Source organism: Tenrec ecaudatus, chromosome 2 (assembly GCF_050624435.1).
Source record: "Tenrec ecaudatus isolate mTenEca1 chromosome 2, mTenEca1.hap1, whole genome shotgun sequence".
NCBI classification, from domain to species: domain Eukaryota; kingdom Metazoa; phylum Chordata; class Mammalia; order Afrosoricida; family Tenrecidae; genus Tenrec; species Tenrec ecaudatus.
In genome coordinates, this window is record NC_134531.1 from 34620089 (window position 1) to 34740325 (window position 120237).

A 120237-nucleotide genomic window follows, 5' to 3' on the forward strand; every position below is an offset into this window, starting at 1 on the left:
TGGTATCAGCTCATTTTTCCCCTCCCTCCCCGCTCGTGCCTCCCTCATGAACCCTTGATAATTTATAAATTATTATTTTGTCATATCTTGCTCTGTATGATGTCTCCCTTCACCCACTTTTCTGTTGTCCGTCCCCCAGGCAGCAGGTCACATGTAGATCCTGTAATCGGCTCCCCCTTTCCACCCCCCCTCCCTCCACCCTTCCAGTATCGCCACTCGCACCACTGGTCCTGAAGGGATCATCTCTCCTGGATTCCCTGTGTTTACAGTTCCTTCAGTGTCTAGCCAGACTTGCAAGGTAGAATTGGGATCATGATAGTGGGGGGCGGGGGAGGAGGAGGAAATATTTAGGAAGTAGAGGAAAGTTGTATATTTCATTGTTGTTACATCGCACCCTGACTGGCTCGTCTCCTCCCCTATACCCTTCTGTAAGGGGATGTCTAGTGGCCTACAAATAGGCTTTGGGTCTCATTCACAATGATATGATATCATTCCCCCCTCATTCACAGTGATATGATTTTTGTTCTGATGATGCCTGATAACTGATCCCTTCCACCACTCGTGTTTGCACAGGCTGGTGTCCTTCTTCCATGTGGGCCTTGTTGCTTCTGAGTTAGATGGCTGCTTGTTTACCTTCAAGCCTTTAAGACCCCAGATGCTATATTTTTTGATAGCCAGGCACCATCCGCTTTCTTCACCACATTTCCTTATGCACCCATTTGTCCTCAGCGATCCTATCAGGGAGGTGAGCACACAATGATATATTGTTTGTTCTTTGATGCCTAATAACTGAGTGATTCCTTCAACACCTCGTGATCACACAGGGTGGTGTGCTTCTTCCATGTGGGCTTTGTTGCTCCTGAACTAGATGGTCACTTGTTTATCTTCTAGCCTTTAAGACCCCAGATGCTATATCTTTTGATAGTCGGGCACCATCAGCTTTCTTCACCACATTTACTAATGTACACTTTTGTCTTCATTGATCGTATCAGGAAGGTGGATACCCACTGATATGATTTTTAGTTCTTTGATGTCTGATAACTAATCCCTTCTATACCTCGTGGTCAACAGGCTGGTGTGCTTCTTCCATGTGGTCTTTGATACTTCTGAGCTAGATGGCTGCTTATTTATCTTTAAGCCTTTAAGACCCCAGATGCTATATCTTTTCATAGCCATGCCCCATCAGCTTTCTTCACCACATTTGCTTATGCACACTTTTTTCTTCAGCAATTGTGTCGGGAAGGTGTGCATCCTGGAATGCCAATTTAATAGAACAACGTGTTCTTACATTGGGTAAGTGCTTGAGTGGAGGCCCAATGTCCATCTCCTGTCTTAATACTTAATATGCACATAGATCTGTTTCCCCACACTCTTATATAAATATATTTACATATGTACATTCCAGTCTTTAGACCCCTGTAAATACCCTTTGTCAACAGGTTCTTTCCTCTATTTCCTTTTACTTTCCTCTTGTTCCACTATCATGTTCAACCTTCATTTGGGTTTCAATAATTTCTCTTGGTTACCTTGCCCTTGCTGAATCCCTACTAGACCTCTCACACCCTCCTTGCTACTGATTGTGGATCACTTGTTGCTCCCCTGTCCCTGGGTTGGTCAGCATCACTTCCTAATCCCCTCTTTCCCCTCTTCCGTGTCACCCCGGAACCATTGGTCCTGTTGTTTTCTCCTCCAGACTATTCATCCAGTCTATCTTATCTAGATAGATCTGTAGAGATCATAATATGCACCAAAAATCAAGGCATAGCAAGATAGGCGATGGGTGAGAACACAGCTATGACAACAAAAAAGGAAAGCAATTACACATAGAAGAATAAATTAATTAAAAGAAAAAATTAGAAAGAAGGAAAAACCTGTAAATAGATCAAGGTCTGACTTTTTATCTCTAGGCATGTCCTTCAGTTAGGTCCCATGGGTTACCATCATTTGGCCCCAGAGTGTGTCCTTTGTATTCCCTCAGGAGCTCCCTGCTCTGTACCCACGGTTGCTCTGCTGCACACTTCTAGTGGTTTGCCTTGGTGTCACAGGGTCCGTCTGGTCCAGTCCCGACACTGAGTCTCCAGTGTTGTTCCCCTTAGGGTCCTGGGCCATCAAGGGACGGCGTGTCTCATAGTGGAATCAGCCATATTGTCCACTCTCTCCATTGGCTGTTCACAGCGGGGATATTGTCCTCCAGGCCTGATGGGCCAGGTTGTGCTCCACTCTCTCTTCCTCCCCCTTCATTTGCTCCCATTTGCTCTGATCAGACATGCCCCTCTCCCCTAGCTGCAGCTTCAGTGCTGTCCTCTAAAGTAAATTCTTCTGTGGGGAGGGGCGGTTGTCCACGTAGTTGGTATGGGGGCCAAGCCCTCAAGCTCCTCCACTGGCTCCCCATGCCTTGCCGGTGCACTGCATTCGTCTGGCACTGGCTTTATATGTGGTCCCTCTTTCCCTATGGAGACACAAACAATACCCTCCCCTTGGGTGGGTCAGTGCCCTATTCCTCCTTCACACATCTTTTTTTTCCTTTCCCCTTTCCTCCCTCCACCCCCTCTTTAGTTGGCTACCATATGTATCCCTGGATTTGGTCTGTCCCTGCCATACTACCTGGACCTCACCCCTGGAGGATTTGTATACAGTAGCTTTTTCCCTGTGCCCCTTTTGCACTTACCTTTCTGTTCTCTCTTATATATATATATATACACTTACCTCAGCGGACTCATGTTATCCTTGTCCTTTTGTGCTTGGCTTACTTCACTTAGCATAATTTCCTCCAGTTCTTCCCATGCGGTGATATGATTCATCACTGCTTTTTAGTGATGCATACTACTCCATTGTATGTATGTAGCACAGTTTTTTAATCAATTCGTCTGTTGATGGCAATTTGGGTTGTTTCCAATGCCTTGCCATTGTGAACTGTGCGGCAATGAATATTGGAGCACAGATGTCTGGCCATGGTTTTTTCTTGCCTCTTCTGGGTATATGCCCAGTAGGGGGATTGCTTGGTCGTATGGTAGCTCAATTTCCATCTGTTTGAGAAATCACCAAATCGATTTCCATAGTGGCTGTACATACCTACAGGTCCACCAGCAATGGATGAGAGTTTCTATGTCACCACAGCCCCTCCAAAACACTTGTTGCTTTCTGCTTTCTTGAATTGGGCTATCTTTGAGGGTGTTAGGTGGTATCTCATAGTCGTTTTGATTTGCGTTTCTCTTATGGCTAATGATGGGGAACATTTTGTCATATGTTTATTGGCCATTCAGATTTCAGATTCTGTGAAACTTCTGTTCAGGTTCTTTGTTGCTAAATTTTCAAACTGCTGCTTGAAGTCATAAAGGATACGAGGGAAGCAATTCTCTACGTGCTTGAATTTACTCAAGTTCGATTTGTGTCCCACTGTTCTTCTGTTAATTTCCAGCTGTGGTCTATTTTTGAATATGTGCTATGCGGGCTTGAAAAGAATGTGAGTTTTTTGCACGAGGGTGGAAACTGATAATATCAAGTCAAGGCATCCAATTGTGCTGTTGAGATCTGTAGCCTCCTTGTTGAGTTTCTTTCCCAATAATCTGTGTTTTTCAGAGTGGTGTATAAAAGTCACCAACTATAATTGTTGAGCCTGTGATCTCTTTTTTTCATCTTTTGGAGTGTTTCATTTATGAATTTCACAGGTCTCTCATTAGGTGCATATATGTTTATTATGCTCACTTGTTCTTGGTCTATTGTTCCCTTGAGCATTACATAGTGTTCCTACTTGTCTCTTGTTATGGCCTGTATCTGAGGTCAATTTGGTCAGATATTAAGATCGCTACCCCTGCTTTTTTTGCATTACCATTTGCTTGGTATGTTTTTCTCCATCCTTTAATTCTGAACCTGTTTTTGTCTGTAAGCTTCAGATGAGTCTCTTGGAGGCAGCAGATGCATGGGTTATGTTTCCTGAGCTAGTCTGTTAGCCTCTTCCTCTTAATGCCTGAGTTCAGGCCATTGATATTCAGTGTTATTATATCCATCTGTAGACTCTATGATGTCATCTTGTACCTTTTGTGTTGGATATTTTCCTATCTACCTATCTTATCCCGCTTGTGTGGGTGGTTTATGTTTGCCTTCTTTTCACTATTGAGCTGATGCTATCCTGGGGGCTGTTTCCTCCTTGTCGCCCTGTGGGTAGAGTTGTTCTATGTGATGGTCTCTTATTTGCCCTCGGTGAGTGTTGATCTTCTGCCAATACTGAATTGGCAAGGATCTTTTGTAGAGCTGGGTTTCTTTTTATGTATTCTTTCAGGTAGTCCCTGTCTTGGAAGATTCTTACTTCTCCATCTATCTTAATAGATAATTTGGCTGGGTAAAGTATTCTTGGGTTTGCGTTGTTTTCCTTCAATTTTAGGAATGTGTTACTCCATTCCCTCCTCTTCTTCATAGTTTCCCCTGATAGATCTGAACATACTCTTATTGGGGTACCTTCATTTGTGATTGTTTGCTTTTCCCTAGTTGCTTTTATAATCTTCTCCTTTTCCTCATAGTTGCATAATTTTACAATTATGTGTCTTGATGACTTCTTGGGATTTACTCTGGCTCGTGTTCTTCAGCCTCTTGAATTGTTGCCTGATTTTCATTTATTAAGCCGGGTATTCCCTTGCTATTTTCGCTGTTGACTTCTTTGTCGTGTCTTTTTCCGATAGTCCAATTATTCTAATAGTGTTCCTTTTCAGAGTCAGACATGGTTCTCAAGTTTTCTTCAGTTTCGCTGACTTTTCTTATTTGACTGCTTTTCCCATTTCCTGAGGTCTGCTTGGCTATCTTCTATGTCACTGGTGCGATTCTCACCCTCCTAAAACCTATTGGCAAGGTCTGTCAATTTGTCACTGGACTTTGTTATTCCATCCCTTACCTCTTGTATTTCCCTTTGGTGTGTTGCCTTTATCTCCTCTATCATTTCATCTTTTTTCTGAATTGCTTCCCTCGTATCCTTTATGACTTCAAGCAGCAGTTTGAAAATTTATTTTTGTGGCAGGTCAATATCTGCTTCTTCTATGCCCATCATTAGGTTCATGACTTCTTCCGACATTGTCTTCTGCTTCTCTGCTTTTTGTTGAAGCTATTAGAACTGGTTGCTGTTTACGTGCTGTTTTAGAGGATCCTGGAGCCATCTTCCTGAGTCGAAGAGCCCTGGGCTCGCTCTTGGGGGGTTTGTATGAGTACTTCCATGAACTACCTGCCAGTAGCTGCACTGAGGGGTCAGGCTATTGCTATATCTTCCTGTGGTTTGACTCTTAGCCTTCCAGTATTCCGTTACTTGGAATGTGTATTGGATATTCCTCTTATGTGACACTGGTTGGGTTGTTGTGGGCCATGAGGGCATTGCTTCCCTGACCAATCTTTAAATAGGCTTCACAGTTCTTGGAGCACCTCAGCTGGCCTGTGACATTTTTCTCTGCAACTGTAGTGCTGAGGAGGTCGTGTGGATATACTCTCCTTGGTGTAGAGCTCTGTAGCTGGCAGGGGAATTACCATAGACAAAGAGATCCTCATGGAGGTTGGGTGGATGTTCCTCCAGTAGCATGGAGCCCCATAAGTGGTGGTTAGGTGTTTCCCCCAGTCACTAGTAGGGCCTCAGGATTTAGGCTGGGGGTACCCCCACTTTTTGTAGGGGAGAACCCCCTGATGCTTGGTGTGTGGAAGAGGACCAGCGTGAATTCTCCAGCTTCTTGACAAGCCAATAAATGCAGGTGGGCGATCCCCCAGTTGGGCCTGCAGAGTTTCCCTAGGCAGAGGGAAATGGCCTGGAGGCCACTAGTGGCTTGTGACAGGAAAGAGAGTGAAAGGAGAAGAAAAAGAGAGAAGGGGGAAGACACAGACTGGAGCAGTAATGCCAAGCAAACTCACACTCACACACACACACACACACACACACACAACTAAAATGCACAGAGAAAAAAAAGTGAAAACAGTAATAATAAAAAGAAAACAATTAAAAAGGAGAACTAAATCTCTTTAGGCTGTGATAGGAAATAGAGAAGATCTAGAAGAGGTGAAAAGAAAAAACATAAAAGAAGAAAACAAAGAAAGAAAAAAAGAGAAGAGAAAAAGGATCAGAGGGAATTAAAAAAATGGTTAAAGAAATAGCTCACCCCGTGCTGTGCTGTGTGTACCACTGACATCCTGTGTGCAGCACTGTCTTAGGGGTCAGGCTGCCCACTGGGAGGACAGGGTTGCCCCAGGCAGAGTGCAGGGGTCTGGGAACCAGCAGTGGCATGTGAAAGGAATGAGAAGGAGCAGAGAGAATCATACAAACAGAGAGAGAAGCAAAGAGAACAAAGACAGAAAGAGGAAAGGAAAAAAGAGAATAAAGAGAAAGAAGGGGAAAAAAAACCGTGTTCACTAATATTGGCTGTGATGGTAAAGAGGGAGGAGAGAGAAAAGGAGGAAATAAAGAATGAAGACAGGTGATCCCTGGTTGCTTGAATGTGGGGCCAGAGGGGTTTAGTCCCTGCCCCACAATGGCAGGTTGGTGTGCCCTTTTAATGCCGGGACCCGGTTGTGCTGGGCAGAATTGCCCTAGTTGATGAGATCGCCTTCGAGGTCTGACAGAGGTTTCCTCAGCAGTGCAGTGTGGTGTAGATGTTTGTCCCAACTGTCTTGGGTGATGTATAGCACTCCCACGGATGGCAGGTTGGAGTTTCTCCTGCTATTTGGGTTGATTGACCCTAAGCGGAGGGTAGTGACCTGGAAGCCAGTAGTGGCATATGATAGGAGAGAGTCGGAGAGAAGAGGAGAAAGAGGGACAAAGAAAAAAAAGGGAAAAAGAAGAAAGGGAGTAAAAATAAGCCAACACGAGCCTCAGCTCATGGAGACTGACTGCGGTGGGAAAGATAATAAGGGCTTGTGAATAGAAAGAGAATAGAGAAGTAGGTAAGGAGATAACTGAGACTTGATCACCAGTCTGTGAGGCTGGAGGAAGTCCAACTCTTCCTCAAGATAGTGGGTGGCATACCCGTTTGATGTAGGGTTCCACAGATGCTGTGTGGGATTACTTCAAAGGCAAGATTACACCCTTGGCCAGGTGTCAGTTGAGTGCTGGAGTTTGCTGGTGTGCCTGCCTTGTGCTGTATGTAGCACTGTAGCAGGGGCGGAGGAGGGGGCCTGGGATGTTCCTACAGCCCCATCTAAGGCCCCAGGATAGGCAGGGCCTCCCCAGATATGTGTAGAATCACTGAGAGGAAAGCTGGGCTTATTGTCCTATCTAGTCTGCTGGTGCTTACTAGATCAGAGGATTTTATTTTTTATTTTTATCCCCCTGGGCAGCTAGAATAAAATCAAGTAAAATTCTCTCCCATAGTCTCTGGGCTGCAGCTCATTGCAGTTTAAAACTGACACTTGCTACAGAGGGTCTTTGTTATGCAAAAAGCCGCCTGGCTCTGTAGTTGAGTTCTGGCATTCCTTAGCTAGGTTTCTTCTTATGCTGATTTATTTTAAGGGCCTCAGCCTATATGCTCCTTGATGCTGAGCAACCAGCCTTGGGCTTGAGTTTTAAACCAATAATATATATTTCACCCTTAAAAAAAATTATGCTTGTGATGTGCTCCGATTTGGGGGCTGTCGGGCTGATCCCCAGAGGGGGAGATCCAGCTTATCAGGGGGGTTGTTTCCTTCTCGGCCAATTGGAACTAAATTTGCTCCCTGGACTCCCAACTTTGAGTCTATTTTCTTCCACACTGCAATCTCCCTGAGGTAAGTATCTTCTTTTTCTTCTAAATTATGGCTACCCGCTGCCAACACTCCCCAGGTCGTGAGCTCAAGGAAGCCAACTGTGTGGAGAGCTCCGGCATGGGGTTCCCCTCATGTCTGGGATTCTGTCCTCCCCTTGGGCAGGGCGTCCGCCTGCAGAAATCTCTGCTCCCAGCAAGGGCGCAGCAGGCTTGCCAAAGCTAAATCGCTTTAGAGCATTATTGGTTTGCTTTGTGAGTGGAAATCCCACGCAAAAAGGGGTTCAGGAGAGACCCTGGCACCCTAGTTCTAATTTCAGGACTCCACTTCCCTGTTTCCTTAACCGTACCTCCCAATTTTCTGGTCTGGCAGCAGGAGCTCCGGACAGGTGAGTCCTATCAGGTCGCCATTTTCCCCAGTCTCTATTTTTTATTCTTGTTATTAGCTCCCCACTCCCTCCCCCCAACCTCCCCTGCTATAACTCTAGGAAACTATTACCGTAGTTACTGTCCCTATAGTTTTACTTATCACGGATTTCAAATAGAGTCATACAAGGAAACAACTACAACAAAATAAAACACAGAAAAACCTCAGCTGAAAGGAAGTAGAAAACACAAACTAGAACAAATTAAAAATGGGTCATAAGGGAAAACAAATGATAAGATGTTAATTTTAAACCTAATTATGTCTTTATTAATCCACTTTCCAATGTTCTCTGTCTGAGGATAAGACAATTGATGTCTAGACAACGGTCCAAGGGAGTTTGATGGAGGCTGAATTCATGTGGGGCCTTGTCCTCCATAGTCTTCTGCAAACCAGGTTCTTAGAATTTAAACTCTATAACCACTCCCTCCTCTGATCTTGCATTTTATGATTTACACTTCTTGGACACACAGCTTCTGTGCTTCTTCCATGTGGATGTTGCTGACACCTCACTTAGATCGCTGTGTGTCTTATGACAAGCTTTTAAGACCTCAGACACTATTATCTCTGATAGCCAGGCACTATCTGGTTTCTTCACTGCACTTTGCTCTAGCACCTGTATCTTCTGTGATCCCGTCATGAGAAATCCATTCATACACATAAGGTTGATATAGATTCCTGTTCCACTTTAGTGGCAGCGTTCTCAACTTTTTGATAAATAATATAAACAACCTCCCTGGGACTTTAGTCAATGATACAGAATTTGAGATACTATTGAGTTAAGGGTTCCTATATTCACATATAGGACCCCCTTCTTAATACAAAAACGCATGGGATTTCCCTTATACATGTTAAAAAAGAACATTAAGCGACTGAATCCTGCTTGAGAAAATGATGAGGGCACAATGCAATAATAGTCACTACAGCCGAACTGTGCAGAACTGGTGCCTGTCACCAAAAGCTAAGAAAGCACAAAAGTGGCAGGCACATGGTGGTCTTCAGTTGTCTACTACTGGGCAACCTCAAAAGCAAGCGGTTTGAACCAAAGTCCCCTGACCTCCCAATCCATGGCTTCGGAGCATCAGTCCTCTTCTTCTGCCACCTGGACAATGCAGCTGTAAGTCCACTATCAGGTCCTTTAATCGACAACAGGTGTATGTAAGCTGAACTTTGGTTCACTTAAGGGCTTTCTGAATCAGATCCTTCTGATGTGGTCTATGCAGTGTGTTGTACACCTTGAGAAAAATGATCGAACTTATGGTTAGTCTATATTATGAGGCCTGGGTTACCAAGGGCTGACAAGAAACTTGGTCAAAATTGCATGATGAGCCATATGATATTGGGTAAATTCTCCCCTTGGGGTTCCATATAAGCAATGCCCAGCATTTTTCCCAAGGAAAAGTCCCCCACATCTTTTTAGAGACAGACACACACCCCTCCCCTCTTGGTCATGAATTCCATCTAAGTGTACTAAATACCCATATAGGAATACCCACTCAATCAGGGTGACTGGAGGGTATGTCAAAGGTCAGGGACGATTGGGTTCTCTCCCATTCAACCATTCCTAAAATTAGAAACTGTCCCCAGCTGAGGTGACACCTCCCCTAGAAAAATGGTCTTTATGATGCATGAATAAGGGAGTGATAAATGGGTTAGAAACATTAGACAGTCAACAATTAATTTCCTGGTAAACCAGATAGAATTATTGCATGACCTGAGAACCACTGCGTGTCTCTCTCTTGGTATTTTACCTTAGAGCAGTGGTCCATACAATAATTGTTGTTTTTTTTTTTTTTTTGGTGATGCACTAACCTCATTCAGCATAATGTTCTCCAGGGCCAACCCTACTGTGGAGTGCTTTGAGGTTTCATCATTGTTTTGTAGGGATGCATAGTCCATTGGGTGAATGTACCATAATTTCTTTATCCACTCTTCCACTGATGGGCTTTGGGCTGTTTCCAACTTCTTGCTATTGTGAACAGTGCTGAGATGAACGTGGGAGTACATGGGCTTATCCGTGTATGCCCCTTACTAATTTAGGGTATCTACCCAGCAGAGGTATTGCTAGGTAGTATGGAATTTCCATCCCCAGTTGTTTTACATAGTGCCATACCACTTTCCACAATGGTTGTACAGGCTTATAGTATATGAGAGTTCCAATTTCTCCACACCCTCTCCAGATTTTTTTCTATTCAAGTTGGGCTGTCATTGTCAGTATAGTATGGAATTTCCATCCCCAGTTGTTTTACATAGTGCCATACCACTTTCCACAATGGTTGTACAGGCTTATAGTATATGAGAGTTCCAATTTCTCCACACCCTCTCCAGATTTTTTTCTATTCAAGTTGGGCTGTCATTGTCAGTATAAGGTAATATCTCATTTTTATTTTAATTTGCATATCCCACATGGCTAGTGGGAGCCCTGGTTGTGTAGTCATTACATATTGGGCTGCTAACCAGGTCAGCAGTTCGAAACCACTAGCCAAACTGCTGGAGTAAGATGAGGCTTTCTACTGTCAAAAAAAGAGAAAAGATACAGTTTCAGAAACCTGCGGGCAGTTCTACTGCGTCCTTTAGGATCCCTATGAGTCGTAATCAACTGGATGACAATGAGCTTTATTTCGTGTTTTTTATAGCCACCGAATGTCTTTTTTGGTAAGCTGTCTGTTCCTCCTTTGCCCACCTTTGAATCATTTGTACTTCTCTTGCTGAGATATTGCACTGTTCTCCAGATTAGTTTTCTCCATATTGTATTGTTGCTAAAGCTTTTTTTCCAGTCTTCTCTTTTGATGAATATAATACACCCATCATCTATTTTGTCCGCTGTATGTTTTCTTCATTATACTGAGCAGCATTCGATCTCCTGCACTAGAGCCCTTAAGTTTGTCCTTCCTTTCTCATTAATGATCCTTATAGATCTGGGATTTACATTTAGATCTTTGATCCCTCTTGAGATCATTTTGAACAAGGAGTGAGGTATGAGCCCGGCATCTTCTGCAGATGGTGATCTAATTTTGCCAACCCTATTTGTAGAAGAGGCTGTCACTTCCCCATTAAATGCTTTTTGTCTTCTGTCAAAGACCAGTTGCCTCTAGGTGGATAGATTTCCCATTGGGGTTCCCATTCCGTTCCCTTGGTCTATTTACCTATTATTGCACCAGTACCAGGCTGGTTTGCACTATTTTGACTACGTAATAGGTGTTACAGTTGGGTACTGTAAGGGCTCCTACTTTGTTCTTATTCTTAAGTTCTTTGCTTCCTGTAGTTTCTGATATCTCCATATGAAGTTGATAATTATATTTTCTATTTCTTTAAAGAATGAAATTGAGTTTTGGATCAGAAGATTTCTCCTCCCATAAAGAGCTACAGTCTCAGAAACCTGGAGGGGAAGTTCTACCCTATTCTATAGGGTTGTTATGAGTCAGAATTGATTTAATGCAGTGAGATAGTTATGGAATATGGACATTTTTCATGACATTAAGCCTTTTTATCCATGAACATGGGATATTCTTCCATTTGTGTAGGTCTCTTTTGGTTTCTTGAAATAGTGATCTGTAGTATTAGTGATCAGAAATAAATACATCCTAGCTTCTAAGGAGCAAGCAGGGCAAGACTTCTGACGTGTCAGGAGAGACCAATCCGACACAAGTTTTGTCAATCTTTGAGGTTTTCTACATATAAAATCATATCATCTGCAAATAGCATTTCACTTTTTCTCTGTCCAATTGTATCCCTTCATTCCTGTTTGAGGTCTACTGCTTGCAGTCGACCTTCTAGCATACGAGTGGTGGATAAGGGAAATCCGTGCCTGGCTCCTATTCAGGAGGAAATGTGTTCAAGTTTTACCTGTTGAGTGAGATGCTGGCAGGTTTGTGTTTTTTTTTTATAGCTTTTATTGTGTTGAGAAATTTTGAGTGTTTTTATCAGGAATGGATGTGAGATATTTTCAAGTGCCCTTTCAGTGTCTACTGATTTGATCATGTGGTTCTTATTTTTTGTCTTATTTATGTGATTACAGTGAATATTTTTCTAATGTTGAACAGTTCTTGTGTACTTGATATGAATTCTACTTAACCACGGTTATCATTATTTTTCAAAAATATATATTTAATAGTTTTATTGGCATATAATTCACATATCATAAAATCTGATCATCCAGTCATATTAAGGTACAATAATCACCACAATGTTTCAGAAGTTTCTTCTTGAGCTCCCCATTTTCTCTAATCTCCCCTGCCATGCCCCTAGGTAATTATTAATCCAGTTATTGTCCCTCTCTTGGATTTCATATGAAACACAAACAAAACATTGGCAAAACTAAAGAGAAACAACTTAAAAGTGGGACAAAGGGGAGATCAAAAGATAAGGTGTTCCTTATCATTTTAACCTAACTGCATCTGCCAAACTGGAATTACCGAGACTCTGTCTGATAGCAAGGCTATTTACATCCCTGGACTAGGATCCGAGGGAACTCACTGGAGACTTAATGCTCGTGAGAAGACTGCAAATGAATTTTGAGTTCCCATTGTCATTGGTAGGAACTGACAGACAGTCGAGCCTGATTCAGAAGGAGGCATGGCACGAGTGTAAGGGCAATAAACTAGTGTGGCTCTTCTAGCCAAAATCTCTAAGTCCCACCAAATGACCTTGTCCTACATGGGTCTGGTAAGAAGATGGGGGAGATGCTCATAGGATTCACCCGTAATTGTGAACCAGCTTCACTGGAATGGCATCTTGCTGCATATTAAATGAGCTCTGAGAAGCAGGATGGAGGAATCTCATCACCAGCAAAAGCCATGAGTGGAGCCTGTGCTCTGGACTCTGAGATCCTTTCCCAGTGGACCTCCTGGATGCAGATGGCAGAGGAGCAGCAGCAGCAGTGGTAGCCCCCAGAGCATTTAACAGAGTGGCCCATGGAGCAAGTCAAGCTGAGTGCAGTCCGTGGTACTTTCAATATTTTTGCCAGCACCACAATCCCAATGCTTTGATTCTTCCTCAGTCATCCTTATTTACTGTCCAACTTCCACCGGCATATGAGGCCATTGAAAATACCACGGCTTGGGGCAGGCACACCTTAGTCCTCAAAGTGACCTCCTTGCTTTCCAACACTTCGAAGAGGTCTCATGTAGCAGATTTAACTCATGAAATGCATGGTTTGTTCTCTTGACTGCTGCCAAGTAGTGTCTGCCAAATTTCCTGACATGGTCGAGTTTGTGCTGCCAGAGCTGCATCAACTTGTTGACACATCTCAATGAGCAATCCATCAACAACTGGAGACTTGCTTTTGGCTAATGCTTTCCGTGCCGCTTGGAGATCTTCCTTTAGCACACCATAGGTTCTTGCTCATATGCTGCCTTCTGAGATGGAATGTCAATCATTTTTTCTTTAGGTACAGTGACCCTGCCTTCTTTCGGTCTTCTTTTCATGCTTCCTGCAGCATTCAATATTTCCCCACGGAATCTTTCAATATGGGAACTCAAGACGAATTTTTTTTTTTCAAGTTCCTTAAGATATGCTGAGTGTGTTCTTCCTAGCTCAAGGGGAAGATGTCTTAGTAAGAGTCCTTTAGAGGTAAACATTTCCAGCAGAAAGTTCATATGAGGAACCTAAGCTTTGCTCCAATTGGAATTCAGATACATTGGGATGCCTGCTGCCACCGCTCCCCCAGGAACCAGCCACACTGGATTTGCATAAAGGGTTATTAAGGTCATGTACTTACTGTCATAAAGTCAGTGCTGACTCTCAGTGCCCTTCTGTGGGTTTCCAAGACTGTAACTGTTTATGGAAGTAGAAAGCCCAGTCTTTCTCCTGAGGAACTGCTAGTGGTTTTGAAATGATGACCATGAGGGTCACAGCCCAACGTGTAGCCACTACACCACCAAAAAAAAAAAAAAAAAGTGGTCCTAGGACTATGGCCCAGACCAAGCTCAGGTGTCTCCTAGCAAAGTTCTCAGGGTTAGCGCACTAGCAGCAGCTTCCAGCCCCTAGAGACTGGGAAGAGTGTGTATATGGATGAACCCTTTAGTCTCATATTAAGCCTGGCAGGCTAGGATTCTGGGGTGGAGGCTTTCACCCTTGTGAGTTGGAGGTCTGTCCCAATCACATTTCCAAAATGAGTATTTTTCCCCACTATATCCTCCAATAGTGCTACCTTAAAGTTACTTCTCACAAGCACATGGCTGATTGCTATGCAGCCTGCAGCTTTAACTGTAAAAGCAGATGTGTGCCATTGCTCTCGAGGCTCCGAGGAAGCCACTCCCCATTACCTGCCCTGGCACTGGTGGTAGGTTACTCCTCCAATATACCCAGGGCCCTTTAGGGTTAGGGTACAGCCCACTTTGTTATGAATGTGGTTACCTGTAATTAGGGGGGCTTGCACGGGACTGTATGTAAGCCTTGGTTAGAAATATAGTCTCTCCTCTGCACAGACCTGGCTCCTGTAGTCATAACTGCAAAGGTGAGCACTTGCATGCTTTGTCTTGTCTGATGTCTCTTTAACTTTACTCTCAATTATGCAACCACCACTTGGAGCCATTCGATTTTGGGGGCTGGTACCCCACACCATCAGGTCCTCATAGTGGAAGACAGGAGGGATCCTTCTAGCCCAGCAGCTGAGGCTTCACCCAGAAAACCACATAGGATTAACTCCTAGGCTACCTATCAGGGCTTTGGCACCTGCAGAGACCTGAACCCCAATTGCAAGTAGGAGAAGCAAAGTGGTTGGTGCTCCCCAGCCATACTTCCTCTTCTTAAGTGTCAGCTACCAGAGCCTTGTTCCATGTGTCTTGGGTCCCACACAGAGGCATAGTGTGTCTGTCCCTCGTTTGGTGCTAAGATCATGTGTAAATTACAAGCCTGAGGACCTGACTGGTGAGGGAGTTGGCAGGACAGGCCAAAGTCACCATAGCAGATGGTCAAGGCCAGGTGTCTACCTAGCCTGGCTCCTTATTTCTGTCCCTTCTTGCCCTTTTGACTTCTTCTCTGAAGACCTCTCTGCCTGGATATAACCTAAGCATTTGGGGATAGCTCAGGCCCTTTATCTGTCACTGTTGTTCAACTCAAATCACAAACTCACCAGGAGTGGATTCAGTGACTCAAGCCATAGCATCTTCAGTCACCTCATAGGCATGTGAAAGTTGGACACTGAATAAAGACCGAAGAAAAATGGATGCATTTAAATTATGGTGCTGGTGAGGAATATGTGAAAGTACCAAGGACTGTCAAAAGAACAATAACTACAACAAAAATCTGTCTTGGAAGAAGTATGGCTAGAGTGTTCCTTAGAAGCACATACTTGGGACATGTTATCAGGAGAGGCCAGACATCCCCAAGGAGAAGCCACATGGACCTACGCCGATACAGCCCTGGGTGATGGAGCAGCCATGTGGAGACCCCTGCCAGCGCTGAGATGCTTACATGTTCACTGACTCGGCTTTCTTCCTGCAGTTGGCATCATTGCATCTTGTTATGTGAGATGGAGGAGGACTTTGTGGATTGGTGTCAGACACATGGGTTAATGTTGGACTTGTGGGCTTGGGCAACACTGGGTTGGAATGTTTTCTTGATCTGCACTTAACCTTTATACAAAGCTCTCTCTTATACATGGGTTTCTGTGGATTTGTTTCTCTAAAGTACCCAGACTAACACAGGAAAGGCCCTGTTGATGTTTTAGCCCCCACCTAATCCCTTTTGGTAGACAATGTCAGCACAGCCCTCTTGCACCTAAGTTACGGTCAGGCAGAGTTGGAGAAACTTTCAGACAGATTCTCAGACTTGCGCTTTATTCAGTTATTCTTACTGACGACTCCAGAGACACAGTAGTGCAATTGCCCAGCAGCACCACCTCTGGAGCTCTATTCTGGTCTGATAGATTCCATTCTTCAGGGCCAGAATCTACTTTATTTGTAAAAGGTTTTCATTCATTTCTCATTATACCCTGCTCAAATAGGAAAGGCAAAAGAAATTGTACAGAATAGTCTGGTTTTCTTAAATCTGGTCTTCCTATTACTAAAATTACCTTAATACTAATTATCTCAAAACACATTGCCATCAAGTTGATGCTGACTCATAGTGACCCTACAGGACAGTAACTCTTTGTGGCAATAGCATAACCACTATGCCACCTAACATGATAGAACCAGATAGACTCTAAAGTACATGCATTTAATAATTCCCCTTAAAACATTTGTCGTATTTGCTAATTTATGACAAAATATTTATCTATGTAAAAAATTCAAATCTCACATAGTATGAAAAAGAATGTAAATAATTAGCAGAATTCTTAGTAACTTATCGAAATGTACTTTATTTCATGCAAAACTACGTCATTTTCTACCTCTTAACAGTTAACCTAAAGAACATTTCCAAAAATTCATTACACCAACAATAATTTAAATATTCTAGAACAACTACAGGTCAATGAGTTTGTCAAAACCAAACTGGAAGAACATTATGCACAGAGAAGGCCCAAGTTGCTAACTTCCTACGAGGTAGCACTTGGAGGCCTTTTCTAAATTCATACTTGCAAATGGAGAGAGAATCTGAGAAGAAAGTCAGTAAGCATTCAGCTCACTAGCCAGGTGAGGAAATAATCGTCACTAAGCAGCAGGCAGTAATGGCTGATGAAAGGAGTATTTGGCATCACATACCAAAATTGAACACAGTGAACCTTTTGAAAAATTATGATTAGATGTACATTTGAAAAGACGCCTCCTTCTACTTCAGTCATTGGAATTATATCAACCCTTGGATATCTGAGCAATGAGAAGAGAAATTAGGCTCTTAGGCTACTATGCTTGAGTGCTGGCTCACGTCGACTCTGGATTCTAGAGCAGTGGTTCGCAACCTGTGGGTTGTGACCCTTTTGGGGGTAAAAGGACTCTTTCAGAGGGGTCTCTCAATTCATAACAGTAGCAAAATGACCGTTATGAAGTAGGAATGAAAATAATTTGATGGTTGGGGGTCACCACATGAGGAACTCTGTTAAAGGGCCGCGGCCTGAGGAAGGTTGAGAAGCCCCGTTCTAGAGGATGCCGAGGGTGGACAGGCATATTTCAGATTCACACTGGGGTGCTGAGCTTTAGACTGTTGTCCTATGGGAATAGGTTCTTGGCAGAACTTAAGTGAGAAAGTTTGAAAAGCGATACTAGTTAATTCCTTATGAAAACATTCTAAAAATTAAATACCAGGAAGTAATAACATTAATATTAGAGAGCATTTTTATCCTTTTCAATGGTATAATTTAAATATATATTATATTACAGTAGTTTGAAAGATAGGTGCACATATTCGCTACTTTCTAAAGTGAGAAAAATCCTTCAAGTTGTTTTCAAAATATGAACAAAAACAAATCCATTGGATTGCTGGAAAAAAAATACATCATTCTCCCCCACTCGTTGGTACATTGAGTAGGGAAGACACTAGCCAGCATGCTTTTGAGCAAGACGCTTTCATTGACGAGGCTGACAGGATTTATGTGAACAATATTGACTCTGAATGATGTACAGTCAGCTCAAGAATTTATATTATTTTCATAAGTCTGCCACTTATATTATTCTAACTTTGCATTTAATACAGTCAAATTCTCCCTTTACCAAGAAAAGTGTTGCGATCAAGACAACCACAAAAGAAAAGGCTTTCCAGTGAAAAGTTCATTTCCCCTCAAGGAGTGTGTTAAAAGCAAGGGACCTGCCAATCTTCATGTGTTACTAACAAAGTAAAACATGTTCAATTACAGTGCGGAAATAAACTGCTGAAGAAATCCAGGCTGCTCCAGGCCATGTCAGGGCAGAGTGTTCCCAGTGCTGAGCAGGGGTCACAGGAAGGGGAGCAGAGGAAAGACTGCCTGGTCTCCAGGACTTGGGCCAGGGCCTGATTTCAAGTCTCTGGGCAAGAACAAGTCACTGGCTAGAAAGAAGTACCTCACACACAGGGGCATCCTAGATTGGAAGGCATCCTGTTACTACCCTCTTGTACTGTTCCCGGCTCTCCTAAGAGGTACTTTGACAGCTGTGTGTGCTATTAGAACTACTCTTCATAAAAAGAGGACTGGACGCTAATGCTTTTATTTATCTCCGTAGCAATCACCTGTGCTTTGGAAATTTACTTGTATCCCAAGCATTGCACTGGAAAGAATTCATTTTACTGACGTTGCCTCCTAAGTGAGCTACATCATTTGAGCCGGCCAGTGTCACGTTTGCATTCAGTTGCAGCTGAGATGTCAGCAGCATCGGCTTTGCAACTTCCGGTGCAATACTGCTATTTCACAGAGTGGGGTCTGTAGTCAAAACCAGTTCCTTTAATTATACTGCTCACTCAGAACGACTGTACAGTACACAAGACAAAGGGAAGGGAAATGTCAGTCATTAAAAAGTCTAGAGAGGAAAGGGCAACCCCACCCACCCCAATTCGTACACTTCTCAACATTTAGCATGCGCTGTGACTCAATCCATTATACTTTTGGGATTCAAGCGCTTTTCCTTTTTTTAAGGAAAATGTTTTTGCCTTTTAGTGCAAATATACTTAGCCATGCAATGATCTAGCCTAGCCCACAGGCTCACATCTCTGTTCGGCATGAACTACAACTGCGGAGGGTTTGTTTTTCCTTTAATATGGTAACCAATAACCATCAAGAACACTCCTTTGGTTTACTGGAGGCTTTTAAAAATGAGGCTTACTATTGCAAATAAATATAATTTCTTCATTAAAATGCTACCCTCAAACCAAGCCCACTGCCATCGAGTCGCCCCCAACAGTGACATTTTTGAGACTGGCGGGTTTGAACAGCTGATCTTGCAGTTAACGAGCTTGAAGCCTAAGCCAGAGAGCTGCCAGGGCTTCTTTGCTGTCCCCATTTAACTTAGGCACAGATCCAGCTTAGATCTCAGAATGGATAATCCATTCAAATGGTATAATTACATGTGATCCAAGATCAAATTAACTGGTAGCTTTTTGAAGCTTTGAATTCTTGGATTTTGTTTTTTTCTTAACAAAAATGCTGTGTTGATAATGTCACTGATGCAGTGAAAAAAAGAAAGAGTTAATCAGCAATTTACAGGTAAATCGTGAAATTAAGAGATTATTACTTCCTATTAATTTGAGGTTATTGTGAATTACTTGCTTACTGAATATTTTGACCTAACTATTATTTTTAAAGTAATTTCAAAAACTCTAATAAGTTACTTATTAAAAAAGACATCAAAAAGTGACAAAAGTAGTTCTTTAAGACTCTCTTTGCCTGTGAAGTATATGAATTCAGTAATCTTTTCCAATAAATGTCATTCAATTTAAATAAACTCTTCAAAAGAGAAATCTCTTGTATGTACTATTGTTTAGCTCACAAAACAGATTCTGTTTAAAGGATGAATGATGAAACCTTATAAAGAAAATGTTTTTCACAGGACTTCTGATGAATTATTCCAGAGTTTTCTACCTGGAGTCTTGTTTCTGTGTAATAATAAGGGGCCAGGCTGAGAATGACACCTTTCAGCACCACTGTTAAAAATAGCTGGGCTAATGATTTACTTTGTTTTGTCTTTTTCAATGGTATCGTATATACATCAACTCCATACCTCTACAATGGCTTCGCGAGGTAGACTGCAGATCATAGTAGTTTTACCTTCATTTTGAACATGAAGAAACGGAGGCACAGAAAGACTATGTGATTTTCCCAGGGTGTTCGGTGAGTCAACAGGAGGTTATAAACAGTACATGACTATCTCTGCTCCTGGTCTAGTGCTCTCTGACCAATCTTCACCAGAAAGGGCTCTGTGCACACGCATGTGCACTCAAAGGAAGGGTCTCTATGAGCTTGGATTCCGAGATGTTCCTCTGATAATCATTTTATAGGGGATCTCAACCTCAAAGATCATAACAACTCAAGAAAAACAGATAAGAAGTGTGACACGACCACTTTCAGTACCCTGAGGGAATTGTATCTTTACAGAGTACATGATTATACTAATTAAAGAGGAAAATGAAAATTTCCCATATATGATTTAGAGATTACCTTCAGGAAGCAAACAATCGTATCATTAGAGAAACTATGCAGTTTCTCCTCAAACTGGGACAGCCGAGAGTGAAAGTGAGCAACAGTAACGAGTCTATAACCAGTGTTCCACGGGGACTGTACTAGTATCTGATGTAGCTCAGACAATTAGAAACAATTTCAGGGATATAAAGACTGCAAGCATACTGCACTTCAACAGGTTGCACTCTGCAATAAAACACTGGTACTTTACAATGCAATACTTGACTTTGGCTTAAACACACACAACTCAAAATGTCAATGTTTAAAAGAACCAACAAGTTACTTGAACACATTTCCATTCCAATTTAGCTTTCATCTTTTGAAACCACCACAATTTTGGGGTTAATAACAGCAGTGAGTGTTTCGTGTTTTCCCTTTGTCCATCATCAGATTTGTTTTACTAATAAAAATATAAAACAGGCACCTTGAAAACGCAGGACATTTTGTGGGACTCTTTGGCTATTAAAAAAAATCTAAAAAACAAAAATATCTATTGACCAGTAATGCTTAGGATTCTCCTCCAATGGAATGATCAACACTTATGTGCATATGTTAAATGATAAAGGCAAACATTTCTCTCTGAAATAAAAATCTTTTACAAAGCAATACCAAAGTGCAAAAGAATTCCCAGTTACTATTAAACACAGAAAGAATGAGGCATCACCTGATTATTCTACAAGTTGCAGAGATAATACCACTAGCAGTTGAAGGATAATCTTAATTACGCATGCAAAACAAGGCTGATTTTGCATACAGAGTTAAAAATGAGCACTCTATATAGTTAGTTGTAACTGGTAAGCCTTGCTGTAAGACATGGGTTTTGTGAGTAGGGTTATGATTTGAGGTCTTTCTTCAATTGTATCTCTTTGGGAAGTACAAGGGGGCTTCAAAGAGTATGTGGCAAATTCCATTATCTTTTGATTCTATGTCCCAAAAACTTTTTGAAGATTTCTCACACAGTTGGAACACTTTTCTTTAGAAACAGATATATATCTGTTTCTAAAGAAAAGTTTATATATAAAGAAATGATATATATATATATATATATCATTATGATTTATAGCTTACATGGACCTTGGGGGGAAAAAAACCAAAAGCAATTTTCCTGAAAAAAATTAAATGAAGCTGAACTTCATGCTCTCAACATATGCTGATTTTTATCACAAATTGTATCCTTTCAGGATAATTGTACTTCTAAGGCAGATACTCAAAAGAATGTTATACAGGAAATGCTATTAAGAAAGATGATGTTCTATTCAATGAACAGTAGACAAGCTATTATTACTAGGAAGTAAGTAATTCTCTATGCCTCCCCCTTGCTCCCTGTTACTCTGATCTTTTTTACCAGGAGCATAGAGTAAGCTTTAAGTTCACAAAGGCTGTAACTGATATGCTGACACCAACTCGTTCCACATATTCTTTCAGACTTTAGACATCATCAAATATTCTACTGCGAGACATGGAGAGGTACCGTCCTCCAGGCTGATATCTGAAAGGCAGACATAAAGAAATGACAGGACACATTACTAGAGCAGAGGAAAACAAGAACATAGTAAAGAAAGTGCCTGCCAGCTTTGTGTCCACACTGTGAAATCCATCTAATGGTTCAAAGCAGAAGCTTGCCCTTCCTGGCTCTTATATCAAAGAGATTTTAACAAGTATAACATCAAACAACATTGCTTTAGAATTTAGAATACATGCCATGACAGAAGGAACGATGTAAAATACCTAAGACATATAAGAAGCTTCTCAATTGAATAACTACTTTCCAACTGTTGAATAAACACATCATATTCTAGCCTGTTTTTGGGTCTGCTTCATTACTGGCAATGCTAAAACAAATATCCCCATGAGTACGTTGACTTCATGTTGTTGTCAGATGCCAGTGAGTTGACTCAGACTCATAGTCACCTTACGCACAACAGAATGAAACACCGCACTCTCCACCTTCACAATCGTTCCTCTGCCTTAGGCCATCAATGCAGCCACTGTGTCAGTTCATCTCCTTAAGGGCCTTACCCTTTGACCAAATATGATGTGCTTCTCCAGGGACCGGTCTCTCTCGACAACATGTCCCAAAGTATGTAAAGATGAAATCTTGCCATCCTTGCCTCTAAGGGGCACTCTGACCTTGCTTCTTCCAATACATATCGATTTGTCCTTTTAGCAGTCCACTGTTCTTTCAATATTCTTCTCTAGCACCACAATTCAATGTATAGATTCTTCTATGGTCTTCCTTATTCAATGACCAACTTTCACATGCATATGGCTTGGGTCAGGCACACCTTAGTCTTCAAGGTAACAGCCTTGCTCTTCAATACTCTAAAGAGGTCTTGTGCAGCAAATTCCCCTAATGCACTGTCTTTTGATCTCTTGACTGCTACTTCCATGAGCAGTGATTGTGGATCCAAGTAAGTCAAATCCTAAACAACTTCAGCCTTCTCTCCATTTATCACAATACTAACTATTGGACCAGTTGTGAGGCTTTTGTTCTTCCTTACAAACTGAAGGCTGAAATCCTTGATTGCATCAGCAAGTGCTTCCCGTCCTCACTTTCTGCAAGCAAGGTTGTGTCATCTGCACACCTCAGGTTGTTAGTAAGCCTTCCTCCAATCCTGATGCTGTATTCTTTTCTATATAATCCAGTTTCTTTGATAATTTTCTCAGCATATAGAATGAACAAGTATGGTGAGAGACTCACACTTTTCCTGATTTTAAATGATGCAGTATTTCCCTTGTTCTGTTTGTACAACTGCCTCTTGATCCATGTACAAGTTCCAACTGAGCACAATGAAGTGTTCTGTTTACTTCCTAGACTCTGGAAAATGAGATTCCCAGCAATTGACATGTAAATGTTGCTAGGGTTCTTGGGATTTATTTTAATTCTTTTCTCATTTAAGATACCCCTGGTGATGTATGAAGTTATCAATTTCAACTGCTACCACCAGATGCTGTACTTTTAAAGTTAAACCATCAGAGAGTATAAAAAAGGAACCAAATGTTGCCTAACATGCTTTTTATTAGTAAAGATGAACATTTCCCTTATATTTACTTGCCACTTGTTTTGTAACCTAGTCATTATCCTGTTGAAGTGGCAGCAGAATGGCAGAGCCAATGGGTATAGCTGGGTCTGGATCTTACCTTCCTGATTCAGGGTCAAGAGGATCATCTGTGAACGTGTCCGCATTAAAATCCATAGGTTCTGGATCTTGAAGAAGTTCTATTCGGTCCCTTTCAGTCCTGTTGTTATTAGCCCTGGTATATTTGGATGCTGCTGCAAAGGGTGGAAAAAAAAGTCTACTGTTCTACTGTCTTCCAATTATAGACTGCAGTACAGACATTTAAAAAAGCCCTGAAAGACTGATTATAATTTTGATTATGAAGACAAAGGACATAAAAGGTAAATACAGGGTCCTTTAAAAATCAGATGAAAATTAAGAAAATGAAACGGCAAGCCACAAAGTAGGAAAAATCTTTGTAAACTCTAATGAAGGACTACTATTCACATGTACAACCTCACTCCCTCCTTCCTGCCCCCTCCATGTCTCCTGCTATTGAGCGGATGCTGACTTGTAGCGCACACTAGAACCACTCCACTGGTTTTCTGTGGCTACGCATCTGACTGACGCAGACTGCCCATCTTTCTCCCACTGAGTGGCTCATGGGTTTGAACTACTGACCTTTTGATTAGTAGCCCAATGCTCAGCCTATAATACTACTAGGGCTCTTATATGTTATTATGGAATTAAAAATTAGAGCAATGCTCATACTTTATACACCTATTAGAATGGCTAAGGCCTCAAACACTGACACTATCACATATTGACAAGAATGTAGAGCAACAGGAACTTTGATTCAGAATAGCCATTTTGGAAGACAAATTCCTGTTTCCTAAAAGGCACGCAGGCTTACCATATGATCTAGCAATCACCCTCCTGGGCATGTACAAAATGAGCAGAAAACTTTTGTGTGGTAAACAACCACACTTGAATACTTACAGCACCTTTATTATTATAAAACATTAACAACAACAGGGAAACAACCAAGATGTCCTTCAGTAGGTAAATGGATAAATAACCTGTGTTCCATTCATACAACAGAATATTATTCAGTGATGAAAAGAAGTGAACTACTCAATTACCAAAAGAGAAAAATGTGCATTGCTAACGTAAGGAAGCCGGTCTGAAAAGGCTACATATCATATAGAATTCTAACTAGATGGCACTCCATGGGAGAAAGACGGCGCCTCTACTCCTGTAAAAAGTGAGCCTGGAAAGCCCACAGGGGCAGTTCTGGTCTGTCCTACAGGGTCGCTATGAGTTGTCATCAACTTGATGACATACTGGAAAAGACAGGAGCATGGAGGTGATAAAAAAGAGCAGTAGCTGCAGGGGCTCTGGGGGAGGCGAAGGGAAGGGATTGGCAATTTGAGGACACTGAAACTACACTGAATGATACTGCTGGCCTCATGGTGGGTGCTTGGCCTTATGCACCACACAATGAGTGAACGCTACGGCGTTTAGCTACAAATGTGCCATTCCCAGGTCATCAACTGTAACAAATGTACTACCTGAACCTAAGATGTTAACAGGGAAAACTGTTGGGGACATAAGATATATGGAAACTCTACATTCTGTGCAGGTTTCCTGTGAACCTAAAGGTACTATTAAAAAAGTTGGTTTTTTTTAAATGGATCCAAATTAAAAGCTGTATGATAAAAAACAGCAACAAAAAAACTTCTCGGGCGTTGCCGGTAACAGATAAAGTGTAAAGAGTTAGGAGGAATCAGAGTCAAGCTGTAACTAATGCTCTGTTCTGTACTGCTCACTGAACAGCAGCAGGAGCCCTGCTGGCTTACACACAGGCCACTCCAAGGGAGACGGAAGCTGTCAGCTGAAAGAAGGGCACAGTCTTCTCTATCCTAACGGGCTGCCAAGAGTTGGAACAGACATGATGGCAGTTGAGTTTGTTTGGGGTTTGTGATAAAAGTGAAACTGGTCACTATCAAATCAAGTTTCACTTGCTTCCACAGTGGGACCAGAGGCTGCTACAGCTTTCATGTAATCTCAGTTTTTTGGCTAGCACTTTCTTTACAGTGTGATGAACCCAGGCTTTTCAAGAAATTCCCATCTTCCTCTAGAGCAGGGGTTCTCAACCTTCCTAATGCCATGACCCTTAAACACAGTTCCTCATGTTGTGGTGACCCCCAACCATCAAAGATTTTCATTACTACTTCATAACAGTAATTGTGTTACCATTATGCACTGTCATGTAAATGTCTGATGTGCAGGATGTATTTTCATTGTTACAAATTGAACATAATCACATAATAATTGAAATTAATCACAAAACAATATGTACTTATATATTGTGAAATATTTATTTCTAATTACAAATAAATGAAATTTTGTCTTGAAGCATCGTGTAGCATGGGTAACAGTCTTCATGCCAGGTACTCTCGTACGTGGGCATATCTGCATGTAGGCAGACCCGTCTGGAGAGAGCGGTGTCTCGGTTCCTATGACTGTCAGAAATATGTGTTTTCTGATGGTCTCAGGCGACCCCTGTGAAAGGGTCGTTTGTCCCCCAAAGGGGTCGCCACCCACAGGCAGAGAAGCACTGCTCTATGAGGTATGAGCCTGGGGCAGAAATGTCCAACAGAAACAAAATGAAAGCCACATAATGTAATTTTTTCTAGAAGCTACATTAAAAAAATAGAAAAAGTTGAAGTTATTTCAAGTGATCAAGTGACTACTGACTATCACGCTGGTTAGCACAGAGCTAGGGAAGCTAGGGAACTAAGTCTTCTTTCCCCAAAAGTTGGTATTTCTTTTTAAACAACCTAAATTCTCAATATTCTGTGCAGTCCAATAGCTTAAAAATCAATCAATCAATCAATCAAACAAACAAACAAACAAAGAGAAACTTACTTGATATTGTTTTATTTCAAACCTTGAGGCTAGGCAATGATATCTTATATTTTTATATTTAAGCATATTTATTTCTTGTTTATCCAGCAAATATTGATTTTCTACCACATGCTACATTCTAACTGTAGCACTAAGGCTTTGTGTCTCCTTTTCTTAACCATTCTGCCACACAGAACTAGTCCCTCTGTTGACTTCTAAGCTTGATGAGCAAACTCCCCAAATCTCTACTGAATCTTCCCTCTCCTTCCTCATAGCCATCATGCCCATGCTGACTCATGGCAACCTGTAGGACAGGGCAGGACTGCTCCAGTGCGTTTCTGAGACTGTGAATCGTCAGGGGAGTAAAAAGCCCTATCTTTCTCCCAGAGCGGCTGGTGGTTTTGAGCTGCTGACTTTGTAATCACTTCGCCACTGCTGGCTTTACCTAAAACTTGTCATTGTCGCCATCTCTTACTATTCTACCTGAAATCCAATTTAAATTAACCCTCTGCTTTTGTCTCTAAGATTACCACAGTAGTTCTGGCCTTCCAAAACAGACTAAACTGTTTTTTATTTCTCTTAACTTCCATGAAAACCATAGTTTCTGTTGCCACCAAATTCATCTTATATAAAAATCTGTCAGGATTCTTCCCAGACTGAAATCCTATCTTTGGGATAAAACCCAAAATCTTAAGATAGCAATCGGTCACACCTCACTATCTGTATAGTCTCCCCTTCTCTTTGCTTCCTCACAATTACGTTCACACAGCAAAACTTGCATTCCCAAGGCTCTCTTGTGTTAACATGCCCCTCCCGTTCTTCCTTCTGCCTGCACCTGGCTAAGTATTAGCAAGTCTAAAATCCTCAGATAAGATGTATTACAGAAATCCTTTCTCAGGCAGAATCGATTACAAGGATCAGCATATAATCCCCTCCCAGGGGGAAGAACAACAGAAAAGTGGGTGAAGGGAGACAGCGGACAATGTAAGATATGAAAATAATAATCCATAATTTATCAAGGGTTCATGAGGGAGAGAGGGAAAAATGAAGAGCTGATATCAAGGGCTCAAGTGAAAACGCTTTGAAACTGATGATGGTAACATATGCACCAATGTGCTTGACACAATAGATGAATGTATGGATTGTGGTAAGAGCTGTAGGAGCCCCCAATAAAAGTATTTAAATAAATTTAAAAAATCCTTTCTCAATGAAGCATTCCTTTTCCATACCCGAAACTTAGGTCCTTTAACTTTGGGTGTTTTCTTCTGTCCCAGGTCTCATTATAAATTATTAATAACCAATTACAGGAAAGTTTGTTTCTGTGATTAAAGTACAGGTGGTTCCCAACTTATGACACATTTGCATTATGATGAAATGCACGTATAACCATCTTTTTGGGGGTACATCTTATCCTTAATAATGTATACAACATAAAATATTACAGTACCTAGTTTGCTAATGTTATGTTCTCAGATGATCACCTGCAGTCATTCAATGTTATGATTTATAAAGATATGGATAATAAAGGTAATAAAAATGAAAACAAACACAATAATTTACTCAACTTATGTCAGTCTGCCTGTAAGTCCAGACTTCCTACAGTTTTCTTGCTAGATCTTCAGTGGCAGATGGCTTCTGTCACTGTGAGTGCAGTGCAAGGAAGGGGAACACCAGGGAAGTTCCTAATACACCCCGAGTGGTAACAGACTTCTGCCTGATATCAGCTGCTCGCTACAGAAAAAGCACCCTGAAGACAGGATATACCTGGGAAAGTGCCTGACATACAAGAGGGCCTCAAAATCATGGAAAAACAGAATTAAAAGATAATAGAAATTTTCTATGAATGTTTTGAAGCCTTCTCTTATGAGGTACCCAACCCACTGTCACAGAGTCCATCCTGACTCACAGTGACCCTATGCAGGATGTTAAGACTCGAAGTCAGAACACAGGTTACCTCACCTTTCTCCTTCAGAGGAGCTGAGGAGTTTGAGCAACCCACCAATGTGGTGAGTTCATCAATTATGATAAAAATGGCGCAATATCACGTATTTAGTAATGAAAATACAACAGAAACTAAACAAAACAATCCATCCATGACTGTTTAGATTTTATGTCAACTTGATTAGGCCAATATTCTCAGTGATTTGGCAGTTAAGACCTAATAATCCCCATGATCTAATCTAATAAAATGTAATCACCTCCATAATGGGCTCTACTATAAGTAGACAATCAGTTGCAAGAGCAGGGTGGAATGTAACACCCTTCCACATCCCATATCTGGCTGGTCCTCTAAACTCTAGTTCTTTGGATGTGAGCTAATAGCCAACCATTCACCTCTGCAGCCAGTAGCCTGATGCCTAATGGGTGGGCTAATCTCAAGACCATAGCCTCTGCAGTTACATGAATCAAGGGACACTTTCTGCCTGACATCTGACTCACTGAATGCTTCTACAATTTGGTGAGTCATTTCTTTGCTATGAACACATACATACGTATGTCTATCTCTCTAAAAGCTTCACTCATTTTGTGTCACTAGAGAATTCACAGTAAACAGTAGGAATAGCACCTTCTTAGAAGCTATCTGGGGTCCATGCTAATACTGTTTAGGCCAGTACACTTCACAACGCTCCTTTATGTCGTCCCGGTTCTCATCGTGTGACTAGAACGCATACATGGGCTACCCCTTTCGCTTGACCCTGAAGGGAGTGAGAAAGGAAAGGCACTGCAGAGTACATTTAACTTTCTCTGAAGGAGTATCCTAATTCTTGAGAGCTCTGATAGTTAAAGCACTTGGCTATGATAACCAAAAGGTTGATGGCTTGAATCCACTAGTTGCTCCATGGGAGAAAGATGTGGCAATCACCTTTCATCAAGATTACAGCCTTGTAAAACCTATGGGGTAGCTCCATTTTGTTCTAAAGGCATTTCACTATGAATTGAAATGAATTTGTCAGCAACTGGTTTTCACATGTATCCTAATTCTGAGCCTTTAAATAAGCAAGAAAAAATACAGACAGTAAAATCTAGCAGAACTAGAAAATGAATTACTTACACCGACTGGGATTAGCGTCTGAGAAGTCTGATTCCTTTGGGTGAGTATGGACATTTCTGTTTCTGGTCGCATCGTCTCTGTTTTGTCCGTAACGTTCTTTCCATTCCTAGGGCAGAAAAACAAATGCATACATAACATCAAAAACAAAGCAAAAACGAGCAACTCACAAGCAGAAAACAATTTGCCACTCTTTATTTTTTAATTAAACAAAGTTTTATTGAAGCATAAATTGTGAAACAGAAATACATTTAAACGGAATAGAGACATGGCCCCCAAACTTCCCCTCCTCTATCATCACACTTGGATTAGATCACTAGCCAATTGATAGCGTTTTTATTTTCCTGGTTTTTGCTTTATAAAAATTTGTGTTAACAAATTGTTTCATAAAAATTTGCATTAACAGAAGCATTCTCAAATCTGTTAAAAAAAATCAGACCTCTAGCCAACAAATGTTACCCAGTCTCTGGGATCCTGTTCAAGGATAAAGTCCACTGTGCGTACCGGTCCTCAAAACAGAACGCATTACAACTATTAGATGCTGTGCTACTTACCGAATCACACTGCTCACACTGAGCCATGCTTCCTCAACGAAGCATTCCGTCAACAATGTGCTTAATGAAAAGTCAAAACTGTGTGCCCACCACTTGATTTGAAACCAAACAAATTTGTATGTTTAGAAAAGAGCTTCAATCATAAATATGGAAGGAACAAAAATATCACTGCGTCAACCCAGGAAGAATTTTAAAGGGCATGAGATAAACAAACAAGCAAACAAAAATAGAACCAAATTTGCTATTCTCTCAGCTGTTTATATCTCACAGTATATGAAATCAGCTCAAATGATGCTGACTCTGGAAAGCCTGTACTTCTAGCCATTTCCTAGTAAGTGACTATTTCAGAAGACTCTGTGCTGTGTTTTATAAATCGTATTTCTGCTTTCCTAGGTCATTGTCCTTCTGCAGCCCCTCACCAACTCCCAGCCAATGATGGTGGAAGGCACGCCACGGGAAAGGAAAAATGAAGACGGAACACTATCACTGCTGTCACAGAATTTTAACTTCACAAGGTGACGTTGCTTAGTATATGAGTGGAAATGGTTGCTTAAGTTTAAGTGAATGAACCAAACTGAGCTGACTTACTAAGCCCAGCAATCTTTATGATCAATCCCCTGCCAATAAATTCAGTGCATTTGTATTGTTACTTAGCAAGGTAGTAAAGGCATGGTGCTCATGAGGTCATCTTGCTTACTGGTGAGCCAAGAGTGTTGTGAGGCTTCCATGCAGTTCTGCCAGTGTGCTCTTATATCAACCTACAACACTATGTTTACTCTTCACTCTCTTCCAAAAGAGCTTGGGTCAGTATAGATCAAATTCACTTCAATTAAAATAATTAAACCCAAGGTCTACCTACCCTCCTCTATGGCCCTAATATTAGTATCAATCCACAATGTAACAACATATATCTCTATCTGGAGGTACTAGGGGCTGGGGAATTGGGGCTTCGGCCCAATGAGGAGCGAAGTCAATGGTAAGACTATAAATACACAAAGCCGTGATGTTAAAAAAAGTAATACACAGAACAAATAGCTGTAATCATTTTTTTGAGAGGACTGGACTCGTGGAAGAAAAACTTTGATTGCTGCTGCAAAACCATCTGTATGAAATAGAAATTGGTTTCAATAACATTCATTCAGAGAGCATGTTCTAGAAACTGAAGGTACATTTCTCATTACCGCTCCTAATCAACTGCCATACAGAGTAATATAAATCAATTCCTTTAAAAAAATCATTCTTCCAGCTCTTGTAACAATCCATATTCCCAGTGTCATCCTTTTCAAAGTATTTTCTTTCTACTTGAGCCCTTGGTATCAGCTCCTCATTTCTTCCCTCCCTCCCCCATCCTCATGAACACTTGATAAATTATTATTACTTTCATATCTTATACCATCCGCTTGCCTCCTAGGTTCTTTCCTCTATTTCCTTTTACTTTCCTCTTCTCCCACCATCATGTTCGACCTTCATTCAGCTTTCAGTAATTCCTCTCAGCTACACTGCCCTTGATCAAATCCCACTAGGCATTCTAGGCCCTCCTCGCCATTGATTTTTAGATCACTTGTTGTTCTTTTGTCCCTGGGTTTGTTGGGCCCCCTTTCCCTTCCCCCACTTCCTCCTCTCCTATGTCTCCCAGAACCACTGGCCCCATTCTTTTCTCAGGATTGTTTATCCTGCCTATCTTATATATATAGACCTGAGGTGGGGGGGGGCTACAAATAGTTCCAGGTCTGTCAAATAAATTATTTTTATTAGAAACTAATAAGATAATCAATAATTAGCATACCAAAGAAACGCCCCAAAACAAAAATAAAACCTAAACCAGTGCTATCAAGTTGATTCCAATTCACAGTGGTCCCATAGGACAAGGTAGAAATCCCCCATGAACCCTCTAAGCTGCCATGCATTCAGAAGCAGGCTGCCACATCTTAATCTGATGGAACAACTGGTGAGTGTTAGAAGCAGACCTCTCAGGTAGTAGCTTGACTATTGCCCCACCAGGGCTCTTTAAAATTAGCATAGTATGTTCAAAATAACGTCAAATTTTATATCTTTACATGATTTTAATAATCTCTACACTTAACTTTTATAAATAAAGACCTTTGTAGACATTTTCTTAGCTATGAATGCCTGTTAACTCATCAAATTCTTTTATCTAAGATGTCAGAACCATACTACAACTCCGTCCAGCTTAATGTGACCGGGCGTACGTTTTGAGACTAGGCTAATGAGATGTTAGGATCTTTTTTTCTCACTCAAATATACTGTGTCTTAAAGTTATTTTCCATGGTGAAATTAAAATTATAAACAGTTATACTATTGCTCACATGCTATTGGGATTATTCTGAACCGCTGTACAACTGTTTACTCACTGAGATTCTTCTCCTTAAAACCTAAGCATTGAAGGACCAAGCGAAGTCACCTAATTCACCCTTATCCAGGGCAGTTTCTTTTAGACTCTCCTACTAGGTGGCACAGAAATTTCTAGGTCTGGGAGTCTATTATAATTTTGGTTAGTTATAAAAGTCAGAGATTCTCAAGAGGTTTTTGAAACTTCTACTTTGGGAGTCTAGTTAGGACTTCTGAAATACATAAATGACCCTTTTAAATGATAAATTCTAAAATACATGAAGACAACTATCTTGATTCTTCCTTAGTCTTCGCTTCCTCAGCATAAATATATCTAGATATGGAAAATCTGTAGTAACTGACTAAACTTTTCAATCTCTAAAAGGAAGTTAGTTTCCCCCATCTACAAATGGAGGATTGGAGAAAAATCACAGAATAAAATTAATGCCACTTTATTACAAAAAAGCAGAATAATGTTAAACAGTAAAAAACACCTTACTAGCAAGACTGCATTTATTCATCCGTTCAACACATATCTACCGAGCACCTACCTAAGAAACTGCATTAGGTGCTGACAAAATGAAATAATGAATTCATGACATTCTAGAACAGGTCTAGAAGATCTCTGACATGTATATCAGAAATTAAATGCATATCAAAAACTACCTTTAAAAAAATTATATCCTGTGCCAATATCTCACTGCTCTTCGGGCTTTAGCTAATTAATTCTAATCAGTATTATTTTCATGATATTTCAGAGTAATATTAATAAGTATTGTACTTACTCTTCTTCGGTTTTCACCTTCCTCTTGCCTTTGTCTTTTTCTCTTCTCTAGAGAGAGAAAAGTAGTCTTAGATTTGGTTACATCGTGGTGGAATTACAAGTAGAGCAACAAGTTATTGTATCAGGTGACGCCCAGTTTAAAATTCCAGCAGTCAAATATAATAGGTTATTCTTGAAACGGGCTCTATTGGGAATACCTTGTCCATTTTTGTTGGAGATGGTCATCTAAGCTCTGCCTAAGTGCTTCAGTGAAGTAAAAAGTTCTTTATCATGGTGACTTGACATTTATTTCTCCCAACTTCTGCCTGTTTTAATTTAGCCCTGTCTTTTAAATTAAATGCGTACTTTTCTTCTTTCTACAAAAGTCTTTTCCTTCAGTGGTTTTAGTCACAGCATAGTTTCTACAGACTCAGAATTCTGGCTGTCTTTTACTACAGACTTCCTGATTTATCAGTCCTATTCCTGAAAATCTTACCCAGAAACTGGACAGGACACGCCACAGCAATCTAATTAACACAGGCAGCAGTAAAACGATGACATCATAGAGTCTCATCAACCCCAGGAAAGCATGTAGAGGCTGCTCTGGTATACGGCAGAGCTGCAATACATTTTCTGGGGGCCTACATTCAATTACTGATCATACCAGGGCTTGGATCCAGGAAGAGTGGATGGCAAAGAACAACAGTCCCAAAACATACAGTTTGTTTTCTTTTTCCTATTCTACTATTACTTGAAGATAAGTAAATTTAATTCACTCAGTTCTGCAATCAGAATCTAGTAGAGTGATGGGTATCCTAACACACTACTAACGATCATCACTTTCAGGAAAACTGCCTGGTTTGAATGATTGCTCATGTAATAGTCAACAGGTGGTTCCTTAAAATAGTGAGTTTTATGGTTGTGCAGAGACTGGCAAATACAATTCAAGGCACACATGAAGCCACACCACGTTGTAAACATACTAATGATTTGTTGCAGAATTTCTTAAAGACAGATTAAATGATTATACTTTCAAATTATTTTTGCTAAGAAGGTTGTATGTAGAGTTTGTGGCTAACAAAACTGCATTGGCTTGTAATTTCTTTAGTTTAAAAGCAATTAAAAACTTTCATAGATACCAAGTTTATATTTTGACTCTAGTATTATCCCTCCCTTTAAGTATTTTAAAAGACTAATCTTACCTCGTCTGATTAATTCTTTTCCTTCATCAACTAAGTCAGATGTCATATCATTATCTCCCATGAACTGCTGGAAACCAAGGAGATTCAAACAACGGGTTCCCAAGCTAATAACAATAGATTCGTAAAAAGACAAGCATTATTTCATTTTGAAATTGCTTAGACAAACTGTTCTTCAGTATTATCAAAATATTTCCATTTCTAAGAAATTTAGACCTAACACTCCACTGATTACGGTATATACTGTACCTAGGCTTCTGATGGAAGCAAAAGAAATCAAGCCATTAGTATGCCTTCAGAAAAGCATTCTACCAAGATGATAAAAGGCTATAAAGCCAATTTATTACTTTCTTATATTCAAATATCAGTGAAGGAAAAAAATCTATCCAGAAGGTTAGAAAGCCCCCTGTAAATTTATTTATTTTATTCTTTCCTGAGAGCTGATCACTTTGACCTACATTACTTTGTTACACACTGAAACTATGGCACATGGAGAGTTAGCACGAAATCCTACTTTGGTGAGTCTCAGCTGGGGTCTTTAAAAGTTTGCGAACAGCCACTTAAGTTACAATTGTTCGTTTCTTTTTGTTCAGAGGGAAAAAGAGTGAAGAAAATCAAAGATGCATGGAAACAATTAGTCCAATTCCAAAAGATAACAGACTACTTGAACCTCGGTCTCCATTGCCCTGAGACTAAAGGCCTAGAAGGTACCCAACTCTCTGCTGACCACTCTGAAAGGGATCACAAGAACAGGTCCTGGATAGAGAGGTGAGAAATATGGAACAAAATTCACAATCATAAAAACAAATATCAAAACTAAGAGACAACAGATTTATCTTGAAGAAGTATACCAGAATGCTTCTTCAGAAGCAAAAAATGGCAAGATTTCATTGCCTCAATAACTTTGGACATGTTGTCAGGAGGAGAGTCCATTCCTTAGAAGAGGACATCAATCTTGGTGAAGGAGAAGGGTAACAATACAGAGGACTGGTGACAGTGACCATAAGCCATGAGCACAAACATAACAAAAATCGGGAGGATGGCATAGGCCCCAAAGTGTTTCGTTCTGTTGTGCCCATGGATGCTGTAAGTTGGAGCTGGCGTGGTGGTACCTTGACATTACCAATCACAGGGCCATTCGGTCAGATGTGACTTGAAAGCAAGAGGTTCCTACAGAGCATTTCACAGCACAGCAGGACTGATGTACAGAGTGTAGGATGAGGGCGGCTGGCATGAGGAAACGGCAGGAAGAGTGCGAGGAGCAAGCACACGTGTCTTTAGGTCCTTCTGAGTCTTATTCCTGCTCATTTCCATAACTTATTAAAAACGTTTATGTTTCTAAAATAGGAAATTCTCCTGAAGTGCTACATGCACTGCCTGATTACAATTCCATAAAGACCAACAGCCTTAGAAATCCCAGGGAGTAGTTCTACTCTGCCCTGTAAGATAAGACTCGATTAAAGTAAGTGAAGCATCTAGAAACCCAGAACTGCTTGAGGAAAACCCTAAACCAAAAGAACCAAACTCCCTGCCATTGAGTTGATGCTGACTCGCAGTGACACTATAGGGCAGGGTAGAGACCTGTCCCTGTGAGTTTCTCAGACTGTGACTCTTTATGGGAGTAGAAAGCCTCGTCTTTCTTCTGCAGAGCAGCTGGTGATTTTGAACTGCTGACCTTGAGGATCGCAGCTTAACAGGTAATCACGACACCTCCAGAGTTCCTGAGGACAGCCATAAAATTAACTGACAGTCCTGCACAGAAGCTCTACGTGAAGTGCTTTACAAGCTACACTGAATTACTCAGAGTTAACATGCATGAATTCATCTCATTACTTTGTAGCCTAGGTAACGCTACCTCTCTTTTCCTTAAAATAGTCTCAGAAGACCCTGATCTAGTAACTCAGTCCTTCAGATTATTCTCAGCAATTCTCTCAGTCACAAAAAAAATAAGCTACAACCTAATCCATCAGTGAGTGGTGGTGTAGTGGGTTATGCATTGGGCTGCCAACCTCAAGGCCAGCCGTGCAAAAGCACCGCTGCTCCTCAGGCAAAAGATGAGGCTTACTATTGCCGTGAAAATGTACAGTCTTGGAAACTCACAGTCAGTTTCACTGTGCCCAAGAGGGTCAATATGAGCCAAACTCACCTGCATGGCAGTAAGTTGAGGAGAAAGGACATTCCGATTAGAGTGAGAATATGAGGAAGAATGACAAATGTTAGCCCTCTTACCTAAAATAAGTAGCGATGCAGAGAATCACCACCAACATAGGATAATATATATAGAATCCATCTGCAATAAAGGATAAAACTTTCATGGAACCCATAATCTGAAGAGCAAGAAAGAAAATAAATTGTATCAGAACAAATCTATACTTTGTATTCCTCTTCCTGAGAAATATTGCCTACAATCAGTTACATCAATAAATTTGGACTTTTCAGGTAAAAACAAACTTTTATATGAGATTAAAAAAAACAAAAAAAAGTTTTTATTATTAATTGGGTGAAGGTTTAGAAAGCAGATCATCTTTTACCTTCAAGAATTCACACATTTTGTTCATCTTACTCCTCAATGTACCACTAATTATCCACCTTCCTCCCTGTGTCTCCTGTTTCCCTTCCTGGCTTTCCTTTCCCCCTGAACTTTGACCTTGTGCAAATGTTGTCCTTTTGATCTCAAGTGATTGATTATTCTAAAGTTTACCTACTTTGCTCCCAAACTCACTACCATGTAGTCAATGCTGACTCATAGCAACCCTAGAGGACAAGGTAGGCTGCCCCTGTGAGTTCCCAAGACTGCAACTCTGGAAGTAGAAAGCCTATTTCTCCCTTGGAGCTGCTCATGGTTTTGAACTGCTGACCTTGTGGTTAGCAGCTCTTGTAGTATTCTCATCCCTTTTATAGGGGAAAGTTCCGTTCCAGACCTAAAAGGTGACAAAAGGCCATAGTCTGAGGGGTCTTATCAGTCTCTATGGGACTAGTAAACCTGGTTTCTTTCATAATTTTGAGTTTTGTTCCACATTTTTCTCCTACTTCTTCTGTAATCTCCTTGAGAACAGTTGGTACCAACTAGTTCTTCCGGTCTCAGGGTCGCTGGAGACTGATGCTTGTGTGGTCCAGTGGTCCACTACAACAGTAGTGTCCATGTGTCTGATTTTCTTCACTCTTCTTCCCTCCAGACAGGAAACGCCATACTTTGAACTTGAATGGCTGCTCGTGAGCGTCAAGACCCCAGCCTCTGCTCCCCAGAGTAGGACGCGGCACACTGACTTTGTGGACTATTTTACCAACTATAAGAGAGCTGAAAAGAACTAGGTGGTTGGTATCAAAAGAGGCTTCTGTCAAAGATACAGGCCAGACTCCTTTCTTCCCTCCTGTTTACTGCTTATGCTGAGCTTTTAAAATGTTAGTAGCTCAAGAAACCTTAAGGGATCCGTCTGCCTTCCCCTTGCCTCTCTAAGAGCATGCTCCTGGGAAGACCACTCACTAAGGCTGGTCCTCGAAATATTCATAGAAAAAGCTGTTAAATGATTTTAAGATCAGCAAATTAATGCTTGAAGGGTTTTACCAATGCCTCGTGTTTGTTAAAATCTGATTTTATAAATATCAACCAATCAGAACTGTCTTATAAGTTCCTGGGTCCTCTGTATTTAAGCTGTCAGAATTTACTTCCCCTGCAGCGCTTTGGTGAAGCCTTACAAGGTACTGCCCCACTCTGGGTTATTCTGTTCCTTCAGCAAACCCTATTCTGATTTTAAGAAAAGCTCCACCTTGTTCTTTGACAGGGTATCGGTGTTCTGAGACAAGGACGTGAGCCCCCTTCAGGTATTTACTTTGTGGTTAACGGCTCCCTGCGACGACCATGCCACTAGCACTCTTTAATACTTTATAAATATCACAGTGAATCCTATTGCTAAAGACAAATAAATATAAAGTTATTATTTTAGGTCCTATCTATTTTATGTCAACAACAATAAAAATGCACAATAAAAGAAACTAAACTCTAGGTAAGAAGTCATTATACATTCAACAACTATTCCAACTTTCAAGAAACATTTCAGTGTCTTTTAATTTCATCTTTTCCAAAAACCTTTTCAAGTTCCCTCCTTTAATAGATGATGATGCAAGATGAGGTTTTCTACTTCCAGTTACAGTATCAGAAATCCATAGGGGCAATTCTACTCTGTTCTGTAGGGTTGCTAAGGGTCAGCATCAACTAGATGGAAGTGAGGTTTTATCCAACCTCGAGGAAAACATTTAGTTATTAAGAAAAGGAATCCCATGTATGAGCCCCTAATTAAAAAAAAAAAGAAAAAAAAGGAATCCCAGGAATGCTCCAGAAATTTTTCTTCCAGGATTAAGAGGAATTTCCCAATCACTGGATCTCAATTAGATGATAAATCTCAAAAACTGCTTTCTGACCGTACTTACAGAGGTATAAGCAGTTGGTTGAGTATTCTGGTGAGAGATGGATGAATCCATGTGGGTCAAACCCAAGAAATTAAGACATAAAGGAGGTGTTAAACGGCAAAATAACCTGCAGCAAGAATTTTAAAACAGAATACATATAAAAATGTAAGCAGTAAAACATTTGTATAGGAAAACTAAGTATATTTAAAATCACTCTACTGACTGCTTTAGTTTCACCTATCTGTATTGTACATAGTAATTTCTTAAAGTGAATTGCCATTATTTGATGGGAAGACATTTTAAAAATCTGACTAACTCCATCCCCCTTTATAAACATCCCCACACACGTGGCAAAATCCCAGCCTCAGGCTGCCAGAGTTGGTGGCGGCATTGGCCTCTGCTGTTCCATGAGGTAGGGTCAGATGGATGGCACTGGGAGTCAGCAACCCGTGCAAGGCTCTGCCCGGTGCTGCGTCACTTCTGCCATCTGTGCCTTCCTGCTCAACAGCAAGCCATGGCCCAGGACATCATCCAGACGAGTTCTACTTAGCGCTTTCAACATCTGAAGTTTCATTAAAATATGTCAATCTGACAAGTGCAGGGATAAAGAATTGCCAGAAGTTGGTTTGGTCCAGATTAAGGAAAAAACTTTAAACTCACTGCCATCGAGTCGATGCTGACTCAGAATGACCTTATAGGACAGGGCAGATTTGCCCCCGTGAGTTTCAGAGACTGTAACTGTTTATAGAAGTAGAAAGCCCCGTCTTTCACCCTCTGAGCAGCTGATGGTTTTGAACTTTGGACCTTGTGGATTATAGCCCAAGGCACAACCACTATGGCCCCAGAGTTCCTCATAGATTAAAGACAGAACATCACAAAACTATATAAAGAGAGAATGGGGTAGGAATCATGAGGGCTGAGTGCTGACACAAAGGAGAAGAGGTAGTTCTTTTATGGAGATTGGAATAGTTCTGTATTATTGCTAGAGTTACAGGCATGAATAAAGGTTAAAACATGTTATAAATTAAACAAGGTCTGTGATGTTAATAGTTAACAGCAGTGTCTCAATTTCCTGGTTTTGATCATTGTATAACAGGTATACAAGAATAGCGGGGGAAGCTGGGCCAGGGTACACAGGATTTATTATACAATTTTTGCAATTTCTTGTGAGTCTATAATTATTTTCAGGGAAAGTGAAAAGTTCAGACATGGAACCTTCTGTAAATTTTACCAATCCAATCTTGATAAACACTTAATCTGACTGCTTTAACAAGGAGGTTGTTAAAATGTAGGCCACGCTGGAGATCTCTCTCCTGAGCTCCTTACGAATCTCTTAAGGAACGCTGTTGCTATCGTTGTGTTAGTCCCTGTCCATCCAGTCTTCTGCCACTGAATCTCAGACCACGCTAACTTAGGCCTTCCAATCTCATTTGCTACTATTCTTTAATCAACCTCTTACAGGTAAATCCAGGCTCGCCATGTTCTTCTTCTCTTTCCTAACTTGACATGCCTATTTCAACCTTAAACTTCAAACGCAGCACTTCACTGGGAATCAATGAATAGATCTAAGACTTTACTCTCATTGTGTACTGTTTCTTGCCATTGAGTCCATTGTGATTTAGGGTAACCCCATGTGTGCAGCATACAATCGCTGAGTTTGAACCTCCATCCTCCTCGCTAGCAGGCGAGCACTTAACAGCTTGCACCACCCAGGGAATCAAGTGCTCACAAAGATGCAGCTTTAGGGCGGACACCCACACATGACAAGAAACAAAAGGCAAGCTGTAAGGATGTACCTAATGGAGACGTTCGTCTTATTTCTCAGCACCATCCTACTTACATGCCACTGAAAAGAAGGCTGTAAGCATCCGTCTGGTGATGTGAAGCCAAGTAATAATAATTAAAGACTCGGATCCGGAACACAGTGGAATAAACACAGATACTCAGAAAGAAGATGGAAAGGAAGCAAGCAATCTGAAAAACAAAGCAAAATGAAGACCAGTGGATTGTAAACTGGTACTTTATACCCCAACACAGCATTTCTCTCATTCCCAGCTAATTTTTAAAGAAGTTCTGAAATCTATACATAGAAATAAGCTTTTCAGCATCTAAGAAAATGAAATTATGAAAAAAGAATTTACATTCACCCCTAAGTTTCAAATCTACCACCTGACACGAGTCTGTTTTCCCATTCCATTCCAAGACTGTAACTGACGTCGTTTCCCAGGCATAAAGGGGACCAAGCATTTACACGAGAGAATTTTGTACTACTTCACACCTTTTCAGCTTTCCTCAAAGGCAGTCTGGGTCAGCTGAGGAAGCTTATTTGTAGCAGTCTGAATTATAACACTTTCAACTTTGGTGCTTTTATTATGGCTAGAATAACCATACGAAGAAATGCTGTAAGACTTAAGGATTAACTATGAATGTCCACAATACGCGCTACACTGACCTCGATATAAATATAGTTGTATGTTTTTTCGGCCAGCTGTATGAAGACGGCAAAGAGGGATAAGACAGGTCTAGTGCTAAAGAAGGTGCACTCTGACCACACAACAATCACAGAGAAGATGGACAAGATCACAGCAAGTATCCTATGGAACCACGGCCGGAAAAGGCATTCCCAGTACCATTCTGGAAAAAAAAAAAAGGGGGGGGGGAGGTGGAAAGGGATTAGGAAAGCTCCTAAAGGATTCAATATTATCCTACAATACTTATATACTTAGTAACAAAGAGAAAAATAGTAATTTTATAGAGGAAGAACCTGGCAGATACCACCCTACCCAAATAACCTCCAGAGATGGGGCAAATTTGGTGTGTCTACTAGGATACAGTGAGAAAATGACCAAAGGGGGCAGTCTCCTTTCCCCCAAATGCAGAGCATTCTTCTAATCACACAGAGACTGCAAGGTCAAATTCAAAGTCAGGGACTCTTGGCTGCCAACTGAAAGGTCAGAATTTAAACCCACCAGATGCTCCTTGGGAGCAATATATGGCAGTCTCATTCCATAAAGATTTAGTCTCAAAATCCTATATCTACTCTGTCTTATAAGGTGGCTGAGGCAGAATCCACTGGAAGGCATTGCATTTTCTATATTGAGACACTGCTGGATTAGAGGATACTAAAGAGACATGATGACTGAATCAAACGCACGATTTGGCAGTTTCTATCAAAGATATTGGGACAATTAGAGAACTCTGAATAAAGACAATCGATTACATATAGTTTTACATCAGTGTTATTTTATAGATTTTAATAATTTTTCTTGGTTATGTGAGAGAATGTCTTTATTTTACTTGTTTTTCAAATATTTTATTTATTGATCCTAATAAAAATCATAATGAAACTAGGTGCAGAGGCTTGTAAACAATTATCCAAATAAATCTATATGATTACATAACTCTACAAATAAGTAACTTTAATAATATAATCTGTGATAATCTTTTTAATGCTTTTTAACAATGAATTAATAATTTACTCACATAATCACAAATATTAACACTTACTGGGTATCATTGTGAAAAGAATGTTTTTTGTTTTAAGTACATGCTGATGCACTTAGACATAAAAAGGTGTATGCACAGCTGGCTTGGAGTCTCAAAATATTCAGGTGAAAAATATATAAAGAAAAATATAAAGCAAATGAAGATGATAAAATATAATCTGGGTAAAAGGTATAGAAAATATTTTTGTAACTTTTCTGGCAACATTTTCTCACTCTAATTTAGATTTAGAAAAATGTTCTAAAAGCTAATAAAATTGAAAAGGCTTTCCTGTCATTTGCCCCATGGGAGATTTGAGCTTCTGACTTATTATAATTTTTTAACTCAGTCTAATTTCTGATTACTTCAATTTCCATGTAAGTAATGGAGTCTCCAATACGTTGGTCATTCATTTCCTGAATCTCTTCTCATCCATTAATTCCCATAACCCACTGCCATCAAGTTGATTCTGACTCATAGTGACCCTATAGGGCAAGGACGACCTGCCTCCGTGGGTTTCAGAGACTGTAACTCTGTTTTAGAAAACCAAAAAAATATTTTACTAAAACATAAGATTTACAGAAGTTTCCAGACAAGCCACACACAACGGTCACAGGCCTTTTTTTGAAGTGAGGGGTTTACACTTGACAGCAAAGTCACAATGGTAACAGTGAGGACTGTAATGTTTAATGTTCCCATTTTGGTTCAAACAATCAAGCTTGTCCAACTACAGTGTCCAAATAAAGTTAGACTTGGCTAGAGGGTATCTTCTAAAGAACAACTGGCTAGCTGCTTTGAACCAATGCCATTAGCTCACCGAAAAGGGGGGTAAAGGAGCCCATAAATTGAAAGCTACTTGTCCCCCCTCAAAATATAAAGAAAAGCACCCACATCCCTGCAGCGAACTCTGACAACTACCTTCCTTCACAGTGCTTTATTCTTAACCATGATGGGGGAGGAAATGGATAAAAGCAGAGGGGCCACTGCTTTTCCACATTGAACAACAACCCAGATGACACTTGTAGTCTCTGTTCATGCTTTACAACAGTGAATCAGGACAACACAGCTTTGCAAATGTGCATTTAATCACCAAAAGACTGAAGATGTCTGGGCTTTTATTCCATCATGGTTCTAAGACTGTGTCCATTAAATGCAAACAAAACAAGGAAGAAGTCTTGGCAGAACAGGAGAAGTGATGCACACTTGATGATCAGATCCACCTAAATATGATTCCTGGCACAGAGTCTAGACTGCGCTCTAGCTGTTTCTAGGGCTTGGGGCTTCCTGTTCTTCACTGCTTGGCTACATTCATTTGCTAATGGATCATCTGGATTGGGAGCACTTAACAAAGCCTGCATCAATAGCAGAACTGTACGGATCTGCCGTGCTGTGGGACCACTTATATTTCAAAACATCTAAACATATTCTTCCCAACTTGTCTACATCAGGGTGATACATTTTGGTCATGAAACGTACTTTAGGAGCTGCCCTTGGGTATTCTTCAGAAGGAATAGTTCAAAAGTCCCTCCCTCAAAGGGGGAATCCTGTGCGCCAGTGATGACCACATGAAATTAACGGGCGTTGCTCTCATGTGGTTCTGCTTTAATGCCAGGAACGGGTTCTGCTAGCAAACGCTGTGCTTCCTTGATAATCCTGCGGGGCAGCCTGGCCATCTTGTCAGATCTGGCTTTTGGCCTCTCGTCTTCGTCTCTAGCTCTGCTTGCCTCCCCGGACTGTAACTCTTAACAGGTGTAGAAAACCTCCTCTTTCTCCTGAGGAGTGGCTAGTGGTTTCAAACTGCTGATCTTGTGGTTTGTAGCCCAAGGAGTAACCACTATGCTATATTAAACCAACCTTTCCTTGTTAATACTCTAACCCTTCCATAGAATCTCAATTTTCATTATCATTTTTCCCAAGCAATTCTTACATCTAGGATTCCAACTTCACCGAATCCACTTGGATTAACAATCCACTTACTCTGTTTTAAATTGTTAACTTGTTACTTCATATTCTCATATGCTATATTGTATGTCCTTCTTTCCCTAGTTCAGATTCCATAGTCTTTGGTGATAATTACTCTCCAATTTCCCTATTTCTGGTTAGATCCAGCTCTGAGCCTGCACACCACAGAAGAGACAATCAGTTTTGCTGAGTAGTCTCAGAACTTCCAGCTTGCTGTTGTTTGCAGGTGCCATTGAGTTGATTCTGACCCACAGCTACCCTACCCACAATAGAATGACATGCCGCATGATTCTGCGCCATCCTCACAATTGTCCCTATGCCTGAGCTCACTGTTGTAGCCATTGTGCCAACCCATCTCATTGAGGGCCTTCTTTTTCACCACCTCTCTACTTTACCAAGCATGATGTCCAAAGTGTGTAAGAAGATCGTCACTTACTGATGGGGGTGTGACTCAAGGTAAAGAGAAATGGCTGTAACAAGGGAAGAACAAGTGATCCAAAATCAATGGCGAGGAGGGTGTGGGAGGCTTGGTAGGGTTTGATCAAGGGCAATGCAACCGCGAGGAATTACTGAAACCCAATGAAGGCTAAACAGGATAGTGGGATAAGAGGAAAGTAAAAGAAAATAAAAGAAAGAACTAGGAGGCATGTACATATGTAATGCGACGATGGGGAAAATAGACGACGGGGAAACATGACGATGGGGAAAATAGATCTTTGTGCATATATTTATAGGTTTAGTATTAAGGTAGCAGATGGACACTGGGCCTCCACTCAAGTACTCCCTCAATGCAAGAACACTTGGTTCTATTAAACTAGCATTCCATGATGCTCACCTTCCTGACACGATTGCTGAAGACAAAGCGGGTGCATAAGCAAAAAGGTGAAGAAAGCTGTGCAGGGATTTCTGTTTTCCTCAGTGACACCAAGCACACTGCATTTTTGTGTTTCAGAGTTTGTTGAATTCATGAAAACAGCCTATCCTTCCCTCACTTACTCAGAACAGATCTTTCCTGAGGAATTTATCTGAGTTCTTTATGTGGTCTTTAAAAGTTTTCATAGTGAAATGAGAATCAAGTGAACTGTTTGAATAATTAAGATAAAAATGTTTAAGTACTGTGCTATGCTAGTCTGAGATTTTAAAATTTCTAAATTTCATAACATTTAAAAAATATAATAAATAATCACAGTGTAAAAAATGAAAAGTGGGTCTAGATTTTGTATATAAACTGATGAATGAAAATTATCTAAGGGGATTTCTTAAGGAAATTCTTTCTCAGTTATGTTACGATGAGATAAAAAAAACTCAATGTGATAAAACATTATTGAGCAGGGGTTATACGTTCGGCTACTAACCATAAGGTCAGTAGTTCAAAACCACCAACTGCTGTGTAGGGAGCAAAATGAGGCCTTCTACTCCTATTGAGTTAGTCTTGGAAACCCATAGGGAAAGCTATTCTGTCCTGTCGTACAGAGTTGTTATGAGTCAGATTTTACTCAATGGCAGTGAGTTAGTTGTTCTTTTTTCAAATATGTTTATATAGTATCCAAATATGTTTGTAAGACATTTTAATTATTTGTGAGGTAACAGTGAAAACTGATAATTTATGATGAGTAAAATATTTCATAAGCAAAGTTTCTCAGATACATATGATGGGGGCTTTAAAAAGTTTCTAGAAAATTTCCTTTATTTTTTCATTTCATTTCCCACAAACTTTCTAAAGCCCTCTCAATTCTTACCACAGGTACAAATTAAATGTACTTAATACAAATACAATTCAACTCTACATTGTTGAGAATATAACTAGGTTCATACCAACAGTGGGATTATAAAAGTACTGGGTTAACCGATTTTCTGGCTCTGGCGACTGGAAGGTGTGAACAAACTGATGGGCTGCACTGGCTTCATTTTTTGCTACATCTTCTAGATGAAATGCTTGGTCCAAAAGAATCTGCCACTGTACTTGAGTTCGACGGTGCCTCTGAGCGGAATAAATGACCTAAAAGAGACAGTGTATATCCATTAGGGTTCTGATCCAAGAGTGGTTCAGATGCCCACTAGGGCACGTTTCATTTGTCACAACAAAGCAGTGCGGGTGGCATGGACTGGGTGCTCAGGGAGGTGAATGCTCTGTACTACATGTGACAATTCTGCTCAGTTGCCAATCCTCTCTTCCCAAACGGCAACAGTGCTCCTGTGCAGAGCACAAAGTTAGACCCAAACCACGCTACAGAGTAACGATAATGGCAAAATCCGAGGGTGTTTCAGATCCACCAGACCAAAACCAACCCCAATGCTACTGAGTTGATTCCAACTCATTTAACGAAAACCCTCACTATACCATCAATAAGTAAAATAACTGCACTTAATCCATAAGGTTACCTGCTTATGCAATTTTACGAGACTTTTTTCACTTGGGTAGGCATTATGTTTTTCATCAAAATCTTCATAGTCATCCATGTTCCTACCCATTTTCTCCTGGTACTCTGTAGGACACTGAAAATGATAGGTAGATTATGTTTAGAAGATTAATTTCCCAAAAGATAAATTTTTGTTAGAAATTCTCAAATTGTAGCTATCTTTAAACTTCTCAAAATAAAAAATCTTGGCATCTCCAAGTAACTTAATTTTACATGCCAACATTTTTTAGAATTTTATTGGCATATATTTCACATATCATATAATTCAATAGCTTAATCATATTAAAGAGTTGAACGATTATCTCCATAATCCATTTTAGAATGTTTACTTCTTTATTGTACTCACTGTCATCAGCCCTTAACTTCCCCCACACTCCCCTGCCATATCGCCCAAGAAATCATCAATGCAGTAAACATCTCCATAGCTCTACCCACCCTGCACTTCACATACAGACAGACAGACAAACCGCTTAGAATAACACAACAAAGCGAACAAGTAACTGCTGCACGCTGCATGACACCCAGGCTATGCACATCCCCATTCTATGCTCAGAGGGGACGCATCACAGGCTTACTTGAATCCACATGTACACCCTGCCAGTGGGAGTTTGGGTTCACACTGTCCTCCATTTCCTCACACAAACCACTGTTCACAGTTAAGCTCTGATACTATTCTTTCCTGCTGGTTTGGATTTTATCGTTCACAATCTTGGATCACACAGGCTGGTGTGCTTTTCCTGTGTTGGCCTAGTTGACATACCTCACTGAGATGGCAGCTTGTTCGAACACAAGCCTTTAAGACCCTAGGTGCTATTTTTTTGAGTAGCTGGGAACCATCTAATTTCTTCACCATACTTTGCTATAGCACCCATATCTTCAGTGATCTCTTCCTGAGGGCCAATATCAAGCAGGGTCATGTCATAAGAACTAAATGTTCTTAGCTTGGGGCCAGAATCAAACATTAGTCCAAAATCCATTCACACATCTATGGTTTATATATGTCTCTGGTTCACTTTAGATACATCATGATCATTTTATGTTAGAGAACATTATCTATCATCTGCCTGGGGCATAAGGTAATTCTACTGACACTGTCATTAATTTAGCCAACGTTGTTTCATTTAAACCAGGACATTATACAAGTGTAGCCCAGGTACAAACTGTAAAGTTTAACTTGTTGACTTGTACAGGTTAAACTCTTATCATTGGACACTATTTACGCAGTGGAGGTTGGTGATAGAGCGAAACTTTCATTAACTATTATTCACCACATCACACCATGCCTACCAGATTAACACATCATACTAACAATTTCTTGACAATATTTTGAAAGATGAATGGATTTCTGAGCACAGACACTTTCTTTTTATCTCTATTAATCTTTAAACTCACTATTGGACTAGTAGGAGTAGGGATCTTATCTACATGAGGCAACAACTAGTATTTGAGGATTATTTTCATAGCTTAATAATGAAGACTTGTGACAACTCTAAGATGCTAACTTTTTGAAAAACATAATAGAGAAACAAATACAAGATTTAGAGTAATTTCTACAACTACTAGCATTTATTATCCATATTAAACTTGTGCAGGTTATTTAGTTTGCTTGAATAAGTCTTAAAAAACAGTAAATGTGAGAGAAATTGAGACTAGATGCTCATGACAATCATCTTAGAGGAAAGAAACATAAGTTACTCATCAATACAATAGGCTTTAAGCATAGGAAGAGAACGATTTCAGTGGGTCTGTGGAAGCATAAAAGACAATGGTGGATCTCCTAGAAGGACCTTTTGTAAAAGTATATGACTGCCCCCTAGTATTCTACCAGTGAATCCACGTCTTAATTATATGGCTTTTTACATAGCTCATGTTATTTAATAATAAATATCTCATGCTGTTATTAAATGGCATATATTAGCTGATTGACAGGACTAGCTTCGATGTCCTTAGTGACCACTGACAAAGACATTTTGATAGACTGTAAAATCTGTTACTGTAATTATTATATCTTCCTCAACATCACTTCTACCCCGTAATCTTCAATGAAAAATACTGCCAATAATTAGCGTGAACTTGTAATACAAAATAACGTTGTGTATATAAAGAATAACTGGCTATTGTTAAGATTTCTCTGCAATGGAAAGAAGTCAGAAGACCTCAGCTATAACGTATTCTCAATCGTTTCTGGTGCTTTTATTGCAATATCACATAAATTTATATTTCAAAAGAAAATACATACCTTTTTTAGTATTGTATCAACACATTTTCTCAATGGGTGGTTATACTTGATGCTTTCATTCACTTTACGAACCTCCTATAAAACAGTAAGAAACTTAAGTTCTGTGACCCAGGCACTTAAAGGAAAAGACTACACTGGGATTAGATATATTCTGACAAGTTCAACTTCAACCCAAATTACTTACTACACACATAGAATCCTTTGACTGAATGAAACTCCCTAAGGACACAAGTAAACAAATCCATCCCTTGAATAGCTTTATTTATACTTTCACACTTTTTATTATTTTCTAGATTTACTCTCTTACCATTTGGCTACTTGGTATGCAAAGATGAATAAGCATTATAAAAAAGTTCGTACAGGGCCAGATAAACCTTGCAATCCTCTATGCATTATCTGAAAAATAACAGAATTATTGTATTCTTTTAGAGACTTTGCTCACTCAAAGGGCAATTAGTTATCTATCCCATTACCCAACATACAGTGAGGAACCCAGACAGAGCACAAACGGTAACGATGTCACAAAATGGTCGCTCCTTTCCAATAGGAGAGTATTTTAAAGCATGACAATGCATGCTCATCCAACACTCACTTTTTAAGAGCACACCATGGTTGAGGGAGGGATGTGAGTAGTCTTGTTATCAGACAGAAAGTAGTGTAAAGTCAATTATGGCAGATAGCGTTGGGTTAAACTGTAGTATCTTATCATTTGATATCCCTTTTGACCCATTTTAAAGTTGTTTCAGTTAAAAAAAAAAGTAAAGGGAAATACACGTAGATTAAGCCAAGGTGAATCCCCTTTGACCACAGACTGGGGATGTGAACAGCACTGCCATTATGCAGAGTGGATTAGAAAGTGGAGTACTGCAGACAGAAGTTAAAAATGAACATTTCTATCATTTGATCTCCCTTTTGAGCCATTTAGAATTTGTTCTAATTTTTAATATTTTGTGCTTTATTTTTTTCTATTGATTTTTTTCTCTTTTACTTTATTATTGTTATTTTTGTATGTTTTTCTGTATATGAAATCCAAGATAGGTAAACCTATAGAAACAGAGATAGGGCAGTTCTACTCTGTCCTATAGGGTCACTATGAGGCATCAGCTTGATTTCAGTGAGTTTTGGGGTGTGGTAGGGGAGATTGTGGGGAAATGGGGAATGTAGAGCTAATAACAATTGAATACAAGAAAGAAAAATGTTCTAAACATGATAGTGTACAACACTTCTTGGTGTGACTTAACTACTGAATTGTATCATAAGTGGATTATGTGGCAATGAAACTTAAAAAAAAAAAAAAAAAGACCACACTATGGGCCAGGCACTGAAGGTGTAAGGATACCACAGGCCATATTGGAGCACAGGAGAAAAAAGACCAGCTATTATAGGTCTTCGTCTGATATTGCAGTTTGGATAAGATCATTTAATATGCAATTTAATGTGGAGAAAAGACACAAAAGGAGCGAAGAGGGGAATCTTTGGAACCAGGATGTCCTCAAAGGCATCACACAATATCCTTGAATATCCATTGGAACCACTGTTGTAGGTAGAAGAAATAGCATGTTCAAAGGCTGGGAGGTAGGAGAGACCTTAAGGATCCAAAGATCAGTACTTTTAAAAGAACAACGTTTTCTTTGAAAACACGTTTCACTGGGGTTAGGTGAAAGCTTCCAGAGCAGATCAACAGTTTTATGCTCAATAATTCATACATGTTGCTTCAACTGATCCACTGCAATCCCTTCAATGTACTGTCATTTACTGCACGTCTATCAAGTCTCGATTTTCCCCTTTTCCCATACCTCCTTCTCTTCTAACACTCTGATTTTTGTCCTTAGGTAAGTGCCAAACTTTTCATCTTAGATGGTTGATGATTCTAATATGCAGAGAGTTCAATTCCAGAACTGATGGGTGGTTAAAGGCCATAATCTTGCAGAATCCACCAGTCTCTCTCTGACCAGTAAGTTGGGTCTCTTTTCTGTTCCATATTCCCCACATCCTTTCATTTTACCCAGGAACTTCTGACGTGACTCTTTTCAGAGAAGTTGGTGGTGGTAACTGAGCACTGTCCACTTCGGTATCGGGGTCATAGAGACTGATGTTTGTGGGGTCTGTTAGTGTACCAGACCACTAGTTGGACCTCACATGGTCACGCATCAGCTTTTAAGACACCAGTAACTACTCACCAAAGTAGTATGTAGAACACTCTCTGTGTGAACTGTTATGCCAAGTCCTCAGGAACTATGATCCTGAGCCCCCAAGCCTAGAAACTCATTCCCTCAAGGTATTTCATTATATCTAAGAAGTTTTTGTAATTGTGAACATTGTATGCTCCATCACATTCATGGCTCTCTATAAAACCTCTCTTAAACCTATCTATATTCATGAGTGTACGCCTACACTGCTTCTCACACCTGTTCCGCCTGGGTGACCATGCACGCATCTAGCTGTGGATCATCCCTCTTGCAGGATCATGTTCTCTCTGCCGGCTCTATCATCTTTCTTGTGCAGATGCTTCTATCACCTTTTGTAGATCTCTCTATTGTGACACATGACCTTTCCCTTCATCCTTTTCTTCCCCCTTCCACTTCTAAAAAAAAAAAAATTAAACGTACTTTTTAAAAGGAACATTCTGGCTGATTGTAATATATAGAATGGCTTCAAGAAATACAGAACCAAAGTGGAGTGCACCACAGGCCAACATGAAGACAGGCACAGTTGCAATTGTGTGGCTTTCCGCACTTTTGGAGATGGAGATGGCCTGCACTAATTGAAGGCCTTCCTCTACAGAACAACACAAACCTGGCGTCTGCCTGCCCAGTGGTCCCCAAAGGTTTTGCCTTAATCAGAGGTCAAGAAATGAAGGTTGTTCCACAGGAATGAACTACTGCAGCAACAGGTGTGGCAAATCCGCAAAGTTCCTCTTTATCCAAGAGTGGCTCTGGTGGCCACATGAGAAAAAGACCAAACGTTGACTAAGCCTGCCTCCTGACCAGTTACAGAAGAGTCTCAGGAATTTGTGAAGCCTGTCCCTGGCATTGCAAAGCACCCGCCACACCCCATTCCTGGCTATTCCCTCTCTGTGACATTGCATCCTTAGTAAACAAAGATCTATAATAAACATTTGTGCAAACTGAAAGATTATCTAATAAACTAAACTCATGGAAATCACTTGGACTAGAGAGAAAGTCATGAAAAACAATTTATATGATAAGAATTACTATCCTTACTTTTGTTAAGAGCTTTACAAATCAATATAAAAATGGCCATAAAAATGTATAACTTGTCAATAAATGTTTGAAAAAAAATTGTTAAGTTCACTTAATACAATGACAGATTTAAAACCTAAGAAGCGTTTCCAGGCAAGATTGTCAAAATGTTGGTATCATTTAATGAGGTTATGTGGAATGGCTACCTGTATGCACAGTAAAAAGCAACATAGGCTATTTAAAGAATAATTTAGCAAAGGCTATTGAAATATGAAATATGTATCTTCTATGCTGGGTCAGAATAGAGTATGCATATTCTAGACCTAGTAATCTAATCTAATCTATTAGAATTTACTCTCCTGAATTTACCAATCAAATCTCTATAAAGATTTTAATTGCATCAAACAAAATTTCACAGCTGCATGCTGTTCTCTTAAATCGGTGATCACAAAAAACAAGGTTCAGGTGCAACTGCTTTTATGAAAAAAAAAAATCACTGAACTAGAGAGAGCCTGTGCAGGCAAAACAACTGGGGGCACTAACTCAGAGCAAGTTGCCCCATGCTGGCCTAGGGGGAAATGCATACTGGAACTTCTCCCCATTTTGTGGGGGTTACCCCTTGTATATTCATGTTATACAGCATGATAGTAGCAACAGGTACACTGACTCATTTTGATTTTATAACCTATAAGCAAGTAGGCTCAGGGAGCCTTCTGAAACTCCCTAGTTGTTCTGTGCTACCCTGATTTGCAATCACTAGATCTTTCAGAAAAACCTCTTTTGCCTTTATTTTTTAATTTAAAAAAAGAAACAAGCCAGTCCACACCCATTCATCAGTTTGGTGCAGGTGGTGGTCACTATGTTGCTGAATGCTGGATGTTATGCCACTGGTATTTCAGAAACCTCCAGCATCACCCATGGTGGAGAGGTTACATAGAGATTCCTGATAAAGAGCAGAAAGGCCTGGCAATCTACTTTTGAAAATGCACCAGTGAAAACCGTATGAAGTGCAACGAAATAGTGCTCAGTATAAGCTTGAAGAAGAGTCCCGTAGGTTGGAAGGCAATGCATGACAGTCACAATGGGCTCAAATATGCCAACCATCATAGAGATGGCACAGGACAGGCAGTGCTTCAGAGTAAACTTGATGGGGGCGGCAGCAAGGAAGAAATCCCGTGGGTAGGAGATATGTCCCATGTACACACCACCTTTGTAAAGACACAAACTGAAAACCACCAAATCTACTGCCCTCAAGTCCATTCTGACTTACAGCAACTCTGTCAGTTGAGCAGACGTGTTCTATGGTGTTTCCAAGGCTGTAAATCATGATGAGAGCAGACAGTCTGTCTCATCTTTCTCCTGTGGAGTGGCTGGCGTCGCTGCCTTTAGCAGTCCAGCACCTAACCCACAGTGCCACCAGAGTGCCTTAGTGCAGGTACAAGGAAGACAGACGTGCACCAACATCACTTCTCCTTTCTAGGATGTGTGATGAGGAGTGTGGGAGGCGTTCTAGTGAACTGATCGGTAAATTCAAATAAAAAGAATGAGAAAGAATTAGTCAATTATGATGCAGTGAATAACTTGATATGGCTCTTCTGGAAATAGCCTTTGTATAACTGTTACCAAACCTTTTTTTAATCTGATGGGCCTACAAAAGAGAAGGTGGAGAAAGATGTTCATAGGATTACATGATTCAGTTGTGTATGAATGTTAATACTGATGGTAAAAATTTGGACCTCTAATGTGGTGACTGGTCAATTTTGCCATCTGGCTGGTTATTAAATGAGTCACTAAGCAGCAGGAGGGAGGATCTCAGTACCATGAAGAAACAACCAGGAATGGAGTGCATCCTTTGGACCCTGAGATCCCTCTGCACTGAACCCCAAATCCAAGACATTAGTGGTGGCATCAAAGGATGATAGCAGAGCATAAGACAGAATGGTGGGCTCCCCAGCCTATAGATCAAGTAAAACAGAGCCTTTTGCCAAGGGCTTGCTTGCAGAATGAGGTAACTGAAGGCATTTAATTGGAGGAGTTAATTTGCTGACTCAGGAGCTAGAATCAAGTAAGTGTCTTTAGGCTAAGGCTCACAGTAGAGACAGTGCCTTAGGGGCATTTACCAGCAGCACTAAAAGTGTTCCATAACATTCCAGGGCACAGACCAAGGGTCACAGAGGGAGACAGAGGCATGCCTGCAGGTATGGCTAAGACTGTCCTGAAAAGAGTTGAATCCTGAGCATTTCTGATGCTGAATTGTATCCTGTTGATTTCTCTAAGAACCCCACTAATTATGAGTAGGGCTGTGAGTTCTGTGCAGATGTAAAGAATCTCACGAGAGGGATGGCTGCTGTCAGAAATTGTCAGAAGGTTGGAGGGTAGAGGCATGCTTGACTCTGCCTCAGAGGATTCAGCCAAGGGCTGCAGCTGATGGTGAGTCTCATCCTCCCGCCTCATGAAGTTACAGGAGGGTCGATAACTTTATGTCAACAAAAAGGAGAGGGAAGAATAATCCTGACAGAAGGACAGCCGAAGGAAAGCCTCCAGACAGAAGAGAACAAGAAATTCCAAGAAAGCTAGAATGGTGACAGAGGAAAGGGAATCAGGGGGGCAAGAAAGCCTTAAGTCGGGGTGAAGAAAAGTCATTGCACTCGAGCACGCTGCTAAGGGTTCAGCTTAAGGTCCCTGAGCGAGACAAAGCAGAAAAGATCAAACTTCCTTAAAGACAGCTCACTGATTAGCACACATTAATCCTAATTTGAATATAAATTATATAGCCTGGTTACATATTATATATGAAATATACTTTTCCTTTCAATTATTTAGCTATATTAAACAAAAAACAAGCGCTAAGATAGTTAACTGTTAAAATATGTTTTGCTATGGCAAATTCAAGATTGCTTTAAAAGTTTGTATTAAGTATGGGGAAGTATTTGAAATAGTGGCTCCACTCTTATTTCAAAGAACCTAACATTAAACATGGTCACTACTGCGCCTCATCGATTCTTTACTAAGCAAGTCAAACAGCGTCTACTCTGCGAGCAGATCAACAGGCAATTTTCAACAGAAATTATTAGCTGTTTCTTCTTCACTAAAAGTCACTACCTAGAAAAAACAAAGTAGAAGTGACCTCTTAGGATATTTAGCAAATACATTTTCAAAAGTTTGATATGACTCACATGTTCTGTTAATGATTCAAAGAAAAAGAAAAGACACACCGACATCTATTAATTTCAGTGAGAGGCATATTACAAAAACATCACACTGAATTTTGCAAAGTACCGTTGGGGGATTAAATGAAAATTTGTATTTCAAATAAACAATCTCCCCTAAAAGCCAATGAACTTTGTAATATGTTAAAAAATATAATCAAAACCAGTGTATTTACAAAGTTTTCTCAAATTATTCTCATACTTGTCCCATGCTCTCCTTCCTAAAGTATAAATCTGCAAATTGCTATCAGACTGATAATCTTTAACTATATACAGGACCATGCCTCTTCCGTGCTTACACAATTGAATATTATTTATAAGATATTTGCTCCTATGTTTTCAAATATTTTTGCCACATTTCTTATATTTTGTAGGAAATCAATACTGAAGTCAACATAAAAATGTGCATTCAAAGCCCATTCATCCATGTGTTCGCCTATGCATCCTCTTAACATGCGGTTGCTGAGTGCTTTAAGAGCCTTAGAGAGCAGATCAAGTCTCCCAGAGGAGTGACTTCTCCTTAATGCTATGACTAAGGAGCAGGACTCAGCTGAAGAAAACAGAGGACTGTCCATTTCGGGAGTTGTGGAACAGCCTCTCAAAACCAGAAACGAGAGGCAATGAATGTAATGATGAAAGGCTATTAAAAGGTAGAAAAAAATACTTAATGCCTGTCAATGAATGAACAGACAAAATAAAGAGTGTGTGTGATTCAGATATACAAAGAAATAAAGCTTTGATACATGCTATGATATGCATGAACCTTTGAAACATTAAACTAAGTGAAATAAGTTGGAAAATAAGTCAGACCCAAAAGAACAAATGATATTGTTTCTCACTTACATGAACTATCTAGAACAAAGAAATACATAGACACAAAAGTGGTCACTGGGGGATGAGGGAGGAGGGGATGAGAGTATGTTCATGGGGTAACGAGTTTCTAGTTAAGGTGATGAAAAGGTTTTCATTGTGCAACATGGTAAAATGTGCTTAATGTCACTGATTTGTTCACATAAAAATGGTTTGAATAGTGCAAAACGTTTGAATAGGTTATTCTTGGATCCTGGAACTATAATTAAAAAAAAGCCTCCAAAATCTTTTAATGTAGCATACAAGAACATCATCTGGCCCGTGTTTGGCTCTCCATTCTTATTTTGTGTCTTTCTCACATTGGTCGATTTTTCCTATCAGGAATAAGGAACTTGCAATATGAGACTTTACTTTGAAAAGTAATTTATTTTTACAGAGGAGCAAAAATATAAGGTCCCTATAATAACCTCTTGTAAAATCCATAACCCAATTATTTTATGAAGCAACATTTCAAAATTTGGTCTACATTTTTTGTGGACTTTATTGAAATTTGTCTTTTGAACAGTCCCATTTTATTAGAGAATAAACTCCAATGCTTTATTTGGATTCAGGAAACAAAACTCGACATACAATCCCTATGCAAATTATTCTGGAAAGTTTCCACACTTAGTTGGTGAGATTACTTTAGGCTAAATTTTCAGGAAGAAGTTTATTTTCCACTCTGTCAGGGTAACCACTTAATTTAGCAAGTAACCTACACTTTGGGCATAACAGTTAAGCACAACGCTACTATCTGAAAGGTCAATGGTTGGAATCTACTTGCATCTCTTTGGGAGAAAAGTTCTGGATGTGCTCTCACAAAGACTAAAGCTACAGAAAGCCCATTGGGCAGTTCTCCTGTATCACACACAGCAGAGATGAGTCAGAATTGACTCAAAGGTACCCAACAACAATCTAGGGTTCTCTTTAGAATGAAAAGGGACACAATTAAAAATTAACCCAAGACAAGACAATAGGCATAACTCCTGTCTTTGTCACGTAGAAGATAAAAAGGACTACTCAGGAGATTTAACTACCAACAGGAAGTCATTCTGGATGAGTCAGCCTGTAGGATTTCATATGACACACTGGCAATGTAAAGCCTATCAGTACATTAACAACAACAATAACAAATAAACAATGGGAAGAAAGTATCATGCTCAGGGCAGTGACTATTTCATGTGGCTCTTCTAGCCTTGGTCCCTGTATCTCTGACCACTTGAACTTTTCCTGATGGGTTTGAATAGAAGAAGATAGGGGACAATACTGATAGACTTGAGTTGTGAGTGCTTGTTGACAGAATTCACAGTGATTGCCATCCCTGCTGCATATTAAATGAGCCCTCTCAGAATTTGGATGGGGGAATCTCACTACCAGCAAGACCTAACAGGAGACCATGGCCTCTGGACCCTGAGATCCCTGTGCATAAGCCTCCATGACCTAGAAAAGCAGCAGTAGCAGAGCCAGGAGCCAGAACATGAAACAGAATGGTAGACTTTCCAGAACACAGAGCAAGTAGATTTGAATGCCTTTGGGCAGGTGGTTGGCTTGTGGGTGGGCTGCCTCTGGACACTTAATTAGGAAGCTGGGTTCACTACCCCATGGAGCTGGAGCTGAGTGTCCTTGAGTTGAGGCTTACAGAGGAGTGGGCATTAAGTAGAACCAAAAGAATTTTGTAACATGTCCTGACTAAACAACTGTATTCTGAGCACTTCCATTTCCATTAACTTCCGCAATAAACCCCATTATGGCAAGCTATGTCTGTGAGCTCTGCGTGGCCACTGCAATGAATTGTAGAGCCTAGCAATTAGAGAATTTGTGTTTGGAAATAAAACAAATGCAATTAGAGAATTTGTGTTGGAGATAAAACAAATGTAATGCGCTGATTTTTGCTTGTAAGGTTTAACTTACTGACCTCCATGATGTCTTCTAAGTTTTCCTCTGCATCTGCTTTCTCCGTCATCAGTTTGGCGGCCTTAAAATAAGTCTTCATAAGCAGGTAACCCTTTTTTGCTCCATTCCAGTATGAACGAGGGATTTCCACCAAGCCGTATCCCAAGAGCAGCACGAGAAGAAACAGACCCCAGGTATTCGCAGCAGCTATTCCAATTGTCTGCAGCTGGTTCCTAAGAAAGAAAACGCAGGTCGCATGCTGGGATCCATTTTTACTACAAAAATGTACAATGAGGCTAAATAACATTAGGTGATTTTTCAGAACACAACTGTCCCACAGAATGACTGGGATTTAGATATAATAGACCAGACCTTCAAATTCTCAGCTACTCTTTTAAAAACAGAGCTAATCCGTGTGTTTGAATGGTGGTATAGTGCATTACCCATTGGGCTGCTAACCATAAGCTGAGCAGTTTGATACCACCAGCCACTCTGAGAGAGAAAGATGAGGCTTTCTATTCCCATAAAGTTTCACAGTTTTAGAACCCACAGGGATAGATCTACTCAGTTCTATTGGGTCACTATGAGTTGGAATCAATTCGATGGCATCTATGAAGGGCAACAGGATCCCAGGTGGTCATAAAAAAAGTTTCAACAAAATAATACAATTGATGTGTGCATAATCTCAAACACTAATTCCTTTATAATTAAAATTAGAATCTCTAAGGTAGTTCACGGCAAAAATACATATGAAGAGCATTCAAAACATTTTTAGAAAGGGAGAATCAAAGGAGAAATTTTCCATGAACTTTTGGAAGTCCCCTTATACATATTTTCCCTAAGAATGCACATTTTTTTCACTAAGTGGTCTTTTTCAAATTAACCAAGAGAAGTCTGAAAATTGAAAAAGTTTAAACTACTTCACGTTGCAGCAAATTTACTCAAACTTCAAAAATACAGTTGTGAGCTATTCCTGAATTTTAAATCTAGCTCTTCAAGTCATTAGAAATCCCTAGTATAATACAGATACCACTTTTATGATCCTGTCTAAATTTAAGAGAACAATAAAGACAAATATGCTCCAAAACTATGGCCAATACAAGAGGAAAAATATTTCAATCCCACAGAAAAGCAAGCAGCATAAAATAAAACACCTTATTATGTACAAAATGTGAAATCCTATGCCAAAAATGATAGGGGCAAGGGAGGCCACCAGAGACCCTCAGCATCAGAAGGAGTGCCTTACAAGGCATCTCAAGAAAGGCCCCCAAAGCCTTTTGGAAGAGTCCGGACTACATCCAAAGAATAACCAGGAAGAATAGAAGATATGAAACAAAGTATTAGTCATTTATCTAATGATTGTATGAGAGGGCTTTAAGAAGTCCATGGAGAAATTCCATTACTTTTCAATTCCACTTTTCCATGAACTTGTTGAAGTTTATTTAAGGATGTCATTCTGTAATTGTGCTTCCCAAAGTGGACAATCCTGCCCCCTGAAGGTTGCTGAAAAGATCCAGTTGGGGGCTACAAAAGCAGACACCTATACTTAATCCTGGATTATGAGCAATAGTACAAACGTTTTTAATGGCCAGCAGGAAGTAATTCTTTCTTCTAAAATAGGGGGGCAGTAGGCTAAATAAGTTGGGGAACCTATGTTTATATTTTATTTCTTAGTAATATGGATTATCAGGTTATCGTTTTAGAGAATCTATAAAACATAACTTTTCTGTTTCTTGATAACATGTCTACTTACCCAGTGGGTGAAGGGAGACATCAAACCGTGTAAGACATGGCAAAATAATAATTATTTACAAATATCAAGGGTTCATGAGGGAGAGGAGCAGATAGAGAAGGGAAAAATGAGAAGCTGATACCAAGGACTCAAGTGGAAAGAAAATGTTTTGAGAATGATGATGGCAAAAAAGGTACAAAAGTGCTTGACACACAGATGAATGTATAGATTGTGATAAGAATTGTACGAGCTCCCAATAAATGAGGAAAAAAATGTCTACTTACCCACACAAGTGAGATAGAGATGAGTTTGTAAAAAGTGCAAACATGCAGAACAATGTTAAGAAGACTAATTTTCTTACCATTCTAAGTGCAAATGTGGGTTTACAGCTACATAAATTAAAAATGCTCCAAAAATCAGCAAATAGGTGCCATAATAGATGGCATTCTCGATCAGGGCCGTTTTGATCTTCCCAGTGATGGAAAACCCTCCTGACCTTGCATACGACTGCATGAAGGGCAACAGGATCCTAAGTGGTCGAAAAAGAACAGGATTACACAAAATAAGACAACTGATGTGTGCATAATAAAAAATTCCCTATGTACATGAATCTCATTTTAGTATGCATTACTTTTCACTAATAAATATTAATGCTGAGTAAATGATGCCAGGCTTATCTATATTATCTATATTTATCTATATTAAATTTGGGGGAGAACAAAGAAAGAAAAGCCACAATGACCACCAGCAGCAGAATTAGAGACTTACAGTGAGTACCAACAAAGGCTTCTACAGCCTTTTTGAAGAGTTTGGATGACATCCAAAGAACAGTAATGAAGAACGGGAGATTGAAGGTCTTTAAGATTAAGAATTAAATTAAATTACAATTTTTAACAAAAATTAAGAAAATTTTACTTTTCTCAAAATGAGGAGCCCTGGTAGAGCAGTGGTTACTCAACACTGCTCCTTAGTAGATGGCGCTTCTTATTCCCATAAAGATTTACACGCTCAAAAACTCACAAGGACAGTTTACCCTGTCCTAGGGGTTGGCACTGACTTGATGGCAGTGAGTCTTTTCCTTAAAAAGATTAATAAGGATGCAGCATGTAGACGACCTTGAGGGAGAACAAAACTGGGAATGAGTTGGGAGAGGGCGAAGGTGTAATAAGCAGGAATGGAGGTAAGTTGCCAACATTTTGAAGAACCTAGGGGACATTCAGAAGGAGCTACACTGGAATTGGGTGTCAGACCAGCATAACTCAAACCACACTCCCTACCATGGACTTGATTCTGACTCACAGAAACCCTATTGGTCAGAGTAGGAAACGCCTCATGGATTTCTGAGACTGTAACTCTTTAGTAACAACCTATAATATGCAGATGACATAACCATGTTTGCTGCAAGTGAGGACTTGAAGCACTGGCTGATGAAGATCAGGATTGAAGCCTTCAGTGTGGATCACAACTCAATGTAAAGAACACTATAATCTTCACAACTGGACCAATAGGTAACATCATGATAAATGGAGGGAAAAATGAAGTTGTCAAGGATTTCAACTTGATTAGATCCACTGTCAATGCACATGGAAACAGCAGTCACAAGAAGAAAGTACTGCATCGAGCAATTCTGCTTCACAAGACTTTCTTTAACGTGTTGAAAGACAAGGATGTTTCTTTGAAGACTAAGGTGTGCCTAATCGTAGCCACAGTATTCTCAATTGTCTCGTATGACGTGAACGTTGGACACTGAATAAGGAAGACTGAAGAATTAAAGTGTTTGAGCTGTGGTGCTGGAGAAGCATGTTGAAAGTACCATGGACTTCTAGAAGTAAGGCCACAGTGCCCTTAGAAGGAAGGATGGGGAAACTTCATCTCAAATGTGCTCTAGTATTTATAATGAGAAAGGATTGAGAAATACCAGCTTTCAAGGACGAGGAGGAGGGAACAGCAAAGACCATCAAACAGAACAACAGAAAGCTAAGAAGAAAACCAAGTACTTACGAAGTAGAAACTAAAGAGTATTTAAAATTGGAATATGAACATACTATAATCAACTGTTGACTCAGGTCAAGTAAATAAGGGCTTGCTAGTGGGAACAGAGGGGTGGGGATAGAAAACGGGGTTGAGGAGTGAGGGACTCATAAATGGAGACACCAAATCGATAATTCATTGAAAAGTCTGGGCAGGATAAACACAGACTAGTTATAAAATGGACTATTTTACAGAAATGGCAATAGATACCACAAGTGAATTTCCTAAATAAACTGAGCAAACAAGCTAGATTAGAATACGTATATGTTGTTCAACTCCTTGTTCATGAAACTCAAAACCAGGTAGCAAGTCTATGGCTAAGAAAGTCAAAACAACAGCATCTTTTACAAGGAAGTAGTAATTGAGAAGGGGCCCAAGGGAGGCTTCTGGGGCACTGGTGATGATCTGTATCTTCATCTGACTGGTGGCCATGTAAGCATTCTCACTTTGAAAATGTCAGACTAACCACAAAACCGTTCACTTTTCTCTAAGAATCTGTATTTCAATTGAAAAGCCCTCCCACCCCCAATTTAACTGTGATGAGACAATTTTTCATGCTTAATTGAAAGTGGAAGACATAATCAGAAACAAGAGTTTACAGGGATAGATCTCTACTTTAAACGTGAGCTTGGCTTCCCCCAGTGACTCTTCTGTTAGGGAGTAGAGGGATAGGTAGATTACAGGTGGGAAGTGGAAACCGTTATCATCTAATGACTTCTATTTTCAGGGGGAAAAGTCATCTGCTAAGGGAGAAGGTAACTGTTGTTAAGAAGTGAGAGAGAGAACTGGGACAGAAGAGACTGGATGAGTGAGCAAGTAATCTAGAGCACCGAAGGAGGCAGCATGGCAATGTTAAGGACTCAGCTGAGTCTGATGAGGATGCGATTCCTGGGACATTACTACTCTACATTGCTACATCCTTTTTCTCTTACACTGTTCACTACCTCCAATTGTAGACTTCAGCCACCAGTAGAATATCTAATTGATGCTCAGTAGGCAACAGACAGAGGGTAAGTCTGGAGCTTGGCAGAAAGGCAAATCTATGCAGGGTAGGAAGAAATTGAGGAAAGCCCAATTGTTTAATGAAATCATGAACCCAGTAGAAGCTATGCAAGGAGAGAGGGTCAAGTAACAAGCTGACTCCAAGGACTATCCACATTTAGGAGATGGAGTACATGATGGAATTAAAAAAAAAAAAAAAGGTCTGGCTAAGTTGGTACAAAGAATAACGGGACAGTGATGAACAATTGTGATGGCATGGGACCAGGCAGTGCTTGGTTCTGTTGTGCACAGGGTGGCTATGGATCAGAATTAACTTGATGGCCTCTCACAACAAAGATGACATTGACATTTTCATGTAAGAATGGGGCTAGAAGACTGGACTGAAGAAAAGATAGAGAATCCAATAACTGGAGGGGAATATTGATGAGAAAATTCTTGTTTTTAGGCTTTTGTCTATTTCTTTCATTTGCTATTTTTTAATTTTCACTTTGGTTAAAACAAGAGACTGGAGGCAGCAGAAAAGAAGAGGATGCAGATTTAAAGACAGTAACAATTTCAATTTATTTTAAATTTACATATGAATTCTTATTAGAAAATAAATCACAATTTCTTTAAGTTTAGTTAAGTTTCTAAAAAACTTATCTTTCACTGTCACTTACCATGTTAAAAACTGCGATGTCCAATACACTACTCTCCAGAAAACTGGCATGATTCCATCAGGAATGTAACTCCATGGCTTGAAACATAGATGTTGACTGCTGGATAACAATTAAAGCCAATTAATCATAAATAATGACACTTAAATGAACTATACAATTGGCTATGGATTTAAAGCAGAATTTACTAGGAAACTTAGAATTCAGAGATGACTGTGAAATTTTTAGAAAGACACAAAAGGAACAAGTTTTCTCTAGAGAGAAAGGCCATTTGAACTTTTTAGTTATTGAGCAACAAGAGGACATAATGTTTAACTCTAGAATAATACAAAAGTCCTTAAAAACAAATGCACCATGAAAACAAACTTCTTTCTTTTCTAGAAGATATACACTAATAATCTCTGGGTGGGGAAGATGGCTAAGTGCTCAGTTATTAGTTGAAAAGTTGGTGGTTTGAACCTACCCAAAGTACTTCAGACGATAGGCCTGGCAATCTCCTTCCAATAGGTCACAGCTTTGAAAACCCCACAGAGCAGTTCTATTCTACACTTCTGGGGTCACCATGAGTAGGAACTGAGTCAATGGAAACTAACAACTAAGAACCAAAAATCCCACAAAAAATCACTCCACCTGTTATCAAGTCGATTTCTACTCATCATGACACTATACAGGGAAGCTGAATCTGTAAATCTTTATGGGAGCTGACAGCCTCATGTTTCTCCCAAGGAGCAGCTGGTGAGTTTGAACTACTGACCTTATGGTAAGTAGTCCAATGCCTACTCCACAGCGCCACCTCTAAATCTCACAAAAATATACACCCTTATTCCATTTGTGAGTGTTCCCCCGCAACCTCCCTGAGGGGAGGAAAGAGATGTTTCAATTGCCAGGAACTGATCATCTGACTTGACTGAATCAGTCACTTACAGTGTTGCTCTTATGAAAAGACATTCTTACCAATTTGTTTGCATATCCTTAAGATTAGCATTATTACTGACCATATTCTTCCATTTCATTGTTGGGTATTCTTCCTAGACACTAAGGATATCTTTAATAGCTTCCAAAACCTATGATTCTTGCGGATCTGTATCCAATCTTTAATGGTTCTTGAAAGGAAAGTAACATTTAAATATCAAAAATTCATCCAAACATACTAAACTTAGTTTTTTTTAAAAAATTGCATAAGGATAAGAAAAAGTATAAGAACCACATGATAATATCCCTAAACTCAGAAAAAGCATTTGACAACATCCAACACCCATTCCTAATTAAGACACTCACGAAGATAGGACTGGAAGGTAAATTCCTCAAGTTAATACACGCTATCTATGGAAAACCAACAGCCAATATCATAGTCAATGGAGAAAAGACAAAAACAATCCCTCTGAAAAAGGGTACCAGACAAGGATGTCCCCTGTCCCCACTTCTGTTCAGTATCATACTGAAGGTCCTAGCTAACAATGTAAGACAGTGGAAGGACATTAAAAGTATCCAAATGGGAGAGGAGGAGGTAAAACTATTTACAGAAGACATGATCCTGTACATTGAAAACCCCAAAAGCTCCACAACAGGAGTACTTACAGGGATAGAGGAATATGAAAGAGTGGTAAAATACAAGATCAACAAATAGAAGTTGATAGGTTTGCTATATACATCAGACAGGACCATGAAAGAGGAGATCAAGAAGGCAGGACCCTTCACAGTAGCTAAGAACAAACTGAAATACCTAGGAATATATTTAACAAAAAAACCTAAAGACAAGGAGAACTATTAAGACCCTACTACAGGAAGTCAAAAGTGACCTCCACAAATGGAAGAGTATCCCATGCTCGTGGATTGGAAGACGCAACGTAGTAAATATGTCAATCTTACCCAAAGCACTTTATAAGTTTAACACTATTCTAATTCAAATATCAACAACCTTCTTCAAAGAATTGGAAAAAACTGACCACCAATTTTTATATGGAGAGAGAAGAAGTTCAAAATTAGCAGAGAACTCCTCAAGAAGAAGGACAAAGTCGGAGGACTCACTTTACCTGATTTTAACACCTACTACACAGCCACAGTGGTCAAACAGTGTGGTACTGGCATAATGACAGAAACTCTGACCAGTGGAAAAGAATAGAAAGCCCAGAAGTAAAACCATCAGCATATAGACAACTGATCTTCGATAAGGGTCCCCAAAACATCAAGTGGGAAGCGGATGCCCCTTTTAACAAGTGGTGCTGGAAACAATGAATATCCACATGTAGAAAAATGAAACAAGATGTTTACCTCACCCCATGCACAAGAACAAACTCAAAGTGGATGACAGACATAGCAGTAAAACCCCAAACCATCAGGACCATCAAGGAAGGAATTGGGACTAACCTCAGAGCACTGACCCAGGGAATTCCTAGGTTCACAAAAATAGGGAAGGGCACACACACAGGTGAACTGGAAATCCACTAATGGAATTTAATAAGAATAAAACACCTGTGTGCCTCAAAAGACTTCACCAAGAATGTAACAAGGCAACCCACAGACTAGGAGAGGATTTTTAGTAATGACACATCAGACAAAGGGCTTATTACCAAAATCTACAACACTCTCATGGCCTGCAAAAAGAGGCAAACAGTTAACCCCCTAAGGAAGTGGGCAAAAGAACTGAAAAGAAATTTCATTAGGGAGGAGACCCCTATGGCCAATAAATACAAGAGAAAGTGTTCCTGTTCATTAGTCATAGGAGATATGCAAATTAAAACAACCATGAGATACTATATAACACCCCTGAGCTTAGTCCAAATCAGGAAATCAGAGAGCAACAAATGTTGGAAGGGATGTGGTGAAATAAGAACTCTCCTTCACTGTTGGTGGCTGTGTAAATATATACAGCCACTGAGGAAAGCAATCTGGCGATATTTAAAGAAAATGAAAATTGATCCACCTTATGACCCAGCCATCCCTCTACTGGGCATATACCCAGAAGAGGTAAGAAATAAAACACAACCAGTCATCTGTGCTCCAGTGTTTATTGCAGCGCAATTCACAATTGCAAAGAATTGGAAACAACCTAAACTTCCATCAATAGATGAGTGGATTCGTAAACTCTGGCACATACACACAATGGAGTATTATGCAGCACTAAAAAGCACCATCACATGAAACACGTCGTTTCATGGAAAGAGTTGGAAGGAATTATGTTAAGTGAGGTAAGCCAATCTCAAAAGGACAAGTATAACATGAGTCCCCTGAGGTAAGTACAATCAGCACAGCAGGAGCAGAAGAAAAGACACTTATCTCACAATATAGGGGTGGAGGCACAGGTGGGGGGGCTGTGGGGGGAAGGTCAGACCAAACACAGGGAGGTACATGTGAATCCAACATAAAGAAGGGGAAAGAGGGAAGGAGGAGGGAGAATAGGGGTGGGGAGAAACTGAGATGATGACATGGGGGGAACAGGACACTAACCCACCCAGGGGGAGAGTATTGGTTGTATCTTCACACAATTGGAACGTGCAGAGACCCCACCATGGCGTAACAAACCAGGAGGGCAACGTAACATGTGGAGGAATGCATGAAAAGACTGGACTACAGGGTTGGCCCCAAGCAGAACCAGCCTAACCCCTGGACCCCCTAGACCTTCTGGTGGGAGATAGGAACTGACCTACCATACCCAGATGGAAGCAAACCAAGAAGGAAAAAGAGAAAGGGGCAGTCGGCCTAGATTCCATGTAGGCACACCAAGCCCACAGGATGAGACCTCTGCATGGAGCTGCTAAGACACAGAGAGGACTGTGGGACTGCCAACAATTCCAGACATGCTGCCCCCTAACTGGAGCATAGAGACAGGGACAGCAATGGGGACACACGGAGGGGAGACAGTGTGGGAATGGAGCATAACAGATCAGTAATTGGAGTAAAGCCGAGCCACAGAGCCCCTGAGGAGCCTCAAGAATGGACTTTGGGCTGGGAAGGGCAGCCCCTGGATCTCCCTCAGGACCAGGGGGAGGGTCTCATGGGGACCCTTTTTCTTTCTTCTTTTTTCTCTTTCCTTTTCTTTCTTCAACCGTATGTTTTATTGTTCTGACTAGGACATTGATGGTTTGCCTAATTATATGGGTTGGACATGGGAGGGAAGCTCAGGCAATGGGGCCAATGGCCCCTGAAGGTAGCTGGAGAAGAAGGAGGTGGGAGGAAGGGTGTGGTGAGTGGACGGCGTCATGGACAGGGGAACAACTAGGGAAGCGGAACCAGCATCTATGAGAGGGTAGAGATCCCGTGAGCATTAGAGCAACCCCAAGCCAGTGGAGAGGAAGCACTAAGAGGTGGAAGAAGGGCGAAAGTGATGGCGGGGCAGGAGGAGGCAAAAGGAAACAGAGGCAAGCTCTAGGAAACAGAGGCATAGAGAGGGAGAGTAACAGAGGTGTGCACTCATGTAAATACATTCATCCACAGCAACAGTGGTCTTGGACTATGTACAGATATCTGTAAGGCAATTCACTGAGGCTGCAGACGGGCCTTGGGCCTCGGCTCATACCTTCCCTCAATTCAAGAACACTTTGTTCTAACAAACTGGCATTTTGTAATGCTCTCCCCCCACCCCCCTCACCATGATTGCTGAAGACAAGTGAAGACAAAATGGGTGCATAGCAGATGTGGTAAAGACAGAGGATTGTGCCCAGATATTAAAAGATATAGTGTCTGAGGTCTTAAAGGCTTGAAGTTAAACAAGCAGCCACCCAACAGTGAAGCAACAAGCCCACATAGAAGAAGCACACCAGCCAGTGCGATCATGAGGTGTCATCGAGACCAAGTAACAGGCATCAGAAGATTCACAACAGTAATCAAACACATAAAAATGCATTGGTGAGAATGGAGGGGGGTTGGAGCAGAGACCCAGAGTTTATCTATGGACAATGGAACGTCCCCCCACAGAGGGGTCACAGGGAAGGAGTGAGTCAATCAGGGTGCAATAGAGCATTAATGGGTCATGCAATATACTTCTGATCCCTCGAGGCCAACTCACCTCCTGCGATCATGATCCCTGTGCCACATCCCAATCTAGACGGGAGCATGCACATAGGTATTGGCACAAGAGGGAAAACTCACAACACACAGAACACAGGAACAGGAATGGGAATGGAGATACCAAAAGGGTAAGGGTAAGGGGTGAGATGTAGGGATGGAGGAGGGCACTGATCACAATGAATGGCACATAACCACACACCCCCATCCAGGAGGAAGAACACCAGAAACCAGAGGGGAAGGGAGACAGTGGTCGGTGTGAGATCTGAAAATAATTAACAATCTACAAATAATAATTTATAAATTATCAAGGGTTTGTGAAGGAGGGGGGCAGGGAAGGAGGAAAAAAAATGAGGATCTGATACCAAGGGCTCAAGTAGAAAGCAAATGTTTTGAGAATGATGAGGGTAACAAATGTACAAATGTGCTTGACACAATGGATGGATGGATGGATTATGGTAACAGTTGTATGAGCACCCCCACCCCAAAATAATTTAAAACAAAACAAAACAAAAAATGGTTTAAAAAAGGCTTAAGTGTAGTAAACTGGGGAAGTGTTGGCCTGCTAATGGCAAGGTTGGTGGTTCAAACCCTCAGCTGTTCCCATAAACATTTACAGCCTAGCAAATTCTATGTAAAGTCATTATGAGTTAGAGTCAATTCAATGACAGTGAGGATTTCTTTTTGCTACGATTAAATTTATTTTCTACATATATACTAAAACAGTACACAAGCAAAGGATAGATGATGAAGGGTGAGCTAGTCAATTTTTAGAAACATTAAAACTAAATGGTAAAAGCAGACAATTTTACACAATTTCCCCCTAAAATGACTATGTTCATAAAAATACAGAAAGCCAGGAATACCTTGGAGCTGGGGCAGCAGTTGCGGACGGCCTGGAGGTGTTGCTGTTCTCGGGAGGGCTCGAGTTTGCGGCGGCATGCTTGCACCGGTTGTATATGGTCTACAACAAAGAACGCAGGGTGTAAAAATAAGTGTCGAAAGGTTACCAAGTACTTAAGAAATTTTGGCAATTTTCATCTGATCTACCCAATCTTCTCTTCTTGCCAATGAGTTTTGAATGATTAAATTTAGGCAATGACATTCACAGCAAAAACATCACCGTATATAATTTAGCTGCCTTAAAATCGAACATACCTCAAACATGCTGTGATTACAGGTGATTTTTAAATTGTGAAAATCAACTTCACATCTTACCGTACTAACATCCAAAGGCAATATGAAGATGATAAGAAAGCAAAGATACCAAGCCAGCAGTGTTCCAATAATGACAAGTCTGTGCTGTTTCCTAAAGTCTCCGTATCGATGCAGGAGAAACAATGCCAGAAAAAAGACAAAAACAATCTCGAGGCCCAGAGCTGCACCACTCATTGTTGACCGTTCACTCTCATCAACCAAAGCAATTCACGGTCCGGTCTGCGTCACATCTGTCAACTGGAAAGGAACAGGCTGCGTTAGCAAAAGAAATGCCCACTCACTACGTTTCTATTAATACATTAAAAAGCCCTCTCAAAAGCTGTCCTCATAATTCTATGTGGACGACAACCAAAATGGAAAGGACCGATCCTACACTCAAAACTGTCTATCTTATTCTTAAAAGCAAATCTAAAGACGTACACATATCTATATCTTCAGGAACTCAAACTCAAACCCACCAGGGTTCAATGGTGACTTACAATGACCCTGTCTGATGGACTTCTTTATACTGTTAAAGAACTTGGGATCCTTTTGAGGACTCTGATGATTCAGTCCTCTTTGAGTGCATGCCAGACCCAAGCCAGTTATTTTCAATTGCCTCATTTGCATGTGAAAGCTGGACAGTGGCAACAAAGCCCACATGGAAGAAGCACACCAGCTTATGGTGATCGCAGGTGTCCAAGGGATCAGTTATCAGTTATCAGGCATCATCATAACAAAAAATCTTATTGTGATTGTTGGGGGTGGGGGGGGCTGGGTGAAGTGCGGAGTGGAGAGCCAAAGCCCATTTGTAGGCCACTGGACAGCCCCTTACTGAAGGGTCTCGGGGAGGAGACGAGTCAGTCAGGGTGCTATGTAGCAACGATGAAACATATAACTTTCCTCTAGTTCCTAAATGCTTCTCCCCCCACCACCCACCCCCCCCCCAAGTAATCATGATCCCAATTCTACCTTACAAATCTGGCTAGACCAGAGGATGTACACTGGTACAGACAGGAACTGGAAACACAGGGAATCCAGGATGGACAATTCCTTTAGGACCAGTGGTGTGAATGGCGACACTGGGAGGGTAGAGGGAGGGTGGGTTGGAAAGGGGAAACCAGTTACAAGGATCTACATATAACATCCTCTCTGGAGGACAGACAACAGAGAAGTGGGTGAGGGAAACATCGGACAGGGCAAGATATGACAAAATAATAATCTATATAAATTATCAAGGGCTCATGAGGGAGGAGGGAGTGGGGAGGGAGGGGAAAATGAGAAGCTGATGCCAGGGGCTTAAGTGGAGAGCAAATGTTTTGAGAATGATGAGGGCAATGAATGTGCAAATGTGCTTTACACAATGGATGTACGTATGGATTGTGATAAGAGTTGTATGAGCCCCTAATAAAATGATTTTTTAAAAAAGAAAACTGCACAGTGAGTAAGAAAGAATGGAAATGGACGCATCTGCAATATGCTGCTGGTGAAGAATATATCAAGCACAAAGGACTCCAAAAGCAAGCAGATCTGTCTTGGAATAAGTACAGCCAGAGGGTCCTTGTAAGTGAGGCTATTAAGACTTTGTTTCATGTCTAAGCTCCTCTTGTCAGGAGGGGCAGTCTTCAGAGTAGGATGTTATGTGTGGTAGAGGTCAGCGAAAGAGGAGGACCTTTAATGCGATGGACTGACACAGTGGCCACAACAATGAACTCAAAAATAGCAATGATTTTGAGGATGGCACCGGACTGGACAATGTTTCCTTCTGCTATAAGTTGAAGCCAACTTGACTGCACCTGGCCACCAGTCAAGTGGAACTGCCCCACAGAATTACCAACGTTGTTTTTATGGAAACAGAGCGCCGGACCTTTTTCCAGCTAAGCATCTATGGGTTTGAACTACCAATCTTTCAGTTTTCAGAGTTCAACTAATGTACCACCATGGTTACTTTCAAGAAAATAAGAACAACAACAACAAAACTGAGGAGCTGATACCAAGGGCGCAAGTAGAAAGCAAATGTTTTGAGAATGATGAGGGGAACAAATGTACAAATGTGCTTGACACCATGGATGTATATATGGATTGTGATAAGAGTTGTACGAGCCCCCAATAAAATAATTAATAAAAATGTATTATAATTATACTATTAATACAGTTCAAAATGGGGTATCTATAGAAAAACTGACAAAAATGTACTACCTCCTAAAACAAAGAACAACAAAAAACCCTACTTCTTAAACTATTACAATTATGAATTTCTTAATACTAGTTTTGACTGGTTTCAGTACAGTGTTATTTGTTTGTTCCTTAAGCCGTAACAGAGCATTTATACAAATATACTAGTGTGTCCTGAAATCGATTCTAAATCATGCCTACAGAATTAGCTGTCCAGTAAACTGCATTTTTTTTATCCACAGGCCACAATTTAAGATTTTTAAAAGAGGGAGTGATCAAAAGATAGACTAATTTGAAAATCGCCTTCTTTTGTTGGAAACAAAGGCATAGCAGGTTGAGTAGAGCCATCTAGCTCAGAAGCAACAAAGCCCACATGGAAAAAGCACACCAGTGTGTGATCACTAGGTGCTGAAGGGATCAGTTATCAGGCATCAAAGAACAAAAAATCATCATTGTTTGCTCATCTCCATGATAAGATGGCTGAAGACACATGGGTGCATAAGCAAATGTGGCAGACAAAGCTGATGGTGCCCAGCTATCAAAAGATATAGCATCTGGGGTCTTAAAGGCTTGAAGGTAAACAAGCGGCCATCTAGCTCAGAAGAAACAAAGCCCACATGGAAAAAGCACACCAGCCCTGTGCTATCACAAGGTTTCGAAGGGAACAGGTATCAGGCATCATCAGAAAACAAAATATCATATAATTGTGAATGAGGAGTGCGGAGTGGAGACCCAAAGCCCATCTGTAGGCTACTGGACATCCCCTTACAGAAGGGTCTTGGGGAGGAGATGAGCCAGTCAGAGTGGGATGCAGCAAAGATCAAAATGAAAACTTCCTCTAGTTCCCAAATGCTTCTTCCCCCCCTCCACTACATGATCCAAATTCTACCTTGCAAGTCTAGCTAGACCAAGAGGATGTACACTGCAACAGATAAGAACTGAAAACACAGGGAATCCAGGGCAAATGATCTCTTCAGGACCAGTGGTGTGAATGGCGATACTAGGAAGGGAGAAGGGTGGGTTGGAAAGGGGGAATTGATTACAAGGATCTACATGTGACCTCCTCCCTGGGGATGGACAACGGAAAAGTGGGTGAAGGGAGATGTCGGACAGGTCAAAATATGACAAAATAATAATTTATAAATTATCAACGGTTCAAGAGGGAGGGGGAACGGGGAGGGAGGGGTAAAAAAAGAGGACCTGATGCCAGGGGCTTAAGTGGAGAGCAAATGGTTTGAGAATAATGAAGGCAATGAATGAACAAGCTTTACACAATTGACGTATGTATGGATTGTGATAAGAGTTGTATGAGCCCTAATAAAACGATAAAAAAAAGAGTTTAGCTGCTAACAAAAGGTCAGTAGGTTGAACCCACTAGCTACTTTGAGAGAGAAAGATGGGCTGTCTGCTACTGGAAAGATTCACTGTCTTAGAAACCCTAGGGAGCGGCTTTACTCCATTGATTTAGGGTCACTCTGAGTTGGAACAGCTTCCACTACAGAGTTTGGTTTTTGTTGGTATCAAACAGTGTTTTTCTTTATGCTAATTTTGTCTAAGAACTCATCTTTCGTGGGTTGAAATTCTTACCTATTTACTGCTTTAAAAACACACGTATTACTTTCTAGTCATATACTGTGCATAAATATTAGTTTTTCTAAGGAAGTTATTTGTTTTGCAAAAAAAATGGCAATGACTACTGAACCAAAGACATACATTCAAAAATAATTTCAACTATAAATGCTGATAAGACACATCAGTAAATGGCTTATCTGAAAACCTAACCACTGCTCGCAGCATTATTTACTTCTGACAGAAAGTAATAGGTATGTTTCAGGTGTGTAAAACCAATGAGCATTCATGTTTGCCTATGAACTATAATTTTCCAAAGGATTTATTAATATCCAAAAATAAAGGATTAAGATTGTTATACATACAACCCATGAAAATAAGGCAGAACCAATAAAATGTTTCCAATCAACAAACATCTCCAACCGAAAGTAATTACAAAAAAAAGACCAAAGAAAGTTTGAATATTTTCCTCAGGTGGGAAGGGGCCAAAAGTTGCTTTTTCAATCCAAACTTTGGAGACCTCAGACACTACTCACCAGGCTAGACTGGAGAGAACATTATCGTTATGAACTGGGTTTTGCCAACTGAGCTAACTAAGGAATACACACATTTTTTTCTGTCTTGGTGAATAAGGACCCTCAACCGCAAGAATTTTAGTTCAAGGTAAGCTGTTCCACAGGAGAAAGACAAGGCTTTCTACAGTGTTGGAAACCCACAGGGGAAGTTCTACCCCGGACAGTGAGTTGGTATTTTTTGCTTTCTTGAATCTAGAAGCATCGATTTGTAGCAGAGGTATTAAATGAGTCAAGTTCCCTGAATTGGAATTGCCAAGTGCAAAGATATATGTATGCAAAAAGTTTCCAGGAAAGGCTGGACAAGGTAGCCCTCCAACAAGCAATATAAAATGTAAGTCACATGCCTTGTGCCCTATCCCCTCCCAGGCTAACAGTCGTCATCTCAGCAGAGAGGAAACAGGTAAAGCTGCTGAGAGCCTTTCTTTTCACTGCTTACCCATAAGTATGGTTTACATTTACTGCCGCGTGCAGTTTTACTTATTCCAATAAAAAACAAACAAGCCCTTTCCCATTCCTTAACTAAAAGACTGTAGTTGTTGAGTTAGTTGCCTTCAAGTCCATTCTCAAGGCCTTGCAAGCACACGTGAACAACAGAGTAGCTCACAGAAGAAGGCTAGGCCAGCCTTCCTCGGGGCTACTGGTTGAGAGCTTAATCATTGAAGCCAATTTGGATTAAACAACAAAAACAACAAGGGAACCAGAAACAAACAGAGAAAATGCAAAGACATGGGGTTGGTTTTGAGCAAGGGAGAGGGGGGCCATCCAGAGAAGCAACAGCACAGAATTTAGCAATAGGTATCAAAAGTCTCCAGAAACAATTCATACTACTTTGTCCTAGCAATTCTTCAAATAATAAATATCCTTATTAGATGGAACAAACATCTATCTACAGCACTGCTTTTTTTGCTGCCATGTTCTTTAAACATGAAAGCAGGGAAGCTATTTACATGTTTATATTGAACAATCCAGAAGCATTAAACATATCCAAAAACTACCTCAGTGCCCACTGCCTTTTGGAGAAAGAAAAGCAGTTGAGGGCTTCATAAAACACTAACCCCGCTAATCTGGCCATGACTGATGGGAGCAGGGCTGTGTGGCTGAGTCACAGGCTACCCAACAGCAACATTCCATCAGAGCCTCTGATTAAAGGACATCACCAAATTCCAGCTGTCACAACGGGCAGGCATAGTGTTGGGGAGAAGCACACAAATATGTGTAGACTAATATACACCAAAAAGTTCATGGTGGTTGCCACAGAGTAACAGAGTAAGAGATGATTTCTAGTGTCTTTTTGTGATTTTTGTGTGTGGGTGTTTAATGTTTTGTTGTTTAAAAGTAAATGTATTACTTTCTAATTTGAAAGTTATTTAAAAATCAATCCAACAATATGAAGGCAAAATACCTAACACCCAGAAAAAAGAATTATTTTGATATGGTAATATTTATTAGCTGCTGTCTAGTTGATTCCACCTATGGTAACCTGTATGTGACCTCACGGAAGGAGGCTGTGTGACCTTCTTATCCACAGTACTGTTGGGTGGGTTTGAACCACCATCCTTTAGGTTAATAGTCAAGGTAAATTGTTGGAGCCATCTAGAGACCTTATTTATTAAATGCCATTTTAAAACACAAATGATTTATTTATTTTATCTTGCCAAACCCAGGCTCCCAATCGCAGCCCTATTTAATAATTGTGTAAACTTCAAGCAATTTAAACTGTTAAATGAGGATAAACATCTACAGGTTGCTATAAAGATCAAGTGAGATAGAGAAGTAAGACAATCGGTAGGGCAGCTTGTAGACACAGAAAACAAAAAGAGAGTAGAGCTGCCCTGCAGAGTTTCTGCAACTGTAAATCTTTCTGAAAGCAAAAAGTCTCATCTTGCTCCCTCAGAGCTTCTGGGCTTGCAAATTGCTGATCTGTGGTTAGCAGCCGGACACATACCTACTACGCCACCAAGGCTCAGGCAAAGAGTAGGTACTCAATAAACCCTAGTTACTAATCACTGCATCCTTCCTAGCATGAGCTTCTAGAGCGGTGGTGCTCAACCTCCCTAAGGCCACATCCTTTCCATGCAGTTCCTCATGTGGTGGCCACCCCCAACCAGAAAATTATTTTCATTGCTACTTCATCACTGTCATTTTGCTACTGTTATGAATCGGGCCACCCCTGTGAAAGGGTCGTTCCACCCCCACCCCTCCCCCAAAGGTGTTGTGACCCACAGGTTGAGAACCGCTGTTCTAGAAGGTAACTAACAAGCTTTTTCAATAACCCCTAACACTCGCTGTCATCAAGCTGATTCTGATTCATAGTGAGTGACACTTTACTGAAGTAGAAAGCCTTACCTTTCTTCCGCAGAGCTGCAGGTGGTTTTCAAACGACTGCCCTTGCAGCTTATCATGTAATCCATTATGCTGCCTATCAGGTAATCCTATCAGCCTATCATGTAATCCATTATGCCTCCAGGGTGCTCTCAATAGTCTCAAACTATAGTTCATCTACTCTTTACCTTAAATGCCCCACCAAACAACAAAACAAAAACTCTATAAATGAAAGCCAACTGTGTTCCACTCCTCAGTGGTCAGCACAGCCTGGGCCTACTCTCAGTCCTATTCAAGAAACCAGCCTGGCTCCCCAATGGACATGCCCGACTGCGCTGCAGCGTAAGTGGCAGACTGCTAACCAGAAGGCTAACATTCCGAGCCCACCAGCCACATGGTAAGCTTCCACAAAGCTTAGCACCTGCACAAGCCCCAGAGGAGTTCTCCTCTGTCTTATGGGTCACTGTGAGTCAGAATCAAGCAGCTGCAAGTGGGCAGTGGCACCATAAAAACGCCTTCTTCTACAGGGAAAAGCACAAGAAGTTCACGATGCTCCTTGACACCAACAGGCCTGAGCATGCCCTCATTGTGGGTAACTAATACACTTGTTTGGGAGGGGCTTTGGTGGCATAGTGAGTTAAGCAAGGGGCTACTAGCAGCAACGTTTACAGTTCAAGCGCACCAGCTGTTCACCACGATGAGGCAGGCTGTCTGCGCCACACAGAGTCACAACAGAGTCACTATGACAAACCCAGGAGCAGGTGTCCTCTTTTGTCCCATAGGGTCATTATGAATCAGAATCCACCTCCTGGCAGTGGGTTTGGCTTTTTGGTGTTTGCCTTTTAATTACCCTATAAAGCCACTAATGACCTCTTTAGCTAAAAAGCCTTTTCATCTGTTTGTTGTTCCAGAGAAAAAAACACACCTCAGAGCCATGTCAGAGGGTACACTTAATGTTCTACATTCTTCCTGGAACAATAATCAAAATGGAGATGGACTATCGTAGAGCATTTGCTGAGCTAGATTCATGTGCAGCTTCAGAAACATACACTGCAGGGAAAAGGGGGAAACGGGCTTCTGACCTCAACTGTCCTATTTTTACTCAAATATTAAAATTGCTTGTTTAGGCTAGATGACAAAAACTACTGAAATTGAAGATAACTCAAAGTTCAGTTACATATAATTAGAAACAACAAAACAAAAAGCTAGGGTGATCAGATAATGGCTAATTTGACTTAAAATCAAAATGTTAACTCATTCACTCAGTCAAAATTTAGTGCCTGTTTTGATATCATAGGCCAGTCCTTAAAATACTAGCTCAGAAACATTTAAATCCAATTCTTTTCCCAAACATCAAGACAAAATTCAATACTCACTTTCAAATGTCTTTATAATGGTTTCATAATTGACTTAGTGTTCCTAACTTAGAGTATTACTTCCTGAGTCCTGGATGACTCTAATAATGATTCTTTAGGCTGAGCAGCTTTGGATGAAAAATTTAGAAGTTATCATAATTTTGATATGTAAAATATTCCAAATGTCTTTTAAAGAGAGAGAAAGGAAGAAATGGAGGGAGGGAGGGAAGGAAAAATGTAATGGATTCGAACATAAACAAAAAATTGGCAAATCCAAAGATTCTGACATTGAATGAAAAATTTCAACTAGAACCCAATAAAGACTCATCAGACTCACGGTATCAAACCAGTATGTATCTGTACCCAGATTTACTTCCCACTTACTGCCTTCCGGTCGATTCTCACTCCCAGTGACCCTACAGGTCATGGGACATGGTGGAGCTGCCCCAGCGGGTTTGTGAGACTCAAGACCTTAACATAAATAGAAAGTCTCATCCTTCTCCCTCAGTCGGATAGATAACAAAAACTAAGACAACTCATGATACAGGCTATGGTGAGTTATATGACTATACCAATATATATTGTCTTTTTATATAAATAACACACACATTGAACATTGTTAAATGCCTGCACAAGCTACTTACATGGCACATATGAGAAAATACGGTATATGAGTATAAGCTGTACATATGGAGCCACTGAGGTTCTCCAGTCAGTCCTTTTTGGTCTCTTCTGTGGCCACAATTGGGTGGTTACGAATGGTTACAAGTGATTATGAATTGGGCTGCTACCTCCAAGGTCAGCCCCTGGAAACCACCAGCCACTCCTAGGGAGGAAGAAAGGCTTTCTACTGCTGTAAAGAGTTAGTTTTGGGGACCCAGACAGGCAGTTCTACCCTGTCCTATGGAGTCCTTATGAGATGAAACTGACTCAAGGGCAGTGAGTTTGGTTTTGGTTTGTTGGTTGTGTCACTACAGAAAACACTCTTGTCCGTCTCCGCATAGCTGGTTGATAAACACTCACCTCTCTCTAATTTACAAAGCCACTTTGTATTCTATCTGAAGTTTCCAAAGGCGTCCTGATGGGGCTGTAGGTTGGGGGTTAAAGACAAAGTTGGCAGCTCAAACCCACCAATCTTTTTGCGGAAGTACGATGAGGCAGCTTTTGCTATAGGGATTTCGTCTTTTAAAGCCTGTATCATGTTGCTATAAGTTGGAATTGACTCTATGACAGTGGGCTTGGTGTTGGGTTAAAGTCATGTGCAGACATTAATAATGATGGGAACTCCTTTGTCCTGGATGCAATTATAGGAATTTTAGTTCTGGAAATCTGACACTAAATATACTATAGTGGGAAACAGGATGTGCTAAGATTGTAGCCTTCAGTATTGATTTCAACTCAATGTAAAGAAAACCCAAATCCTTACAACTAGACCAATAGGTAACATCAGGATAAATAGGGAAAAGGTTGAAATTTTCAAGGATTTTGTCTTGCGTGGATCCACAATCAATGCTCATAAAAGCAGCAGTCAAAAGCTCAAAAGACCTCTTTAGAGTATTAAAAAACAAGGTTGTTACTTTGCAGACAAAGGTAGGCTGAGCCAAGCCATGCTACTTTCCATAGCCTCCTAAGCATATGAAAGTCAGATATCGAATAAGGAAGATCAAAGAAGAATCAATGCAATTGAACTGTGGTGATGGAGTAGAATATTCAAAGTACCACTGACTGCTAAAAGGACAAATCAATCTGTCTTGGAAGAAGTACAGCCAGAATGTTCCTTAGTTTGGCGAGATGAAGAAGGCCTCTCAATGAGATGGATTGACACAAAGGCTGCAACAATGTGAGGAGAGCACAGGATTGGACAGTGTTTCATTCTGTTGTGCATAAGGTCTCTATGGGTCAGAACTAGCTCCATGGTACCTAACAAGAAGATTAAACTAATAAAATTAATCAGGAAATAAAATACTTCTCATCAGTAGCAATCACAATGCACTTCCGTAAGAGAACTCATTCACTGCACTGAGTCAATTCCTACTGATGGCGGCCCTATAGACCAGGGGTCCTCAAACTTTTTAAGCAGGGGGCCAGTTCACTGTCCCTCAGACCCGTTGGAGGGCCAGACTATAGTTTAAAAAACACAATGAACAAATTCCTATGCAGACTGCACATATCTTATTTTGAAGTAAGAAACAAAATGGGGCAAAAACACCCAGCGGTCTGGATAAATATTCTGAGGGCCGCAAGTGGCCCATGGGCCGTAGTTTGAGGACCCCTGCTTTAGACAAAGTAGAACTGCCCTCGTGGGTTTCTTAGACTATGTCTTCATGGAACACAAACCCCTCCCTCATCTTTAGGAAGAAGTCTGTCTGTGCTGCTGTTATCAGTTGCCATTGAGTTGGTCCTGTATCACAGTAACCCTATGACACAGTAGAACAAAACCCTATCCAGCTCTGCACCCAGCTCACAAACATTGTTATGCTTACAGCTACTGCCAATTCATCTGCTGGATGGTCTTCCTCTTTTTTGCTGCCCTTCCACTTTACCCTGGGATGATGTCCTTTTCCAGGGATTGGTCTCTCCTGATAACATGTCCAAACTACGTGCAACAAAGCCTTATCATCTTCGCTTCTAAGGGCCATTGTGTTTGTACTAAGACAGATTTACTTGTTCTTCTGGCAATTTGTGGTATTTTCAATATTCTTCACCAACAATGAATCACAATAATTACAATGAAACTTACAGATAGCTAGAAATTATAAGTCTTCTGTGGTCACGAGTCCTTATGTTAAACAGAATCACATGTATCTACTTAAACTTTTATTTACTGTATTAAGACTACAGTCACAGCTGGAAGGAATGAGAAAAAATATGATTTCCATAATAGCAAGCTGAAACAGTTCTGTTACCAGGGCAAATAATGCTAGTGAAACCCCTATTGTACTATCAGACTTTTGACTTTCCCAGATGGCAGGCTCGTCCTGAGTCTCACAAAGAGACTTCAGGTCCATTAATTCAGAAACTGCAGACAGTAAGAACTAGAACTGGTCCCTCAACAGGAGACTGAATGAGGGTATTATTACCTATCTTTAAATTTAGAATGATCCCATAGAAGTTTCCCAATTCTTATCTCAAAACTGTGTTTATGCTTGCTATGGATTGTATGCCTGCTACCACTACCCCCTAACCCCCACCCACCGAGACCCCTTCCGCCCTGCATAGTACGTGTTGGAATCCCAGCCTCTATACCAATGGACATAATGAAATACACTCCAAATGCTTCCGTAATGCAATGTTACTGAGACCAGACCCATGTAGGGTGTGTGTTATACCCAAATTATAAAAGGAACAGATAGAGACAGGCAAGCACAAACACAGATGATGGATGCCATGTGTAGATTGTCAAGGGCCTGAGGAACGCTGGGGCCACAGAAGCTGAGAGACACACATAGATCTTTCCCTAGAGCCAACAAACCAAGAGCCTGTCCTTTTAGCTGCTGCCCTCAACTCAGACTTATAGCTTCCTGGACTATGAGAAAGAACATTCTGCCCTTTGAGCCCACCCACTCTGGTTATTTCTGTTACGGCAGCCTTAACTAAGGCAATGCTCATCCTGGCATTTTAAATAAATAAATATAATATATATTAAATAGATACATAAGTATATACATATTTCTTGTCTACTCTTTCTCAATAGGTTACAAGTTCCCTCTGTCATGTCCCATCTTTCCAGAAACCCAAACCTTTTTTGTTGTGTTTTTAAAAATGTTTTCTCTAATGTGTTGCAATCCTAAGAGAAAGCATGTATAGATCAAAGAAAGATAGTTGCGTTCTCCTTAGCTATAGTAATGGAGGGGCACCTATGATACGTACAATCAGGAATACTGTGTCCTGAAGGGTTTTCCCACCCTATAACACAGGATTTTACTGAACCAGGCCCAGGAAGCCTAGTATTCTTCACCTAGTTGGAATCAAAACCAATTGTGACCAGACCCTTCTTTATAGCAGCCATTTCACCCACTTTCATGAACATAAACATTCACGAATTCCTTCCTGTCGTGTGTTTTACTTCTCAAGCTCAAAGACCAAGCATACAACAAGGGCACACTGGCAAACCCAAGCCGTCTAGTTGATTCCGACTTATAGTGGGGCTGCTTACAGGGCAGATTACTGCTCCTGTGCGTTCCAAAGACTAAATCTTTTTGGGTAAAGGCAGCCTCATCTTTTTTTCCCCCAGAAAAGCTAGTGGGTTTGAACCACAGACCTGGTGGTTAGCAACCCAATGCTTAGCCCACAGCGCCACTAGGCCACCTTATCTACCGGGTTAGGGAGATTTAATTCCATTCTATAAAGCAAATCTCTTAACTCCCCCGTGTCCCCCTAGGTTTTAAAAGTATGTGGTACAGCATTCATTCTGAACTGAGATGAGGCTGGACTAATTCTGAACTTCAGAACGCCTCCTATTTGTATTAGGGTTGAGATTCACAGCGCCTCTTCCACTGTTGCCCTGGGCCAGCGCTGTAGTTAGTACAGTTTGCAATGCATGATAGATTTCGCATGGGTCACCCAACCTGAAAGATGGCCTGCCCTCCCATCTAACGCCCCCGAACTTCCCCGCAGAGATAGGCTAACGCAGCTCTAGGTGGCGACACAGCTGGACGCAGCCGGTTGGTACAGAACAACCAGATGGCTGTCCTGGCGGCCTGAGCGTAGTCCGGGTACAGCCCTTTGCAGATACAGGAAAACCCAAGCCAAAGCCGCTGCCGTCGCGTGGATTCTGACACAGCGATCGTACAGGAACCTTATTCATTTCCATGCTGGCTAGACTGCGAACGGCGGCGGTCGGTCCCACCGGCGTCGGCTCCGCTTACACTCAGCCACCCCTCCCTCGCACCCACGGCGCTGGGCTTGACCAAATGCTTCCAGGATGCGCGGCGCTGGCGTAAGGGCCACCTCTCAGGTGCGGACAGGATCTTGTCCACAGACCCGGTTTCGTCCTGGGCTTATTTTCTGAAGGGCCCAAGAAGGGCTGCCCTCTCCCCGGAGCCCGGCAGGAGCGTCCCGGCGGAGGGCTGCGCGGGTGGGAAGCCCAGCTGGGAGGCAGGCAGGGCTCATGGCTTCTAAGCAGCGGCCAGCGACACAGGCCCAGCGACGCCGGCCGCTCGGCGCTTCCAGGGTCCCCACCGTCGCCGCCTCCGCTCGGCCCCCGACTTCAGACCCAACAATGTCGCATGCCCTCCTTCGAACTCACCGTCCGATCTCTCCAGACAGCATCTGGACGGAGCCGAGGACCTCCGCGTCCACCCACGGCCCTATAGGTAATGGGGTCCACGACCCGAAACGCCAGCGGGAGCGGTCAGCAGAAGGCCTGCGGGCTCCCGGGAAAGGCAAAGCCGTCCCCGTCAATAGGTTGACATTCCCAGTCAGCCGCCGCGCCGCCCGCTTCCGCTTCTCCGCCCGCCGGGGTGGGCCGGAGTCCTCCGCAGCCGCGGGGGGTTGTGGGTAATCGCGGAGGCCGGCCCCGCCGGGAAAGGAAGTAGGGAGCGAAACAGCCCGACTTCGCGAAGAGTGAGAACTACACTTCCCAGCAGGCAGCGGGTCCTCCGACCTCGTCCGCTGAATCGAGCGGGCAGAAGAGCCTCGCGCGCGCGCTCAGGCGATGGAACGTTGCTAGAGTTCGCGGGTCTTGCCGCGCGGGGCCAGCACTCAGTGGCCGGAGCTGCCCGCGCGTCAAGGCGGGAATTCCAAAGCTAGCAGCTCTGCAATTAATGCACATATCTTAAACGCCCGAGCTGGTGGACGCCATGCACAGGTAAACCTATTGTAAAGAGGTGCAGAGTATGAATGAACCGTCTTATTTTAGGCCGTGAGCGCTGCCGCTTCTAATACTGTTACTATTGCTGTTATTCTGCGAATTTCTGCTTAGCTCCTTCTTTGGGAAAATGTGGATGGATGCTTTAGCGCGGTGATCTGCGTGCTGTTTTCCTGGGCTTTCCTTATAGGGCTTTCCTCTGGGATTTCCAATCACGGGATGGTTGTCCTCCCTTCCCCCCCCTCCTTCCCCCCCTCCCCCCCGTCCCCTTACCTCCCGGTCCCTCTGCCCCCCACGTCCTATCCACGGTTAGAAGTTGGTGAGGCCTGCCTGCATGATGGTAAATCAAAAGCCATTCCCATTGGTTCGCTTATTTTCTTGGAAATTCGCAGCTGGCCTATACACATGCAATTTAATTAGCCATCGTGAAAGTTTAATGCTTTCTACAATGCATCAACGACAACTTGTTTTACGTGCTGGCTTGCGAACCTTGAAGTCAGCAGTTCGAAACCACCAGCCCCTCGGCGGCGAGGCTTTCTACTCTTGTAAAGCGTTACAGCCGCGGAAACCCGGGGTCACTCTGAGTCGGAATCGACTCGATGGCAATCGATTGGTGTGGTTTTGGCATTATTTAGGGGCCTGATGGCGCAAGTTTTGTGAAGCGCTTGCTAACGTGGTCTGTTAGAACCCATCTGACTTTTGGAGAGAGGGAAGTGTCAATCTGCCACACCCTCCGAAGATTTATAGCCGTGGGAACCCGCTAGGGCAAAAGCCCTGGGATTCAGATTGTAACTGGAGGGCCTTGGAGTTGGCTGGTGTTTCGTTGGCATTATTTAAGGGTAGGGTCTTGAAAGGAACTGGGGCATTGTACATTTCTGCAGGAAACACCTCCAGGAAATTCCTGACCAGAGTAGCAACGTCAGCACCAACTTCACGTGGGGATGGGATTCTGGCAAGACTTCCGAACTGCTGTCAGGCATGGGGGTCTCCACCCTGGAGAAAGAGGAGGTGGACAGTGAGAATATTCCCCAAGAGCTGCTCTCCAGCCTGAGTAACCCACAGAGCCCCCCACGAAAGCGGCTGAAAAGCAAGGCCAGTGACAAGGACTTTGTGATTGCCCGCAGACCCAAGTTCAATCGAGAGAACATTCCAGGTAAGCCGCACAGGTAAAACTGACAGTCACCTAAGGGGAGCGTTCAACCCCTGGGTCTGGGAACCCAGGGATCATTGGGAAGATTCCCCTTTTCAGTCACCTAATTCAGAAGTTGAATGAACAGGGTGGCTTCAACAATGGGTTCAGGCAGATCGACTGCAGGACCCAGACAATGTTTTATTCTGTTGGACATAGGATTGCTATGAGTCAGAACTGACTTGATGGTACCTAACAGCAACAATTCTGAAATTATGGAGCAAGTAATTGTCTTGGGAGTCAGCAGGGATCTTGGTATAGGAATCTATCTTCTGGTGTATAATTAACTTGGAAAGCTCCACCCTTGACAGGACATTATAGGACACTTCTGCCCTTTTAAAGGGGAGCTTATCTGCCTGCTGGCAGGCATGGAGGAGCCAGCCCACTTAGAGTCACTGATAAGAAGGAGCATAAACAGGATCTTCCAGGATTCCTTTTCCGGAAAGCTCTGGGTGAGCTTTTTGCTCAAAGCCCTTTAGGCGTTTGTTGCTAAATTATTTGAGTATAAGGGAGGAATCATACCTCTCCAGCCCATCCCCAAATTGGATTTCTCACATGCCACCACCACTGTTTATTCAGTCAAAGACTTCTGCAATAGTCTAGATCCCCAGTCAATCGTTCCGTCTTCCATTTTTGTCTCCCAAATATTTTTCAAGCCCTCACCATCTCTTGCCTGCCCCTGGGTTGCCAAATGAGATTTGCTTCTAAGTGTGTCTTTAAGTTGGATTTTTAAGGAAGTTGGAACAGATTATTTTTTAGCCTGATTTCAGTGCAGGCTTAAGAGGTGGCGCAGGGAGGTGAGCAATGATGGGCTGCTAGCTGAGAAGTCAGTGGTTCAAGCCCCCCAGTCTCCCCAAGGAAGAAAGATGAGACAGTCAGCTTCTGGAAAGACTTCCAGCCTTCTGCACCCTATGGAGCAGTTCAACTCTTACGGGGTTGCTGTGAGTGAGTCAGCATCAAAGCGACTGCAATGGGTTTGGTTTGGTTTTAGTGTAAGAAAAGACCAAAGTCTTCTACGATTTAAGAGCTGCACGAGAACATTAAAAGACGAGTATTGAGTTGTGGGATGGGGCTCTCACCCAGGAATTTTAGCCTGTCAGGAGTGGGGCTACCAACTGCAAGGTCAGCAGCTCAAAACTATCAGCCGATCTGAAGGAGGAAGGTCAAGGAGTTACAGTCTCGGAAACACGCGGGGCCAGTGGATCACTGCGAGCCAGCATGGACCTGATGGCGTGAGGTTTTTAAAAAGATCTCTGCAGGAGCAGATTCCCAGGTCTTTTTCCCACAGAGCCGCTGGGTGGGTTCAAGCCACCAACTTTTATTTCTAACAACAGAGCACTTAACCATTGTTCCACACCTCTCCTTATCACTCACGTTCCACTAGCTCACTAGTCCCTAGACCAGTGGTTCTCAACCTATGGGTCGTGACCCCTTTGGGGGGGGGGTCGAACGACCCTTTCAAAGGGGTCGCGCGATTCATAATAGTAGCAAAACGACAGCTAATGAAGTAGCGATGAAAATAATTTTATGGTTGGGAGTCGCCACAACATGAAGAACTGCATTAAAGGGTCGTGGCATTAGGCAGGTTGAGAACCACTGCCCTAGACTGTCAGTCTTTCTAAGTGCGAAAATAAGGGCTTCCAAGAATGCATGGGTCTCCGGGGAGGATAAGCATTGTGCATCCACCCACCTAAGGGCAGCAGTTTTTCATGCTAGCAAATGAGAACATTGATTCATTCTGCGTATAAGGAGACTTCAAGAAGTTCATGGAAAAAAGAGATGAACCAATGATGGGAGGTTTTTTTCCCCCACGAACAATTTGAAGCTCCCTCATGTATTCACTGAACACGTTCTCCTGTGCCTGGTCTTGTCTTTGGTGTTGGAGAGGCACTGATGAAACTCCATTCCCTCACGAGGCTTCTGTTGTATCTTCACGAGACACTCAGGAAACATGCTCTGAAGCTTAGTACCCAGACCCACTGCCTCCAAATCGATTCCAGCTCATCGTGCCCCTTTATAGGGTTTCCAAGACTGAATCTTTACAGGAGCCTTAATCTGTCTCCTTGCAGAGTGGCTCGGGGGTTTGAACCACTGTCCTGTGGGTTAGCAGTCCAATGCTTGCCCAACAGCGCCACCAGACCTTCTTATGTGATATATCAGATGGCTAAAAACAAACAGATCAAGCCTAGAGGTGTGAGCTGTGTTGGGGTAGGAAGATGGGTTATAGTTTGGAAGCCGGCAGTTAAGGAATGGTGTGTAGTGGGTTATAAACTGGGCTGCATGCAACCACAGGTGAGCAGTTTGAACTTGGCAGTTGTTCACCAGAGAAAGAGTGGGCTTTCTGCTCTGGTAGACTTCTTGCATGAGGCGCCCATGGGGGCAATTCTGCTCTGTTCATAGGGTCACGACGAGTCAGAATTTCCTGGATGGCCATGACTTTGGGTTTTTCTGGTTGAGTTGAGGAAGGGGTGGCCTTGGAGCCAGTACTTACAAAAGGTGAAGAAGTGGGCTACATTCATATCTTCAGAGAGCCCCAGGCAGAGAGAAGGACCTGTACAGAGAGCCTGGGCTGAACTGTGTCCCGTTTTTTAAAAAAAACAAAACAAAGGAAAGAGTAAAGGGTAGAGTCATGGGAGATGAGGTGCTGGGAAATGCTTCCATGCGGCCCCGCTTCATCGTTTAAAGGGGCACCCTGATGGGTGTGGAAACAGCTGCAGGAGGAAGCGAGTGGATACTTGGGAGTCTTGTTAAGAGGCATGGGAGTGGTGATAAGCGGTGGTGAGATTCTAGATATATTCTGAAGTTCCAGTCAACAGCATTTGTCATTGTCTGCAGAAGGAGGTTCAGCTTCACTCACTGCTATCTGACCCATACTGACTCATACCGACCCTAGAAGGCAGGGGTAGAACTTCCCCCTCAAGTTTCCTAGATTAACTCTTTGTGGGCATAGAAAGCCCCGTCTTTCTCCTGTGTATCGGCTGGTGGTTTCGAACTGCTAACCTTGCAGATCACAGTCTAACACTCAACCACTACACCACCAGGGCTCCTCTAGAAGGCGGTGGATGGGGACAATAGTGGACAGACTGAAAAAAAGGTTGAGAGCCAAGGGAATTAGGTAAAAAAAATAGTTCCCCAAATTTTTGGTCTGGCTTTCTTTGAAGGATTGGTTACTAATCACTTTGTTTGTTGTTTATTTGTTTGTTTGATCTCATTGTTTTTGAAAGGCAGTCCAGGGTTGTGGTAGCGACCATGGAGTTGCAAGTCAGCTGAATCTGGGTTTGAAATCCTTCTCTGCCGTGTGCCATGCATGTTGAGAAGGGGTGGGAGCTCCCTGTGCCTCACTTCTTCATCAGGGAGGATTAAATGAGGGCATGGGTGGTAAAACTTGGCGCATAGTGCCCAGCGTGAAATAAAGAATCAGTGCATCCACTTTCTTTCCATCTCTTAAGTTGCTGACACCAATTACAGAGGCTAGTCCACTCTGTGTTTTGTTCTTAATTCTGTTGATCAGGCCCTGTTAGTGTGGGTTTTTAAAAAAAAAAAAAATTTTTTTTAACATCATCTAATTACACTGCTCGTTTAATGTCAGGAATGCAGCACCAGCCATTTGGTGCTTGACCAGCCAAATGTAAAAGATGCTTTTTTAAAAACTTTTTATTGTGATTTAGGTGAATGTTTATGGAAGGAATTAGTTTTAGGTGAATGTTTATGGAAGGAATTAGTTTTCTGCACCACAGTTCATACATACACCTTTGATTAGTGATACGGATTGTGATCCCTACCACGTAGCAGCGCCCTTCCCACTTCCTGTGTTGTCCTGTCCATTCATCCATTTCTTTGTGTCCCTTCCTGCCTCAGCATCATTCCTGAGCACACACTGTCCTTCTGATCCCAGCACTGAGTTGGACTAAGGAGCGCCGGCTCCCTTGGTGTTTTTGTTCACTTTCTGCGATGATCTGTTGTTCAGCTGAAGACGCTTCCTTTATCAGATGAACAGGGTTAAAGGCAATCATCCAGGAACAGTTGCTCTTGATGTCCTGTGATTGTCTGTCTGTCCTTCTGCAGTCATAGCCTACAAAAAAATCTAAGGCCCCTACCACCCCCAATGATTCCACTGCAAGAGGAGGCTTCTGTGGCCGTGAGTCTTGATGGGAGCAGACACCCTCAGCTTGCTCACTTGTGGAAAGGCTGGTGGGTTTGCACTGCCAGCCTCGTAGTTAGGAGTCCAATGCTTCATCCGCAACACCGCCAGGGCTCCTTGCATTCCTATACCCAACCAAGCCAAACTCACTGCCCTTGACTCACGGCCACCTTACAGGACAGTAGAACTCCCCCTGCAGGTCATTCATATACAAGCAGGCACAAATTTAAAAACCATGACATTTCTTAGGCCCGTGGGAAACCCATCGGAGGTTTTAAGGCGATGCACCCGTCTTCTAGGAATTGCAATAATAAACCAAGTCAAGGTGACAAAAAATAACACGCTTACAAAAAGACATAGTGGATCACACGCTAACAGCGGACAAATAGCGCAGGTAGGGAGCACTTAGGCCAGAGGGAAGCCATTTATTGGACATAACTCTCAGAACATCAGCTTCACTTAGAACAGAGAGTTCTTGTGTCTCTCTGTGAATGTGGAAGACAGACACCAGTCACACCCCATGTCAAGAACTGTTGGTTAAAACAAAAGCACTGCTCTTGGGAAGAAGAGATGGTTCTGGTGTCAAAAACGTGCCTGACGTGCGAGAAGAAAACGACTGGCCTTCATGCTCCTTGAGCTGTTTGTGTTGGTGCACGTCAGATTACACGAGCTCTGGTTTGGTTAATTGGGGTGAACGTGAGTGGTGCAAGGTAAGGGACAACTGGTGGAGCCTGATGCCCAGTGGGCCCTCAGGACTTGGGCAGTGACTGGCATTCATCGTTCCAGGCATTGGCCTGCAGTTGTCAGGGCAGGTGGCTAATAGCTCTGCCAGGATTAGTGTGTACCAGGCCACACCTGCTTCACATACATATCTGATGACAGCAGCCCAGGGCTGTATGTTTTTCCTGGGTCCTGCCTACACCCTCCTCTCCCTGGTGCTCCAGTCCAGGCTCACATCTGGAGATTAAATCCTTTTCATCTGTTTGTCCTGGAGACAAAGGCGATAGGGCCACCCTGGGCCTGAACAGGTCTGATTGGCCCTTGTGAGTATGCTGTTAGGCAGGGGAAGGAAATGGCCCAGCAGTGAGGTCATTATCTCTTGGCTCCTAAATGCCTGTCTCTGCCCTATCAACAGATGTTGATCAGGATAAAACTGGTGAGTAAACTTGTTGGTCAGCTCCCTTGTGGCTGTGAAACTGCCTGGAATTCCAAAGGGGCCAGTGCTCCTCAAACTTTAGACTCCGTTCCCAAGGGAACTGGTTCAAAGGGCAAAATGCCTGAAATTCTGATCCAAGCCAGGCTGACTTGCTCCTGGGGCGGGGGGGGCGGGGGGGGTGTATTTTAATGATCCGGCAAACATTTTTCTTCCGGCTTTTTTTTAATGACGAGTATACTTTATATTTCATAATCTAGCTGTGTATAGGAGCCCCGGTGTCATGCTGATGCCAAGTTGGGCAGCTAATCATAAGGTCAGCAGTTCCAAACACCAGCCTACTCCTCGGGAGAAAGACGAGGCTTTCTACTCGAGTAAAGAGTTATAGTCTCGGAAACTCACAGGGACAGTTCTATCCTGTCCTGTAGGGTCTCTATGAGTCAGAATTGACACGATAGCAGTGAGATTTGGTGAGTGAGATACGTATTCTTTATGTTACATAACCTAGGTGTGTGTCTGAAACAAAGGTTTGGGAAAACTGTATACTTCCCCTGGCTAAGATATGCTCTGAATTTTTCAATTTCCCATTCTTTTGTAGAAACACACACACACCTTGTTAGGTTCACTAAATCGATTCATAACTTACCAGTAAGTCTCAGCCAGCAGTTTTCAAAACTAAGCTCCTTTTATGGGAGTTCCACCACGAATTTTTCCCCTCCGTACTCCCAGCCCTGACCCAAACCCACTGCCATTGTCAGTTACTGCTCAGAGAGACAGGTTTCTTAGGCGGTCAGTCTTTATGGGAGCGGAAAGCCTCTCACCTATAGTGAGTTTGAACCAACGACCTCTCGGCTAACAGTCCAAAGTTTACCTAACAGCAGCACCAGGGCTCCACCCCCTAACCCCAGAGCCCTCTTACTGGCTCCTTCAACAAATGTCATGGTGCTCCCTCCCACCCCAGCTTTCTTTGCTTCTTCGTTGCTCCTCCCACTCTCCCCCACCTCCGGGTTTAGCAGGTCTCTTGAAGAAGTAAAGGGTTGTGTGGTGGAGAGGTCCACCATGTTTTTCTTTAGTCTTTTGGTTTTTTAGTATAGTTCACCCTGCAATAAGTAACTAAATAAATGCATTTTTTAAATCCAGAATACCAAGAACTATAGCGTAGGCTAATGTTTCCTCATTGTGACAGGCATCAGAGGAGACGCTCCCTTCACCCCCTAAAGGACCAGATGTGAGGCCCGGTGCCTGTTTTTCCTCCCAAGTGTACCTGGATTCTAGTTTAAGGAGAGGAGTGGTTTTAAAAGCCATGATTTGGGGTTCGATTAGGGTTACTTGGGCATCAGCTTGAGGCTGAGTGTAGGTGATGCTCTGAGAAAGACGCTGGTCAGATAAGTTATCTCAGCTCAGCAGGTCTGAGGTCCCGAAAGCTCTTCAACAACTTACTCTGCAGAGGAGCTAAACGAGGAGGAGGAGGAGGGGTCCTAAGGCTCCTGCAGTGGAAAGCTGGGTTCTACCTGAGGGAGAAGTGGGGACAGTGGCAGAGGGTGATGGGTAGCAGGTTGGCGTCGTTGGATGGTTTCTGTATCGGAAGTGCGTGTATTGCTGTCCATGGAAACCGAGCTCTTGACCTGAACAGTTAGTCCCCTTCATGTGAAGGTTGGCAACCTTGGTGGCTTTGGAAGAGCCACGCGGCGGAAAGACCTTCCTCTGGATCCTCCCAGCCCCTCCAGACAGACAGCAGGAAAGAATCCAGGAAACAGATGGCAGATGTTAGAGCATGAAATACATCAGGTAAAATAGATTATCCTTATCAGGAGCCTGTATACTGCCTCCGGAGCAGCTGTGGGCAGGCAAACACCAGCCCCTCTGTTGGGACCACAGCCAGGCTCCGGAATCAGGGTTGTCCCTGGTCAGCTCACTGGATCCCTGGTTAGTTCACTGCTAGCAAGGCCTGTGCCTTTGTTTGTTTTTTTGGCCCATTGCCCCTTCCATTTGGTGTTGAACTGTTGGCATTTATTGCCACTAGTCACCATTGCTCCCAAACCCTGACTGAATCCCTGCCCGCCACCCTCCCACACCCCCAATCAAAAGAGCAATCCCACTGTCATCGAATCCTGGCGACCTGATCCTCGGTTTTCAAAGCTGTAAGTCTCCAGAGGAGCAGACGTCTTCATCTCTGTCCCATAGAGGGACTCGTTTACTTCTTCCCTTTTCTAAACTTGCTGACCTATCAAGTACTTCAGGTGGAGGAGACCACAGAATCTTAGCATCATGGAATAGGAAGAAGCTTTGAAGTCAGACCTGTGTCTGGATTTCCATTCGGTCCTCCTGGCTCCCCCACTCCGGCTGCACTGCGCACACCTGGAGACCACGATACAAATGTAGCCACGAGGGGAGACTTCCCTGCATTTTGGCTTGTTCTCTGCAGCCTCAGCCCTTGCGGCCACCAATGGTGCAGTGTCCTTTCTTTAATGTATATGCCTCTTACTCGACTTGCAGTGTTTCTGCCACTCTGGTCAACCTTCAGACATTCACCTCTTGTCACTTGTTTTATTGTGAAATGTATGTAACATAAAAGTTGGCCTTTTAGCCACTCTGGAAGTGTATAATTCAGTGGCATTAATTATATTCCCGATTGCAAATATTTTTTAAAATCCCACAACAGTTTCATCACTCCAGGCAGACATACTGTATCAGTTGAGCAATAACTGTCCAGTGCCCCTCCCATCCACACCTGGTAACCAGTTAGGCAGGTTTGTCTCCATATGCATTTGCTTATTGCCCACAGTTCATGCAATGACTGGTGGGGCACCTCCTTTGGGGGTCTCACTCTGCCCACTCAGTTTTCGGGGATCACCCCTGTGGTAACAGGTCTCCGACTTCTCTCTGTAGCAGTGCCGGGCCCTTGGGATATTTGGGCTATGGTGAATAGTGCTGCAGCAAACAGTGCCGCACAGGTTCCCTTTGGACCTCAGTTCTTCGGGGCTTTACAAGGGGGAGTTCTGGCTTTTGAATAATTATGCATTTAACTTTTGACACCCCAGTGCTACTGCGCTTCAACCTTGGGGCGTGGGACTGTGTTTGTTTCCTATCGGCTTGTTGAGGTAACTTAGCACCACCAAAATAGATCCTCTGCTATCCAATGGGGATCACATTCACAGACGTGTGTGTGTGTGTGTGTGTGTGTGTACATAATTAAATCCCAGACTTGTAGGTGTACTGTTGTTAGATGGTTTTGAGTCAGTTCTGAATGAAACACTTCTCCGTTCTGTGCCATCCTTGTAATTGTTGTGTCTGGGCCCATGGTGTCAGTCCATCTCCCTGAGGAACTTCCTCTTTTTAGCTGCTCCTCCACTTACCAAGCATGATGTCCTTCGCCAGGGACTGGTCTCTCTGGACATGTCCGAAGATTGTGTGATGAAGTCTCACCAGCTTTACTGACTGCTCTCTCCCCAACAGCTAACAAACCTGACTCCATGGTAGATGGTCAATGGGTACCGTATATACTCGAGTATAAGCCAACCTGAATATCAGCCAAGGCACCTAATTTTCCCACAAAGAGGGCAGAAAAACTCAGCTTATGCACATGGATTTATTGAATAAGTGAGAGCATCCTCTGTCATGACTGTTTTAGATAAATCTGCTTCACTGCACATTCTTTAAGTCTGAGAGAGAGAACAGAGGTTCATTTGACTATGAAATAAAGTGGCCCTAAGAAGGCCACCGAATCCATTGGGACTAAAATCATGATGGTCTTTTTAGACATTTCGGGTGATACTACTAGAGAGGTTTTGAAGGAGCCGTTGTGGCATAGTGGTTACCCATTGAGCTGTGCTCCCCAAGGTCAGCAGCTTGAAACCACCAGCTGCTCCATGGGAGAAAGATGAGGCTTTTTACTCCTGTAAAGAGTTAAAGCCTCAGAGACCCACCGGGGTCTTGTTCTATCGAGTCTCTGTGAGATGGCATCGACTTGAAACAGTGAGTTTGGTTTCTTTTTGGGGGGTGGTTTGGAGACTTGCTTCATCACTCAGCTAATAAATTGTTTTTATTGTTGTTGTTGTTAGCTGCCATCGAGTCAGTCCCCAATTCATTGGCATCCATGTACAATATAATAAAATGCTGCTGGGTCTTGTACCATCCCCATGGTTGCCTGCAGACTGGACTGCTGTGACCCATGACCTTTGCATGGTCTGATTATCTGGACTAGATTGCCAGACTTCTCTTCCTAGTCTGTCTTGGTCAGGCATCTCCACCAAAACCTGTTCAGCTCCACAAGGCTTTACTGACAGACCAGTGGTGGGCACACCCAAGGTGCATTGGCTTGCCGGCGAACCTGGGCCCCCTTGCATGAGAGGTGAGGATCCCACCAGCAAACCAGCATCCCGCTCTCAGCTAGTAATGTCCCTGTCTAAGATTGGCCAGTGTGGAGCTAAAGAAAAGGACGGTCTGAAAAGTGTTCTTGGCTCGTTCTCCTCATTTTCTGAGCAAGAATGGTGTTCCCTGTGGGTTTCTGAGAAACGTGAGTGTGTGTCCTTTGATTTGGATTAACTCTGCTATCTGAAATGCCCTGTGTCCTCTCAGTGCGTGAGAGCACGCAGGCGACACGATAAGGCCACAGAGTGGTGCTGAGAAAATATTTTTCCCCCTGCAAGGTGTGTCATGGGACGCCCTCCCGGATGAGCTGCTCTTGGGGATCTTCTCCTGTTTGTGCCTCCCTGAACTGCTGAAAATCGCCATCGTTTGTAAGAGATGGTACCGCCTCACGTAAGTACACCCCTCCCCGGGCACATGAGGAAGAGAGAAGGGCTATTTCAGGTCTGAAGGGTGCCAAAGGGCCGGAGTCGCAGAGGTCTCACCAGTTGCTCTATAGCCAGAAAGCCTGGTCTTTTGTAATGATTTTGAGTTGTATCCCACTATCTCCAGGACCGTCCAGTGCGATCCCCGTCGGGTCGTTCTGGTCTCAAGGTCATGGAGGCTGGTGTCTGTGTGCTCTTAGTCCATTGGATACTGAATTGGTTCTGTGTGCCTTTGATTTTCTCCATGTCTCATGTTTGAGACTTAAAAAGAGCAGACCGGGCACTGAAAAGCAAGCATGAATGAAGAGGGGGAGAGAGAGATGCCACACGTAGGTCGCCAAGGAAACCCCCAAGGTAGAGAATCTATGACCCAAAGAAATCCCCATGGCACCCCCGCCCCACGTGAACAGTCTCCCCCTCCAGCGTTGCCCTGCTTCTTCAGGGCCTCCTGACCTGACCTGTGATAAAGTAAGTGTCTGAAACCTGACTCCTTGTGGGACTCTTGTTATGTGAGCACTAAGCACTAAGACGCAGAGCCCTAGGCACTCACTGGTTAGGCCATTAAAATGTGCCTAGAAGAGCTACAGTGAGGTGTGTTGGCCTGGAACGGGGGAGCAAGTGGTGTAGGGGCCTCGCTTACCCCACGCAGTGACCCCATCTGAATTCTCCATCAACTGTGACAGTGCCCTCTCCCGGCCGAGCCTCTTAGTCCATCTGCCTCGTCATAAAAGCCTCAGCTGACATTCCTTCCCTGCTGGCTCTGGGTCAGGCGCTGTTTTAGCAAAGTCCACGCTGCCTTGAATGACCTGTTTCCTACAGCGGCCACAACACAGGACCACCAATGGGCCTGCAAACAACTAACAGTTGTTCTCGCACAGTTCTGAAGTCCACAAGTCCAAAACCATGCTGCCGGCAGGGCCGCACCCTGCCCTTCATGGTCACATGGCCTTCTCCTCTTAGGAGATTAGTGTTGGCCCCAAATCCAGGGGGAGCTCAAGACCCTTAATTATATCTTCAAAGACCTTATTTCTGAGTAAGGTGACGTTTAGAGCAGTGGTTCTCAACCTTCCTAATCCTGCGACCCTTTAATATAGTTCCTCATGTGGTGGTGACCCCCCCAACCATAAATTTTTTGTTGCTATTTAATAACTATAATTTTGCTACCGTTTTGAATCATCATGTAAATATCTGATTGCAGGATGCGTTTTCATTGTTACAATTTGAACATAATTAAATCATAGTGATTAATCACAAAAGCAATGTAATTTCTATTGTGAAATATTTATTTCTAATTACAAATAAATGAAATTTTGTTTGGAAGCATGGTGTAGCATGGGTTATATAATAGCCTTCACGCCGGGTGCACGTAGGTCGGCATATCTGCATGTAGGCGGACCTGCCTGGAGATAGATAGAGGAGCGGTGCCTCGGTTCCTAAGACCTTCGGGAAGGTGTATTTTCCGAGAGTCTTAGGCAACTCTTATGAAAAGGGTCGTAACCCACAGGTTGAAAACTGCTGGTTTGGAGGTTCCATTTGGACATGAATTGGTGTGTATATATGGAGGGTACACCTTTATTTCCATGAACAAAAAAACTACTGTTGTCAACTTACAATGACCCTGTAGGACAGAGTAGAACTGCCCCTTAGGGTTTCCAAGGCTGTAAATCTTTAAAGAAGCAGCATCGTGTCTTTTTCCCAGGAAGCACCTGGTGGGTTTGAACCACTGACCTTTCCATGAGAAATTCTACATAAACCCCACTGGGCTACCAGGTCTCCTTACTTCAGTCACAGTACTGTTCACATGATCTGTTTTCGAGAGCTGGAAACCATAACCTACGGCCTTAAAGCAAACATATCTAATTATGTTCACTTTTTTAGGGTTCATATAACTTAAACTTATCCTCCTGTGTGCACTAGTTTTCCCCTGATGGCAATGGAAAGCAAGGTCAACTATTGCTTTCCCTCTTTGCCGAGAGGAAACTTAAGTCACTGCCTTTGTGCTGATTCTTCACAACCTTTAGGACAGAATAGCGCTGCCCCTGAGAGTTTGTGAAACCCTTAGCTCTTGCGTCGAAAGCCTCTTCTTCCTAGTGTGCACTGGCGAGTGGTTCTGAGCAGCCCAGTGCATTCCCTGCTAGGCCACCAGAAGCTCCGGGGGAACTTAAGTCAGGGGAATTCAGGCAGCCAGAGAGGTGCTTTTCACTGAAGCCAACTTGGGCTGCAGAACAAGATACAAAAGAATGCTAATTTCTTATCAACAGCCCTGCTTTTTAAATAGCAGGTCAAACCACACACCGGCAGTTTCGTAATGGTAGAATCATTGTGAAGCCCTAGGCAATGGTTCGTTTATTTCCAGCAATATTGAAGAAAAGGAAATTCTAGAACACGTAGGCAGGCAAATAAACCGTTCCCTTGTCTGTCTGTGTTCCATGGTTTAGTTTTTCTCATTCAATTCAGCTGTGGATATTGAGCGTCCTTTGCTGTGAACTTCCTCCCCCGCTGGAGGCGTCCTGGAGGTCGCTGCACGGCACGCAGTGTTGCCCGAAGGCCAGTGGTTCGTTAGCTTTCCAGGCCATTTGACCACGAACTTTGGGGGACCCTCTTGTATTAACGCAAAGGAACCCTGGTGGCGTAGTGGTTGCAAATTGGGCTGCTAACCTCAAGGTCAGCAATTCAAAACCACTAGCAAGTTCCAAGGGAGAAAAATGGGGCTTTCTACTCCTGAAAGGGGTTATAGTCTGGAAAACTTAGAAGGGAAGTTCTGCCCTGTCCTATAGGGCTGCTATGCATCAGAATTGACTCAATGGCAGTGAGTTTGGTTTTGGTTTATTTATAGCAGTGATTCTCAACCTTCCTAATGCCCCAACCATAAGATTATTTTTGTTGCTACTTCATAACTGGAATTTTGCTGCTGTTATGAATCTGGTAACCCCTGTGAAAGGGTCATCCGACCCCCAAAGGGGTTGTTACTCACAGGTTGAGAACTGCTTCATAGTGACTTGGCTATTCTTTTTTACACTTCAGGTAGTTATTTAGTCTTTAGAGTGCACACACATATATAACAAGTTTATAAAATACATCACACAATTAGCTACAAAGAAAGACCAAATCAGTTTTACAAATTAAATTTACCAGTTGCAATCTGATTATTCACCATAATCCAATCAGAAATGAATAAAACCATGAACAGCTTTGATCTATGACTGTATCGGTTTGACTCACAGCAAATGAAAAGCACCAAGAATCCAATAAAACAGAATTAAGAATGCCAAAATGGGGGTGGAATGTACAGTCATAATTTATACTCTTTATGATCCCTACATCACTCACACAGGAACTTTTAAGGAATTGGAAGGTGACATTTTCTCTAAGGAGAAACTCATTTAATATAAAAGCAGAAAAAGCAAGTAGGGAGTGGAACACAAAGGAGGGAATCATGTCACGTTGTTACTTAGGGGTCTCAAGGAGTATTTGTACATGGTAATATTGGTGAACCTTAAGAATAGAACAGATTCATCACAACTGACAGCATGGTCAAGATTATGACACGTGGCTTAGTCAGTGCTTCCGCAGCAGCCTGATCAGGAACCCACTTCTCTCAGACCAAATTGCCAGCAGTGGAGCGCCTGGCCCAGCAGCGCTGAGCACCAGCTTCTCTTGGATACTGCCCAGGGGCAGGGCCTCTAATCAAGTCAACGATAAGCAGAAACAGTGCCAAATCAATGCAGAAATTAATACAGGCATGCACCATTTTGTCTCAGTTTAAAAAACCAAATCTGCAAAGAGAAGACTCGTCTCAGACTCTTAGCAGAAATTCTGATTGCTGAATTTTTTGACCTTGAAACATTTGACCTGGCCATTCTTAACTGTGGCAATGGTGATGATCATTTAGGCTGCTTGTCGTGTATGCACTGAATAACAAAAAGAAACAATGCAGTTTGCCAAGCATCTTTAATTTGTTCCATGGAATTGAACCTAGGAGGTTTCTTTGGTTTCAGACCATGACATTGCCAATGGTCACACTGACTCCTCTCAGCTGGAAAACTTTATAAAGAGCAAGATGGAAACCTATCCACGTCCCGATGTAGAAATATTCAATGGTTCCATAAAAATGTTACAGTTGAGTCAGTTTAAAAAAACGAAAGTCCTTTGGATTCGCTTCAAGGGGATGTAGCAGCTCTGCCCTCCTTTCTAGTGCCACTGTTGAGGGGCACCAGGATGCCATGTGGACAACTTACCAGCTCGAGCATCTCCTCTTTTCCAGGATTGATGAGTCCCTGTGGCAGACCCTAGACCTCTCGGGTAAAAGTCTGCACCCAGATGTGATTGTCCGGTTGCTGTCTCGAGGGGTGAACGCCTTCCGCTGTCCCCGGTCATTTGTGGACCAACCATTAGTAGAACATTTCAGGTAAAAATAAAATCTGCAGGAAAAAAAAAAACTGTTTGTAAATCTTGAAATAGACAGACCAAGCATTCTTCCCATTCCCAACTACACCCTGTAGCAGATCATCCGAATGCTCGGGGGTGTCGGGTAAATACCTTGCCTGATGGCCTTTATGTTCAGACAGGGCACAGGGTTCAGTGACAACTGTTTCTTGGGGTCAATTTTTGTGGCTTTAGGATTCTGATTTGGGGTGGGGGCAGGGACATTTGTCATATTTGTTTACTTGTACAATATTTTGGACAGATTCTATATAGCCAGTAGGAACATGGCTTCAGAGAGTTGGTGGGAAGATTTCATTAGCATTCAACGCAGGTTTCCCATGAACTTTTTGAAGCCACCTCGTAACGACTTGAGAATGAGAACTAGACACTCGACAGAAAAGCAAGCACAGAAGAACAGTGCTTAGACCAGTGGTTCTCAACCTTCCTAATGCCACGGCCCTTTCATACAGTTCCTCATACGGTGGAGACCCCCAACCATCAAATCATTTTCGTTGCTACTTCATCACTGTAATTTCGTTACTGTTATGAGTCGGGGGACCCCTGTGAAAGGGTCATTCAACCCCCAGGTTGAAAACCGCTGGCTTAGAACCAAGTCCCTCTATTCTGACCCTGGTGCCCCGCTTCTTTCTTAGCTGTACGGCGGCCTGTCGCTACCACCGGCTTTTTATCGCCCGGCCGCGGCTGCACCTTCTCTGTCTCCTTCACACAGGTGTTTTCCTTTGCTCACTCCAGTATGCTGGCCCCGGACCCGCTGTATGGTGACACCCTCCTCCCCCTTCCCCCATTCAAAAGCCTCCCCTGCCCAAAACAACAGCAAACCAAACCTAGCCCCTTGCTTCCAAGTCGATTCCCACTCATAGAGACCTGATGGGACAGAGTGGAGCTGCCCACAGGCCTCCCAGGTGGTGAGTCTGAGAGTGTTTAGGGGAACTAGAAGCAGCCGGAAAACACCACCAGCCCAGTGCTTAACCACTGCGCCACCACGGCTCCGTGAGTGTGCTCACAGATCAAATCCTCATCTGGTTCAATCTGCTCTTTCAAACAAGTCTAAAGCATGTTCAGTTAGTGAAACCGACTGAAGACTTCTCAGCCTAGACAAGCAGGAGAAAAGGTCAAGCCAGTTGCCCTCCATTCTGTTCCCCCTCAAGGTGACCCCATGTGTGTCAGTAGACACACGCTCCTTAAAGCGGTTTGCTCCACAAGCAGATGGCCAGGCCTCAGGTGGGCTCCCCGCCCAGCCTTTCCCCTGCAGCCCAGGCAGTAAGCGCCCATGCCTCCCGGGACTCCATACGTGCAGCTCTGGAGCACACATGCCTTCCCGTTAAAGCGTGCTCTCCCACGGTTGTCCTGCGGCAACTGCTAACGCCAGGGGCGGCTTCTCCCTCGCCAGGAAACCCGGCGCCCACAGAGCCTTATTTCCTCTTCTCCCATCACCCGGCCCTTTCTCACAACACCTGCGAACGCCTTTTCAACGTGAGCTCCTTTTGTCCTCCACGCGGCTACAATCATCTTTGAGGGGTGAACGGAATGACCGTGGGGATTTACTAGTGGGGAGTTTGCTGCCCAAACTGCAACTAGTTCCTCAAAGTCTCTAATTCCGGTCTGTGTGTCAGCGCCTGCTCAGCCAGGAAGAGGAGGGAGGGAGTGGTTCCCGATGTGTTGGTGTGAGCTGCCTCACGCTATCTCTGTCTGGTCCACTTCCAGCACTTTCCGTGTCCAGCACATGGACCTGTCGAACGCTGTGATCGACGTGGCAACCCTCCATGGCATTCTGGCTCAGTGCGCCAAGCTGCAGAACCTAAGTCTGGAAGGCCTACAGCTTTCAGATGCCATTGTCCAGTAAGTGCGCGGCACCGGAAAGATGCTTTTTGTGGGGTCACGTGTGTTTCCTGACTGTAACCAGGGGGCCCTTCCATTACCCAGCTGGCCGCAGGAAATAACCGGTACTCCCGCCTCTGCAGAACTCCAGGAGCCCTCTGGGCAACACCATTCTGAAAGTTTCTAGCCAAACCCTTTGCTAAGTCCTCCAAACACCAAACCAGACTCCCTGCCATCAAGTCAATTCTGGCTCATATGACCCCACCCTGCGAGTAACTCTTTACCGAAGGAGAAAGCCTCGTCTTTGTCCTGGGGTGCTGCTGGTGGTTTCGAGGTGCTGGACTTGCAGATAACAGCCTGACAGCAACCCCAACGCCACCAGGCTTCCTCTTGCTAGGTCCTAGACATCCAGAATCGAGAGGACTTGCTCCCTGCCTCATTTGTGAGAGAGACACATGTTTGTGAAATGTTCCGGTGGACACAGACTCAGAACAGACCGTGAACAAGTAAAAGGCTGTCCACGTCTGAGCGATGAGCCACTGAAAGCCTTCGGGATAGCGGCGGAGCACTGCAGTGAGACAAGGGGGTGTCAAAGAGTGCCTGGGAAAGATGGGATTAAAGAAAGGGTAAGGGGATTGAGATTCGGTGGCCTATGAGGAAGTGCACAGAATCTTTTTACAGTGCGGTGTGTGCTAAAGGATATTATCGTTGTTTGCAGTGGAAAGGTTATGAAAATCGTAAGTATTTATTACCTAAAGTCAGAACAGTTTATTCCTAAAAAGTAGTCCCTAACGTGTAGGAAAGGCTTGAATTCCACCAAGAGAAGACGCATGGCCATAAAAATCCATGAGAGACTTCCACACGCTGTAAAGCCTCCTCACCTGTGATTTGTTAACAACCTGGTGTGTGCAGGTGATGCAGCCTTGCTTGCTGAGAGAGGGAAGGAATGGAAGCATCGCTGATGAAGATCAAGGATTGGAGCCTTCAGTGCGGATTACCACCCAACGTAAAGAAGACCCAAATCCTCACAACTGGACCACAACAGCCTCACGATAAATGGAGCAAATGTTGAATTTATCAAGGAGTTTGTCTTGCGTGGGTCCACAGTCAATGTTCATGGCAGCAGCAGTTGAGAGATCAAAAGACATCACATTAGGTAAAGCTCCGGCACAAGATCTCTTTGGAGTATTGAAGAGCAAGAATGCTACTTTGAGAACTTAGGTGCTCATGACCCAAGCCGTGGTGTTCTCCACTACCGCATATGCACGTGAAAGTTGGATATTGAATAAGGCAACACAGATGCATTTGAATTGTGATGCTTGAGAAGAATATTGAAAGGACGGACTGATCTGTGATGGAAGCAGGCCAGAGCGCTCCTTAGAGGCAAAGATGGCAGGCCTTCGTTTGACATACTTTGAACAGATTAGGAGAGACCAGTCCCTGGAAAAGGACAGGATGCTTGGTAAAGTGTAGGGGCAGCCAAAGAGGGGAAGGCCCTCGAGATGGATTGACACAGCGACTGAATCAGTGGGCTCAGGCATGGGAGCAGTTGTGAAGAAGGCGCAGGACTGTGCAGTGTTGGGTTCTGTTGTGCACAGGGCCATGATGGGTCAGAGCCGACTCCAGGGCACCTAACACTGCCGCCACCGCATAAGGAGACCTAAGGAAGTGAAGAGCTGGCATCATTTTCAAAGGAAGTCACTCATTAAAGCAGAATATTGAATCCGCCTAGGTAGGACACCTCCACGTGTGAGGGGCCCCAAAGAACCATAGCGTGGCTGTAAATTCTCAGGGAGCTGGGAGTTCCTGGCACACAGGATTTCGGTATGGTGAGCAGCGGAAGCAGGGTGAGACGTAGACCAATCCTATTGGGCTTCCATTACCCAGTAAGAAGTTCGGGTTCATTCTGATAGGCTGTCATGGAACTGGAGAGCCTTGGTGGCAAGTGGAGAAATGTTGGGCTGCTAATCCAAAGGTCGGCAGTTTGAAACGACCTGCCCCTCCAAGGGTGAAAGGAGCCTTTCTACTCCCATGAAGAGTTCCAATCTCAGAAACCCACAGGGCGGTTACACTCTGCTCTGCATGGTGATTTGCAGTTGGCATCAACTCCGTGACAGTGAATTTGGCTTTATACTAGAAGGGTGTTGCCATTTCATAGATGAGGAAGTGGAAGCCAGGCTCTCAGCCACGTTATCATTACAGATAAGCTGATGGGGCGGGGGAGGGGGCATTTAAGTTCTGACTGGAAGGCCTACACCCTTAACTGCTTCACTCCGCTCCTTCAGGATGCTTGCTGATCCAGTAAGAGAGTCTGACAGGTATGCTTTGGGCATTGTTCTCTTTTCCCAGTAATCTTGCGCAGAACTCCAGTTTAGTGCGACTGAACCTTTGTGGGTGTTCTGGGTTCTCCGAATCGGCCCTGGAGGCTCTGCTAAGCAGCTGTTCCAGGTAGGAGATAAATGGTATCAAATCAAGGGTCATTGCTCATGTCTGCATGTTCTTCCCCACCGTCCCACCATTCTGGCTCCTGGTGACCCGGTGCTTAGAGTAGCCCAGCGCCGTGAGCTTTCTAAAGTTATGACCTTCTGGAAGATTGCCTGGCCTGTCTCGCTAGGTAGTTCTGGGAGGCTTTGCAGCCTTTAGCTAGCACTCATCCATTTGCACCGCTCAGGGACTCCCACTTGTGAGTAGAAGTGGAGATGTTATTTTGAGCCACTCCTGACCATCCAAGTGCTGGCCACTCTACCCAGAACCTGGGGACCAGTTCGATTTGGATGATGCAGTACTTGCTGTCTATCCTCGGCGGTCACATCCATGTAGAGGGCCAGGGACGCTCAGGAACTGTTCCTCTTCTATGCTTACTACGGAAAACATACCAAGCCCACTGCTGTGGACTCGATTCCGGCTCATAGGGACCCTAAAGACTGTAAATCAGTATGAGAGCAGACAGCCTCATTGTTCTCCGAACGAGCGGCTGGTAGGCTTGAACCACTGACCTCAGCAGTCTATTGCTTGCCCAATAGCGCCACCAGGGCTTCTAAGAACAACATAGTAGAATGTTTCTCCCCAGTGTGGTTGAAAGGAGTCTGTTTAAAGTTGACCACAAAGTTCATCTGCCTGTGCAATGCTCCCCTCCCCCCCAAAACTTCTGTAGTGTCTGTAGACCTATTTTCTAGCTGTCAGTTAAATCTGACATATTGCATACTTGGGTGACTCTCTTAAAAGCATATTCCTTATTTTGAGCAATATGGTTAACACGTACTGCAAAATTGCAGATATTCCTAAGTGTGGGGAGCTGTGGTTCCCAGAACACACAGTATTACTTCTGAATGAGTTTAATTTTAAAATTCCACCTAGGCTCTGTGGTCCAGCCTTATCCTATTTGGCTAAGAAAATATTGCCAACTAGATACACCAGTTAGCCCTCTCATCAGTCAGTGATGCTAGTGAGGAGTGGGGAGGCTTCATCTTTGGACGCCTGCCCTGTAGCCCTCCTTGCCTTGTCCGAGGCAGAAGTAGATGAAGTGGCCTGTCCCAATCAACAGTACCAGTAGTGATTTCAATGTCAGCCTCGGTAACAGCGGCATTGTCCCTTGCATTTTGTCCTACCGATTAGGAATCCCCGCTATGATCCATCTGTTTATTTGAAAGCACTTGCGTGATGGTCATGTCCCTGTGGTTGTGTGCTGGCCGGCCGGACCTGGGAGACTGGAGAAAGAAGATGCACAGGCTGGCTGGCATCTAGTCCGGAAGGAAGGCTATGCTTTCAGGGCAGAGGAAAGGAGTGGGAGTGCTTCCCTCGTCAGAAGGGAGCAGCATTCACTACCCAGGCCTTGCTCGGGGCAGAGGGAGGCGAGGGAGGGAGTGCCTCCGGAGGAGGGATGGCAGTTTCTGGGTGAGCACAGAGAGCTGCTTCTAGAGGCCGGGGTTCTGTGCATCGGGCAGCTTTGTCTTCTCCCTGAGCTCCTTGGCCAGCAGGAGAAATCAAGAGACTTTCTTGGCTTTAGGGCCTTCTTGAAGCAGAGAACAAGAGTCGTGGAAGTGTGGTAGGTTACACATTGGGCTGCTAACCTCAAGGTCTGCAGTTCTGAACCACCAGCTACTCCACAGGAGAAAGCTGAGGCTCTCTTTCCACAAGGATTTGCAGTCGTGGGAACCCCGCAGTGGCAGTTGTGCTTTGTGTTGCAGTGTCACTCTGAGTCAGAATCCCCTTCGTGGCTGTGAGTGGATTGGGGTTTTCTGAGCAAAAAAGTGAGCACCGCTGGTGGTGCAGTGGCTAAGCACTCAGCTGCTAAACAAAAGGTCAGTGGTTCAAATCCCCAGCTGTTCTATGGGAGACAAGAACTGGCTATCTGCTCCCTTGTAGGGAGTGCAACGGGACCGTGTCCCCTTGGCCCCCAGGGCCGCTGAGCGGAAACCCCTGGAGGGCACCTGGCAACACTGACATCAATTAGTAGTGAGCTGGCTGGTAGGCAGTGCTTCACCCATTCCTGTGCCCGTCTCCTGTGCAGACTGGATGAGCTGAACCTCTCCTGGTGTTGGGACTTCACTGAGAAGCATGTGCAGGTGGCAGTGGCACACATATCGGAGACCGTCACCCAGCTGAATCTCAGCGGCTACCGGAAGAACCTGCAGAAGTCAGGTAAGAGCCACGGGGCAGGGTCTCTGCAGCCTTTGTAGCGGCTACAGCAGCAGCAGTAGTCGATCAGCTCCATGAAGTGGCTCTCCTAAGTGTCCCCAGTTTTTTCCCTGAAGCACTGTATTTAAATCAGTCTTATTTTTTCACGAAAATATGGGAAAACATACGAGAAACATCACCAGTAATGCTAACATATGCCAGTCTTTTTGGGCATAAGTCTTCAAAAAGCAGGCCATGTTGTAGAGAACACAGTTGAGAGCATCCCGCACCCCTTCGGGTGGCTGTGTACTGTTTGAGGAGACCCTCATAACTCAAACGCACTGCCATCAAGGCAATTCTGACTCGCGCGACCCAGTAGGACAGAGTAGAACTGCCCCTGGGAGTTCCAAAGACTGTAACTCTTTCTGGGTGCAGAAAGCCTCACCTTTCTTCCTCAGAGCAGCTCCTGGTTTTGAACTGTTGACCTTGTGGTTAGCAGCCAACACAGAACCCACTATAGCGCTGGGACTCCTAGCTAAAAGGTTAGCGGTTTGAACCCATCCAGCCATTCTTTGGAAGACAGATCTGACTATCTGCTTCTGAAATAGCCTCGAAAATTCTATCAGGAGCTCACACGACACACGTGGGGTCTCCAGGAGTCAGTCGATACAATGGGAGCTAACAATAATAGCAGCGACAGATAGGTCATCATTGACTCAATTGAGTCTCTGGGAGGCATGTAGAATCTTCCAAGTGTGTTTTGTTTTTGATCTTTGAAATAAATAACGTGATTTACTGAGAGGAATCCTAGAACACATTTCTAAAACTGGGTTTTTATAAAGTGGAACGACACGGAAAGTTTTATCCATTGCTGAAGGGAGTGTTAAATGGTGCCGCTTCTATGGAAAATAACTTGGCAGTTCTTCAGAAACTTACACATGAATTACCAGATGACGCTGCAATTTCATTTCTGGGTTTATACTCAAAAAGAATTGAACACAAGATACTTGTACGCCAACCAATTGTAGCCTTATTCGCGGAAAATGGAAACAACCCAAGCCACCGTTAGCAGATGGGTGAATGAACACGCTGGTGCAATCTGACAAAGGGGTCCCCTCCCTCGGACAAAGACCGAAGAAGCCCTTGTACATGCTATAACAGGGTTTGATCTTGAACACGTTAAACCAGTTGCCGTCCAGGCAGCTCCAACTCATGACTGCCATCGACTCAGTGGCTCTTAGCAACCGGAACAGCGGGGCTCCGCTTCCTGCCTCGTCCTGAGCCTGTGCCATGTATTAAATGGCAGCACTGGTAACTTCTGGAAGCCTTTTCTTACGCCCTACTTACCAGTGACCGCGTGCTTTCTCTCCTCAGATGTCTGTACTTTAATTCGAAGATGCCCCAATCTCGTCCGCCTAGACTTAAGGTATGAGTTTGTTGGTTTAGTTTCCATCAAGAATGGGAAAAGCACCTCCATGTTGAGTTAGCAGTAGTAAGAGGGAGACTGCCTTGGGTCAGTGCAGCGTGGTTGGGCAGGTCTGACCGTCTCGTTGTGTGCTCTGTTTTAGTGATAGTGTCATGCTCAAGAATGACTGCTTTCAGGAATTTCACCAGCTCATCTACCTCCAACACCTGTCACTCAGTCGCTGCTATGACATCATCCCGGAAACTCTGCTGTAAGTATTGTTTGTTGGCTTGTTTGTTTTAAGCTACTTGGAAGAGAGGCAGAGGGACCTAAGGATAAATGCCACTCGGTGTTGCTGTTCATTACTAGTAGTAGACATGTAAGGCATCACTCCCAGTGACGGCAGAGTGATTAGGAAGGGAAAACAAGTCGTAAAACCAAGACAGGATTTTCTTCTTTAATTGACTGGGAAAGTTGACCAAGGTTGTTCACTGGGCACTTACTGTTTCATCCGTGAGCCGGTGTAAGCGGTACCATCCATGCTAGTGACAGTGGAGAACTTGCCAAAGAAATGGCAAGCACTGCTACAGGATCATAGGAGCGCAAAGAAAAGACGTATTCTGGTCCATCTCTCTTTGACAAAGTACTAGTCCGCCTCCTGCCATCCTGGCCAGAGTATCATCTCTCTTAAAAACAGGAGCCTCGGTGGCACTGTCAGGCTAACATTGCACACCAGCCTCAAGGTTGGAGGTTCAAACCCTCCAGCCACTGCCATGAAGATTTATAGCCTGGGAAACAGTAGGTCACTGTGAGTCAGAATTGACTCAATGGCAGTGGGCATTCTTAAAAAGACTTCCTTTCCTTATAACCCACAGGCTGGGGTATGCATCTGATGTCCAGTGTAAGCAGGAATTTGGTTGAAACGCAGAAGTCAGTGTCTTGATGCCCTGCTGTCATGCTGCAGCTGCCTTGCTTGCTCTGTGCTTCCTTGGTGACCCTCACATGGCTCTGGCTTTCCCAGTGTGTGCTCATCTAGACCTGTGTTTAATCTGCTCCTTTTATGACTTGCCACTGATTAGGTGTAGAACTAATCTTGCAACAATAGTGACCTCATTGACATAGAAATAAAGTCCTATTCCTAAATTAAGGTCTGGTTTGATGTCATCGAGTGGGTTCTTCAGTACAGTAGAAGGAAACACTGCCTGATTCTTGCCATCCTCGCAGGAATCCCTTGTGGCAGGCACCGTGGCAGGTAGTTCATGTCATTGAGGCGCTTCCTCTGTTTTCCCCACTGATCCTCCGCTTTACCGAGCATGGTGCCCTTCTGGGACTGCCCCCTTCCGATAACATGTCCAAAAAAATTGAGATTCGGTCTTGTCATCTCTTCGAAGGAGCATTCTGGCTGTACTTCTTTCCAGGGCCAATTTGTTCATTCTTCTGGCAGTCCGTGGTAATTTAATACTCTGCATCAGGACCATAATTAAAGGCTTCAATTCTCCATCTGTCTTCCATATTCAGTGCCCAACTCTGGTATCCACGTGAAGCAAGGAAAAATGTCCTACCTTCCGTCAGGGGCATCCTGGCTCACGTCTTCAAAGTGACGTTTTCCTTCTAATAAGATGAGACTTTCCACTCCCGTGAAGGATTTGTCTCAAACCCAGAGGGCTGTTCTGTTCCGTCCTATAGGCTTGCTCAAAGTCGGAATCGGTTTGCCCAGTCACTCATTTCATGACTGATGCGTCCACAGGCGTCCGTGGTAGGTACGTGTCATGTGCAATCCCCGACATCTTCGGTCTTTTTCCCGTTGATCCTGATAAATGCCTCTTGGTTCGGTTTGGAAGACTTCTGTTTCCTTTGTGTTGGGATGTGGTCCTTGCTCGTCCTCAGTAAGTGCTTCAAGTCCTCTTCGCTCTCCACCCGCCACGAATGTGCCGTCTGCAGGTCCCTCGCACACGGACGCCCTGTTCTTCAGAGGCCAGCCTCTCTGGGTTTGCCCATCCCGTGCTGCTCGGTGTCTTGCCCGCAGAAGCCTTCAGTACTGCCACTCACGGCTTGCATTTTGTCTTCAATTCTTTCAGCCCGAGCAAGCAGAGTGTGTTCTTCCCTCTTGGTTTTCTAACTCCAGGTCTTTGCACATTTCATTGTATAATACTTTTTTCTTCTCCAGCTGCCCTTTGAAGTCTTGTGCTCAGGTATTTGACATCTCATTTCTTCTATTCACTTTAGTTTCTCTGTGTTCTAGAGCAAGTTTCAGAGTCTCTTCTGACCTCCAGTTGGGTCTTTTCTGCTTTTTGAGTGACCTGCTTTCTTAACATACAGTGGCCTTGATGTCATTCCAGCACTTGTCTAGTCTATTCTTGAGACAGTCACTAATCGGGTAGGATGTACCCGGCTACTTTGGCTCTCATGGAGTTACTTTCATTTCCTTTGTCTTCATTGATACGTAAGCTATGAGCAATTGGCCGTCAGTTCTGTAGGCAGCCCTGGCTTTGTTTGTTCGGATGCTTTGAGCTTCTCTGCTGTCTTTTTCCACAGAAAGAGGTGATTTGTTCCCTGAATTTTTTATTCATTGAGCTACATGTGCATTTAAGTTATTTATATTGTTGGAAGCAGGTATTTGCAATGGATAAATCATTGGTCTTGCAAAATTCTGTCAGGCAATGTAGCCCAGCGTTTCTACTTCCAAGGCCCTGTTTTCCCACTGCTAATCCTTCTCTAGTTCCAATTTTCACATTGCAAATATTACTTTTTGTCAGTGCATTTGGTTCCCCTTTTGATCGATTTAAGACTAGAAGTTGATACAGATGTTCAGTTTCTTCACCTTCAGCTTCAGTGGTGGGTGTTCAAGTGTGAATAACTGGTCCTCCTTTTAAAAACAAACAAGCCAAACCAGCCCACTGCCGTGGAGTCAGTTCTATTCATAGCGACCTTGTATAGGGTTGTTGGGGCTCGTCTTTCTTCCTTGGAGTGAACTGTCAAGCCTGCAGCTAGCTGCCCAGTGCTTCCCTGAGGACAGCATCACCAGGGTGCAGTCTTCCTTCAGGCGGATGTGTATTATCCTATCACGGCCAGCATTGCACTTCAAGACGGAGCGTGAAATGCTCTTTTTGACGATGAAGATAACCGCTCCTCTTCAGCTTGTCATTCCCAGGACAGTAGACCGCGCGGTGGGATGCACAGTGGCCACTGGTGGGCCATTGCAGCGCACTAGTGACTGGGATAGCGGGCCCTGGTGGCAGTCTGAGGCCGTTGTGGGACTGCTCACCGTTGGAAATCCTCTGTAGAGTTGGAAGTGCTGGGATTATAGTGATTTTATTGTTTATTTGCTTGGTTTACTTTTTGTTGCTTCAGATATCAATCTTAAAGCATGTGTTCCGTTTCGACACCTTCCAGTTTTCCTGGAATCATGTTTTTGGTACATTCTAATTACTATGGCATATTAGCAGTTTCCTTTCCGTGTGAGTCCTGGAACATCAGCAAGGACGTGGCTCCATCCTCATCATTAAGGTTTGCTCTACTTTGAGGCGGCAGCTCTTGCTTGGTCCTCTTTTGAGTGCCTGCTAACCCAGGGGCTCCTCTTCAGGCACCACGCCAGACAGTGGTCTGCCCCTACTTAGAAGGCGTTCACTGGCCAGTAAGGGTTTCGAAGTAGATCACCAAGTGCCTCTTCCTAGTCTGTCTCAGTCTGGAAGGACCACAGAAATCCATTATCAGATTGCCTTGCCGAGACAGCAGTGTTGTGGTGATACTGGAAGCTATGCCTCCATTGTGAGTTTCGTTCATGTAAGTCAGCATTACGATTGCTTACATCATTTGAGAGACTCGGCCTAGTTTCATTTAAAATGAATTCCATGTGCTGATGAATCCAACTGACCTCTTGGTGAAACACTTTTACCCTCACTAATTTGCTAGCTGAGAGAAAAATGAGCCTTTCTACTCCCATAAAGCATCAGAAATCCATGGGGCTGTTCTACTGTGTCTCATAGGGTCTCTCCGAGTCAGAATTGACTTGATGGCACTGAGCTTGCCAGCTCCTAGTTACAACTCAGTGCATCGTTTCAGATCACAGTAAAAATCAAGCCTAGGAACGGGTGCATGCAGCCCTGGGTTGTAGACACACCCTGGCGTTCTGATTGGTGATTGAGCTCCAGTCAACCAAGTGCACCACCATGGTGGCCAAGCCACCCTCCTCCAGCGCTGGCTCAGCATCCAGGTGGAGTCACCTCTGCTGTTGTCTTCAATCCTTTATTGCAAACCAGGTTTCCAGGCTGCAGCAGTTTCTAGACTATGATACAAATCATTTAAAAATTAAAATTTTAAAAACAAGGGGGCCATGTAACACTAGTACAAGGGTTCCCATAGATGCTGTGATTCTGAAAGTCTCTCTCTTCTTTTCCAGTGAACTTGGAGAAATCCCCACGTTAAAAACACTACAGGTTTTTGGAATCGTGCCAGATGGTACCCTTCAAGTGTTGAAGGAAGCGCTGCCTCATCTCCAGATTAATTGTTCCCATTTCACCACCATTGCCAGGCCAACTGTCTGCGAGACAAAGAACCAAGAAATCTGGGGCATCAAATGCCGACTGTCACTGCACAGGCCCAGTTGTCTCTGACGTGCTAACTGCAAGCGGCCTCCCTGCTCCCTGGAACTGGGAAAGCAGATAGGAAGCCCAAATGCAGGCCCCCTCAACTGCCTTCATTCTCAGTGTTTCTTTTACCTTGGCTCTGCAGGCATCTTGGCTCGAGAGAACAATTTGAGAGAAAGCCATGAAGTTTGGCTGTTTTGAAGGTGATGGTAAACACTGACTAGGCTGTTGCTTTAAAGTTTAAATTGTGGGTCTTAGAAAATTTTAGAAGACTGAGCCTGTCGTTTCAAGGTCCCTTCAGGAGCAACACTTGAGCCACCTCTCCCAAATGCCCTTCTTATTAAATCTATTTAGAATCAAGCTGAAAATCAATGCTAACAATTAGTTTGCATAGCTTAGAGTAGCTTGACTTATTTTTTTTCTATTTAATTTTCCAGTATTGTTTTTATTATGTATAAGACATAGATTGAACAATAAGCTATTTGTATTATGAGCTGAGGAGCATGGGAATCACTGTGTAGTCGCATTCGACATAATCTCTTCTGGGGAAAGAAAAAGGAAATACTGCATTTCAGCCTTGACTTTGGATTTGGAACTAGGATCATGTGAATACATGGAAAGCAAAACAAAATAGGTACAGAATCAGTGTAGAGCTTGAAAGCTCAAGAGGTAATGTTTTCTAGTGACATTTCATCATCTAAAGTCCTAAAGGTAATTTCCCCAGTTATAAGTAAGGAAATAGTGTGTTGTGCTAACTTTATGATCAAATGTGTTAATATGGGTTCTTTAGCTTTTACGAGGCTTGCTTTGTTTTAGAACGGTGCTATTGACCACTCAGTCTTTGTTCTTGAACATCAGCTGTAAGGCTAGTGGAAATGCCTCCTGCTTTCTTTAGGGCTGAGTTCTTGAGGTTACTTTTATATTACTCTGGAATCGAGTATTTTAACATTTTTAGAGATTAGCTCGCACCACAATGGTTTGGAACACATTTTATAAAGTTACTTGGCCGGAAGTGTCCACAGAGGGACACTGGGTCCCTTCTTGCCAGAAACACACACTCGAAGATTGGTTCGTGTAGTTTCAGAGCAGTGAGCACTACCTGCCCGACAGAAGCGCGAGGACTCGGGTGCTGGCCTTCTGGAAGGCAATGGTGCTTATTTAAAAAAAAGTAACCCCAATCTGATACATAACAAGAAGATTAAATGATGCTTAAAAAATCATCAAGTTAGGTTCGTACTTACATTGATGACATCACCATTGTTTTGAAAATGGAACAAGAACCACCAAACCTGCTACATTAGCTTTATCTTTTTCTTAAAATCTTATTCTTGAAATGTTAGAAATAGGATGAAGCGCCCTCATCTGTTCAGATCTAAGGAATATTTCAGAGCAGTGTTATGCAAGAAATGATTATGTATCAGTTTTTTAGTAGTAAAAGGTGCTCAGTACTACTTGAAATTATTGTTTACAGGTTAGTGATAAGGGCCCGTGATCCACGTGGAATGTGACCTCCAGAGGCCCTCAAACATACAGTACTTCTTACCTCAAGTCCAGCCATATGCTGTTTTTGCTAAAATATAATCTGTATTTTTATATGCAATTTCTACTTTTATAGATTCGTTTTACAATAAAGCACATTTTTATAAAATTGAGTGCCTCACCTAAATTGTATTCTTTTCCCTTTGATCTTTAGTATTGTGCAAAAACTTTGGAAGCACTTGGTGTGGTGTGATTCCCAGGATGGCCCTGGGTGGCACATGATATGTTCCCTGATAACCAAAGTTCAAGTCTACTCGAAAGCATCCAAGAAAGGCCAGGTGATCTAATTCTAAAAACCCAGCAATGGAAAGAAACCCCATAGAGCACAGCTCTCCCCTAACCCGTGTGGGGTTGCCACGACTCAGGATCAACACGGAGGTCCTGGTGTTTCTTTTGAGTCATGTGAAGTACTGACTCAGTTTAGCTGATGCATGCTACTCTCGTTTGGAACCTTGGAAGAGTTCCACCATGTCACACAGACATTCCGGAACTCAACTACTTTAAACACAATGAAATACTTCTCCTTCCAAATGAAGTACTTATCTTTCGTAAATTTGATTCTCCTAGACTATTACTACTCTACCTTTTTCTGAACTGTGAAAAATGCCAAATATATTTAAGTGTATGATGAGCCCTCCTTGCCTAAATTCATTAACTCAGCCAATCTCACTTAACCCACGATCTCTTTCAATCCCTTCTCCCCATGAGATTGTTTTGATGAAAAATCCAGGCCCATATTTTCACATGTGCCTGTCAGAGAGCCTTTGCTTCATTCTGAAACATTAAATCCCAGGATGGGACTGTCATTTCCCCATTCATCTCTGGCTTTTTCTTACATGGAGTTTGTTCTGATCCAACTGCAAACAGCATCCTTATGTCGCATTTGGTTGACATTTTCTAGAGTCATTTCATTCATCTATCTCCCCTCTAGCATCTTATACTTTTTGTTGCTTGCAATTTTATTTTTTGAAGAAACTGGATCGTTTGTTTTGTTATATATTTTAGATTTTACTGATGGCATTCCAGAAGGGCATTTAACAGGTTACACTTGCTTATTTCCTGTGAACTACTGTTCATGGGTTCCATTGTACTGAGCTATGTACTCAGAACTCAGGAAAGCAGCAGTCAAATCAAAGAGCATACTGCATTGGGCAAAACAGCTGTAAAGGGCAAGGTTGTCACCTTGAAGACAGGTATGCCTGACCCAAGCTCCAGTATTTTTGACCATCTCTTAATGTGTGACGGCTGGACAATGAAGTGAGAAGACAGAACTGACGCTTTTGAATGATGATTGTGTTGAATAAAAGCGCGCTGTGTAGAGGTCGTACGGTCAGAATACTCCTTAGAAGCAAATACGATAAAGCTTAGTCTCACCGTACTTTAAACATGTCTAAACCAGCCCCTCGATGATGACATACCTGGTAAAGGGTCAACAAAAAAGAGATAGACACAGTGCTGAAACAATTATTGAGAGGATGGCTCGGGACCAGACAGGCCTCGGTTACATGGTACATAGGGACACACTGAGGTGGAGCTGAATCAGTGATATCTAACAAGCATGTAGATTGTAGCGCTTCCCAGGAGACATGGCGATGTCTGAAGACAATTTGGATCGTCACAACTGTAGAGGTGCTAGGACACAGTGCATAGGGGCTAAAGGTGCCGCTAACCATTCTGTAACATACAGGACACACACTGCCATGAAATATTTTCTGGACCCAAAGTCAAGACTTAAGAAACTAGGTCAGAGGATTGGTTTTATCAAGATAGACTCTATAGCAAGCCTGTTGCATCAACTGATAGCAGCCCTACAGGACAGAATACAACTACCCTCAAAGGATTCCCTAGCCAGTATATGTACCCCAATGTTCACAGTGGGTCACTTGTTCCCTCCCTCATTCTCTAAGCACAAGTTCCTGAGATATTTTATGAGGTACTCTCTAACCAAGTACAGTTTTAAATTTCTGATTAAGGTAACTTGTACCCCTTTTCTCATAGTAAATTCAGTGTCAATCTAATGCTGTATGTCTGACACAGGACAAGGTATGGACCCTAGAAAGTCTTGATCATCAAAAGGCTATTCTTTCAGATACAGGTTGAAGATTACAACAAATTTATGGATTTGCTTGACATAATCACTTTAATGAATCTAAATATTTTACAATGGTATCTTGATCTTTCTCGGAACAAAGCTACCGTATATACTCGAGTATAAGCCAAGTTTTTCAGCATTTTTTAATGCAATTTTTGTGGTAAAATTATGTGCCTAGGCAGATATTCAGGTCGTCTTATACTTGAGTATACATAGTAACTACATAGAAATTTTGAGAGTATTAAAGCTAGCAACTATGATTTTGTAAGGTCTTAAAAATCCCAGGGTTATGATGGAAATGAACTATAAACTATATTTAAATTAATCAGTGTACTTATCTATTTGTATCCCAAACTTTGTGTCTTTATTAAACTTTAAAAAATTATGTCACATATTCATATTGCCTTTTAAAATACATTTTCCTTTTAAACCTAACTGATTATTACTAAGGGTACCCACAGCCACTGAGTTGATTCTGACTATGCTAAATTTAACAATTTCCAATGTAAGTCAGTAAGTGCATGGGAATTTAGCAGTATTTTAATCCTAAACTGTAGACAACTCACTTTTATGTAAAATTAATTCCTAAAGAGATAATGCCTTAACTGATGGTGCCCAGCTATCAAAAGATATAGCATCTGCGGTCTTAAAGACTTGAAGTTAAACAAGCAACTCTAGCAGAGAAGCAAGTCCACATGGAAGAAGCACACCAGCTTGTATAATCATGAGGTGTTGATGGAATCAGGTAACAAAACACAAAAACATTGTTGAGGAACTACAGACCAATATCCCTAATGAATATTGATGCAAAAATCCTTAAAATACTAGCCAACAGAATACAAAAGTATATAAAACAAATAATTCACCATGACCAAGTGAGATTCATACCAGAGACGCAGGGATGGTTCAACACGTGAAAGGCAATTAGTATTATTCGTCACATTGACATGAAAAACTATAAGAACCACAGGATAATATCGAGAGATGCAGAAAAAGCATTCAACAACATCCAACACCAATTCCTGTTTAAAACACTTGAGAAAATAGGAATGGTAGGAAAATTCCTCAAGACAATACAAGGTATATATGAAAAACCAATAGCCAACGTGGTAGTCAATGGAGAAAAGACTAACACAGTCCCACTGACAAAGGGGACCAGACAAGGATGCTCCTTGCCCCCACTCTAATATCATGCTGGAGGTTTTAGCTAACAGCATAAGGCAAAGAAGAGACATCAAAGGTATTCGTCTGGGGGAGGAAGAGGTGAAACTATCATTTGCAGATGATATGATTTTATATATGGAAAATCCCAAAAGTTCCACAAGGGCAGTACTGGAAGCAATAGAGGAGTTTGGAAGAATGGCAGGATACAAGACCAACAAGCAGAAGTCCATTAGATAGTTATACACATCGGATAAGACTACCGAAGAGATAAAGGTGGTACCCTTCACAATAGCCAAATAAAATAGAAATATCTAGGGATATACCTGGCTAAAAAACAAAGTATCTGTATGGGGAAAACTACAGAACACTATTACAAGAAACCAAGAGCGACTTCAACAAATGGAAGAATATCCCATGCTCGTGGATTGGAAGACTAAATATAGTCAAGATGTCAGTTCTGCCAAAGGCACTATATAAGTTTAATGCAATCCTGATACAATTACCCTCATCTTCAAAGAAATGGAAAAAAATACCAACTTCATGGAGAGGGAAGAAGCACAGAATTAGCAGAAAACTCCTCAAGAAGAAGGACACTGGGAGGGCTTGCTTTACCTGACTTTAGCACATACTATACAGCCACAGTTGTCACAACCGCATGGTATTAGTACCATGACAGATACTCAGACCAATGGAAAAGAACTGAAAACCCAGAAATAAAATCATCAGCATACAGACAACTGATCTTTGATAAGGGCCCCAAAAATATCAAATGGGAAACAGATGCCCTCTTTAACAAGTGGTGCTGGAAAAAATGGATATTTACCTGCAGAAAAATGAAGCAAGACCCTTATCTCACACCATGCACAAGAATAAACTCAAGGTGGATCACAGACCTTGAAGTTAAACCCTAAACTATTAGGGCCATCAATGAGGGAACTGGGACCAACTTGAGAAATAGGCTATGAGAAATAGGGAAGGACACCACACAGAGGAGGCACAAATGGACAAATGGGATATACTGAAGATAAAACATCTGTGTACATCAAAAGAATTCACCAAGAGAGTAATAAGAGAGTCTATGGACTGGGAAAACATCTTTAGCAATAACACATCAGACAAAGACCTTAGTACTAGAATCTACAATACTCTACTAGCTTCCAAAAAGACAAAAAAACTAATTGCCCACTTGAGAGGTGGGCAAAGAACTTGAACAGAAGTTTCACAGGGGCAGAAATCCGAATGGCCAACAAAGAAAATATTCCCGATTTTTAGACATAAGAGAAATGCACATTAAAGCAACAATGAGGTACTACCTAACACCCTCAAAGGTAGCCCAATTCAAAAAATCAGAAAGCAACAGGTGTTGGAGGGGTTGTGGGGAAACAGGAACTCTCATCCACTGCTGGTGGACTTGTAAGGATGTACGACCACTATGGAAATCGATCTGGCAATATCTAAAACAGATGGAAATTGAGTTACCATATAACCCAGCAACCCCCCTACTGGGCATATACCCAAAAGAGGCAAGAAACAAACCAAGGCCAGACATCTGTGCTCTAATGTTCATTGCGGCACAGTTCACAATTGCAAGGAGCTGGAAGCAACCCAAATTTCCATCAACTGAAGATTGGATTAAAAACTGGTGTATACATACAATGGAGTACTACGCATCACTAAAAAGCAGTGATGAACGTATGAACCACATAGTGGCATGGGAAGAACTAGAGGAAATCATGCTAAGCGAAGTAAGTCAGGCACAAAAGGCCAAGTACAACATGAGCCAGCTGAGGTAAGCATTTAAAAAAATGCAAAAGGGGCATAGGGAAAAATCTGTATACAAATATTCTTGGGGTGAGGACCATGTAGTATGGCAGGGACCAGATCAATTCCAGGGATGCACATGGTAGACAACTGGGGAGGAGGTAGGGAAAGAGAAAAAAAAATGAAAATAAGGAAGAAATGGGTAGCGGGGGCATGGGGAGGGGATTGTTATATTGTTATATCTCCACAGGGAAAGAGGGAACAGACTTCAACCCAGTGCCCCAAGGTGTGAATGCTACATTCCGGCGTGGAGCAGGGAACAAGTGAAGAGGTCTGGGGGCTGGCCCCACTACCAAATACTAAGTGGACGCCTGTCCCATCCCCCAGAAGAATTTATTTCAAAGGACAGCATTGAATCTGCAGCTCCAGGAGAGGGACATATCTGATAGGAGCACACAGAAGCAGATGAAGGGGGAATAGGAGAGAGACGAGCACATCCTGGCACACCAAGCCTTGAGGACAATGACCCCAATTAGAGCAGGCAGTCCACAGAGGACCACATGGCCAGCCCCACTATGAGACATGACGTCCCTCACTGACCCATGGACAGCACCGGATACACTGTGGAAACTACGCCAGACCTGATCCCACCACACCGAGGCAAAGCACTGGGGGAGTGCAGCGGAAGAGCAAGGGAATGGAGCGGCAAGGTCCCAGGGAATGCTGAAGGTGGACTCTGGGGTCAGGGCGTGGTGCCCTGTTGGAGCCAGCCGATGAGTCGAACAGTCCTGAAAGGGGGAGTGAGGATTAAGGAAAAAAAGAGAAAGTATTGGGAGGGCAGCAGTCTGAGGGACTGAAGCACCAGAGTTTATTCTACACCCTCCTTATATCCATGCAGAAACAACCCGGGGTTAATTATCTCATTGTTAAGCAAGCACACTTGATAAACATGGCAACTCTATCTTCTGCCAAGCCAGGCATCCTTGAGAAAATGAAACCACCTGTTTTTCCCAGACCTTGCATACTTTCTTGTCCTTGACAGTCTGTTCAAAGCGTAAAGTCACAGAAGAAATCAGCAAACACTGACACATAGGTCATGAAACTTCTCAGCCATTTCAAGGCTGTCTTAATGGCCTTCAACAGGGCCCCAACAGACTGGACTGGAAAACACTCCTAAAGGCCAACAAACAATCCTTGAACTAACTACAAGCTCTTCTTTCTTGTGTTTTGTTTTGTTCTTTGTCAGTGGTTTGTTGTTGTTTTGTTGTATATTGTGCTTGGTTTTGCTCTGTCTTGTTTTTGTGCATGTTATTATCTCTGCAGATCTTTCTAAATAAAATAGGCTGGATGAACAATCTGGAATAAAAACGGGACCGACAGTTCCGGGGGAAATGGGATAGGGGGAGGTGGCGGGTAAGGAAGTGGTGTTAACAAACCCAGGAGCAAGGGAACAAGTGATCCAAATTAGTGGTGAGGTGGGTGTGGGAGGGCTGGTAGGGCATGATCAAGGTTAATGTAACGAAGAGGTATTACTGAAACCCAGGTGGGGATGGAACATGATAGTGGGACAGAATGAAAGTCAAGGGAGATAGAGGAAAGAGCTGGGAGGCAAATGGCATTTATAGAGGTCTAGACAAAGACATGTACATATGCAAATATATATATGAGGATGGGGAAATAGATCTATGTCCCTATATAGGTTTAGTATTAAGGTGACAGAAGGAAATTGGGCCTCCACTCAAGTACTCCCTCAATGCAAGAATACTTTCTTCTATTAAATTGGCATTCTGTGATGCTCACCCTCCCAAAACAACTGAAGACAAAGCAGGCGAATAAGCAAATGTGGTGAAGAAAGCTGATTGTGCCCGGCTACCAAAAGATATGCGTCTGGGGTCTCAAAGACTTGAAGATAAACACGCGGTCATCTAGCTCAGAAGCAACAAAGCCCACATGGCAGAACACACCAGCCTGTGTGATCACAAGGTTCCGAAGGGATCAGTTATCAGGTATCAAAGAACAAAAAATCGTATCATTGGGTGCACACCTCCATGATACAATCACTGAGGACAAATGGGTGTGTAAGCAAATGTGGCGAAGAAATCTGATTGTGCCTGGCTATCAAAAGGTATAGTGTCTGGGGTCTTAAAGGCTTGAAGGTAAACAAGCGGCCATCTAGCTCAGAAGCAACAAAGCCCACATGGAAGAAGCACACCAGCCTGTGGGATCCCGAGATATCGAAGGGATCAGGTATAAGGCATGATCAGAACAAAAAAATCTTAACCATAGTGAATGAAGGGGGAAGTGCAGAGTGGAGACCCAAAGCCTATTTGTCGGCCACTGGAGATCCCCTTGCAGAGGGATCTAGGGGAGGGGATGATTTCAATCAGGGTGCAATGTAGCACCAATGAAGAATACAGCTTTCCTCTAGTTCCTAAATGCTTCCTCCCCCCCTCCCCCCACTATCAT

The 120237-nt window shown here is 42.6% G+C and overlaps 2 protein-coding genes and 1 pseudogene across 6 annotated transcripts; 1 reads left to right on the plus strand and 2 right to left on the minus strand.

The window, feature by feature from the left end:
• Window positions 1-15895: 15895 nt before the first annotated feature.
• LMBRD2 (LMBR1 domain containing 2) lies at window positions 15896-82730 on the minus strand. Of its 5 annotated transcripts, none has more exons than XM_075540934.1 (18): window positions 82507-82730; window positions 69284-69520; window positions 68932-69029; window positions 63065-63160; window positions 59734-59901; window positions 57663-57873; window positions 48487-48561; window positions 46210-46323; window positions 45643-45826; window positions 40835-41016; window positions 40223-40356; window positions 38404-38509; window positions 36205-36302; window positions 33979-34082; window positions 32799-32845; window positions 29114-29219; window positions 23294-23423; window positions 15896-21641 (listed from the first exon to the last, which is right to left on the minus strand). In XM_075540934.1, the coding sequence occupies exons 2-18, from the start codon at window positions 69455-69457 to the stop codon at window positions 21581-21583; spliced, it is 2088 nt and encodes a 695-aa protein (XP_075397049.1). In that variant the 5' UTR covers window positions 69458-69520; window positions 82507-82730; the 3' UTR covers window positions 15896-21580. The 5 variants fall into 5 exon arrangements, with proteins under 5 accessions (XP_075397049.1, XP_075397048.1, XP_075397046.1 ...); XM_075540933.1 differs by having other exon boundaries at window positions 15897-21641; window positions 63065-63163; XM_075540931.1 differs by having other exon boundaries at window positions 15898-21641; window positions 23294-23426; window positions 82507-82729.
• On the minus strand, window positions 42056-45628 carry LOC142438908 (ubiquitin-conjugating enzyme E2 N pseudogene; annotated as a pseudogene).
• Window positions 82731-82837: 107 nt separating the features above from the next.
• On the plus strand, window positions 82838-112863 carry SKP2 (S-phase kinase associated protein 2). Its single transcript, XM_075540936.1, has 10 exons — window positions 82838-83067; window positions 83949-84220; window positions 94200-94311; window positions 98608-98751; window positions 100494-100628; window positions 102957-103055; window positions 105118-105248; window positions 106599-106650; window positions 106793-106900; window positions 111029-112863. Exons 1-10 carry the CDS (start codon window positions 83060-83062, stop codon window positions 111240-111242), a joined length of 1275 nt encoding a protein of 424 aa, XP_075397051.1. The 5' UTR covers window positions 82838-83059; the 3' UTR covers window positions 111243-112863.
• The last annotated feature ends 7374 nt before the right edge of the window (window positions 112864-120237 follow it).

What these genes read in the sequence shown, in the direction of transcription:
- LMBRD2 (XM_075540930.1), bottom strand. Translation starts at nt 69,457, where the DNA reads ATGAGTGGTGCAGCTCTGGGCCTCGAGATTGTTTTTGTCTTTTTTCTG. An exon ending in TGCCTTTGGATGTTAGTACG is followed by an intron (nt 69,030 to 69,283) that starts GTAAGATGTGAA and finishes TCTTTGTTGTAG; the next exon opens with ACCATATACAACCGGTGCAA. An exon ending in AAAAGAATTAATCAGACGAG is followed by an intron (nt 32,846 to 33,978) that starts GTAAGATTAGTC and finishes TTCTCTCTCTAG; the next exon opens with AGAAGAGAAAAAGACAAAGG.
- SKP2 (XM_075540936.1), top strand. An exon ending in CTGCTAAGCAGCTGTTCCAG is followed by an intron (nt 103,056 to 105,117) that starts GTAGGAGATAAA and finishes TCTCCTGTGCAG; the next exon opens with ACTGGATGAGCTGAACCTCT. An exon ending in CTCGTCCGCCTAGACTTAAG is followed by an intron (nt 106,651 to 106,792) that starts GTATGAGTTTGT and finishes GCTCTGTTTTAG; the next exon opens with TGATAGTGTCATGCTCAAGA.